The sequence below is a fragment of the Salvelinus alpinus genome, chromosome 33, assembly GCF_045679555.1.
Source record: "Salvelinus alpinus chromosome 33, SLU_Salpinus.1, whole genome shotgun sequence".
NCBI lineage: Eukaryota > Metazoa > Chordata > Actinopteri > Salmoniformes > Salmonidae > Salvelinus > Salvelinus alpinus.
The window spans coordinates 16,347,366-16,491,544 of record NC_092118.1 but is presented as its reverse complement, the minus strand read 5'-3'; the positions used below and the strand labels follow the sequence as shown (position 1 = coordinate 16,491,544).

Sequence of the window (144,179 nt, the reverse complement as noted above, 5' to 3'; positions counted from 1 at the left end):
TGAGCGACAGGGAGAAACAGGGAGCGACAGGGAGAAACAGGAAGCGACAGGGAGCGACAGGGAGCGACAGGGAGATACAGGGAGCGACAGGGAGAAACAGGGAGCGACAGGGAGAAACAGGGAGCGACAGTGAGAAACAGGGAGCGACAGGGAGAAACAAGGAGAAACAGGGAGCGACAGGGAGATACAGGGAGCGACAGGGAGAAACAGGGAGCGACAGGGAGAAACAGGGAGCGACAGGGAGAAACAGGGAGCGACAGGGAGAAACAGGGAGCAACAGGGAGCGACAGGGAGAAACAGGGAGCGACAGGGAGGCAGCATCCAGACAGGCTGTGCTTAATTACTGGAACACACAGAAAGATAAATGGGAAAACACACACTCTTAAAAATGTATTGCAATTTATAGTGCTAATGTTCCTCCAGGCAGACCGAGAGTGGGGAGAATGGGGAGAGGATTCAGAGAGACGTGGGATGGGGCAGGAGGCTGTGGCCCAATGGGAAGGTGGCAGCAGGGTGGCATGGTGGCTGAGAATGGTCCCTGCTCCACATGCTGATCTGTGGTGAGCAGTCCCAGGTGGGCCAGGCGGGACAGCTGTTAATAAGCCTAATGTTATTGGCAGCAAGCGGAGCACCTCTAAAGCAGGACTAGACTGAGCGCTGAGCTGGGATGGCTGTCTGCTCCCCTCTAGTTCAACAGGCATTCTGCATCAATAGCAATAGTCATGCAGCCAGCCAGTCCACATCCATAGCACACCCTCCTGATATGAAGGACAGCCTCTTGATTTTTCAAACACCCAAACAAATATACAATGTCTCAGTGCTCACATTACAGTAAGCAGACTCTCGCTCACACACACATACAGTGGGTATCCAGAGACACTGGTTGGCTCTGCTGATTCTGACCTGAACAACTCCCTCACCCATCTCTCTCAGTCTCTCTCTCTCTCTATTTCTCACCAGCACTCCCTCTCTCTCTGAGGGGAGATGTACAGTATGTGGGGGTCTCTACAGCCCCAGCCACTCTCTCCAGGGGGTCTCCTCCTCTGTCCCTCTCCACAGATGGTGGGCAATGTGTCCGCCTGGCAACAAGGTTAATTATCACCCACACTGGGCCCATAGAGAGGCTGGGGCACGCTGGAGGGGGGCAGCTACCAGGGCCTTCCCATCCCCACACAGGGGAGCCTGGGACTCTGGATCTCATGCAGCCCTGAGCACTGCAGCTCACAGGGGTTGAAGGGAGGCGGAAACCTGCATCAATCTGCCCTCATTTAGGTCTAAAACTGAGCTTAACTGTACTGTACTGACTGGCTAATACACATCTAAACAAGTCTAATATTTTCAATGCTTTGGGTGTCCAAATGAAGTCCGGTTGGTTTAATTTGCATTGTGAAGATTCCTAACTCTCCTCCGGGTACAGATATACTGTTCTCCTTACATGTTGATCTCCTGCTGCTTATCCAGTTACCCAGTTATATTCCCATCCATTCTGATCAACGTTACTTACCTTCTCCTGGTACTGCCGACGGGAGGAGTCCAGAGACTGGATGAGTGCAGTGGCGTGACCCACGAACATGGCATAGCAGGTGGCGCCCACGATCATGCTGAGGATGGTGAGCCACACGTCCGTCATGCCCACAGGTGGGTACATGCCGTACCCGATACACAGCATGTGGCTCATGGCTTTGAACAGGGCGTAGGAGTACTGCTGGCCCCATGTGTCGTTCTGGATGGGGGGAGAGAGGACGAGAAAAGGTGGCAGAGGGAAGAGAGGGATATGGTGATATGGGGGTACTGTTCTCACTCTGCCAGATGTCTGGAGGGAAAAGGTCAGAAAGCACTAAGACCACCAGAGTCCTTCTTATCATTATCATCATCATCGTCAATGTCATTTCATCATCATCATCATTATCATCATCATTATAATTATCAATGTTATTATCGCCATCATCCTCCTAGTTATCATCATCAATGTCATTATCACATCATTATCAATGTCATTATCGCCATCATCCTCCTAGTCATCATCATTATCAATGACATTATCGCCATCATCCTCCTAGTCATCATCATCATCAACTTCATTATCATCATCATCATCATCCTCATTCTCATCATCATCCTCACAGTGATCATCATCATCATCATCAACATCATTATCATCATCATCATCATCATCGTCCTCACCCTCATCATAATAATCATCCTCATCATCATGTAAGAGGATAGCCACAGATGTCCTCTTCATCATGCCTCAATAGGAACATCAACACTTGGCTACACCAACATACTGTAGTAATACACTCTTCTATATGTAAGTATTCAGGGGAGAACTGCCTTAGCTGGGCCTTTTCTGCTCAGAGCAGAAACTAAACACAACCATGAGGGTGACTGAATGGATGGAGCCCGAGACACAAGAGGCCTGCAAGGCAAAAAGTAGGTCAGCTATTTAGAAAAATGTGATTTTTCTTTTCTCGTTTCTCGTTTGTGGATAAATTGCCGTTTTTTTCTTTTAGATCCCGTGGTGGTCCAAGCAGAATCAATATCTGCTCTTTCCTGAGGTGACATGTCCAAATTGCTTTCAAATTTCCACAGGGGTAAAACCTGAGAGATAGGAAAGTTATTAGTGCCTCCTAAAAAGGTATAAAACGGATGACCCAATAAGATAATGGGCCAGCTACTGTAAGGAAAGACAAGAGCCACAGCACCACTACCCTCTAATTCTTATCAGGCCCAAACTTTTCTGCTCCGAGCAGAAAAGACCCAGCTAAGGCAGTACTTCAGTTTTTCATCGTGGTGTTGTGTAATGCAGAGCAGGGGTTTAAGTCAAAGCGATCCCTCCCTGACAGTAGACAGCTTGCCATGCCAAAGGTGTTCGCTAGGCTACTGTTTCCACTGACTGACTACTGGCCTGTCTGTCTTTAATTACCTAATTAGAATTTGATGTGATTGTTTTTTATTCACAGATCCCAGATTAATCCTCTTTGAGGGATGGGAGCTGTTTGCCTGTCTGCCGTGAGCTCTACAACAAATCCTCATCATAAATCATCTCTCTCTCTCTGTCAAAAGGCCCTGTTCGTTCGGAACATGGCAGGTTATACTGTGCGTCCGTGTGCCGCGGTTGATTCAGGGTCACACCTCAGGTGTCGCAGAGTCCGGTTATATAACCACAAAGAAAACCTAATTACAGAGGAGAGGGCGGTCATTACGAGACATAGGGCTTTCTTTCCAGCGTCTCTGTCTCTCTGTCTCTCTGTCTCTCTCTCCCTCTCCCCCTCTCCCCCCCTCTCTCTCCCTCTCCCCCTCTCTCTACCTCTCTCTCTCTCTCTCTCTCTCCCTCTCTCTCTCTCTCTCCCTCTCCCTCTCCCCCTCTCCCTCTCCCCCTCTCCCTCTCTCCCCCTCTCTCCCCGAGACGTGCAGCAGCAGCGCAGCTAACAATGTGATGAAATTAAAGAACAGCATGAGTGCTCGCTGGAAAATTGTCAATACTTGACCAATATTGGATAAGAGCTTTCTGTCCTCTGAAAGTCATTATTTCATACGAGGCCAAGCTCACCGCCTAGCTCTCACTTTCAGAATATAGAAAACCAAACCATACAGAGCTGGTGGAGAGAGCTCCAAATAACTGAAGAAAATGCAGCAAATTGAATAAATGTGGGCGAATAAAGGAGAAAGTTAAAAAAAACATTTGATTTAGGTGGGAAAACGGACAGATATGCAAGGCAGCCATTTCCCATGATGCTACAGGCTTAGCACAGTAATTACAGAGACAGAGAGATGAGATAACAGGGAGGGACTAATCTGATTTAGACAGACTTGGGCTCCGTCTGTAGTGGCACCCTTTTCCACACAGTGTACTTTCGACCAGAGCCCAGTAGTACACTTCCTAGATATTAGGGTGTCATTTTGGATGCTCACCTAGTATTGGAGCACAGCAAAGCACTACTTACCACCATTTTGTTTTTGGACACCCAGCAGTCCTGGGGGAAGTCCTGCAGCATGGGAACCAGGAACTGCAGACATCCGTCCCAGTGGCACAGCAGCAGCATCATACCAATCAGGTTGACGATACGCACCATGGCACTGGCCAGGTCATAGGTCATATGGAAGATCTAAAGAGCAGGACAGGAAGAGGAAAGGACTGTGTTAGGACATAGGTCATATGGAGGATCTAGAGAGCAGAATACAATACAATACATTATTGTCCATTTTGTGAGAAACAAAAATGTGTCTTCTGTTTAGCGCAACCCCTCACACATACACGCTGAGGGGCACATGGTCAGCCACAGAGCAGCGCCCCTGGATGGAGAGCAGAACAGGAGGAGGAGAGGAATTGTGTTAGAGCACAAAGACATGTGTAGGCTGGATGGCAGACAAAGCCCTGGATTACAAAGACCCTTTTCTCCAGGGGTGTTGCCTGTTTACTTTGTTCCCTAACCCTTTGGTCGATACTTTTTATAGTCAAGGTGAAGGCCAAGCAGTGGATTTCCTATATGCAACAGTGTTCTCCATCACACATGCAGGGCCCTTGCCTCAACGTACAGCAACATAACGAACATCATCGTTGATGTAACACTTGTGCTTTTTACAGACGTTGACATGGGTGGTCTGTAGAGAATGGTCAGGATGGTCATGTGAGCATGGCTTGGCCTATGAGGAGGCTTTATTGAATCCTTCTAATCAACTACTTAGGTAAGCACACTAACACAAAGTGGATGGAGGGATGGGCAGGTGTGTGTATGTGTCCCTGCGGACTGAGTGTGTGCAGCACGGGCGAGCTTTGTTAATCCTAATGATAAATAGACTCATAAGCAGCTACAGGACGCCTACTCTACGCTGGTGTGGATTTTAATGGCCTCAACAATTTAAAGCCACTTAATTCCATTGAGGGCCGCGGTGTGCACTGTTAACTGCTGTTCTCCTTATTACAAGCCACTCAGCGCCATTTAAAAGCTTAAGGCTGAGACAGAGATATTCCATCTCTCTCGTCTTTGCTGGCGAACGTTGGGAAGAGGGGAGAAGAGAAGCCAGCCACACACAGACAGTCGATCTCCACCATTCCTCCTGACCCAGGTTAGATGTCTCCGGTTGCCTCCTAAAGCCCAGTGCTTGTTGATCTGACGCTTTGTTGTTTCTATCGGAGTGGCTGTGTGGAAACAACAGACAGGGACCAGGGACTAGTACTGAGACAGGCTGTGTGACGGGCCTCTCTGGGACAGTGTGGACGCTGGGCCATCACATCAGATCACCTCCGTCAGAGGGGCCAGCCAGAAAGGGGAGAGACAAAAATGTCCCCAAGTAGTTCCTGCTGGGGTAAGAGGGAAGCGTCAGGCCGCCAGGCTCCAGAGTGAGTGTATGGCAGAGACATACAGCTAAAGCTCTGGGCTCTTGATCAAAGTGTTTAGTCCGGGGCGTATTAACAGTTGAAGTCTGAAGTTTACATACATCTTAGCCAAATATTTAAACTCAGTTTTTCAGAATTCCTGACATTTAATCAGAGTAAAAATTCCCTGTCTTAGGTCAGTTAGGATCAACACTTTATTTTAAGAATGTGAAATGTCAGAATAATAGTTGAGAGCATGATTTATTTCGGCTTTTATTTATTTCATCACATTCCCAGTGGGTCAGAAGTTTACATACACTCAATTAGTATCTGGTAGTACTGCCTTTAAATTGTTTGACTTGGGTCAAACGTTTCGGGTAGCTTTCCACAAGCTTCCCACAATAAGTTGGGTGAATTTTGGCCCATTCCTCCTGACAGAGCTGGTGTAACTGTAACACACGCTTTTTCAGTTCTGCCCACAAATGTTCTATAGGATTGAAGTCAGGGCTTTGTGATGGCCACTCCGATACCTTGACTTTGTTGTCCCATTTTGTCACAACTTTGGAAATGTGCTTGGGGTCATGCTCCATTTGGAAGACCCATTTGCACCCAAGCTTTAACTTCCTGACTGATGTCTTGAGATGTTGCTTCAATATATCCACACAATTTTCCCTCCTCATGATGCCATCTATTTTGTGAAGTGCACCAGTCCCTCCTGCAGCAAAGCACCCCCACAACATCATGCTGCCACCCCCGTGCTTCACGGTTGGGATGGTGTTCTTCGGCTTGCAAGCCTCCCCCTTTTTCCTTCAAACATAATGATGGTCATTATGGCCAAACAGTTCAATTTTTTTGTTTCATCAGACCAGAGGACATTTCTCCAAAAAGTACGATCTTTGTCCCCATGTGCAGTTGCAAACTGTAGTCTGGCTTTTTAATGGCGGTTTTGGAGCACTGGCTTCTTCCTTGCTGAGCGGCCTTTCAGGTTATGTTGATATAGGACTCGTTTTACTGTGGATATAGATACTTTTGTACCGGTTTCCTCCAGCATCTTCACAAGGTTCTTTGCTGTTGTTCTGGGATTGATTTGCACTTTTCCCACCAAAGTACGTTCATCTCTAGGAGACAGAACGCATCTCCTTCCTGAGCGGTATGACGGCTGCGTGGTCCCATGGTGTTTATACTTGCGTACTATTTTTTGTACAGATGAACGTGGTACCTTCAGGCATTTGGAAATTGCTCCAAAGGATGAACCAGACTTGTGGAGGTTTACAATTTTTTTTCTGAGGTTTTGGCTGATTTCTTTTGATTTTCCCATGATGTCAAGCAAAGAGGTACTGAGCTTGAAGGTAGGCCTTGAAATACATCCACAGGTACACTTCCAATTGACTCAAATGATGTCAATCAGCCTATCAGAAGCTTCTAAAGCCATGACATAATTTTCTGGAATTTTCCAAGCTTTTTAAAGGCACAGTCAACTTAGTGTATGTAAACTTCTGACCCACTGGAATTGTGATACAGTGAATTGTAAGTGAAATAATCTGTCTGTAAACAATTGTTGGAAAAATTACTTGTGTCATGCACAAAGTAGATGTCCTAACCGACTTGCCAAAACTATAGTTTGTTTTAACAAGAAATGTGTGGAGTGGTTGAAAAACGAGTTTTAATGACTCCAACCTAAGTGTATGTAAACTTCCGACATCAACTGTACATCATCTGAGCCGAGTCATTCCCCCGGCTGCGTCCTTCTCACTTAATCTACCAAACCACTCGCTTCTTCTTCACCTCCTCTCCCTCTCTCCTCTCCACAGCTGTGCTCCACTCCAAACACAAGGAGGAGATATTGGTTTTTAAAGAGCCCACTCTCTTTCCAAACACAATAATGGTTATGGTAGCTGATACGAGGCAATATATTGTGATGTTGATTCTCCAGCTGGAACTAAATGGCATTCCATAACATTAAAGAGTTGTCAAAATCCCCTTGTGTGTCAAATTAATAAATCATAAACTACCCAATCCAATCTCACACATGAGATTGAGATTTTTTTAATTTGTAAAATTGTTTTTCCAAGAGGGGAGTGTGAGCTCTCTGATACAGTGGATGCATTCGTAATGCATTTAAATGTAGACATTTCCTGCCCATTAAAAATGGATGATATAAAACATACATTGTTCAAGCCCACAGGATCACAGTCAAACAGCAAAACAATGAATTAATTATCCGTTCACACTTCCCATCTGAGCATCTTATGTCACTAACATTACAATAGTCATGGAGCTAGTCAACGTGAAGTGTCAAACTGATAGAGCTAAGAAGGTCGCTTATTCTATATATATTGCTCTATTTGAATAGGGAAGCTACATAGGTGAGATGCTAATACCTGTCCATGACTACTAGTGCTGTACAAAGAAAACTCTACTGTCAAATCCCTGTAACTGTTGAAGTTCCATCCCGCTGGGCACACACTGGTTGAATCAACGTTGTTTTCACGTCATTTCAACGAAATGACGTTGAACCAACGTGGAATAGACGTTGAATTGACGTCTGTGCCGAGTGGGATGTGCCCTTAAAATACTTTTGAACTTCTGTACTGAATGGAGAATAAAGCTCTCCTGACTTGTTCAGAATAATGCAATGCAAATCTCCAGATAGTACTGGCAAATGAGACAGAGAAAGAGAGCAGTGGCTTTAAATAGTGCATTTCAGTTGGGGGGGTGGTGATTCCTAGCTATATATCTTCCTAGCCTATATCTTCTCTCAGCCTTAACTCAATTACCCCAAAAATATTCCCATTCCCACTAAATGGAAAAACAACCTGTTCGATATACTTTGGGGGACAAAAAAACAAATTGCTCTGTTGCTAACCCCTGTCCTTCACCAATCAGACCCTGCCTAATTGCCAAGTGTTCATTAGAGATGTACAGGGGAGGGGCTGGACACTGTGCACCATGCACTCACTGTCATTTGCTTCTAAAGTAATTTGGGGCTGCTGGCATGTCATAACATGCAGCTTAGCCACACACAGACGCACACACGCACACGCACACACACACACACACACACACACACACACACACACACACACACACACACACACACACACACACACACACACACACACACACACACACACACACACACACGCTGCATTGTAGAGTACAACACATTAAAGGGATGATGGATGGCTGGCCTCTTTGTTTTAATTGATAGGGACATACAATAAGCCTGGCTGCATGACTATCCGGCTAAACAACAGAGCCATGAATGACGAGGGCACCCAGACAATCCAGAAAGGCATCTTAAGGGCAGGGGTTCTGACATTGGCAGCCACGTTACTCTAACACCTAACCTCATCAGTGCACTCAATGGAGAGAGCTATGGACGAGCTCTACTCTGTTTGAAACCAAGGCTTTTATCACCTAGGTGACCTTCAGTGTCCCTTACATTACTACGGTTAATAGCTAGGGAATGTCTTCAACAGAACTAATGACATATCGAACTGTTATGTGTCTGTGTTGTGGTCAAGATGAATAAGAAAAACATTCCATCTAATGCACACTGCATATTCACATGTGCATCATCGTTGTCTTCTCAACAAATCGTAAATGTGGAAGGATCATTGGTGCTTTGTTTCTTTTAGATTTAAAGAAAGCTAAATTGTCTGAGACGTTACAGTGGAAAAAAACAGAACCCAGTCCAGAAACACAGACATGCCCAGACAAGACATCCATTTGATCAATAGGGAGAGACCTGATCGTGTCAGGAAGCTATCTGGGACACACAGGAAGTCACAGTCACAGCTGCATAGTCATCTCAGACAGATGGAGGGAGAGAAGAGTGTGGTCCAGGTGAGAGAGAGAGAGAGAGAGAGAGCGAGAGAGAAAGAGAATAGATGCATATGTCTGTGAGTGAGACACAGTCAATGTAATGCTATGCTGTGGCATCTGGTGTTTGCCGTCCAGGCTGCTAATGATGATGAATGTCTGGCATCATGTGTCGACCACCAAATCTAAGAAAAATCCTATTGTTTCACTGATGCCACTTTCACATTGCCACCCACCCCCCTTTTCTGATTTTAGTTCAACATTGGGCTGGATTTCAGTATAAAAGGACAACATGGGCTACACAGTAAAATGCCCTGACAAAATGCCAGACCCTCATCCACACTGTAATGGTAGACAAGGGAGTTGTGTAGATAAAGAAATGGGGGCGACAGAGAGAGAGAGAGAGAGAGAGAGACGACATGGGGCACTCTTTCATCAGCTGTCTATACAAGCCTTGGCCTGGAGGGCTTTTGAGGAAGCCAGAGAATGCTTTCATACAGCTTCCTACCGAGAAGCATCGATGGGTGTGTGCCGGATTACACATTTTAATGTAGAAGTCTTCTAAGGGGCCCTGCTGCGGGTATTAATATCACACAAGGCACATTCACAGACAGTCTTGAGGACCTGTCACTCTTGCTGGCAAGCCTCATTGTGCACTCAATAATACCCCATTAAACCTTTTCTTCTTTCTTATCTGTGAAAGAGCAGTCCTTGGCCAAGGTACGGGTCACCAAGTGGAGGACTGATTGGCTGATTTGCATTATTTACATATTTTGTGTGTGCTGATTTATTGGGTGGAATCTCTCTCTCTCTTTCTCTCTCTCTCTCTCCCTCTCTCTCCCTCCCTCCCTCTCTCTCCCTCCCTCTCTCTCTCTCCCTCCCTCCCTCCCTCCCTCGCGGCGTGCCTGCCTGGCGACCACGTGGCTCACTCTTATCAAAGCACCTTGGGATTTCTTTCTGTGGCATATCGGATCATTCCCCCCCTCCATCCTGCACACAGCCAGTTGGGCAGAAAAGCCATCCATCTTAACAATCCCAGATGCCAATATTAATAGGAAGATGGACTCCCTGCCTCCATGCACTAAACAGACACAGATGGTAGTGCTCCAAAGCTCCTGACACCAAGTTCAAAGCACTGTGGAATTGTTTGCCATGTTGAAAATGATCCACCGCCGCCCACTAATGTTATTCTTGTTAACTCTAAGTCGGAAAAGTATTTAAGGATGTTCTTTCTCTCTTTCTGCGAAATTAAGTGCAGCTAAGTGCTGACTGAGATAAAAAATCCAAATCTGGGGCTTGATGCTTTGGCTTTTATACTATTTCCACATAAGGCCGTTGACAATTCTGGCTTTTAAACTATTGCCCCATCAATGCCCCAAATACCTCTGCATCCCTGCTAAAAGCAGCAAGCGGGGGGATGGTGATGTTGAAGACATCTGGCATGGGAGCCACTCTCGCAAATTAGTCATTAGTGCATTCGTTTGAGTTTGATTCAATAACATGTTGACTAATTTAATTCAAGTCACTGGGTTTGTCTATAGGAGACAACTCCGATGAGGAGGATATTCGGCCAGCGTCTTATTTTTATCCCAATGAAATATGACAATGAGTACAGCCCAGCTGTCTAGACAGGGAGAGTTGGGGATAGGAGGACAGACAGGAGAGATGCCTGGGCACTGATTGCAGCCTCCTCCCATTGATATGATGGATATCTGCACACCACTTAGAATATCATTATCTATGACAATGTTATCGCCCCCCCCCCACACACACACACACACACAACCACCACAACCATCAACCACCGCCTGTCTGTAAGCTGTAAAACGCTGTAGTTCACTGAGCCCTCTCGGCGATTACGTCTTGGAATGCAATCTTTGATCAATGTTTTTATTCTGTAAACGTCTATTATTGGTTAGTTAATGTTGTGTGGTTTAACAGATAGCTGTTTCAAATTTGAGATGCTGATTTGATAGGATGGGAAGTCCTTTGTGCCATGCAACAAAGTGTCATAGTTGACTACGGGGCACCAATCAAGACTTGAGATACTACCCCTAAACACATGTTACAGTAGCAAGTCATGTAAGCACACAGGCACACGCACACACAGAAAATAAAGCACCTGACATCTCCACAGCCAGGGGGTTCATTTAACCCTTAATGTCAGGGTGTGTGTGGGCCTGGATGTTAGAATATCAGCTGTGATTAGAGGAGACTAGGGGCTGAGCTGTTCTGTTGACTGTGACAGTGCTACAGGGAGCTGCCTTGCGGAGGCATTTGTCTTCTGTTCACTATGACAGGTGAGAACATGAAGCCTTCCTTCACTCAGCAGGTCAGAGGGCATCAGACGTCTCCAGGACCAACTATGACAGAGCAACGAGCAATGTCGCTGTGCTGAGGGAAGCAACGGAGTCAACAACATCAAAGACCTTGCAAGTTAAACAGGAAGTACTGTATTTCCTATGGCGCTGTGGATTGCTCTTCAGCTACCAGCAATTTAAGAAGACATATTATTCGAAAAGCTCAAATGGTGATGTAGTTTTAAAAATATGACGTAAATTGAAATGTAGTCGCCATTACGAAAAAGTCAAAAAGTCAGTCAGGTGGTGAGATGTGGTCGACAGGTTATTCGGGGGTGCCAGATGACATTTCTGTGGGGTTACCACTGTAGTGTTCCAGCACCGAGGCAGAGCTGGCCTTTGGCAGAGCCTGCCTACCCAGCGCCGATCAGCACGCCTCGCGCACACACACACATATACACACACACAAACAAATAGAATCTGCCTCTGTGTTGGCTAGCCCCTCATATCAGCCCCAGTTCCCAGTTCACATGAAGACATAAAGACAAATGGGTTTGATGGTGATGAGATTCATTTACTAGCAATGCTGCCTCTTTGATGTGTACTTGACAACCTGAGTGGTGCCTCAAACTGTCTGTGGATGTGGTTGAAAGGCCCCTTTTAAAACCCCCTGGGTATGGTGTGGTTTAGTGTTGTGGTCTGTTTGGCAATCAGCCAGCTATTCAAACTCCCCCCATTGTTCATGCAGAGTAAAACTCTCAGGTGAACACACCCAGCAGGGATTTGAAGGCATTTTACAACAACTGTGAAAGAGAGCGCCTCAGTTGGTTTTGAGAGCTGAATAGAGCCGTGATCAAAAAACATTATAGGGGTGGACACAATCATTCTCTCTAAGTGGTACTGTAGAAGAGAGAAGGAGAGGGAACCTGTCCTGACAAACATTTCAATGGTACAAACAATACTCCACACTGAAGGATGAGACTAAAAACAAACAAAATATAACTATTGTAAAATATACTGTGTCAGTAAAATGTATATAGTATGTATAAGCTGGAAGTAGAAGCCTAAGTGTTATTGTCCATTAGTTTACTCTAATTAGGGGAGGGGTGGAGGGTTAGGGGTAAATAATAAAGGAAAATATATTTGAAAAAATATATATGGGCGATTGGAAATGATGCAGACAATTACATTGTTAGATTGTGGCTTCTATCTGCAATATTAAAATAAAAAATAAACAATGCTCCACAATCTTTGAAAAAATTGTGCTATCTAGTCCCTAAAAGGATTCTTCGCCTGTCCCCATAGGATAAACCTTTGAAGAACCCTTTTGGGTTTCAGGCAGAACCCTATTAGGTTCATTGTAGCCTAGAGGGTTCTAAATGGAACCCAAAAGAGTTCTACTTGGAACCAAAAAGGGTTCTCCTATGGGGACAGCCGAATAACCCTTTTTCTAAGAGTGCATGACAAGGCTTCAAATAGAGTAATAATGTGCAGTTTAGACAAATACAATGTTTGTAAATGCTAGAGCATGAATGGCAGTGGTTGGGCAGGGAGCCCCATCTGTTGGCTGCTATGTAAATTCACTGTGGCGGTGCCTGGGTCTGTGTGCGCCCTGCTTTCCTGGTGGTGAAGGAGTGTCTCTGTCTCCTGACTGACTGACTGAGTGAATGCATCTCCTACTGGGCTCTGCTGCTTCACTTTGCACCTCTTACTTCTGGGACAGTGCTCAAGGATACACCCAGGGAGGGACGGGAACATTTCTAATTATTACGGCAATTATAATCATCCCTGTATTTTCAGCAGCAGCAGAGGCTCTCTCTCTCTCTCTCTCTCTCTCTCTCTCTAGACTCCCTTCGTCAGCCGGGTAGATAGACTGCTGCTGCACAGAACAGTAATCAACGTTTCTCTCTTCATCATCTCACTGGTGGATGAGGTAAAGCAAAAAGCATCTTCACCTTGCCTCACTAGTGGATCTAATCAGACACAGCTAGCTAGAGTAGCTTCCTCTAGCCCAACCCCAGGGGAAAGGTAACACATTATGGATCTCAGTAAACAATGTTATCTCTATAGAGGACAGTCGACTGTGGTAAAGACGGTCCGTGTTCATGTGTAGGTATTCTGTGTTTGGTAGATATACTATGGATTATAATAATCTCCCCTCTCTCACGCGCACATATTGTACGTACGAACACAACACACAAACACACACCCTCCTACAGTACCCTACCTCCTCCCACTGGTGGATGTATCTGATGAGCCTGGACAGCCTGAGCAGTCTGAGCAGGCTGAGGATCTTGGTGAAGCGGACGATCCTCAGCGCCCGGGCCGTCTTGTAGAAGTCTGAGTCGATGCGCGTCTCCACGATGAGGAAGATGTAGTCCACAGGTATGGAGGAGATGAAGTCCACCACGAACCAGCTCCTCAGGTACTTGATCTTGATCTCTTGTGGGTCCAGGATGATCTCGGTGTTGTCCTCCTTGACGATGCCCGTGCGGAAGTTGAGCACCAGGTCCATGAGGAAGAAGGTGTCTGAGATCACGTTGAAGATGATCCAGGGGGGCGTGTGTTCGTCTTTGAAGAAGGTGATGCCCACCGGGATGACGATCAGGTTCCCCACCATCAGCAGCAGCATGGTCAGGTCCCAGTAGAACCTAGAACAGGAGGAACCACAGAGAGCTTAGAGCCTGGGAGAGAACATGAGGAACCACAGATGGCTTAGAACCTGGGGGAGAACAGGAAGAACCACATAGGGATGTTGATCAGGTTCCCCACAATCAGTAGCAGTATAGTCAACTCCAGCAGCACCTGGGAGAGACAGGAATTGGGGCGAGAGGATTTAGGAGAAAAGAAGATCAACAGCTACCTCTCCCTGAGAAGAACCGCTACCACTGATCACAATAAATGTGCATAAGCTACAGCAGCTAACTTGGATGAGCGGTTCGTTTTAAACGATCACATAGACTGTACTGTACTGAACTGCTTTATACCGCCACTGACATTCAACATTTTCAATAATGAATGTGGTTTAGGATTGTGTACACTATGGCCATGTGTCTTTACCCACCACTAAATCCTGTCTTTGAAGGCCTCTAAAAAAAAAAATTATATGAAATATTGAATTAAACTAACTGTTAAATCCCCGATACGGCCAGTTTGAACCTGTGTGACTCATGGCTGTCACAACATGTGCTCACATGTTATCCGACTGTGGCTCTCGTGAAGGAGTAATGGCCCACACACGCAGCCTAGCCCACATCTCCCAGTCTGTCTTGATGCGTAACCTATTTGTCTCCTGCTTGTGGTTGCTGGGCGCACATTTAAAAAGGTCAACGAGGGTTAAATGTTGATTACAAAGTGTTGGGTGACATTGTCCATCTTCCCAGTCGCAGTTTGGTTATAAATTAGACTCTCCGCCCGCTTTGTAATTGAATCGAGATTGGTTGTGTTGTATAAATGTTGATATACAGTATCCTTGGTGCTCTATAGATGGTACAGAGGGAGCGCGTCACGCATTGTGAACTGGTTCTTGCGGGTAGGGCAGGATGATTTAACCACTCAAGTTTAACTGGACCCATAAAAATCCATCTCAGAGCAAAACCAATTTAAAGCAGAGACCCAGAAGAATGAAAAATATACTATTCACAATGTTGATAGTTGCTTTGCTGTGATGCCTCTCAGTGGAGATGAACATTCCAATTGCCTCTGAGATCACTGTGCTGCCTGTCTGTGGACACGTTACATTACTTTGAAATAAACATTCATTACAGAGATATTACACACACAGCTGTCTAAGACAGTTGAGCCATGGATTACGGTTTACAAAAATACACACACACACACCTGCGTGTGCACACATGCACACACACACACACACACTCACTCACACACACATGCACGCACACACTGACACACACTAAACGCCCTCTCGCTTACACACTGACACACGAAACAGTGGCAGTAATAGTATTTCTTCAAAGTAAAAGCGTATCCACGGTTTCAGTTTCTAGTCAAGCGGAGTTATATTTAGAAGGACGTTTCTGCCACTGTGTTTGCTCATGTTAAGATTTAAAGCCCAAGAGGACAAGACAAAACTTCAAAGGAAATAACATGTACACGGGTAATGACATTTACTCTTCGTATTCCCCATGTCAGGAAGAAGTATGTGAGTTGACATCATGAACACAAAACAGCTTGCTAACGGGCTGGAGGTGCACCAACGGCCCTTAATGTCGCTGCAATCACTATGTGCTAATATATCCATTTATTTTCGTGCCAACACCTGCTCATTGTCCTCGCCACTTTTCTGCCAGTTTCATGGTGACCTCAGAGGACTTGACTGTTAGTTTAAACTGGGTCGTGAAGAAACGAACACGAACAACAGGAAGTAGAAAAAGCCCAGCTGGCAGACTGTCTTGACTGTCTTGTCTGTTTGGACAGAGACAGAGAGACAGAGAGACAGAGAGACAGAGAGAGAGAGAGAGAGAGAGAGAGAGAGAGATGGGAGGCTGAGAAGAGACAGGGGAAGGCTGTGGAGAGGCAGGGGAGGAGGGCTCCTCCACATGCTTACTGGGCTTCAGAGAGAGGGATGGAGGGGTATGTAAGCTACTGTCAGGATCCCCTGAGAGGGCCTGGGGCCAAGAGAGGAGACACACACCTGTGTGAACTCCACCTGTTCCCTTGGATAAAGTAATGGGGTATTTGTGGTCAACAGCCTTCCCAAGCCACTGGTCATGTACTGTACATACTATACATACTACAGACATCAACCGTGTGTCTGTTCTCCGATACGTCATGTCTCTAAGTCTCCTCAATGTCAGAGATTCACAACCGTGGTCATGAAGGTTGTGACCCACGATGAAAATATTGTGGAACAAACAACCAGCTTTCCATCCAACCTTTTAATGCGAGGGTCGGATAAAACATTTCACGAGAGGATTGATGAAAACAGCAAATTTGTCGTTAAACGTTCCAAAACAAAACACATTAGACAAGATGGGATCTTTTTGTGTCTGTAAAATTAATTATGCAAGAAATGGCGGTGGAAACGCCTTTATGCGCAAATATTGATTTAATTAATCAACTGGTGAGGATGATATGTTGTGTGGTCCTCCCACTACGACTCTGGAAAGCATGCAGTTTATTAAACTACAGATTAAATAAGTTATGAGGAACTTCACAGGGTGATTAATGTGCAAGGCGATGAGTTTGATGCTCCTTTCCAATAAATATTGAGGGTCTTATTCTGGTGTCATGATGATCGATGCTTGGCTGCCATTTGACAAATAAAAATAATCTGTCTCTTTGTCCATAATAATCGCATCATGAAGTAGGCTATACCCGCACTGTAGCTGTGACCTGTTGGCTAAAGCGTGCGAGCCAAGACCAGAGTGGGCACATTCGCTATATAACGCAATAGTTTTTTCTGGCAAAATCATCAGTAGAGTTGAAAATGCAATGAAAACACATTTCAATCAAGTTTTTGAAGCAGTACATGGGAATTTCACCGCAAAAGATATGTTTTATGTGCACTACGCCATCACGCACAGCGATTTATCCGCAACAAGTGAATTTGATGGAAACATCTCTGGTGGAAAAATGTGCATATTGTTTTATACAGACTTTAGAGTATTCACACTACCATCTGTCACCAATTGGATGGAAATCTAGCTACTAACCAGGTTTCCATCCAACCTTTTTATGCGAGTAAGGTACATGTTGGATAAAAAAATGAAAGACAGGCTCGATGGAAACAGCTAATTTGTCAGTAAACTTTCAAATGATGAAAAAACTAAAGACAAGGTGAGCTATTTTTGTGTTTGTAAAATTTATTATGTGAGAAATGCCTGTAAAAACGCCTTTATGCACAAATATTGATATAATAACCATCATATCGAAGTAAACTTGGAGTCAAGTGATGATATGTTGTGTGTTCCTCCCACTACGACTCAGGAAAGCATACAGTTTATTAAGCTACAGATTAAATAAGTTATGAGGAACTTCACAGGGTGGTGGAAGTGCGCAATGATCTTGATGCTCCTTTCCAATAAATATTGATGGTCTGATTCTGGTGACATGATGATTGATGCTTGTTTGCCGGTTTGACAAATAAAAATGATCTGGCTCTTGTCCATAATAATCTCATCATGTAGGCTAGGAACTGTTGACTAGAGTACATGTGGCAAGACCAGAGCGGGTACATTTGCTTTATAACAGACATTGTTTTTGTGACAAAACCATCAGGTAGAGTTGAAAATGCTACGTGAATATAACTGCTAAAGTAATTTTTTGTGCACTACATCATTATGCACAACATTTTATCCGCAACAAGTCCATTTCGACGGAAAGACATCTCTGGTGGGAAAATGCGCATATTGTTTTTATGCAGATTTATGAAAATTCGCATGAAAATCTGTCGTCAATTGGATGGAAACCTACGCTATATATACAAAAGTATGTGAACACCCCTTGAAATTATTTCAGCCACACCCGTTGCTGACAGGTGTTTAAAATCGTGCACACAGCCATGCAATCTCCATAGACAAACATTGGCAGTAGAATGGCATTACTGAAGAGCTCAGTGACTTTCAACATGGCACCGTCATAGGATGCCACCTTTCCAACAAGTCAGTTCATCAAATGTCTGCCCTGCTAGAGATGGACTCTGGATTCCACCATTGGACTCTGGAGCAGCGGAAACGTGTCCTCTGGAGTGATGAATCACGCTTCACCATCTGGCATTCAAACGGACAAATCTGGGTTTGGCGGATGCCAGAAGAACACTACCTGCCCAAATGCATAGGGCCAACTGTAAAGTTTGGTGGAGGAGGAATAATGGTCTGGGACTGTTTTTCATGGTTCGGCTAGGCCCCTTAGTTCCAGTGAAGGGAAATCTTAACCCTACAGCATACAATGACATTCTAGATGATTCTGTGCTTCCAACTTTGTGGCAACAGTTTGGGGAAGGCCTTTCCTGTTTCAGCATGACAATGCCCCCGTGCACAAAGCGAGGTCCATACAGATTTTTTGGGGAGATCAGTGTGGAAGTACTTTACTGGCATGCACAGAGCCCTGACCTCAACCCCATTGAACACCTTTGGGATGAATTGGAACACCGACTGTGAGCCAGGCCTAATCGCCAACATCAGTGCCCGACCTCAACAATGCTCTTGTGGGTGAATGGAAGCAAGTCCCCGCAGTAATGTTCCAACATCTAGTGGAAATCTGTTATAGCAGCAAAGGGGGGCAACTCCATATTAATGCTCATGATTTTGGAATGAGATATTTGACGCGCAGGTGTCCATATACTTTTGGTCATGTAGTGTTTGTATTAGTATTTCTATTCGAGAATCAAGGACACACATCTGGTTCTGTGTAAATGTGCGTGAGTTGTGTCTCTGTGTGTGTGTGTGTGTGTGTGCTCTTTTTCCTTTTCACTCTTGCTATTGCCTTCTGATGGGGGTCAGCCCACCTAAACATAGCAGGGATCCATTTACTGTGTTTTCTATCCTGACATAAAGGAACATTGTTCTATAAATATAGATAGACTGAGCAGTGAGCGCAGCGCAGGGCAGGGTGGTGGACGAACATCGCAAAGGCACAAAAGCCCTATCTCTATGTCTGTCTGAAAGCACTGACTTGTGGATTGATAGCTTTTCCCTTTATAAAACAAAAGGCAGCGTCCTTCATGGTGATATCAGTGCAGGCAGGGGTACGCTGCTGCGGTGTAGGGAGAGAGAGGGGGAGGAGAAGGATGATAGGGAGAGCGCCATAGAGAGGGAGGGAGCGATAGAGAGAGGGAGTTTGAGGGAGGAGAGAGATCCAGAGAGGGAGGGAGCGATAGAGAGAGGGAGAGTTTGAGGGAGGAGAGAGATCCAGAGAGGGAGGGAGCGATAGAGAGAGGGAGAGTTTGAGGGAGGAGAGAGATCCAGAGAGGGAGGGAGCGATAGAGAGAGGGAGAGTTTGAGGGAGGAGAGAGATCCAGAGAGGGAGGGAGCGATAGAGAGGGAGCGAGAGGGGAAATGACCCCGGTTGCATAGCTTACACCTGAGTTGTTATAGTGCTGGGGAGGGACTGCTCACTGTCATGACGACAGACCGTGACATTTCCATGCCTGCTCGTCTACAGAGACAGAGGTACGGTACACACCACACCGTCTGCTCTCCTGGGAAGAGACCAAGGACTGCAGACCCATGTTTTTACCCTCAGAGTGCCTCCTGCTACAAGATAAACCTCTCTCCCACTCGCCACCCTGTCCTGGAGCTACCTGGGGCCACACTAGCCCAGCCTGGTGTCACCGTCACACTGGGGCTCTGACATCACCCACAGTGAGCTACTCACACACACTACTCTCACCCAACATGAACATGTTGAAAAGGCATAAAGGATCTACAGACGGTTTGTGTGTGTGTGTGTGTGCGTGCGTTGCCCGCGGGGTGCTGTCTCTACCTGTTGGCAGACACACTGGGAGAGCGATGGCATGGCATCCAGGTAGGTTGTCTGTCATGTCGGGTACACTAGTCTTGCAGACAGAGACAGCAATGAGGAGCAGTGTGTGTGTGTGTGTGTGTGTGTGTGTGTGTGTGTGTGTGTGTGTGTGTGTGTGTGTGTGTGTGTGTGTGTGTGTGTGTGTGTGTGTGTGTGTGTGTGTGTGTGTGTGTGTTCCTCTTCATTCGGCATGGCGTCAGACTGAATGAGGAGCAGTGTGTGTGTGTGTGTTCGTTCGGCATGGCGTCAGACTGAATGAGGAGCAGTGTGTGTGTGTGTGTTCGTTCGGCATGGCGTCAGACTGAATGAGGAGCAGTGTGTGTGTGTGTGTTCGTTCGGCATGGCGTCAGATTGAATGAGGAGCAGTGTGTGTGTGTGTGTTCGTTCGGCATGGCGTCAGACTGAATGAGGAGCAGTGTGTGTGTGTGTGTTCGTTCGGCATGGCGTCAGACTGAATGAGGAGCAGTGTGTGTGTGTGTGTTCGTTCGGCATGGCGTCAGACTGAATGAGGAGCAGTGTGTGTGTGTGTGTTCCTCTTCATTCGGCATGGCGTCAGACTGAATGAGGACAGTAGAACAACAGTGTGTGTGTGTGTGTTCGTTCGGCATGGCGTCAGATTGAATGAGGAGCAGTGTGTGTGTGTGTGTTCGTTCGGCATGGCGTCAGACTGAATGAGGAGCAGTGTGTGTGCGTGTGTTCGTTCGGCATGGCGTCAGACTGAATGAGGAGCAGTGTGTGTGTGTGTGTTCGTTCGGCATGGCGTCAGATTGAATGAGGAGCAGTGTGTGTGTGTGTGTTCGTTCGGCATGGCGTCAGACTGAATGAGGAGCAGTGTGTGTGTGTGTGTTCGTTCGGCATGGCGTCAGACTGAATGAGGAGCAGTGTGTGTGTGTGTGTTCGTTCGGCATGGCGTCAGACTGAATGAGGAGCAGTGTGTGTGTGTGTGTTCGTTCGGCATGGCGTCAGACTGAATGAGGAGCAGTGTGTGTGTGTGTGTTCGTTCGGCATGGCGTCAGACTGAATGAGGAGCAGTGTGTGTGTGTGTGTTCGTTCGGCATGGCGTCAGACTGAATGAGGAGCAGTGTGTGTGTGTGTGTTCGTTCGGCATGGCGTCAGACTGAATGAGGAGCAGTGTGTGTGTGTGTGTTCGTTCGGCATGGCGTCAGACTGAATGAGGAGCAGTGTGTGTGTGTGTGTTCGTTCGGCATGGCGTCAGACTGAATGAGGAGCAGTGTGTGTGTGTGTGTTCGTTCGGCATGGCGTCATACTGAATGAGGACAGTAGAACAACAGTGTGTGGTGTTCCTGTTCCTCCCTGCTCTTCCCAGAGAGCAGCAGCACAGTCATTCCCACTGTAAATGTGACTCTGGCTGATTGAATGACTGATGTTGATCTATTTATGAATATGAAAAGCAGTTCCCCTCTTGAATAATTAATGCCCTTGTTTTGTGTGTTTTTTTCTCTCCCTTACCTAGTTCTTGTGAGAGGCTGTTTTGTGTGAGGATGAGGAATCCTCGTCAAACGTGCTGATTCGCCATTTGCCTGAGGATGCGGCCCCATGTCACATTAGACACAAGCAGCACACACTGCTTGCATCAATTTGACTACTGGCCACTGGCTACTCTAACCCGTCTTAGGGGTGTCACTACTGTACTACGGGCACAGTGAACAGTTGGCTTGACTGTGTGTGTGTGTGTGTGTGTGTGTGTGTGTGTGTGTGTGTGTGTGTGTGTGTGTGTGTGTGTGTGTGTGTGTGTGTGTGTGTGTGTGTGTGTGTGTGTGTGTGTGTGTGTGTGTAACTGTAAGTGTGTGTAAGTGTGTGTGTGTATTTGTATGTTTGTGTCTGTTGGTGTGTGCAGTGGCCGGAATCCATTAACCCTTAGGCCTGTTCTGATAGGCGAGTGATGAGTGAAAATGAAGCATGTTAGTCTATTACAAGGACAACACAGCCATACATTTTCCAGACAGCAAATTTTGCCAAAAGGACAAGACAACACACACACACACATACACACAGAAGGCTACAAAACACATTGCATAGCAATTGTGCAAGACAGGTCTCCATTGGGCCAGATGGCACACTATGAGACAATAACAGGGGGAAATTGAAGTGTCCAGGAGAGAATCGGGTTAAAAGGGTTGTTTGTTGACACCCCGCTCCGATGAACTGCAATGACGGCACTGACTTTGCTAAGCACAGCCGGCGGGCTCACTGCGAGCAGGGAGCACATCACTGACACTGGGCTACACAGTCGAAAGTGACTATTTTTAGGTGAGACTGACCGTTTTATCAGTCCTGAGCACTGCCGTTGTCGTAAGAAGAATTCACCGGAGAGAAAGCACCAAATTGATTTACTAAACACCAACATGAGAAAGGGGAATCTAATGTAAGGAACAGCCCTTTCCTAATAGTGCAAAACATATGAATAATACCATTAATAAGACTACAATAGCCAGGTGATGCTGGACCACTGCAGGAATTTCATCCAGCTGAAAAACCCTGTTTTGTAAGAGTCTCCCAGCTGCACCTAAACTCCAGAGCAGAGACAGGTTTGACCTCTGATGCTGAAGCTGGTAGAGATCTATACTGTCTAAGGCCTTGTCTATATTCAAGTCAGAGTTAATAGATCGTATATTCTGGGATTCGACAACTAAGAAGAGTCCAATCCTTTTGCATATAGACTGAGAATGCATACTGGTAACTGTCAAGCGTATAATGACCTCCACTGTGACCAGTGACTGGAAAACACATGCAATGTACCGCTTATTCATGAAAAATGAACCACTTCCAAAGACAAATACTAAGACCCCATAATAAAACAAAGCCACACAGCAAAGCTAGAGATCAAGCAATAAGCCCATCTAAAATATGTATCAGTTTTGGATACTCAATCGTTCTCTTATGAATATCAACAATCTAATCAACGTAGCCACTGCAGAATAAACAGCAGTACAAGGGAGACCGAACGTTTGAAGGAGTCGGAGAAGACTCTCCCCACCGCCCAGCACCCCTGTAGCATATTACCATTTTTTCTATTTAAGGTGCTGCTGGCTGCCACCACCAGTAGAGAGGCACAGTGTCCCTGTCCCTGTCCTTGTCCCTGGTCGCAGCGCACAGAGTTCTTCACACACAGCAGAGTCCCTCCCCAGAGCAGAGTAGAAGCAGAACAGAGCACGGCCCGTTAGTTACCTGCTCGGGGGAATAAAAGACTCCACAAGGATACTCCGCAAGCAGCGCAGTCAGCAACTCACTGTGCTCTCCACAAAAACAAAAGGACCACTGTGCACAGTCCATAGGCCTATCAGAGGAGAACACAGGGCATAGACACAGGCTGTGTCTGAAATGGCATCCGATTCTATATAAATAGTGCACTACTTTTGACCAGGGCCCATAGAATAATGTGCCATTTGGGATGCACCCACAGACTGCTCTCCAGCCTGCTCTCATCCCCCAGGCTACATGCAGCTGGATCACCATTCTCTACTTCCTGCCTGCCTGCCATTTCGCACCCGAATTGCAGCCATCTTTATTATCATGATTCATTGTTATCTATGTACTGTATCTCCCATGTCATGTCTAGGGTTCTTCTATCAGTCAACCACTGAGTGATGATGTGGGAGCGTGAACAGCGCAGTGCTGGGTGCCTCCTATACACACATCACCAGTGAACAGCTGGGTCTCCTAAACCAGATGAAGAGCTAACCTAATGTACTACCGTAGCTGCCATTATATTAGCAGTCAGTCACATTGCAGGCTACACTGTCACCTTGCCGCTCCCTTCCCCAGACCCCAATCTCAACCCCCAGCCCCATGTAGCCCCAGCCTCACACCCCAACCTCGGCCCCAGAGCCCCCCTCATCACTCAGCCCTAGCCTAGCTCGAGCCCCAGCCCTCCCTCCTACCCCGAGCCCCCTCACTCCCTTACCCCCGACCTGTCAATTATCTTCCCCAACCTGGTGTCGTAATCAGCAAATGGAGCCGCAGGAATGAGAGCCTTTCTATCCATCTCAGAGATGTTGATCCACGGTCAGAGTGAGAGCGAGAGACAAAGGGCGAGAGAAAGGTTGAGGAGAGAATGAGGGAGGAAGAATTCATCTCCTTATATTCTGCTCAGTGGATAAAGGAGCACATAATCTCTCCTCTTTTCATATACTGAGCCCTGTTGCTCGAAACTCCACAGAAATTGTAAGCACATTTTAGAACATTTTATCCCACCCTCCCCTCCAAAAAGATATGGGTAAGAGGGAAAAATATAGCCAAAATTAATGCAGCTTAAAACCCAGCAGTTTATGGAAAACCCTTACTAAGAAGTCCTTTTAAGCATAAAATGAAATACAAATGTGGGACGCAATGCAGAGTTGATCTGGTCTGCGTGAGAAGGCAAAAGCAGAGGCTTATCTGACTGTTAAACCAAATAGGAGCGGATTTATCTTGTTTATTTGTTATTTATGTCATTTCTTGAGTGTATGTGCTTAATAGTGCAAATGCATTTGATTTAAACATATTTCCCTGCCACCATCTTCCCTATTCAGGTGCTAACAACAGCCCGGGAAAATAAGCTGATTTACAAATAACAGGGGGAAGAAGATGTCTTTGGAGACGGGGAAGAGAAATGGGAGAGTCACACCAACACTGCATGTCTCTTAATCCAGCCATTTTTCCGAGTCTTCTAGTCAGACGGCCAGCGTAGCGTGAGGGTGGGAGGAGGCTAAACACATTGCGGCTGGGGAACGGGGAAGTACTTCCTGTGAATCATGGCAACCACACAGACAGGGTTCTTTATTCTGCTAGACTCCACTCAGGCCCTCCATAAGTGGAGAGGTTGTTGCACTGAGTAGGAGCCCCACTGGTTCCCTATGGTTTAGTAGTGCTCTAGCAGGCAGCACTGCTACTGCTGCCAACGGCCTGGTGAATAGAGGCCACGTCTGTTTCTCAAACATGACTGGTCTGAGAAAAGGCAAGATAACAAACATTTTGCAAGAGGGTTCTTCTAATAGTCAACAACTGATAGCGGACACTATCTACAGACACTCACTCTCTATAGTCACTCACTATCTACAGACACTCACTCTCTATAGTCACTCACTATCTACAGACACTCACTCTCCATAGTCACTCACTATCTACAGACACTCACTCTCTATAGTCACTCACTATCTACAGACACTCACTCTCCATAGTCACTCACTATCTACAGACACTCACTCTCCATAGTCACTCACTATCTACAGACACTCACTCTCCATAGTCACTCACTATCTACAGACACTCACTCTCTATAGTCACTCACTATCTACAGACACTCACTCTCCATAGTCACTCACTATCTACAGACACGCACTCTCTATAGTCACTCACCATCTACAGACACTCACTCTCCATAGTCACTCACTATCTACAGACACTCACTCTCTATAGTCACTCAATATCTACAGACACTCACTCTCCATAGTCACTCACTATCTACAGACACTCACTCTCTATAGTCACTCACTATCTACAGACACTCACTCTCCATAGTCACTCACTATCTACAGACACGCACTCTCTATAGTCACTCACCATCTACAGACACTCACTCTCCATAGTCACTCACTATCTACAGACACTCACTCTCCATAGTCACTCACTATCTACAGACACTCACTCTCCATAGTCACTCACTATCTATAGACATTGTCCATAGACACTCATTCTCTATAGACACTCACTATCTACAGACACTCACTCTCCATAGTCACTCACTATCTACAGACACGCACTCTCTATAGTCACTCACCATCTACAGACACTCACTCTCTATAGTCACTCACTATCTACAGACACTCACTCTCCATAGTCACTCACTATCTACAGACACTCACTCTCCATAGTCACTCACTATCTATAGACATTGTCCATAGACACTCATTCTCTATAGACACTCACTATCTACAGACACTCACTCTCTATAGTCACTCACTATCTATATACATTGTCCATAGTCACTCACTATCTATAGACATTGTCCATAGACACTCATTCTCTATAGACACTCACTATCTACAGACACTCACTCTCTATAGTCACTCACTATCTATATACATTGTCCATAGTCACTCACTATCTATATACATTGTCCATAGTCACTCACTATCTATATACATTGTCCATAGTCACTCACTATCTATATACATTGTCCATAGTCACTCACTATCTACAGACACTCACTCTCTATAGTCACTCACTATCTATAGACATTGCCCATAGACACTCATTCTCTATAGACACTCACTATCTACAGACACTCACTCTCTATAGTCACTCACTATCTATAGACACTCACTATATACAGAAACTCACTATCTATATAAACTATCTACAGACCCTCACTATCTACAGACAATATCTACAGACACTATCTATAGACACTCTCTATAGTCACTCACTATCTACAGACACTCACTCTCTATAGACACTCACTATCTACAGAAACTATCTATAGACAATATTTATAGACACTATCTACACACACTATCTATAGACACTCAATATCTACAGACACTATCTATAGACACTCACTATAGACACTCACTCTCTATAGACACTCACTATCTACATACACTATCTATAGACACTATATATAGACACTCAATATCTACAGACACTATCTATAGACACTCACTCTCTATAAACACTCACTATCTACAGACACTACCTACAGACACTATATATAGACACTCAATATCTACAGACACTATCTACAGACACTCACTCTCTATAGACACTCACTATCTACATACACTATCTATAGACACTATATATAGACACTCAATATCTACAGACACTATCTATAGACACTCACTCTCTATAAACACTCACTATCTACAGACACTACCTACAGACACTATATATAGACACTCAATATCTACAGACACTATCTATAGACACTCACTATCTACAGCCACTCACTATCTACAGACACTATCTACAGACACTATCTATAGACACTATATATAGACACTCAATATCTACAGCCACTCACTATCTACAGACACTATATATAGACACTCACTATCTACAGACACTATCTACAGACACTATATATAGACACGCAATATCTACAGACACTATTTATAGACGCTCACTATAGACACTCAATATCTACAGCCACTATCTATAGACACTCAATATCTACAGACACTATCTATAGACACTCACTATAGACACTCAATATCTACAGCCACTATCTACAGACACTATCTATAGACACGCACTATAGACACTCACTATCTACAGCCACTATCTACAGACACTATCTATAGACACTATCTATAGACACTCAATATCTACAGACACTATCTATAGACACGCACTATAGACACTCACTATCTACAGCCACTCACTATCTACAGACACTATCTATAGACACTATCTATAGACACTCAATATCTACAGACGCTATCTATAGACACTCACTATCTACAGCCACTCACTATCTACAGCCACTCACTATCTACAGACACTATCTATAGACACTATCTATAGACACTCAATATCTACAGACACTATCTATAGACACGCACTATAGACACTCACTATCTACAGCCACTCACTATCTACAGACACTATCTATAGACACTATATATAGACACTCAATATCTACAGACGCTATCTATAGACACTCACTATCTACAGCCACTCACTATCTACAGCCACTCACTATCTACAGACACTATCTATAGACACTATCTATAAACACTCAATATCTACAGACGCTATCTATAGACACTCACTATCTACAGCCACTCAATATCTACAGACACTCACTATCTATAGACACTATCTATAGACACTATCTATAGACACTATCTATAGACACTAGCTATAAACAATATCTATAGAGAGTCACTATATACTGACACTATATCTATAGACACTATCTATAGACACTACAGTGCCTTGCAAAAGTATTCATCCCCCTTCCTATTTTGTTGCATTACAACCTGTAATTTAAAATTATTTTTATTTGGATTACATGTAATGGACATACACAAAATAGTCCATATTGGTGAAGTGAAATTAAAAAGTTACAGGTTTCAAAAAACTATAAAAAATAAAAACCTGAAAAGTGGTGCGTGCATATGTATTCACCCCTTTTGCTATGAAGCCCCTAAATAAGATCTGGTGCAACAAATTACCTTCAGAAGTCACATAATTAGTTAAATAAAATCCACCTGTGTGCAATCTAAGTGTCACATGATCTGTCACATGATCTCAGTATATATACATCTGTTCTGAAAGGCCCCAGAGTCTGCAACACCACTAAGCAAGGGGCACCACCAAGCAAGCGACACCATGAAGACCAAGGAGCTCTCCAAACAGGTCAGGGACAAAGTTGTAGAGAAGTACAGATTAGGGTTGGGTTATAAAAAAATATCAGAAACTTTGAACATCCCACAGAGCACCATTAAATACATTATTTAAAAAATGGAATGAATATGGCACCACAACAAACCTGCCAAGAGAGGGCTGCCCACTAAAACTCACGGACCAGGCAAGGAGGGCATCAATCAGAGAGGCAACAAAGAGACCAAAGATAATCCCGAAGGAGCTGCAAAGATCCACAGCGGAGATTGGAGTATCTGTCCATAGGACCACTTTAAGCCGTACACTCCACAGAGCTTTATTTATTTCACCTTTATTTAACCAGGTAGGCTAGTTGAAAACAAGTTCTCATTTACAACTGCGACCTGGCCTACGGAAGAGTGGCCAGTAAAAAGCCATTGCTTAAAGAAAAAATAAGCAAACGCGTTTGGTGTTCGCCAAAAGGCATGTGGGAGACTCCCCAAACATATGGAAGAAGGTACTCTGGTCAGTAGAGACTAAAATTGAGCTTTCTGGCCATCAAGGAAAACGATATGTCTGGCGCAAACCCAACACCTCTCATCACCCCGAGTACAGCATCCCCACATGAAGCATGGTGGTGACAGCATCATGCTGTGGGGATGTTTTCATCGGCAGGGACTGGGAAACTGGTCAGAATTGAAGGAATGATGGATGGCGCTAAATACAGGGAAATTCTTGAGGGAAACCTGTTTCAGTCTTCCAGAGATTTGAGACTGGGACAGAGGCCCAGACACTCACTATCTACAGACACTATCAACAGACACTATCGACAGACACTATCTATAGACACTCACTATCTACAGACACTCACTCTCCACAGACACTCACTCTCCACAGACACTCACTCTCCACAGACACTCACTCTGTATAGACACTATCTACAGACACTCACTCTCTACAGACACCCACTCTGTATAGACACTCTCTACAGACACTCACTCTGTATAGACACTGTCTACAGACACTCACTCTGTATAGACACTATCTACAGACACTCACTCTGTATAGCCACTCTCTACAGACACTCACTCTGTATAGACACTATCTACAGACACTCACTCTGTATAGCCACTCTCTACAGACAGTCACTCTGTATAGACACTATCTACAGACACTCACTCTCTACAGACACTCACTCTGTATAGACACTGTCTACAGACACTCACTCTCTACAGACACTCACTCTGTATAGACACTGTCTACAGACACTCACTATCTACAGACACTCACTCTGTATAGCCACTGTCTACAGACACTCACTCTGTATAGACACTGTCTACAGACACTCACTATCTACAGACAGTCACTCTGTATAGACACTGTCTACAGACACTCACTCTGTATAGACACTGTCTACAGACACTCACTATCTACAGACACTCACTCTGTATAGACACTATCTACAGACACTCACTCTGTATAGCCACTCTCTACAGACAGTCACTCTGTATAGACACTATCTACAGACACTCACTCTGTATAGACACGATCTACAGACACTCACTCTGTATAGACACTATCTACAGACACTCACTCTCTACACACTCACTCTGTATAGACACTCTCTACAGACACTCACTCTGTATAGACACTGTCTACAGACACTCACTCTGTATAGACACTATCTACAGACACTCACTCTGTATAGACACTATCTACAGACACTCACTCTGTATAGACACTCTCTACAGACACTCACTCTGTATAGCCACTCTCTACAGACACTCACTATCTACAGACACTCACTCTGTATAGCCACTCTCTACAGACAGTCACTCTGTATAGACACTGTCTACAGACACTCACTCTGTATAGACACTGTCTACAGACACTCACTATCTACAGACACTCACTCTGTATAGCCACTCTCTACAGACACTCACTCTCTACAGACACTCACTATCTACAGACACTCACTCTGTATAGACACTCTCTACAGACACTCACTCTGTATAGACACTGTCTACAGACACTCACTCTCTACAGACACTCACTCTGTATAGACACGATCTACAGACACTCACTCTCTACACACTCACTCTGTACAGACACTCACTCTCTACAGACACTCACTCTGTATAGACACTGTCTACAGACACTCACTATCTACAGACACTCACTCTGTATAGACACTCTCTACAGACACTCACTCTGTATAGACACTGTCTACAGACACTCACTCTCTACAGACACTCACTCTGTATAGACACTGTCTACAGACACTCACTCTCTACAGACACTCACTCTCTATAGACACGATCTACAGACACTCACTCTCTACACACTCACTCTGTGCAACCCGGGGCATGGACTCTACAATGTGTCGAAAGATTTCCACAGGGATGCTGGGATGCTTAACTCCAATGCTTCCCACATTTGTGTTAATTTGGCTGGATGTCCTTTGGGTGGTGGACCATTCTTGATTCACACAGGAAACTGTTGAGTGTGAAAATCCCCGCAGCGTTGCAGTTCTTGACACACTCAAACCGGTGCGCCTGGCACCTACTACCATACCCCGTTCAAAGGCACTTAAATCTTTTGTCTTGCCCATTCACCCTCTGAATGGCACACATACACAATCTCTCAATTGTCTCAAGCCTTAAAAATCATTCTTTAAACCGGTCTCCTCCCCTTCATCTACACTGATTTAAGTGGGTTTAGCAAGTGACATCAATAAGGGATCATAGCTTTCATCTGGTCAGTCTATGTCATGGAAAGAGGTGTTCCTAATGTTTTGTTCTCTCAGTGTATAGACAATCACTCTCTACAGACACTCACTATTAATAGCTCGCTTATGGTAGATGATTAAAAAATAGGACTCAAAATATTGTCTCTCTTTTTTCCATGCTCCTCTTCAGCAGGAGAGAGAGAGAGAAAGTGTGTGTGTGTGTGTGTGTGTGGGTGCGTGTAGAATGGGGCGCTGCCGGAGAGAGACCAGTGACGTGCAGTCAGGGTAGGCCCTATACTGTTCTAATCTAATAAAAAAGCTGTATCAAAAGAAAAAGAAATTCAATTATATACAAAAGAAAAAATCTATTATATACAAAATTGCCATTCTTTTATGCAATGTAATGTTTTTTCACAATGAGTTTGGTGTTTTTCATGCCCAAAATCCACAAATGTGCTAAAACTGCATCAAATGCTCTTGTCGACCTGCCTACCTTCCCATCCATTCAAATCGTTGACACACCGCCGTTCCTGACTGCCGTCACTGTTGATGGACAGGGTAGGTATAGGCCTGGCTGCTTACACTAGCTCCATTCGATGCATTGAGCAGATTTCTTATTTTGCGCTGGCATATTGCCTTTAAGGCTTAAACAAGCTGTGTGGGAAAAGCACTGCTTATTTGGGCGTGTCTACATAATGTGTTGCTCATCTCGTAAACTGCGTAAGGAAGCTAGAGAGCGAGTAAAAACAACCTGACAAAATGGACACTATACATCTTCTTTTGAGTGATGCAGCGTTTGAATGCACTGCATCACAGTGCTAGAGGCGTCACTACAGACCAGAGTTCGATCCCGGGCTCTATCACAACCGGCCGTGATCCGGAGTCCCATAGCGTAGCGCACAATTGGCCCAGCATTGTCTGGGTTAGGGGAGGGTTTGGCCGGGGTAGGCCGTCATTGTAAATAAGAATTTGTTCTTAACTGACATGCCTTGTTAAATAAATAAAAAAACAGCTGGCTTCCTGACCTTCCTCAGAAGAAGGAACAGAAAATCATCAGATCGTACCACAGGAGTGGTATGAACAAAAAGACTGGCTGTGCTACCAGTAGCCACCTGTACTGTTTCCCCTGCCTGCTCTTCTCATAATTTCATTTTATGACTATCTCTGAAACTCACTTAGATAATAATACCTTTGATGATACAGTGGTGGTAGCAATACATGGTTATAACATCTACAGAAAAGACAGAAATGCCAATGGTGGAAGTGTTGCTGTATATATTCAGAGCCACATTCCTGTAAAGCTTAGAGAGGACCTCATGTTAAATACTGTTGAAGTAATATGGCTACAGGTTCATCTGCCTCACCTAACGCCCATTCTGGTGGGAAGCTGCTATAGACCACCAAGTGCTAACAGTCAGTATCTGGATAACATGTGTGAAATGCTTGATAATGTATGTGATATCAACAGAGAGGTATATTTTCTGGGTGATTTAAATAATGACTGGCTTTCATCAAGCTGCCCACTCAAGAAAAAGCTTCAAACTGTAACCAGTGCCTGCAACCTGGTTCAGGTTATAAGTCAACCTACCAGGGTAGTTAGAAACAGCACAGGAATGAAATCATTAACATACTGTATATTGAACACATCTTCACTAATGCTGCAGAAATTAGCTTGAAAGCAGTATCTAGATCCATCGGATGTAGTGATCACAATATAGTAGCCATATCTAGGAAAACCAAAGTTCCAAAGGCTGGGCATAATATAGTGTATAAGAGGTCATACAATAAGTTTTGTAGTGATTCCTATGTTGTTGATCTGTGGTGTGTAATGAGGAGCAACCAGACACTTGACACATTTATGAAATTGCTTATTCCAGTTACTAATGAGCTTGCACCCATTAAGAAAATGACTGTAAAAACTGTTAAATCCCCGTGGATTGATGAAGAATTTAAAAATGGTATGGTTGAGAGGGATGAGGCATAAGGAATGGCAAATAAGTCTGGCTGCACAACCGATTGGCGAACGTACTGCAAATTGAGAAATTATGTGCCTAAAATAGACTATGAAACAAAGATAAATTATATAAAGAATGACAGTAAAAAGCTATGGAGCACCTTAAATGACCATTTTGGGCAAAAAGACAAACTCAGCTCCATCATTCATTTAATCAGATGGCTCATGCATCACAAAACCCACTGATATTGTCAATTACTTTAATGATTTTTTCATTGGCAAGATTAGCAAACTTAGGGATGACATGCCAGCAACAGATGCTGACACTACACATCCAAGTATAACTGATCAAATGTTGAAAGACAAGCATCATTTTGAATTCCGTAAAGTGAGTGTGGAAGAGGTGAACAAATGATTGTTGTCTATCAACAATGACAAGACACTGTGATCTGACAACTTGGATGGAAACGTATTGCCACTCCTATTTGCAAAAGTCATTCCGCTACCTAAGAATGCTGGCTCAAATGGCCAACCAATCAGCATGTTTGTCACACCTGGACTACTGTTCAGTCATGTGGTCACAAAGAGGGACTTTACAAATGGCTCAGAATAGGGCAGCAAGGCTGGCCCTTAAATGTACACGGAGAGCTAACATTAATGATATGCATGTCAATCACTCATGGCTCAAAGTGGAGGAGAGATTGACTTCATCACTACTTGTTTTTGTAAGAAGTGTTGACAAGCTGAATGCACCGAGCTGTCTGTTTAAACTATTAACACACAGCTCGGAGACCCATGCATACCCCACAAGACAAATGAGCAGCAAAAACAACATGTGACCATGCACAATGCTAACCCACTGGGCACACATTGGTTGAATCAGCGTTGTTTCCACGTCATTACAATGAAGTTACGTTGAATCAATGTGAATAGACGTTGAATTGACGTCTGTGCCCAGTGGGAAGGTAGCCTAACAGAAAAGAAGGACCTTATTAAAGCAACATGCTTAGGGGAGCATTTCGTGGTAATGATGAACCCAGACACTTGAAGACTTCGTGTTTTTGGGTAGGCCTACATCAAGCAGAATACAGAATGATTTGATTTAAGCAGTCAGTGATGTTAGGACAGATGAATAGACTTCATTTACAAGTAAAGGTAGACCTAAATGCATTTTCATTTGCAATTTGCGGGTTAGGGTACTGTTGAATGAATATGAGAATAATTGTTTTTTAGCCTTTTCAAACTTGTAAAACGTAACCAGTGCGTGTGAAACTAACTGTGCCCACAAACCGTCTACTTGCCTGTCCACAAATGGTAAGAATTATAGATGGCTAGACTGTCCATTGAGCACCACAGTTAACCTGCTGAATCCTGGCCACGGCCTCAGCTACCTTATAAAATACTTTCTTCTGAAGCTCATTTTCATCATTGTTCCAGCTCATTCTGTTACGGGATACTCCAGGACGTGCCGATTCCGCCGGTACCAGATTACGTTTGAACCTGTCGAAATGTGGAAGCTATACTGTCCACTAGGGGCAATGTGAGCACCTATTACCTTCTAATAGGCTTGCAACCTGGTAGGGTGTTTTGGATGGGGATGGTGGATGGGCGTTTTAGCCGCAGACTCCGGCTCTGAGGGTCATGTGTTCAATCGCAGTGCTAGACACTCGTTTTTAGTTTTTTAGTTTTAAGCCTTTCCCAAACCTTAACCACTCAGAATTAATGCCTAAACTTAAAGGGATACTTTGGGATTTTGGCATGCTTGCAGATACCAATAAACTTCCAGTCATTGCACTTAGGCTACTTAGCTTTGGCTCGCAAAACTACCTCTAACTTCCTTCATACTGGACACAGAGACATAACATTTTAAACCTATCCCTAACCTTAACCATAACCATTCTGAGTTAATGCCTAACCTTAAGTTTTAGTTTCACTTTTGCAGAGTTTGACTGACAGCTAAAATATGGCACCACATGGCATAATTAAAACTTAAAGCCAAGGCTTAATTCTGTAACTGCAGTTACGCCACAGCTTGCTGTTTTATTTGGAGATTGGGTTGCATTGTTCGGTCAAGTTTGCTTTGTTCACCTTGATAATGTAAGTAATACCTTTGATTTATGCCCTTTATTCCAATGCATTATGTTGATTTATCTATTGCTTCATATCTGTCATTGTTTGCATTTGCTGGTCAGCCTGTTTAGAGTGCTCCCATTGCTTTGCTTTTCATGTCGACAATTGATTTATCTAGCTATAATTTCGTTTTGACATTCTTCAGTAATTTCGATTGTTGATATGGACATTTCGTTAGTACCTTTAAAGTGGCAGTGCAGTCAAAAAAGTGATTTCCCTGTGTTTTATAAACAGTATATTTACACATTATGAGGTTGGAATAATACTGTGAAATTGTGAAAATGATGATAATTCCCTTTTAGTGTAAGAGCTGTTTGAAAAGACTGCCTGAAATATCAGCTTGTTTGTCTGGTTGGGGTTTTTGGACTGCCTGGTGACATCAAAGTATACTTTTTTGGGGGCAATTTTTCATGATATCCAATTAGTAGTTACAGTCTTGTCCAATTGATGCAACTCCCGTATGGAGAGAGCCATGTGTCCTCCAAAACACGACCCCGCACAGCAACACTGCTTCTTGACACATTGCTCACTTAACCCGGAAGCCAGCCACACCAATGTGTCGCTAGAGCACAATGGGACAAGGACATCCCAGCCGGCCAAACCCCCCCTAACCCAGAAGACACTGGGCCAATTGTGCGCCATCTCATTGGTCTCCCGGTCGCGGACGGCTGCGACACAGCCCGGGATCAAACCCGGATCTGTAGTGACGCCTCGATCACTGTGATTCAGTGCCTTAGACCACTGCATCACTCAGGAGGTCCAGGCGATATACATTAATAGACCAATAACAAAGAGAGTTTGCCCTTCTCTCTGCCAATAACAATTAGTTATCAGGTTATATATCCCTCCTATTAGGCTCATGCAATGAGGCCCCTCTCTCAGACCACTCCCAGGCAGTCCTATCAAAATTCTTGCTTGCTTTTTGCTGAGAAGCTATTATTCTTTTTGTATTTTTGTTTTATTTCTGACCATTTCAATTGAAAAACAATTACAGTAAGGTACTTAATTGTTACCCAGATATGATTTGATATTGAGATAAAAGCGGCTGCATTGGTGTTATGCCCTGATCTGTTTCACCTGTCTTTGTGCTTATCTCCACCCCCCTCCAGGTGTCGCCCATCTTCCTCATTATCCCCTGTGTATTTATACCTGTGTTCTCTGTTTGTCTGGTGCCAGTTAGTTTTGTTTCGTCAAGCCTACCAGCGTTTTTCCCTCTGTTCCTGTCTCTTGATTGTTCCTGGTTTTCCCAGTTTTGACCTTTTCTGCCCGCCTTAACCCTGCCGTCCTGTACCTTTGCCCCACTACTCAGGATTACCGACTTCTGCCTGACCTGACCCTGAGCCTGCCTGCCTGCCGTCCTGTACCTTTGCCCCACTTCTCTGGATTATCAACCCCTGCCTGCCTTGACCTGTCGTTTACCTGCCCCTGTTGCTGTAATAAACATTGTAAATTCAACACAGTCAGTCTGCATTTGGGTCTTACCTGAAACGTGATAGTACGAACTGGCCATGACTGACCCAGCAGACTTGGACCAGCTCCGCAATGCCATCTCCTCCCAAGGAGCCACCATTGATAGGCACAAGGAGTTGCTTCGCGGTCTGATGGAAGGGTTCCAGACCGTGGCTGAACGGCATGACCAAGCATTGGACACATTGCGGGAGCAATTCCGTGGGTTGTCTACTAGGCACCCTACCACGAAAATAACCTCCCAGCCCCTCAGTAACCCGGCTGGTAGCAGCACCGTAACCCCGGTTTCCCGGGAACCCCGCTTCGATGGAGACTCGGGCACCTGTCGGGCGTTTCTCGCTCAGTGTTCCCTCATCATGGAGCTGCAGCCTTCCTCCTTCCCCTCGGACCGCTCGAAGATAGTGTACCTCATCACGCTTATGTCCGGGAGGGCCCTTGCCTGGGCTACGGCCATTTGGGAACAACAGTCGGCCGTATGCTTCAGTCTGGAGGGATTCGTGGCAGAGGAGAAAAAAGTTTAAGGCTCCGGTGTCCGGGAGAGAGGCTGCCCGGAAGCTACTCCAGTTTCGGCAGGACTCCCTCAGTGTGGCAGACTATGCGGACTATGGATTTCCGCACGCTAGCAGCGGAGGGTGCCTGGAACCCGGAAGCGATGTTCGACCCGTTCCTGCACGGATTATCGTAGGAATTAAAGGACGAGCTTGCAGCCCGGGAACTACCGATGAATCTCAGCTCACTCATCGCCTTAACCATCCGGATCGATGAACGGCTACGGGAATGTAGGAGGGGGAAGAGGTCTGATTGTGGTCCCAATCACTCACTCAAGGATCCCATCCTGCATCTGACGAACTCCGGAAGTCCCCGGCGTCTACGTCCCCGAGAGGATCCGAGCTTACCTGAGTTCCTCCAAGAGCCTCCGAAGACCGCTGATTTGCCTCTTCCCGAGCCAATGCAGCTTGGCAGGATTAGGCTGTCTCCAGCCGAACGCGTACGCAGACTTAACACCCAGAGTTGTCTGTATCGCGGTACTGCCGGTCATTATGTGTCTACCTGTCCCTTCAAGAGACTTAGCTCATTTGTAGGAATGAGTACTCTGGTGGGTCTTAAAGATAATTTTGCTTCTCCCTTTACTCGCCCCCCCTCTCTATGTCACCCTGCTGTGGGGCGATCAGTTCCAAGTCTCTCCAGATACTCATCGACTCGGGGGCCGATATGAGCCTTATGGACGTTAAACTGGCGTCCGAGCTGGGCATCCCCACTCAACCCCTCTCCATTCCCATGGGTGTTAGAGCGCTGGACGGGCGCTCTATAGGCCGGGTCACCCACCATGCCACCCCCATCAACCTACGAGTGTCGGGGAACCACAGCGAGAAGATCCAATTCCTGCTAATTGAGTCTCCGCAGGTTCCCGTGGTATTGGGATTCTCTTAGCTCCAGCGATACAATCCCTCTATTGACTGGTCTACTGGTGTCATTGTGGGCTTGAGCCCATTCTGCCACACTCATTGCTTGAAGTCAGCTCTGCCTGCCCCGGGACGTCTTCTTGAGGGCTTGGAAATTGCCCCGGACCTCTCTGCCATTCCTGCGGAGTACCAGGACCTCCGGGAGGGGTTCAGTAAGGCCCGGGCCACTTCGCTTCCGCAACACCGACCGGTACCCAAGAATGTCAAGCCTGATGTGCTGGCACGCCGCTATAGCCCTGCGGCTACACCTCCGGAAGCCGACACCATTCTACCCTGCTCCAAGATCATTACCCCCTCTGCTGTTCGTCCTCTGTTGCCCCATACCCTCTGTATACTTCCTACTTTTCATGTGTCTAGATGTAAACCCATGTCTCACAGCCCTTTGTCTCCTGTTTCCAGGCCCACCCCTCTCCCCGTCTCATCGACGGCCAACCGGCGTACATGGTGAGGCGTCTCCTGAAGGTTCGACCTCGGGGCAGGGGATTCCAGTACCTAGTTGACTGGGAGGGTTATGGCCTGGAGGAGAGGTGTTGGTTCTCTGCAAGGGACATCCTGGACCCAGGCCTCATCTCTGAGTTCCAACGCCAGCACCCCGCTCAACCATTTATGCGCCCAGGTAGGACGCCATGCGGCGTTGCCCTCTGTTCCTGTCTCTTGATTATTTTTACATTTTCTGCCCACCCTGAGCCAGCCTGCCATCCTGTACCTTTGCCCCACTTCTCTGGATTATCGACACCTGCTTGCCTTGACCTGTCATTTGCCTGCCCCGTTGCTGTAATAAACATTGTTACTTCGACACAGTCTGCATTTGGGTCTTACCTGAAACGTGATAATTGGACCGTTAGAAATTATCATGACACAAGGCGAGACCCAGATGCAGACACAGGAGGCAGATGGTTGGAGTCTTACAATATTTATTAATCCAATAGGGGAAGGCAAGAGAATGGTCGTGGACAGGCAAAAGGGTCAAAACCAGTCCAAAAGGTACCGAAGGGCAGGCAGGATCAAGGTCAGGCCAGGCAGGATGATCAGGCAGGCGGGAAAGAAGTCCAGAGTCAGGCAGGAGTCAAAACCGGGAGGACTAACAAAAAGAGAAAGGAGTACGGGAAAAACACACTGGTTGACTTGACTAACATACAAGACGAACTGGAACAGAGAGACAGGAAACACAGGGATAAATACACTGCCCCAGAGAGACAGGAAACACAGGGATAAATACACTGCCCCAGAGAGACAGGAAACACAGGGATAAATACACTGCCCCAGAGAGACAGGAAACACAGGGATAAATACACTGCCCCAGAGAGACAGGAAACACAGGGATAAATACACTGGGGAAAACAAGCGACACCTGGAGGGGGTGGAGACAATAACGAGGACAGGGAAACAGATCAGGATGTGACAGAAATATTATTAATTATATGTGTGTGTAATAATATTTCTCATAATATGTGTGTGTGCCTGCTTGCACGTGCGGTGCATTAGTGGAATTGTGTCCATATACTGGTATTTTAATGCCACCGATTGTTTGTAATTGTGATTGGGTACATCGGTCTATGATATGGTGGGGCTGAGTTGAGCAGCGTCGGATGATATGAAATATTCGGCCATCGGAGGCTATCGCTTGTGTATCTTGGCTACATTTGTATTTAGGCCTACATTTGGTGAATATTTTTGTCAATTTCGGTTAATAGCCTATGTCACTCTGGTTGTTGGAGCTATCTGTTGTATGGTGAACTTGGGCTTCAGCAAGGTTTATTTGTGAGTAAATCTGGCTTTGATAATAGCTAGTGCCTCACCAGCCACCGACCTCCCCGCACGTCACTGATACACACAGTAATGTGTTCAGTAATGTGTCACTGGAACCTGCAGCAATGGTAATTACTGCTTCAGCTGGCTTTGATGATTACAAATCAAACTTTTATTTCTTCAAGAAAGTTTGCTGTTAATTTCACAAGGCTGCCATCATGTCCCCAGATTAAGAAACATCACCACAATGATATCTGACTGTAATCCACATAGATTTTAGTCAGAAAATCTAGACTCCCTCTCCCTTTTCCTCCACCTATCTCATGTGGGAATGCTAGTTCATTCTATATTCTCCTATCACAGGTCTTTTATCCAAATGGCCTGGGGATAGTTATGTCTAGCAGGCTGTAGAGCTCTAGGTCACCTAGATGTCACACACACACACACACACACACACACACACACACACACACACACACACACACACACACACACACACACACACACACACACACACACACACACACACACACACACACACACACACACACACACACACACACACACACACACACACACACACACAGGGCTTGAGACTTTCTCCTTCACTGTAGGGTGATGAATAGAGAGAAAAATAACTTTTTCACATCACACAACACTGCCCCTGAAACGTTGAGATAACTGAAACTGACATATTTACCACTGGTCCGCGGAACAATAATCACAGACGTCTAGCGGCAGGAAAAACACATTTGATAGTGAAAAGTGTTAAAAGAAGAAAAAGTTGTGAATGGATCTGGGCTGTCTGGGGTTGTGAATCCACCTGGTGAGATTATAAATTGATGTTGCAGAGGACAGTGCAATGGGATGGACACACAACGAACCAACACAGTATTTGCCAGGTGACAAAAATACATTAAAAAAATGTATATCAATCAATAGAATCTCACCCCCGCAGATTACCAACGCTATTGTTAATTTCTAATTAAATGACATAATAGGAAAAAAATACATTGACATACATACATTGACATACATACATACATATATTCTCAAATGAGGCGTGTTTGCTTTGCGTGTCACGCTCCCACAAGTGTACTGAGGTAACACGGTACATTTCAATCACTCTGCCGCCGTGCCACGTTGACTGGCAGCCCGCCCCCACGGCACGGCCCACCCTCAGCCTCTCCATCCCATCCTCCCTCCATTAAATAAATTGTGTTGTAATAATCTCTTGTGATGTGATGTGTGCTTCTAATATTGGTGGATGGACACGGCAGCAGCCTCTTTTGATTACCCCACTCTCAGGCTCGGCCAGACCCAGAGCTCTCGCTAATCCTGTGCTTTACCTTCACTAAATTAAAAAAAGGGTGCAATGACTCCTCCCGCCGCACCCATTTCCCCACTATGGCATCCCCTACTCCATAGGCTATTAGCACTGTACTGTGGTGTGCCGTGCAGAGGAGAGGGGAGACATGCTCCATGGGGGCTGGCTGGGGGCCGGAGCCGGGGGCGACTCTCACTCTCAACACCCACCAATAGGGTTTGAGCAGTCAGTCCGAGCCTACGGCTGCATGTGGCCACCAAGCAGGGTGGAGAGCCTGCATTATTTCCTCCCAGCTCATTTTCTATAAATCACCCAATGACAAGCTAGAGGTCCCGCAAGACCCAAACAAATCAATATGAAAACGCACCCTCAAATCAACTGTAATCAACCTGGCTGAACGTAGACAACACTGTCATCTGATCCCACCCCTTCCCTTTCTACCTGAGCTACGAGCAAGTCGAGAGAGAGCGATAAAGTGTGTGTGTGTGCGAGCGTGTGTCAGCAAGCAGAGGAACAGTACTAGAGCATTGCAGCCATGTATTACACCTGTGTCATTTGTCATTCAAATGGCAATTTTCCGAGAGGTTTTATTACCCAGTCACTATAGTGTATTAGAAACAGTCTACTTTACATTGATTTAGCCTAAAGTTTTCTCAACCTATGAAACAATCAATGACTGAACAGGCAAAGCTGAATTTCTGTATGACAAGCTATTTGTTGTGCTTCCAACAGACACATTTATAAAGCACTGTCACAAGATCAATATGACGAGCCACCATACAAATACAGTTCTGCTTTCATTCAATGTGCAATCTTCATTTATGTACACAAAATAGAAAAGGTGGAGTCAGTTATACGACCTCATTCTGAATTGGGATACCATTATTGTTTGGATGAACCAAAAAGGGGATACAAACTGAAGCCTTTATACACACAGAAGACTTGTCCAGGCTGGAATACAAGAGACATTTCATATATTTACTTTTGAGCTGCTAAAACATTTGCATTTCCAGAGCAACAGTTTTGATTCAGCAGCAAGCATTCCCCTTTAGCTTCATAATGACAAGCACAACTCTTATCCCAGTTTTACAGGCTGATCGCTACACTACATTTCCAAACAGAGATGTATTTTAGAAACAGGATAATAACCCTGTCATGGGGAGTTAAAGCAAGCTGAACTAATGGGTGTTACAATATGCATTCAGAAGGAAGTATTTCTGCTAATGCACATTTGGACATAAAGGTGTTTCTTGGCCCTTGAAATGTATTCAACCTACAGTAATGTGCATTCTGTCTTCTAAATCTGCTCTACTTCTCTTTAATGTATTCCTCTGGAAAGGTAACAGGAGAAGGAACTAGAAGATGTCTTTTTAGAGGCCTTTTTTACTGCCGAGTGAAATCTCTTTGGGGAGATGGTGATGGTTATGCAGGATGAATAAAACGCCAGGTGAGATGTGGGATTTGAAGGTTTGAACAGGGAATCTCCTGGCAGAGGGTGAGACGGAGGGAGGAAGTTGACTGATTGACAGACACAGCAGGCCAGGTTAACCCCCTCTTCTGATTGGGTTGGCAGCACTGTTTTATACTTAATAGAGTCTTTAAAACCAAAATAAGCTTTCATGTTAAAAATCTTGTATTTTTCCAACTCCGTGGGGATACGGCAGTATTAAACAGTATACTTCTACTGATGACGCATCGTTAAGGGTGCTGCTGAATTACAAGGTTATTAAAAGGTACTTAAAGATTGGAGAATAACGTTTTGCTGCCACATCATCCGTCATTAACCTTGCCAAATCTCTCACTGATTCACCCCATACAAAACACCAATCAATCACATCTGCTGCAGGCTGGTTGGCTGGCTGGCTGACTACATCACTTCCCCACAGGAAGGAAGAAGACTCATGTTCAGCAATGAGCAGAAATGAGGCTGTACAGCTTTGGCTCTGGAAATGAGCCTTTAGATTGGATTACGATGCCATTTTTAAGCCGTCTTTTCCCATCAGAAGATGTGCTGTGCTCCTCCTCTCCCTCTCAAAGTTATACAATAGTTGAGAAGAGAAAATATTGCTGAATTTCTGTAGTCATGACTGTGTGTGACTCCCAGTGACACTTTAATTTGTGCTTATAATGACAATATTAAATAGCAAAGGCTTTGGTGCAGCCAGGGAAATTGAAACTCAATCACAGAGTTCTGACTTCTCCAACCATGCCCATTACAAGATAATCCTTCATCTCCTTCTATACTTTAATTTCAGCCATGTGTTATTTCTGTCTCTGATTGTAGTCAATATGCCTGCCAGGGGCACTATTTTGTGTTTATTCTATGGCAACAACACAGAAACAAACACTTCCTCATTATCATAATCCTCCTCTTTTAAAGCTGCAATATGTAACTTTTTGGGTGACCTGACCAAATTCACATAGAAATGTGAGTTATAGATATGTCATTCTCATTGAAAGCAAGTCTAAGAAGCAGTAGATCTGTTCTATGTTCGCTATTGCTATGCTTCCAGTTCTTAAGTTTTGTTTTTACATATTTTACTTTCGGTTTTGTACAGCAGCTTCAAACAGATGAAAATACAATGTTTTTGGTTATGGTAAATATATTTCACAGCGATTTAGATGGTACAATGATTCTCCACGCAAACAAGAATTAATCCAATCTCTCACACAAGTCTGTAACTATACAACCTGTTAGTGGAGGGTGCTTAGTGGGATGACACTGCAAAAAAGTAGTTTGTTTGCTCAACTCATATACATTTAGACAGTTGCACTCATTAGCTAGTATCAAAAACCCGACCATAGGCAACACAGTGACTAGGGTCTGGTTTCAATGATGGACTCTTGGCATAGAGGAACTACGTCACTGCCTACATCGATAAGGGAAGACAAAAAATCTGCGGACACTCCCAATAAATCACGAGGCAGACATGCCAGAACGTCGCGATTCAGAACCAAAGTTTGCAGTCAATACCTTTGCATCAACTACCTTAACTAAAACCAGTGCAAACCAGCCACTTGAGAAACGCACTCATTAAAAATAGCCTCTGTGATCTCCATCTTGCTAGCAACTATTTTGTATAGTTTATTTAAGGTGATAAAGTAGTAACGTAGGCAGTGACAGTTCCTCTATGGCAAAAGATTCCATCATTGAAACCAGACCCTAGTCACTGTGTTGCTTAGGGTCGGGTTTTCAAGACTACTCATTAGCAGAGTATTGTACTTCAATGGGGACACTTAAGCTTGCTGAAGCACAGAATGTTCATCGTGACCTATGTTAAGGGTAAAGGCATCAACTGGATGACTAAATTATAACGATAGCAGACCATTTAACAATGAGTCAGGACTGAAAGAGATTTTTAATTGCACAAGTGAGAGGAACGTCCCATATAATCACAGTCAACTGATTTTATAGCGTGTAAACTGCTGTCAGCTAGCCAAAATGTTTCAAATATAATTACGCCGATATACAGTAATACCCTCCCACACACACTGAGCAGGGCAAGTGATTGACCTGATTCTCATGCCACTTGGCAGGCATGGCCACTGGACATTAGGATGTGTTGGATGCCAGGGGGAGTCAGAGACTAGATACCGAGGGAGTGGGTATAATAGAAATGGCAGACTCCTGTCTATAGAGTAACTCTCGTCTCACTTCTTTATAAGGGGAAAGAGTGGAGTTGGGAGTGTAGGTAATTATAGCAAGAGTGGGAGGCAATTGCAGGTGTGGGAGACAGAGGAGTGACTTTGGTGTAGGAGGTGCTAACTGTAGTGGTACAGGTGGGAGGGGTCACATTGGGAAAGGAGACGATGGCACTTGTGGTGGGAGAGAGGGGTAACAGTCAGGTAATTGATTGCAGCATCTGTGATCTAGCCCTCGCTGAATATCAATACTCCCCACTGAGAAAGAAATCATCCTATAACCTTGGTATGAAATGCGTAAACATAATCAGAATACTGACAATAAGACAAAAGGAATCCAGTGTTCCAATTGCTGAATACTGTGTACTATGAAGGTTACTCAACACTGTTGGAATATAACCCTGGATGAAACAAATCAAAAATGATGGTACAATAAATCGTATGACTCAACTCCCAACTTACACTGATATGCATTTCTACTACTATACACTGTCACTTGCACAGTGCACACACATACCCACACACAGACACATACACTTCTTGCAAAGGCAAAGCAAATTACATCCCATTTCTTTTCTTGGCAGCCTGAGCTAAGTAATCCAGGCATCTGAGAAATGTGCACCATCCTGTGATGTGAAGGCAGCAGAATGTCTGTGTAGATTCACAAGACCAATGGGGAAACAAGCAGATAAATCAGTCTTTTTTCCATGGAGAGCCTTCCTTTCCCTGAGCCCTTCTCTCTCTATCCACAGCCTCTCTATCTGCCTGCCTGACACTGCTGCCTGCCTGCTCCCTCTCTCCCTCTCTGGCCGCCAGCCTAGCCTGCCTGTAAACACTCGTCACGCAGACTTGTCTCTCACAAGCGAGACAAACCTGGTCTTGTTCTTGAAGCACTACTGTTATGACACACCTTCTGCTTGTGTGACAGGTGATGGGGTTGGATGAGGCATTACTGTATATCATTATATCAGTGTACAGTAGATGAACCAAAGACAAACTAGCTAGATCAAATCCAATGTCAAGGACAGGGAAAGATCTGTCGGGCAATTAGGCTTCTGCTATTGTCTTTCACAACACTATGATACATGTTTGCACTTAGCGTTTCGTCTGGTAACAATAAAGGCATTAGCCAACATGTAATGTCAATAGCTGGAGGCTTTTATTTTAACTATATGATTAGAGATGGTCTATGTCAAGTTGACAATTCAGTGTCACCTCAAAAAAATAAGGTAAGCATGAGGTCAGAGGTCAACTTTTGAAAAGGTTTTCATGTGCCATTTCACTGTCCTTGAAACGCTGATACAGATCCCCAATATGGCAGCCAGAGACTAAATGTATAAATTACCTAAATGTTTTTGAACGTATCAGAATACTGGAAAGTATGATGACTAGGTAAGTTAAGATCACCTCTCAAATGTTTAATAAATTTGAGATAATTTGATTGAACTCATACATGAAAGAACAATAAGCATTCATGTATATTACTATCATTTGTTTCAAATTGTGTTCAACTGTAATATAGTTTAATATAATATAGTATGATATTGTACAATATATATTTACTATTTAAATTATGCATAACAAATATTACAATTGCAATATCAAACTTTGTAGCTGGTTGCTGTAATCCACTTTTGGAGTAAAAACATTATTCCTTAATAAAATATTCCCTCCTAATCTATCCTATATTACATGCATGAGCTGAATGATTACAATCCACTAAATAAATTAAACCTGTGTAAGAGGTTGTTATTAACTTAATTACATTATTGGGATTATAAAGATCACTGCATATTTTGAAAATGTGTGAAAATGCTTTATAAATGCAGGCTACATTCATATTGGTTTGTGCTGTATATCATACTCTCTGTAGCTATGTTTCACCATAATGTTTCACCATAATGTTTCACCATAATGTTTCACCATAATGTTTCACCATAATGTTTCACCATGATGTTTCACCATGATGTTTCACCATAATGTTTCACCATAATGTTTCACCATAATGTTTCACCATAATGTTTCACCACTTGTTTTTCAAGCAGAAATTTGCTTCCTGCAACACAAATTCAAAAAAGTTCTGGGACACCGTAAAGTCCATGGAGAATAAGAACACCTCCTCCCAGCTTCCAACCGCTCTGAAGATAGGAAACACTGTCACCACCGACAAATCCACTATAATTGAGAATTTCAATAAGCATTTTTCCACGGCTGGCCATGCTTTCCATCTGGCTGCCCCTACCCCGGACAACAGCACTGCCCTCCCCTCTGCTACTCGCCCAAGCTTCCCCCATTTCTCTTTCTCCCAAATACAGTCAGCTGATGTCCTAAATGAGCTGCAAAATCTGGACCCTTACAAATCAGCCGGGCTAGATAATCTGGACCCTTTCTTTCTAAAACTATCTGCTGAAATTGTTGCCACCCCTATTACTAGCCTCTTCAACCTCTCTTTCGTGTCGTCCGAGATCCCCAAAGATTGGAAAGCAGCTGCGGTTATCCCCCTCTTCAAAGGGGGGGACACCCTTGACCCTAACTGCTACAGACCTATATCTATCCTACCCTGCCTTTCTAAGGTCTTCGAAAGCCAAGTCAACAAACAGATTACCGACCATTTCGAATCCCACCACACCTTCTCCGCTATGCAATCTGGTTTCAGAGCTGGTCATGGGTGCACCTCAGCCACGCTCAAGGTCATAAACGACATCGTAACCGCCATCGATAGGAAACAATACTGTGCAGCCGTATTCATTGACCTGGCCAAGGCTTTTGACTCTGTCAATCACCACATCCTCATTGGCAGACTCGACAGCCTTGGTTTCTCTAATGATTGCCTCGCCTGGTTCACCAACTACTTCTCTGATCGAGTTCAGTGTGTCAAATCGGAGGGTCTGTTGTCCGGGCCTCTGGCAGTCTCTATGGGGGTGCCACAGGGTTCAATTCTTGGACCGACTCTCTTCTCTGTATACATCAATGATGTCGCTCTTGCTGCTGGTGATTCTCTGATCCACCTCTACGCAGACGACACTATTCTGTATACTTCTGGCCCTTCTTTTGACACTGTGTTAACAACTCTCCAGGCGAGCTTCAATGCCATACAACTCTCCTTCCGTGGCCTCCAACTGCTCTTAAATACAAGTAAAACCAAATGCATGCTCTTCAACCGATCGCTGCCTGCCCCTGCCCGCCTGTCCAACATCACTACTTTGGACGGTTCTGACTTAGAATATGTGGACAACTACAAATACCTAGGTGTCTGGTTAGACTGTAAACTCTCCTTCCAGACTCACATCAAACATCTCCAATCCAAAGTCAAATCTAGAATTGGCTTCCTATTCCGCAACAAAGCATCCTTTACTCATGCTGCCAAACATACCCTTGTAAAACTGACCATCCTACCAATCCTCGACTTCGGTGATGTCATTTACAAAATAGCCTCCAAAACCCTACTCAATAAATTGGATGCAGTCTATCACAGTGCCATCCGTTTTGTCACCAAAGCCCCATATACTACCCACCACTGCGACCTGTACACTCTCGTTGGCTGGCCCTCGCTTCATACTCGTCGCCAAACCCACTGGTTCCAGGTCATCTACAAGACCCTGCTAGGTAAAGTCCCCCCTTATCTCTGCTCGCTGGTCACCATAGCAGCACCTATCTGTAGCACGCGCTCCAGCAGGTATATCTCTCTAGTCACCCCCAAAACCAATTCTTCCTTTGGACGCCTCTCCTTCCAGTTCTCTGCTGCCAATGACTGGAACGAACTACAAAAATCTCTGAAATTGGAAACACCTATCTCCCTCACTAGCTTTAAGCACCAGCTGTCAGAGCAGCTCATAGATTACTGCACCTGTACATAACCCATCTACAATTTAGCCCAAACAACTACCTCTTTACCTACTGTATTTATTTTATTAATTTATTTTGCTCCTTTGCACCCCATTATTTTCTGTCTCTACTTTGCACTTTCTTCCGCTGCAAACCAACCATTCCAGGGTTTTTTTTTTAGTTTTATTTTACTTGCTGTGTTGTATTCACTTCACCTCCATGGCCTTTTATATTTTTATTTATTTATTTTATTTATTTATACATATATTTGTTTGCCTTCACCTCCCTTATCTCACCTCACTTGCTCACATTGTATATAGACTTATTTTTTTTTTTCACTGTATTATTGACTATATGTTTGTTTTACTCCATGTGTAACTATGTGTTGTTGTATGTGTCGAACTGCTTTGCTTTATCTTGGCCAGGTCGCAATTGTAAATGAGAACGTGTTCTCAATTTGCCTACCTGGTTAAATAAAGGTTAAATAAAAAATAAATAAATAAAAAAAATGTTTCACCATGATGTTTCACCATAATGTTTCACCATGATGTTTCACCATGATGTTTCACCATGATGTTTCACCATGATGTTTCACCATAATGTTTCACCATAATGTTTCACCATGTTTCACCCGTTCTCTGGATATACTTCAGAATTCACTGTATGGTTTTGGACATATGGCCAGTAGGCCCTTGACGTATAGCATCAATAATGGACTATGTCCATAATGCTAAGCAATCCTGTGCTTTACATTTGAAGCCATGCATCACATGCATGCATGCACTGTACTGTATAGCCAATGTCACAGTCAAGGGCAATACTTAATGAATAACAAGAGAATGTGGCTGCACTTCCATTTATACCTCATATGAAAACTTGAGGAATGATACTGGTAATTTATAGGTGGAACTGGTTCTGATAATTTTGAACACATGAAACCTGAAACCTTAAATACTAGTGTGTGGGGGGGGGGGATTATTCAGTCATTAGCACATCACCTCACATAAAGCCAATAGAGTTGCTGTACATGGATTAGTGTTAAATCATTTCCCTGAATATAACTTGGATTTAATGAAAAAGAGAGAACATTACATTGGTGCACTTCTATTGATTCTGTTTTTAAACTGAACAGACACCTTTGAGAACCATCTATGTGTGTGATGTTTGGCATGTTCCTGCCACACATTATTCTGATGCCACCTATATATTGGCCTACATTACATTTATTTGACTTTTTTGACTTTATCGTTCTATTTCCAATGTTGAATAAGTTATAGCTATATTATAGCTGATGTCTAATAAATACATTTAAAATGAAAAGTAAGTATCATGGGATTATGTAATCTTCCGACGTGTAAATTATTTTTTATTTGTTTTCAATTCATTAAACAAATTGTTCCACACACATTTATGCACAGAATTAGGGCTAAACCAAATGTATCATTTTATATCCGAGATGACTGCATTTTCTTATGCCATCATTAAATACCCTATCACTAATGCATTTGCCATTGTGCCTGATAGTGAGATAGTGAAATTATCAGTTGAAAATAAACTACCCATTTCATTTGCCTTGTAGGCTACGTGAGTGTGTATGAACGCATCCTGCCTACACTTCATCCGCGCATGACGCTCTGACGTCTGACCAGAGCGCAATGGAGTTAGTTACCTGAAATCACTGTAAGGGTGAATTATCCAAAATCCGGCGGATTTAACCCGCTCTTGTTCCCGTTCCACCGCCTTTTCGCTCCCAAACATCCTTAGGGAGAACTTGTTGACCCCCGGTTGCAGCATTGCCCCAAACTGCCTGTGTATGAATCCTGCCTGGTACAATCTCTCGTCGTCCGGCAAAATTTGATCAATGCCATCCAACTTTATGAACCCTGATTCCTGGTCAAGAGAAGCATGTTGGGCACCACCAGCACCACCCCCGCTGGCGCCTTGCGCACCCTGGTCCACCCCGCCGCCAATAGCTCCGGGGGGGCTCTCCTCGCTCGGGGTGACGTCCCCTTCCGTGATGAGGCGCCTCTGCTCCGCGGAGTCTGAGTCGTGCACATGCCGACTGGTGATGGAGGAGAGACTGCCACGAAATCTCCGACAATCTCCGTTTAAACTGGTCTTCGTTGGTCTTCCAATGTCCGTCTCCATGATCACCGTGTCTCCACTTCTGGTCTCCCCAATGCCTTTGAAGCTTCCTCTGGAGGTTGGTGACGGCAAGGGTTTCATCCTAATACTCTTCCTCCGGGTGTCCTTGTCGCCGTCTTCTCCTTCGCCCATAATAGAAGCTTTCTGTCCAATATGCTGTGGCAAACTGTAGAGCCTTTTACGCATGGAGGAGTGCAACCTGTCCATTATGACATTGAGACGGAACGAACAATTTCAAATGCAATAGATGTCCAGAATACGATGGTTATTGTTGAGAAGTATTGCCACGAACCTCACAGCTCCCTATCTGTGAGTGAGAGCGACCAGTCTGGAGCTAATCTCAAACCCTGAAAGCATTACACTGATACACATGACACGGGCGGCTGTGGCTCTTCTGGTGCAAATACAGGAAGAGGCTCCTCTCTCGATCATTACCTTACAGTTTAGATATGCCTTCTCTCGCTGCATTGACAGTCCGATTCACCATAACACTCATGGAAGGCACGTACGCTCAAACCGTGTGCGCACCAAGTGAGGGGAAAAAGCTGGTAGAAGCCACCTTAGCATGATATGTGAGGAACGTGCCGACTGACAGAGAGGAGACGAGGAGGTCATGAACAGCGTAAGGAGGGATGCTCTTTTCCTCCAGATTCGTGTCAGCTGCCTCTCAATAATAAACAATGCAATGCAATCACGCACCATAGGCTGCATCAGCAGCAGCATCCAAGGACCCGCTGACATCTATTGTCCCAAACATTCTGGTAGGATGAATATTCATGAAGCTGATGGGTTGCCATAGGAGCCAACGTGGTTTTAGAGCATTTCGTATTACTCTGTAGTCTACATAAATCTGAGACACTCCATTTAGTATGATATGTTACCTTTCGTATGGTATGTATTAATTTGTGGATGTCCATCATCCATTTTGTATGATATGTTACAAATTACTATGATATGTTACGACTTGCAATTCATATAATATTTTACGAATTTGCAAAAGGGATATGTTACGAATTCCAATTTGTGGTGGCTAATGCTAGCTAGGTGGCTAACACTAGCTAGCATGAGGGGTTAGGGGTTAAGGTTAGGAGTTAGGTTAAAGTTAGGGTTCGGGGAAGGGTTAGCTAAAAGGGTTAAGGTTAGGGTTAGGTTAAGGGTTAGCTAAAAGCGTTAAGGTTAGGGTTAAGTGAAGGGGTGGCTCCAAGTGGCGCAGCAGTCTAAGGCATCTCAATGCAAGAGGCGTCACTGCAGTCCCTGGTTTGAATCCAGGCTGCATCACATCTGACTGTGATTGGGAGGCCCATAGGGAGGTTGGGGGTAGGCCGTCATTGTAAAATAAGAATTTGTTCTTAACTGACTTGGCTAGTTAAATAAAGGTTAAAAAAAAGTGGATCAGGTTAGCTTGACTTGGGCAAGAGCTCACTGAGTACCGGCACCTTAACTGTTCTACTGCTTGAGCTCCTGTTCCTCTTATAGAATATTAGCTGAAAAGTATTATGGAGCTCCTGCACCTAAATATAAACAGTATCGGTACCTATTTCAGTCCAAGTCAAGCACTGGTTAGCTAACATGCTAAGCAGTTAAAAAGTAGCGAAAAGTTGCTAAAATGCTGAAGTTTCCGTAATTAGACTTGAACACGCCGTTCGCATTATACATCCACCTCGACCAACCCCACTCCTTTAATTTTTTGCCATAAGTAACCTTCTATCTTATGTAACCATGTAGCATATCATAGTAATATGTCTAGTCTATGAGAGCAGTCTGTAGGAGCGTGAACTGCAAATAAGCAAAGCTCTCCCCAATTCTTGAATAGCTATCGTGTCCTTTTAAAGTTACAGTTGAAGTCAGAAGTTTACACACACCTTAGCCAAATACATTTAAACTCAGTTTTTCACAATTCCTTACATTTCATTATAGTAAAAATTCCCTGTCTTAGGTCAGTTAGGATCACCACTTTATTTTAAGAATGTGAAATGTCAGAATAATAGTAGTGAGAATGATTTATTTCAGCTTTTATTTCTTTCACCACATTCCCAATTGGTCAGAAGTTTAAAAACACTCAATTAGTATTTGATAGCATTGCCTTTAAATTGTTTAACTTGGGTCAAACGTTTTGGGTAGCCTTCCACAAGCTTCCCACAATACGTTGGGTGAATTTTGGCTCATTCCTCCAGACAGAGCTGGTGTAACAGAGTCAGGTTTGTAGGCCTCCTTGCTCGCACATGCTTTTTACGTTCTGCCCACAAATTTTCGATAAGGTTGAGGTCAGGGCTTTGTGATGGCCACTCCAATACCTTGACTTTGTTGTCCTTAAGCCATTTTGCCACAACTTTAGAAGTATGCTTGGGGTCATTGTCCATTTGGAAGACTCATTTGCGACCAAGCTTTAACTTCTTGACTGATGTCTTGAGGTGTTGCTTTAATATATCCACATAATTTTCCTGCCTCATGAGGCCATCTATTTTGTGAAGTGCACCAGTCCCTCCTGCAGCAAAGCACCCCCATAACATGATGCTGCCACCTACATGCTTCACAGTTGGGATGGTGTTCTTCGGCTTGCAAGAGTCCCCCTTTTTCCTCCAAACATAACAATGGTCATTATGGCCAAACAGTTCTATTTTTGTTTCATCAGACCAGAGGACATTTCTCCAAAAACTACGATCTTTGTCCCCATGTGCAGTTGCAAACAGGTCTGGCTTTTTTATGGTGGTTTTGGAGCACTGGCTTCTTCCTTGCTGAGCGGCCTTTCAGGTTATGTCGATATAGTACTCGTTTTACTGTGGATATAGATACTTTTGTACCTGTTTCCTCCAGCATCTTCACATGGTCCTTTGCTGTTGCTCTGGGATTGATTTGCACTTTTCACACCAAAGTACGTTCATCTCTAGGAGACAGAACGCGTCTCCTTCCTGAGCGGTATGACGGCAACATGGTCCCATGGTGTTTATACTTGCGTACTATTGTTTGTACAGATGAACGTGAGACCTTCAGGCATTTGGAAATTGCTCCAAAGGATGAACCAGACTTGTGGAGATCTACCATTTTTTTCTGAGGTCTTGGCTGATTTCTTTAGATTTTCCCATGATGTCAAGCAAAGAGGCACTGAGTTTGAAGGTAGGTATTGAAATACATCCACAGGTACACCTCCAATTGACTCAAATGATGCCAATTAGCCTATCTAAAGCCATGACATAATTCTCTGGAATTTTCCAAGCTGTTTAAAGGCACAGTCAACTTAGTGTATGTAAACTTCTGACCCACTGGAATTGTGATAGTGTGAATTATAAGTGAAATAATCTGTCTGTAAACAATTTTTGGAAAATGTACTTGTGTCATGCACAAAGTAGATGTCCTAACCAACTTGCCAAAACTATAGTTTGTTTTAACAAGAAATTTGTGGAGTGGTTGAAAAATGAGTTTTAATGACTCCAACCTAAGTGTATGTAAACTTCCGACTTCAACTGTATATCCCCTCGGGATTGTTTTATGCCAGCCCAGGCTATGCATGTCCAAAGGTGATACTTACGCTACTATGCCATTCTTCATGCTTTTGTTCATCAGGTTGTAGGATATACAGACAGCCGCTGTGGTAGAATGATCAGCTGGTAAGGGAAACTGCTGCACTAATTTAATGCCATACAGGTGATTTATCAAGATAACTTTCACAAACCAAACATGTCCACGTTTTTTCAAAATGTATATGAAATATACATGGTTAAAGGGTTATAGAAATGTATTTTTTGTCTATTTTGCTCAACTTTAACAATGCCTACATGATGCAAATGAAATCAACAAAATTAATGTTCAAAAAGGATATAGGCTGTGGTAAGCTATCTCATGAATTGATATAATGTATCCAAGTGAGCAGACACCTAAGGCAATTGATTCATGAATGGTTCACGCCTGATGCCCTCAATTGCCCTTCGTGGCCGCTCCCATACCCAATAATTCTGAATTTCTTTGTGGTATACAGGTAGATCAGAAAAGCCACATCCCTGATTGGCAGATGAGTGGCAACCCTGATTAGAAGCACCTGCTGCTCACCGGTTTTTCCCTACCAATACTGTTTTGAATTTTAAAAATGTACCTACACACTGAAGAAGACTGCAAGCCGAAACGTCTGTGTACGCTATCCCTGATACAGTAAAAATAATAAATAAACCTAAAAATGAAGTAAGCGTTATGTGACATCTTTTTCAGTGCGGACCCATTATACCGTCTGTTAGCCTGTAGCCTAATGATGTAATGCAGGAAATGTAAAACTTGTATTTGAGGTTTAAAAAGGCTTATGAAGTTTGTAATTTCCACCTTGAAATTTCAGACTTGATTTTCCCTTATGAAAAATGTATTAACCCCTACAAAAAATGTAATTTCATTGTAATCCACATATAATTCACATTTCCTGTTGCTGCAGGATTATTTTCCTGATGTAGCAAACATGGCTCAAATTAAGATCCTACATCTGTACACTACACTGACCACGTTCACATGCACACCAATATCCCGTTATTATTCGGGATACTCAAGTATTCATTTTTTTAGTTGACACATAAACATCATATTCCGTTTACAATAACCCGAAAAATCTTGTATCCCGGGTATGAGAAACTCGGATAAGATGCCTGGGATATGCAGATCTTAGACGGGATACTGAGGCATGTAAACATCTTATCCCCTTTACTGATGTTTTTCGCAGTCTGTGCAGGCTCAGTTTCACATATCATGGTGTAGTGTGATGATGTTTACATCTGATTGTCAAACAAATCACTTCAAATAATAATTATTTATTTTGCTGATACTCTGTACTGGACCTTATAGCCTACTGGCTACTTTCACCCCTAATTTAGACATGTTTCTGCTTATAATTTCCAACATTTGGTAGGCCATATTATAATTTCAGACATTTTGTTCGACATTTGGTGTGTCAACTATAGTTAAGATACATGCAGCTTCTCTTCTGTCATAACTTGTTGCCCCAGAAGACTAAATAAAGTAGTTCTCAGCAAAATAATGTCTTACATCGATAGAATGAATGCATTAGTAATCTAGGTAACAATGGTAAAGTTGTCTGTTTTGTTTAGGGACCAGGAAGAAAACGCAATAACTCCAAAACAGTGGAAAGATTGGTCCTGTGGAAAATATCCAAATGTCATCAGTTTGACCGGTTTTAAGGAAATGAAAAGCTAAGAAAATGATGAAACAAGTTTCTGATAAGACTTCAGTTCGTCTTGGGTGCATATTTTATGTGGTTGAAAATCAGTGAAGGCTCCTCAGAGGAGGAAGGGGAGGACCATCCTCCTTAGTGAATTTCATAAAAATAAATATAGTGCCTCCTGAGTGGTCTAAGGTCTATGCCACTAGAGATCCTGGTTTGAGTCCAGGCTCTGTCGCAGCGGGCTGCGACCGGGAGACCCATGGGGCAGTGCACAATTGGCCCAGCGTTGTCTATGTTAGGGGAGGGTTTGGCCAACAGGGATGTTCTTGTCCCATCGCGCACTAGCGCCTCCTGTGGCGGGCCAGGCGCAATGCACGCTGACACGATCGACCAGGTGTACGGTGTTTCCTCCGACACATTGGTGCGACTGGCTTCCGGGTTAAGCAAGCAGTGTGTCAAGAAGCAGTGCGGCTTGGCTGGGTTGTGTTTCAGAGAACGCACGGCTCTCGACCTTCGCCTCTCCTGAGTCCATACGGGAGTTGCAGTGATGGGACAAGACTGTAACTACCAATTGGATACCACAAAATTGGGGAGAAAAAGGGGTAAAAAAATATATATATAAAAAGTGAAACATTTAAAAACTTAATTGTTTTTTATAAAACTAGGCCTATACTAAATATATTCACGTCACCAAATAAATAATTAAAACAAACCGTTTTGCAATGAAGGTCTACAGTAGGCTCTCTGTAGAGTAGCACCACCATTTTCCGTCCTCCTCTGGGTACATTGACTTAAATACAAAACCAAGGAGGCTCATGGTTCTCCCCCCCTTCCATAGACTTACACAGCAATTATGACAACTTCTGGAGGACAACCTATCAGAGTTCTTGCAGCATGAACTGCAATGTTGTCCACCGAATCAAAGCATCAGAGAATAAATCTGGTACTAAAAGCATAAGCTACAGCTAGCTAGGACTGCAGTGTATAAAATGTGGTGAGTAGTTGACTCAGAGAGAGAAAGTCAATAGTTGAACAGTTTTGAACAAATTAGTTTATTTAAAAATGAAGGAAAAGCAAGAGAGAGAGAGAGAGAGAGAGAGAAAGAACTATAAATAGTTATATCATTTTTTTAAACTTTCACTTTCATTTAGCTAGCTAGTTTAGCCTACTAAAACACCCGGCACCAAACAGAGGGATACTATGTTAGCTATCTGGCTATGGCTATCCAACACTTGAACTCTTCCAAGTCAAGGTAAGCTTTTGGTTTTATTAAATGATTGCTACTGCGTGTAACTTATTGCTGACTGTACACTGTACTGCATGATTGTAGCGGGTTTACTAACACGTTAGTTCTAGTAGCTATATTGACTATGACATTTCTAATGTTGTTAGCTAATATGGTGACAACGATGTAGGCTGTGTGTAGCGGTTAGCAGTTATGATAGGAAGGTTTGGCTTGGAAAGTTTTTTTTGCCTGGTCACAGACAGCTGATGTGTTGTGCACTGAAATCCAGAAGCGAACGGAAAAGGTGGGAGGAGGAAAGCGTGTAGATGCGAGAAGGAATTATACAACGATCAAAATGTTCATGCTGTTTGTATGTGGCTGCTATGAAAGTGAACTGTGTTTGCGTGTGATCAAGGGTGTATTCATTCCCCCGATTCTGTTGATAAACGTTTCTTCAACAGAAGCAAACAGAACAAAACAGGGATAAACATACCTGAATTTGTCCAATAGAAACTCTTGTTTTCAACTAGTGGACTAATGATTACACCCTATATCAGCTAGATGCAGGCAAGAGTGTGCAAGGCGGTACTGAATGTGTCACTGTCACCTCTATTACTCACATTTTTCTCTCGACCTGTGCACCTACGTTGTAAACTTTCATTCGTAGGCTAGGTTTTAGCAACCTCATGATTGGTATTGGGAAAATTTGAGGATCATGTAGTAGCCTAAAACTATCAATGTTACATTGAGCTGGGTGAATGGAATATGAATTACAGTCATCCAATATGCTGTAATAGAAATAAGGCCATGCTCATAAAAACAGAATTGGCCTCCCTCATCTTAAACATCAGCAACCACCGCTGGTGAAATACTGCTTGTATAACACATAACACATTACATGATATGCTCATTCACATTTTCTCAAGAGAGGCTGACAGAAATAAATAATATTTCTCCACTCCTGTTCCTGAGACAAAATTAACATTTGTTGTATAATTTTACTGCAAGAAATGCATAATTCTGCATGAGTTAATATTATATTTGTGAGAGGTTATTGGCCTACAGTCAGTGTCCATATTTCAGTTACGATTCTATATAAATTTAAATGAGGAATATTCTGTTTATTCATGGGTACAGGGATACTCGTGAGCGGGATATCAAAGGTGCATGTAAACACTTTATCCAAGACTTTAAGCGGTGTATGCGCTATGAATACTGTGCGCATGTAAACGTGGTCACTATTCTAATCCAGCACCACTAACACATCACTAAACGAATCAAAGGTTGAGCAATTGAGCCTGGGAATTAGGTTAGAGTTGAGTAGGTGCAACTAGTGTGCTAGGCTAGCACAAAAAGGCGCACTTCTAGCATCTCCAGCCAGAACCCAGCGCATGCGCGCGCACAAAACCCCAATCAACAAGCGTGACTCATGAATTTCTGATATTCCCGCGCTCATCACGGCAAACAAACGTGGCTAGCTAGCTAGCTTTAGCTCTTCTGAGATATATATATTATTATTATTATTAGAATTGTTTTTACAAATGGCAACTGTACATAAATCTATATGGACGTTGAAACGCTTTGGACGTTTTTTGCCTGGGACCAAAGAAGACGGCGGTAATCCATGGAAGGTGACATGAAGTTGTCTAGTCGTGAATTTTGTCCAACGTCTGTGTTGTAGGAGATGACGCTAGCTAAAGTTAGCTACCTAATGCCACTCGCTAGCTAGGCTAACCAAACGTTGTTTACAAATGTAGGCTAGTTTACTACATTAGTAAATAAAAGAGTTATAGGCCTACACTTTACATTATGGTTATTGAATGAACTTGCCTCAGATGTGATGTGAATCATCCAGCTGTAGATGTTGAAAATGTGTCTTGAAACTTCTCTAGATGTTTGAGCCCAGTGAAAGCGCGGGTGAATTGGTACTCACCATTGTGGAATCTGGTCATATGTTGGTGTCCCAAGGCCACGATCTTCTGGTAAGTGAGTTGAGGTCTAACAACATTATATGTCCTTTGATGTTAAAAAGTAAAGTCATTCCTGGATGGATCTGGATCTAGTTTTTACAGTCTTTGAGCAGGACTCGCACATTTCATGCATGCACATCTCTAGGCCAAATAACAATGTATCCAAATAAGATAAAATACAAATAGAATTTCCCCCAATATATTCAATAACTCTCATTATTATATACCAAATTATTGCCAAATGTACATTCCATAGATATAATAACTGTTATTGTCCAACCTGTTGGCCTAATTACACTGACTGTACAAAACATTAGGAACACCTGCTCTTTCCATGACATACTTACCAAGTGAATCCAGTTGAAAGCTATGAACACTTATTGATGTCACATGTTATATTCACTTCAATCAGTGTAGATAAAGGGAAAGAGACAGGTTAAAGAAGGATTTTTAAGCCTTGAGACAATTGAGACATTGATTGTGTGTGTGTGCCATTCAGAGGGTGAATGGGCACAACAAAAGATTGCAGTGTCTTTGAATGGGTAATGGTAGTAGGTGCCAGGTGCACCAGTTTGAATGTGTCAAGAACTGCAACTTTGCTGGGTTCTTCACGCTCAACAGTTTCCCTTGTGTATCAAGAATGGTCCACCACCAAAAGGACAGCCAGCCAATTTGACACAACTGTGGGAAGCATTGGAGTCAACATGGGCCAGCATCCCTGTGGAATGCTTTCAATACCTTGCAGAGTCCATGCCCCAAATAATTGAGGTTGTTCTGAGGGTAAAAAGGGGTGCAACTCAATTTTAGGTAGGTGTTAAAAATGTTTTGTAGACTTATTTTTATTATCAAAGTCTAAGCTTAGATCTCCACTATTTGGCTTATAGGCAGATAGCCTAGCTATGGATACAATTGTATGTTCTTGCAACAATGTTGAGAAATTACTTGATTCCAAGTCCTTTGAAATACAGGGAATGAGAACAAGTACTGAACACCAGCTATGTTGCTGCTGTACTTTTTATTTTATAGGCAAGTCAGCTAAGAACAAATTCTTATTTTCAATGACGGCCTAGGAACAGTGGGTTAACTGCCTTGTTCAGGGGCAGAACGACACATTTTTACCTTGTTAGCTTGGGGATTCGATCTTGCAAACTTTCGGTTACAAGTCCAACGCTCTAACCACTAGGCTGCCTGCCGCCACTATTCTGCCTGCCGCCACTATTCTGTGCACAGAATAGTGCCTGTGTTAGTGTGCAGTTTATCCTGTGTCTTCTCAAGGTTCCCTGCCAGACTCTGTGTGCAGCTGAGAGACTCAGCAGAAATTGCTGTAGAAACACAATGGCCATTGCTGCGCTATGCCACATCGAGTGCTGGATGGAAAGTGACTACAGCCATCTTGCTGAGCCAGGGTGCCAGGCAAGGCTACATGCTTATTCAGGTCAGGACACAAAGTGCTCTCTGACAAAAGGGGATAGCGGTCATTGATAGATAGGCGCCCTTAATCGTAACGCTCTTGAGTATCTTTCAGTAAAGGGAGTTTACAGTAGTACACAGTGGCTGATGCCAGGGGAGTCCCAACTGAATGATGATGCCATATTAGGATGCACCGTGCTGGAGGAGAGAGAGGGTTATTGAGTGTAATCATCATCCAGATTACTCCTGATTCTAAGATATGGTTTAATAGGGTCTTTCTCTCAGTATTTGGAGGAAGGAGGGGATTGGGATTATAGAAAATGGAACGTCTCAACCTGACTCAAAAAATGATTGGCTATGCCTCAGAATGACTTGAAGACAAGTCTTGTTGAAATTATGTAATGTGATGCCTTCCTGATATAATTTTCAACAAAAAATAAAAATTTGATGTAATCCCTTCAGAACATCTCAGCGGAGTAGAAACATTGAAATCTGTTTTGAATCTGGAAGTACGGAGCTGAAGTGTAATGTTTTATGTAACAGAGCTGAGCTGAGTAGAGTATCCATCCCTCCATTGTGCTGAAGTCCATTTGAAGTGGAGAAACATAACTTGCAGTATCTATATCACTAAGAAGGATATGTTGCTATGGTAAAATGTTATTCCAAATATCATGTCATAAAGCTAGCATTTCCCAGTGCTCAGGCCAAGGTCCAACACATTTTCTATCATTAATAATGTGCAAAACGCAACTACTGTCTCCTGTCAACACGGCAGGTATTATTGACCTATATTTCGCTGGTACATTTCAACGCAAATTCCAATGCTGAAGAAAGTACTAAACAGAATAGTGTTTAAATAGATTTGTACTTTAGTTGATGTTAAATAGTTATAAATTGTAAGGTGTCAGATGACATCTGAAAGTATTCAGGAAAGTGTAATTTTTCACTTGGTTAGAAAAGTGCTGATTCATACTTGGAACTAAACTAACACCTGTTTTTATTAATTGTAGCCTAATCATGGAGAGATTTCTACTCAACAGACTTTAGCTGTGTTCGAATACCCATACTAACATACTGTATACTACATACTTAATGAGTATATACTACATACTATTAGTTCATTTTAGTATACTGTAAACAAACCGTATCGTTTCAGTTGAGCGTACTAGAGCTTCGCCTGTCTACCTGAAGTTGATGCTGTTGCTATGCAACCTCTTGCTAGCTTGTTAGCATAAGAAAGGACTAGCTAAACATTTTACGATTTCGGTTGTGTTCGTAAATTCTATCTGGAGTGCCAGAATGTGCTCTGGGCGTTTGTAAATCCAAATTGTCAGATTGTCCGTTCATAAGTTCGGAGCGTTGAGAGCGCACACTGGACGCTCTGGCCGAGGAGTAGGGTTGATCCGAGCGTTCAACGGCAGTCAAGCACCCAAGCTAACGTTGGCTAGCTACTTCCAGACACAAATGAGACTGAGAGAAAACCTCACTCTGACCATTTTACTTGCCCTAGCAGAGCTGGTTGTGCTGTTTTCATGTTATCCAGAGTGTTGGTGACTGTAACTGCTACTGGCAACAATATATTTATGCTTTTTTTGCCGACGTTTACTGACACCGGCCATATTCAATGGGTGTTGAACATTCGTGAATTCATCAGTTATTCTGCGCGAGAGTGCTCTGAAATCGGAGTAGATAGCCAGAATGAACAATGTCCATACCACTTAGCTAAGAATTATATAAATTATCAAGTCAATAAACGTTGGGTAGTTAGTTAGATAGCAGATAGTTAATATACTGCCTGGCAAGTTTGATGTATTAGTAGCCAACTAACGTTAGGTACAGTTGAAGTCAGAAGTTTACATACACTTAGGTTGGAGTCATTAAAACTAGTTTTTCAACCACTCCACAAGTTTCTTGTTAACAAACTATAGTTTTGGCAAGTCGGTTAGGACATCTACTTTGTGCATGACACAAGTAATTTTCCCAACAATTATTTACAGACAGATTATTTCACTTACAATTCACTGCATCACAATTCCAGTGGGTCAGAAGTTTACATACACTCAATTGACCGTGCCTTTAAACACCTTAGAAAACTACAGAAAATGATTTCATGGCTTTAGAAGCTTCTGATAGGCTAATTGACATCATTTGAGTCAATTGGAGGTGTACCTGTGGATGTATTTCAAGGCCTACCTACAAACTCAGTGCCTCTTTGCTTGACATCATTGGAAAATCAAAATAAATCAGTCAAGACCTCAGAAAACAAATTGTAGACCTCCACAAGTCTGGTTCATCCTTGGGAGCAATTTCCAAACGCCTGAAGGTACCACGTTCATCTGTACAAACAATAGTATGCAAGTATAAACACCATGGGACCACGCAGCCGTCATACGCTCAGGAAGGAGATGTGTTCTGTCTCCTAAAGGTGAACGTACTATGGTGTGAAAAGTGCAAATCAATCCCAGAGCAACAGCAAAGGACCTTGTGAAGATGCTGGAGGAAACAGGTACAAAAGTATCTATATCCACAGTAAAACGAGTCCTATATCGACATAACCTGAAAGGCCGTTCAGCAAGGAAGAAGCCACTGCTCCAAAACCGCCATAAAAAAGCCAGACTACGGTTTGCAACTGCACAAGGGGACAAAGATCGTAGTTTTTGAAGAAATGTCCTCTGGTCTGATGAAACAAAAATAGAACTGTTTGGCCATAATGACCATCATTATGTTTGGAGGAAAAAGGGGGAGGTTTGCAAGCCGAAGAACACCATCCCAACCGTGAAGCACGGGGGCGGCAGTATCATGTTGTGGGGGTGTTTTGTTGCAGGAGGGACTGGTGCACTTCACAAAATGGATGGCAATTATGTGGATATATTGAAGCAACATCTCAAGACATCAGTCAGGAAGTTAAAGCTTGGTCATAAATGGGTCTTCCAAATGGAGCATGACCCCAAGCACATTTCCAAAGTTGTGACAAAATGGGACAACAAAGTCAAGGTATCGGAGTGGCCATCACAAAGCCCTGACTTCAATCCTATAGAAAATTTGTGGGCAGAACTGAAAAAGTGTGTGCGTGCAAGGAGGCCTACAAACCTGACTCAGTTACACCAGCTCTGTCAGGAGGAATGGGCCAAAATTCACCCAACTTATTGTGGGAAGCTTGTGGAAGGCTACCCAAAACGTTTGACCCAAGTTAAACAATTTAAAGGCAATGCAACCAAATACTAATTGAGTGTATGTAAGCTTCTGACCCACTGGAATGGCTCTAGCCCTCACCCTCTGATCCAACAGGTCCCAGACGTGCTCAATGGGATTGAGATCTGGGCTTTTCGCAGGCCATGGCAGAACACTGACATTCCTGTCTTGCAGGAAATCACGCACAGAACAAGCAGTATGGCTGGTGGCATTGTAATTCTGGAGGGTCATGTCAGGATGAGCCTGCAGGAAGGGTACCAAATGAGGGAGAAGGATGTCTTCCCTGTAACGCACAGCGTTGAGATTGCCTGCAATGACAATAAGCTCAGTCCGATGATGCTATGACACACTGTCCCAGACCATGATGAACCCTCCACTTCCAAATCAATCCGCGAATCCGACCATCACCCCTGGTGAGACAAAACCGCGACTTGTCAGTGAAGAACACTTTTTGCCAGTCCTGTCTGGTCCAGCGATGGTGGGTTTGTGCCCGTAGGCGACGTTGTTGCCGGTGATGTCTTGTGATGACCTGCCTTACAACAGGCCTACAAGCCTTCAGTCCAGCCTCTGTCAGCCTATTGCGGACAGTCTGAGCACCGATGGAGGGTTTGTGTGTTCCTGGTGTAACTTGGGCAGTTGTTGTTGCCATCCTGTACCTGTCCCGCAGGTGTGATGTTCGGATGTACCGATCCTGTGCAAGTGTTGTTACACGTGGTCTGCCACTGCGAGGACGATCAGCTGTCTGTCCTGTCTCCCTGTAGCACTTAGGCGTCTCACAGTACGGACATTGCAATTTATTGCCCTGGCCACATCTGCAGTCCTCATGCCTCCTTGCAGCATGCCTAAGGCACATTCACGCAGTTGAGTAGGGACCCTGGGCATCTTTCTTTTGGTGTTTTTCAGAGTCAGTAGAAAGGCCTCTTTAGTGTACTAAGTTTTCATAACTGTGACCTTAATTGCCTACCGTCTATAAGCTGTTAGTGTCTTAATGACCGTTCCACAGGTGCATGTTCATTAATTGTTTATGGTTCATTGAACAAGACCTGGAAACAGTGTTTAAACCCTTTACAATGAAGATCTGTGAAGTTATTTGTATTTTTACAAATTATTGTTGAAAGACAGTCCTGAAAAAGGGACGTTTCTTTTTTTACTAAGTTTATATACTCAATTCACGTCACAAATAGTACGGTTAGTATGAGTATTCGAACACACCATATGACTATATCAAAACTAATATTTAGTACAACAACATTCAGCCTCCAACAGCTGGTTGTTTGAGATGGAAGTTATCTTTCCAAAGACATACTGATGGCATGATGTTGGTCACAGGGTCTGGATGGGTTTCTGAGTCAATAGAGCCCCCTGCAGACATGCTTATGTCATTTCAGATAATTTGAGATTGCTCCTGCTCCTGCTAACCAAAAGTAGACCTGTGATTGCTGTATGCTCTGTCTGATACTATTAAATTTACTTTTATGTCTCATGGAAGACATGAGGATTAGCTATGTGCCCTATCCAATATGACTTTGCTTTTACTACTATGACTTTTGACTGTTGTTTGTTTACAATTGTTAGTTTGTCTGATTGTTGTGATTCCGCATTTTTCAGGATGGGTTTTCCTTACTTGATGCTCCAAGCTACCTCAAAGTTCAGCAGAAATCAGATACCCTGCTGTTCCGTCTGACTGTTAAGGTGGGTTGCGAAAGTTATATTTTTGGAGATATGTCATATATGGATTGTAAAGCCTTTATTTGCTTTAAGAAACAACACCAATTTTTAAATAGTAGCTAGCTAGAGTATACAAGAGTCTACATACCAAATTGTATTATTATTCTAGCACCTAGTTTTATATGAAACTTAGGCTAATGTTGACTACAAGGCAGCACCGGAATTTTAGTCGGTCATTTCCTCAGCAATTTGTATAGTGGCAGCTTTATTTACAATAGCCAGATTTCACACTGACATGAGTGTGGCAGACCTGATGTTTGGCAGGGGTGGCTGTGCTGAGACAACAGTGTAATTGGTCATTAAATGGCCTGATTTAAGGGGATCTGAGGCCTGACATGATGCATTTTAACAGTCTTGGAACAACTAGCTGGCTGTGAGCGGTGCTTTGGTTGCCCATGTTCTGCCAAGGGCCTGGCTTGTGAGTGATATGTAGGCTAAATAAGTGTTCTAGATAAGTGCCACTGATGAATTGTAAGTGGCGTGTCAAGCTTGTAGTCTGCTGGTCAAGATTGTCTCAGTAGCGTCGAAGAGGAGATATAGGCTAGCTCTCAAACGAAACAATGCTGTGTATGTGCAGGGGGAGAGCCGTCTGATCAGGATGCAGTTCAGCGGCAGCAGGGCTGAGGCCCTGGAGGAGTGTAGCAGTGCAGTACTCAGACTGAAGGAGTACCTTCCTGTCACCACACAGGGGGGGCCACCACCACCACTCAGCTGCCCCCCAACACCCAATCAGCCCCCTACCAAGACCACTGCACAGAATCAACAGGTACTCAACAACACATTCAAACTGAAAACATGTAGCTACGTATTGGATCATGAAAGTGTATTTTGGAATCTGAATTGGAACAGCTCCTGCAATACATTAACTAATTGAAATGAGTGCATTGCATGTTTGGTTTTTTTCACCTTTGCTGCTGTTCTTATTTTAAGAATGTTATTCTTCATAATGTATGAGGCAAACTATAGTTGAGGCACCAAAGTTGCTGTTGTTACAGTAAGAATCACCCACTAGATGGTGCTATTTACAGGCATGAAAACAATATAGCTTGTTTAATACTGAACGGCCCTGGAACCAACTAGGTTAATATGGATTTTATGTATGAATCAATGACAATGTGCAATATGTTAATCCTTAACCTCCCCACACAGAAGGGGGAGAAATTAAACCAGTAATAAACACCATCACACACATTTGAAAAGCTCTCAGTGAGGATGAATGAGCCATGATGACTGAGGGAAATCATTCAATAAAGGATGCAGCTATGATGCAGCTTAACCTCCCTTGGTGTGTTGGCCTGTAAAGTCCTGTGGCATTAGTATCATCTCTTCTAACCTTGTCATCAGGCGGGTGCTGGGGAGGCTATGGCTACTGAACCTGAGGTCGTCCAGGGCTCTTTATCCATCAAACGTCTTACCCAGGTAGGTTGGTACTGACGCAACACAGTGATTAGATAGATGACTGATGAATGCTGAGGGTGATGATTCATATAATGATCACTTGATGGAGTTTGACAATCGCGCAAGGTGAATAAATAGTAGCTATTTAACATTACTACTCTCACCCACTGAGCTTGAATGTAACTTACACTTCATGGGGTTGTAGTTATTCCCCGCAACTACTGAAGTGTAGAGTAGGCCAATGAAATAATGAACACCTAACTGACTTGGGAGGTTATAGTTAGCCAATATCATGGCTTTAATTGTATATAAACAAATTAACAGGTCCCTGGTCTTTTTATTTTTTCCCCAGCACTTCCTGGGCGAGCATGGTCTGTCCTTGCCCCTGGTGTACCGCCACAGTGCTCTGTCCCGTGGGGAGCTGGAGCCCTTTGTCCGCCTGTGTCTCTTGGACCCCAGCTTCCCTGCCTTTGTGGAGGAGGCGGAGGGGGAGCTGAGGAGAGTGCTCCAGGACTGAGGAGCTGAAGCTCATCAACACAAACAGCCAGAGAGAGACAGGTCAACTCACTACACACGGTACACATGTGGGAGGTGGGTTGTGGAAGAGTCGGGGGATGTGTTGTTCTTCATGCTGCTGATTGTGTAAATGTGTGCTGGAACATAGTGACCATTGTGTTGTAGGAGAATATTTAAACTGGCACAAACGTTGAGGTTTCTAGAAAGGATTTTCGAGGCAAAGAAACAAAATGTATTTTGGAGCCTTTTATTTTCAAAAATGTATTGGTCTCGTATGTTATTGATCTGATGTTTTATTGTGGCTAGAGATACCGTAGCTCCTTCCATTCCCACCCTAATGTCGGTCCATTTGCACTGCAATACACATGGATACACTGTATTTATAGGACAGGAGTCATGCAGCTACAGCAGTGCAGTTTGCTATACCAGCTTCCATGTGATCCCACAATATTAAAGCTTCACTGAGAAAAACAAACTACCCCCAATATATCTATATATGAATACATATTGCATAGGATAATAGCCATGCTGTACAATTTCAGAAAAATAAAAATGAATGAATTAAGTTGGGAAATATAAAATGTATTTTTTTCTTTACATACAGTATTTGCTATTGTTTGAACACTCGTACCTCAACATATACAAGACATCCTAAGTTACTCTGAAAAATAAACACTTAATTGTCATTTTATTTATAACTAGATAGATATATAGTAGTCATTTTCTATAATCATTTTCAAGTAAATACGGCCAGACATTGAATCCCTTGCATCACATTTTCACTATAATGGCTGTTAAGAGTGGACTTTCCTTTCACTAAATCAAACATAGTTTAACGACAATGAATTAGCTGTACAAAGTTATTTAAGAATATAACAGTATTTTTCAGTTCAGGACAATTTCATAAAAAAACATAATTCCTTTGGATGCAAAATAGCTACACAGACATGAGGGAAAACAACAAAGTCTATTCTGGGCATCCTATTGCGTAATAATTTGCATGCGTTTTACATGATATGTTATACAAAAAGGATCACCTCTGGTTGGAGGACATGATACAATTAATAAAAGAGACATCAAACGGCACAAAAAAAGATGTGCACACCTTTCGTGATGGAATTAGTCATCTCTCCATCCAGGACTGTTCATGTAAGACTGAATAAGGCATGCTTAAGACAGCCATCTTGTTCTTTTCTGCCAGTGTTACGCTGTTATTGTTTTTTCTCATAAGAGAGAGACGAGATATGCTTCATTAAAAATTGCCTGGAGCTCCCTCGGATACCTTCATGTGGTCAAGATATGCAGTTAGTCATCTGTTAATGAAAATCAGGGGGGAGGAAGGAATTAGTATACTCTGTGCACATTATCACATTCCTACAGTATATCACTTAGTTCCCTGTTGACTTCCATATGCCTCAGATTCCTTTTTCTAAAGGCCAGAATACTCACTACAACGAGTAGCTTCTCGTTTTATAAAGGTCGGAATAATCACTGCAACGAGTAGCTTCTCATTTTATAAAGGCCGGAATACTCACTGCAACGAGTAGCTTCTCATTTCGTATTCCTCTGGCGCACGTTTTTGTCTTTGTGGTTGTTTGTCGAATTTGTTTTCCTAGTGAAGAAATAGCAAGAGTTTAGTCAGTTCCAGGGGGAAATTATGATATGTACACTACCGTTCAAAAGTTTGGGGTCACTTAGAAATGTCCTTGTTTTTGAAAGAAAAGCACACAAAAAAGTCCATTAAAATAACATCAAATTGATCAGAAATACAGTGTTAATGTTGTAAATGATTATTGTAGCTGGAAACGGCAGATTTTTTTAATGGAATATCTACATAGGCGTACAGAGGCCCATTATCAGCAACCATCACTCCATCACTCAATGGCATGTTGTGTTAGCTAATCCAAGTTTATTATTTTAAAAGGCTATTTAATCATTAGAAAACCCTTTTGCAATTATATTAGCACAGCTGAAAACGTTTGTGCTGATTTAAACAAGCAATAAAACTGTCCTTCTTTAGACTTGTTGAATATCTGGAGCATCAGCATTTGTGGGTTTGATTAGAGGCTCAAAATGGCCAGAAACAAATAACTTTCTGAAACTCATCAGTCTATTCTTGTTCTGAGAAATGAAGGCTATTCCATTGGAGAAATTGCCAAGAAACTGAAGATCTCGTGCAACGCTATGTACTACTCCCTCCACAGAACAGTGCAAACTGGCTCTAACCAGAATAGAAAGAGGAATGGGAGGCCCCGGTGCACAACTGAGCAGATAACAAGTACATTAGTGTCTAGTTTGAGAAACAGATGCCTCATAAGTCCTCAAGTGGTAGCTTCATGAAATAGTACCCGCAAAACACCAGTCTCAACGTCAACAGTGAAGAGGCGACTCCGGGATGCTGGCCTTCTAGGCAGAGTTCCTCTGTCCAGTGTCTGTGTTCTTTTGCCCATCTTAATATTTTCTTTTTATTGGCCAGTCTGAGATATGGCTTTTCTTTGCAACTCTGCCTAGAAGGCCAGCATCCCGGAGTCACCTCTTCACTGATGTTGAGAGTGGTGTTTTGCAGCCTCCCACTCCTCTTTCTATTCTGGTTAGAGACAGTTTGCGCTGTTCTATGAAGGGAATAGTACATAGCATTGCACGAGATCTTCAGTTTCTTGGCAATTTCTCCCATGGAATAGCTATCATTCCTCAGAACAAGAATAGACTGCCGAGTTTCAGAAGAAAGTTCTTTGTTTCTGGCCATTTTGAGGCTGTAATCGAACCCACAAATGCTGATCCTCCAGATACTCAACAACAAGGCTAAAGAAGGCCAGTTTTATTGCTTCATTAATCAGAACAACAGTTTTGAGCTGTGCTAACATAATTGCAAAAGGGTTTTCTAATGATCAATTAGCCTTTTAAAACGATAAACTTGGATTAGCTAACACAACGTGCCATTGGAACACAGGAGTGATGGTTGCTGATAATGGGCCTCTGTACACCTAGGTAGATATTCCATAAAAAAATGGTCAGTTTCCAGCTACAATAGTCATTTACAACATTAACAATGTCTACACTGTATTTCTGATCAATTTGATGTTATTTTAATGGACAGAAAATTAGCTTTTCTTTCAACAAGGACATTTCTAAGTGACCTCAAACTTTTGAATGGTAGTCTATATACAGTTGACGTCGGAAGTTTACATACACCTTAGGCAAATACATTTAAACTCAGTTTTTCACAATTCCTGACATTTTAATGAGCCCTAGGACAATGCCTCGGGACTACCTGGCATGATGACTCCTTGCTGTCCCCAGTCCACCTGGCCGTGCTGCTGCTCCAGTTTCAACTGTTCTGCCTGCGGCTATGGAACCCTGACCTGTTCACCGGACGTGCTACCTGTCCCAGACCTGCTGTTTTCAACTCTCTAGAGACAGCAGGAGCGGTAGAGATACTCTCAATGATCGGCTATGAAAAGCCAACTGACATTTACTCCTGAGGTGCTGACTTGTTGCACCCTCGACAACTACTGTGATTATTATTATTTGACCATGCTGGTCATTTATGAACATTTGAACATCTTGGCCATGTTCTGTTATAATCTCCACCCGGCACAGGCAGAAGAGGACTGGCCACCCCTCATAGCCACCCCTCATTTCCTAGCCACCATGCTTCTACACCTGCATTGCTTGCTGTTCAGGGTTTTAGGCTGGGTTTCTGTACAGCACTTTGATATATCATCTGATGTAAGACGGGCTATATACATAAATTTTATTTGATTCATCCTAGTAAAAATTCCCTGTCTTAGGTCAGTTAGGATCACCACTTTATTTTAAGAATGTGAAATGTCAGAATAATAGTAGAGAGAATGATTTATTTCAGCTTTTATTTCTTTCATCACATTCCCAGTGGGTCAGAAGTTTACATACACTCAATTAGTATCTGGTAGTACTGCCTTTAAGTTGTTTGACTTGGGTCAAACGTTTCGGGTAGCCATCCACAAGCTTTCCACAATAAGTTGGCTGAATTTTGGCCCATTCCTCCTGAGAGGGCTAGTGTAACTGAGTCAGGTTTGTAGACCTCCTTGCTCGCACACGTTTTTTCAGTTCTGCCCAAACATTTTCTATGGGATTGAGATCAGGGCTTTCTGATGGCCACTCCAATACCTTGACTTTGTTGTCCTTAAGCCATTTTGCCACATCTTTGGAAGTATGCTTGGGGTCATTGTCCATTTGGAAGACCCATTTGCGACCAAGCTTTAACTTCCTGACTGATGTCTTGATGTTGCTTCAATATATCCACATAATTGTCCTGCCTCATGATGCCATCTATTTTGTGAAGTGCACCAGTCCCTCCTGCAGCAAAGCACCCCCACAACATGATGCTGCCACCCCCGTGCTTCACGGTTGGGATGGTGTTCTTCGGCTTGCAAACCTCCCCCTTTTTCCTCCAAACATAATGATGGTCATTATGGCCAAACAGTTCTATTTTTGCTTCATCTGACCAGAGGACATTTCTCCAAAAACTACGATCTTTGTCCCCATGTGCAGTTGCAAACCGTAGTCTGGCTTTTTTTATGGTGGTTTTGGAGCAGTGGCTTCTTCCTTGCTGAGCGGCCTTTCAAGTTATGTCGATATAGGACTTGTTTTACTGTGGATATAGATACTTTTGTACCTGTTTCCTCCAGCATCTTCACAAGGTCCTTTGCTGTTGTTCTGGGATTGATTTGTACTTTTCACACCAAAGTACGTTCATCTCTAGAAGACAGAACTCGTCTCCTTCCTGAGCGGTATGACGGCTGCGTGGTCCCATGGTGTTTATACTTGCATACTATTGTTTGTACAGATGAACGTGGTACCTTCAGGCGTTTGGAAATTGATCCCAAGGATGAACCAGACTTGTGGAGGTCTACAATTTTTTTCTGAGGTCTTGGCTGATTTCATTTGATTTTCCCATGATGTCAAGCAAAGAGGCACTGAGTTTGAAGGTAGGCCTTGAAATACATCCACAGGTACACCTCCACTTGACTCAAATGATGTCAATTAGTCTACCAGAAGCTTCTAAAGCCATGACATCATTTTCTGCAATTTTCCAAGCTGTTTAAAGGCACAGTCAACTTAGTGTATGTAAACTTCTGACCCACTGGAATTGTGATGCAGTGAATTGTAAGTGAAATAATCTGTCTGTAAACAATTGTTGGAAAAATTACTTGTCATGCTGTCACGCCCTGACCTTAGAGATCCTTCTTATGTCTCTATTTGGTTTGGTCAGGGTGTGATTTGGGGTGGGCATTCTATGTTCTGTTTTCTAGGTTTGTGTATTTCTATATTTTGGCCGGGTATGGTTCTCAATCAGGGACAGCTGTCCATCGTTGTCTCTGATTGGGTATCATACTTAGGCAGCCTTTTTCCCTTGTCATTGTGGGAAGTTAACTTTGTTTGTGGCACATAGCGCTTAAGCTTCCCGGTTGTTTTGTATTGTTTTTGTCGGCATCATTTCTAATAAAAAGGAATATGTACGCTCACCTGCGCTTTGGTCTTCCTTCAACGACGGCCGTGACACATGCACAAAGTAGATGTCCTAACCAACTTGCCAAAACTATAGTTTGTTAACAAGAAATTTGTGGAGTGGTTGAAAAACGAGTTGTAATGACTCCAACCTAAGTGTATATGTAAACTTCTGGCTTCACCTGTATATACGGTGCATTCGGAAAGTATTCAGTATTCAATCATTTTTTCCCTCATCAATCTACACACAGTACCCCATAATGACAAAGCAAAAACAGGTTTTTAGAAATTGTTGTAAAACAGAAATACCTTATTTACATACGTTTTTCAAACCCTTTGCTATGAGTCTCGAAATTGAGCTCAGGTGCATCCTGTTTCCATTGATTATCCTTGAGATGTTTCTACAACTTGATTGGAGTCCACCTGTGGTAAATTAAATTAATTGGACATGATTTGGAAAGGCACAAACCTGTCTATATAAGATCCCACAGTGCATGTCAGAGCAAAAACCAAGCCATGAGGTCGAAGGAATTGTCCTTAGAGCTCAGAGACAGGATTGTGTTGGCACAGATTTGGGAAGGATAAAACGTTTTTTTTAAGCATTGAAGGTCCCCAACAACAGCAGTAGCCTCCATCATTTTTAAATGGAAGAAGTTTGGGATCACCAAGACTCTTCCTAGAGCTGGCCGCCAGGCCAAACTGGGCAATCGGGGGAGAAGGGCCTTGGTCAGGGAGGTGACCAAGAACCCGATGTTCCTCCGGAGATGGGAGAACCTTCCAGAAGGACAGCCATCTCTGCAGCACTCCACCAATCAGGCTTTTATTGTAGAGTGGCCAGATGGAAGCCACTCCTCAGTAAAATGCACGACAGCTCGCTTGGCGTTTGCCAAGAGGCACCTAAAGGACTCTGACCCTGACCATGAGAAACAAAATTCTCTGGTCTGATGTTAGATTGAACTCTTTGGCCTGAATGCCAAGTGTCACGTCTGGAGGAAACCTGGCACCATCCCTACGGTGAAGCATTGTGGTGGCAGCATCATGCTGTGGGTATGTTTTGTCAGCGGCAGGGACTGGGAGACTAGTCAGGATCGAGGGAAAGATGAACGGAGCAAAGTAGAGATCCTTGATGAAAACCTGCTCAGGATCTCAGACTGGGGGCAAAGGTTCACCTTCCAACAGGACAACGACCCTAAGCACACAGCCAAGACAACACAGGAGTGGCTTCAGGACAAGTCTCTGAATATCCTTGAGTGGCCCAGCCAGAGCCCAGACTTGAACCCGATAGAACATCTTTGTAGAGACCTAAAAATAGCTGTGCAGCAAAGCTCCCCATCCAACCTGACAGAGCTTGAGAGGATCTGCAGAGAAGAATGGGAGAAACTCCCCAAATACAGGTGTGCCAAGCTTGTAGCGTCATACCCAAGAAGACTCAAGGCTGTAATCCCTGCCAAAGGTGCTTCTACATTGTACTGAGTAAAGGGTCTGAATACCTATGTGATATTTCCGTTTTCTTTTTATACATTTGCAAAAATGTATAAAAAGCTGTTTTTGCTTTGTCATTATGGGGTATTGTATGTAGATCAATTTTAGAATAAGGCTGTAATGTGGAAAAAGTCAAGGGGTCTGAATACTTTCCGAATGTACTGTATGTATATATTTTTTATTGTAGTCTCGAGAGTACAGAATATTTATCATACTTACGTTGGTGCGGCTGGCTCATCATCTTCGTCACAAGGGGAGAGAAGAGGGGAAAGAGCACAAAAACAATGGAATATTAGACAACATGGTCGTTCCTCAGAAGTGTCCAACACACTGCTCCCATATTTTCTTTCAAATGTTGATGTTGTCATCTTAACTGTAATTAAATATCAAATTGATTCAATTAAATGATTGTTACATGACTGTAGCAGTTTAAAAGTTAGTCACATCACGTCAGTGTGAAGTATTCCAAATTTGCAACTGATGTTAACATTTTCAATGTTACGGTTTTCTTCAAGTTCCCTTGTGGATCCCGCGGTGTGGGTCTTTTGCATGGGTTGTTCCCAAGTTCCAGTTGTCATTAAAGAATACCGAAGTTCTAGGAATAAAGTGAACTTTTTGAAGTCTCCAGGTCTGCATTTTTAATTTGACTGAGTCTGACAATAAAAGCTCTGAGTTGTGAAATCAGGCTTTATGTGTACATGAATGAGCAAAAAAATATGTTTTAGTATAATAACGTTTTTAGTGTAGAGTTGAATTACACAGCAGCATGCAGTAGCAGTGGACATCATCGCACATTAGTGATTAGCTAGTTAGTTCAGATAACCACTCTTTCAAGGTGCCACAGTGGCATGTTTTTGACCACACACGAGAAAGAATGGGTCAGTAGGTCAGTATAGTATGCATGGAGAGTGAAAGTGTGTTCAGTAGCATGCAACCAGAGATCTGGGGCACGTAACCATTTCAGAGTAGAAGAGCTGATGTAGGATCAGTTGAGCCTTTTAGATCATAATCCGTAAGATTATATAGAGAGGGGGGACCTGATCCTAGATCAGCACTAAACTATGAGACGCTTTATGAATACGGGCCCAGAAAGCAGCAGCATGCCATTGGCAGTTAAATGGGGGTATGGTGGTCACAATGTGAGACGGGACAGCATGGCTGCCTGTGAGACAGTCTTGGGGACAGAGGGGGCACATCTGTTTGTGCATCTGAGTTCACTTACAACTAGCCCCTGGGTGCAGAGTTATCCAGTCGGGCAAAGATAATGTTTAGAATATGTGATTCAAGTCATGAAATTGCAAACAAACAAAAACCCTGACTTTTACAGTGTGGAGAATATTAAGAGTATAGCCAAGGTAAGATCAATGTATTCAGCAAGTTTTTCTTGTATGCCAATAGTTTGATATGCTCTCCATTACATTTTTACAGTTTAGTCATTTAGCAGACGCGCTTATCCAGAGTGACTTTTCACCTAGTCTACTCAGGGATTCGAACCAGCGACCTTTTGGTTAACGGCTCCACGCTCTTAAACGCTAGGCTACCTGCCGTCCTACATTTTGCATAATGTAATTTTTCCTGGTTGTTCCATAATGATCCCACACAGTAAAAGAAAGTGGAACCCTCACAACAGGTTCTTTAAAAATGTATTGGCTCTCCAAAAAACATCAACCTTTGCTTTGGATCACTTGGCAGTGCATTATCAGTGTTGATACACAATTTAGCCATCATGAAGACAGAATTCATAATGTACACCTACATATAACAAAGCTCTTGGGGATAGAGGATACTAAAAGGAGATTTCAGAGCTGGCTATTTGCACAAGTGATGCAGTGTTCTGCATCTCTGATTCGCTTGATATGACCATGGCAGATAATCTACCTTCATCTACTCGTTGGGGGGCAAACAAAATATCACGCTGTTGCCAACCTCTGTTCTACACCAAAGCAAGTTTTTTTCTCTCTCCCCCTCCTCCAGTACATAAACCCTTGCCAAACTAGAGGCCTTGCCTACGGGTGCAGGAGATTGGTTGGTGTTTGTCAAAGCACTACACTGTCTTCACACTGTACACAAAGCCAATGCTTACTTTATTGATGAATTTACATACTTTCTGTTTAATAGTGTACAGCAGTGTAACAATATTTAACGCTGAAACCATCATGGGAAGGATTATACAGTGCATACACAATTCAGACTTCAGAAATAGGAGTATGCATAATTTATCTTTTTAATCTACCCAGTCTTTATTTCATTTTATTTTTTATAATAGCATCTACAGTATATCAGTGCTTTGGGGAACCTAGAGTGCATACTATCTCTCCTCGTGTGTGGGGCGGTTTGAGTGATTTAACACTCCTATATAAGACAAGTGAAGAAGACTGGTATAAAATGTATACAGCTATAAACATAGCAGGTCATTTCAGTAGGCTGATAGCAATATATGTTTTAAACATCAGAGACCACCACCTATACAGGAGAAAATATGTCAAACTGCGTTGGCCCCGCTTAATGGAAATGAATACGAAATGGAATAAATACATATTTTCAACATATATATTGTCTATACAAAGACGCCAAACAACTTGTAGTCAAATAATCTGATAAACGGGTGTTGACATGGTGGTCTGGATGGACTGTAGTAGAAACGGATCAAATTTTAAAAATCATTCTCTGAAAACATGCAAGATCTCTCACTTACCAACCGTTTAGATAATGATGCCATTTGGAGAGAGGGGGAAAGAAGTCAGTAACCAATTAATTCATATCTTGCTGATATCCTGAATAAAGTTGATCGAACCATAGGCGGGTGAAGCATCAACGGCCTTTTTGGCTTTGACTACACTCAAATGCTTAAGCCTTTGTTTGACTTTGACACTTTTAAATCGAGCTTTAACAGTTTATATTATTGTATGTTATCAAGTGGTTTTGTTATTAGAACAGATATTACTTTTCAAAAGTAGTAAATAGTTACTAGTTACCAACGTAGGCAACTTTGAGAATAACTTACCTGTGGATGTGACGGGCTTTGATTGGAGCAGGGTAACAGGGATTTTCGATTCTCTACTTTAAGCCCTCAGCCATAGGTAGAACTTGTAGGACAAAGCCAAAATAACACATCAAACTTCCCCTGATTCCCTGTCTCAAATTATTGTCAATGAAATGAATTGATCAGTTCTCCAGATGGGTGATAAAATGGTCCCTGGTTATCATCATTAGCGAGACCGCAACGGCATTTCAACTCTTTCATTTAAAAGGTTAGCTGTGGAAGGGATCACGTGACCCCTGAACGAGATGGCCGCATGAACTAGGAGCTCCGCACAAGTAGTTTCCAATTCCTAATCTTACCTCCACTTCAAGTTTAAACTCATTTAGCTTTAGTCAAAAAGTCATGGCGGCTACAAAAGGCGACACTACAGGTGACATTTTTACCCGGACTCGAGCACTAGCGACGGAAAAATCCTCCAAGAAGCAGCTAGCTTCAGAAAAAGCTAGCGCCATTAGCCAGGAGCAAGAGGACCCGTTCCCCCCCCGAGGCCCAACGAAGGCCAACCACGCACTCTGTCGAAGACATCTTTTCTGAGCTGAGATCCCAACGTACAGAACTCAACACTAAACTAGATGCCATTAACGCTCAGCTCAGTGCGATAGGGGGCAAGGTGACAATCCTGGAAAATGCTTTGCCTGACATAAACAACAAGATAACCATAAACGCGGGGCGCCTGGACGAGGCAGAGAGGCGAATCCTATCCACGGAAAACTTATTGACAGACGCCATGGAAACAATAGCATATGCTAAAAAAAAATAGAGCAGCTGGAAGAGAAAACAGAGGACCTGGAAAACAGGGGGCGAAGGAATAATTGTGTTCTATTAAATCTGGGCGAAAAAGAAGAGGGAAACATGCCACTGATCCGCTACCTGCAAGACAAACTTCCCGAGTGGCTCCACCTGTCCACCGACAGACCCATAGAACTCGAGAGAGCTCACCGAGCACTGAGGCCCCCACCAGCAGCCAGACAAGCACCGCGCCCAATCACCATACGTTTCTTGAGATTCACCGACAAGGAACGAGTCCTACAGGCGGCGAAAACCAACACCATTACAGTGGGAAACGCCAAACTCATCTTGCTCCAGGACCTGTCAGCTGGAATACGCCGAAAGCGCCGAGAGTTTGACGAGGTGAAGAAATGCTCCATTGACCGAGGCATCTTTAGGGGATTCAAATACCCAAACGAGCTCAGGATTCTTTACCAAGGAGCCCTGCGACACTTCAAAACTCCCGAAGAGGCAAAACGTTTTTTGAAAGACAACCCCGGTCAATGAGAAATGGACCAATGACTAAATGCGATTACTATTATTACTAAAGGAGGTAAGACAACATATAGCCGATATCCAAAGACCCACCCGCCCTGCTAAATGTCATTATAGCCGTCTAATCTATATTTATGTTCCTTTAGCTGAGAGGGATAGGCTCCATATTATAACCTAGGCCTACTATATGTAGGCTGGGCTATTGATTTTATTTTCTCCCATTTTTAATGTGGCCTGGACGGGGGCTACGTTGTCATTTACCCAATGCGGGGCGGAGAGGATGAGGCATTTCTTTGGTGGGGAGGGGGAGACGTTGTGCGTTGCTAACTGTTCCCGTTTTTTTTGTTGTTGTTGTGGGAACACAGAATTGTGACTGAGCGGGGAGGTAATAGATCCAACGGGATATGTCGAGTTGTTTGGGAACTCGGCTGGGGTGTTCAGAGACTGTTATTTTATGTAAACCATTTATTTTCCTTTTATGTGAACGCAGCTGTAACTACTATCCACCTTTACCCAGAGATGACTTGCACTAAAGTTCGATTACTGTTCGATGACGATGACTAGTACCTTAAATCTATTGACATGGAACTGCCATGGTCTAGGTCATGCAATAAAACGGAAAAAGATACTATGTGCTCTAAAAAAGGAAAAAGCAGACATCGCGCTATTGCAAGAGACACACCTCTGTGATGCTGAACATGCCAAACTCCGCAGAGCTTGGGTGGGACAGGTGTATTTCTCATCTTTCAAATCCAACAGTAGAGGCACAGCCATACTTATCCATAAGAATGTTCCATTCATAATTGACAAAAACATATCTGATCCGGAGGGGAGATTTATTTTGATAACTGGGTCACTGTATGGGCAACCAATTACTCTCTTAAACATATACGCCCCTAACACAGATACTCCTGCTTTTATGTCGAAAATGATAACCCTGTTCAATGAGCATTGTGTTTCCTTTGGAGTGTTGGCCGGAGATTTTAATTGTACCCTGAACCCAACCCTAGACAAATCATCTCAAGTCCCCACCACAAATCCTAGATCTGCAAAGATGTTGAACTCTCTTACTAAAGAGATGGGACTGATAGATATCTGGAGAGAGACTAATAGCTCATCTATGGACTATACATACTACTCTAATGTCCATAACACCTACTCCCGTATAGATTACATTTTTATCCCAAAGAGTTTCATAAATTCAGCCACGTGTAGAATCGGACCCATAGCGCTTTCGGATCACGCCTTTGTCCACCTCCGCTTTGACCTCTGCAAAAACATCCCGAGGTCAAAGAGCTGGAAATTCAACACCTCCATGCTATCAAACGAAGCATTCCATACATTGGTAACTACATGGATAGACAACTACACACAAGACAACAAAGATTCTCCTGTTTCTCCGGCCACAATGTGGGACGCTGCTAAAGCCACACTAAGAGGTCATCTAATTGCATATGCTTCCTCTAAGAAAAAAGCAATGGAAGCACACAGGCTAGATCTGGAGAGGGAGCTGGAACGCTGTGAAAAAGTACATAAACAATCCACAGACAGCACCTCCTGGAGTCAACTTAAAGCAGCCAAAGCCAAACTGAATTTGGACTATACTCGGGAGATTAAAAAAAAAGTTTTCTTTACTAAACAGAAATACCATGAGTATAGCAATAGGCCTAGTAGATTGCTTGCTTATCAATTTAAAAAAGAGCAGTCAGAGCGTACAATTATGGCTATCCGAACAGCAGAGGACGAGGTCACATATGACCCAAAAAATATCAATTTAACTTTTCATGATTTTTACTGCAAACTATATACCTCTGAGAGAAAACACACGGAAGCAGAACTCCACTCCTTCCTAGAGGGAATCTCGCTACCTAAACTATCAGAGACTGACCAAGAAGATCTCAACTCCCCCTTCACTCCTGAGGAGATCCTGGAGGCAATTACCTCCATGCCACCTAACAAGTCCCCAGGCCCAGATGGATTCCCCAGAGAGTTCTACAAAGCTTTTTGGCCCCAGCTTAGCCCTATTTTCATGCCAATGCTGGAGGATTTTTGCAAAAACGGAGTTCTCCCAGACTCAATGCGCACAGCTCGCATTACAGTGTTGCTCAAAAAAGACAAGGACCCCCTATCCTGCTCCTCCTTCCGGCCCATAAGCTTGTTGGATTTCGACTACAAAATAATTACCAAATTGCTGGCCAAAAGACTAAACACTCTTCTTCCCAAAATAATAAAAGCGGACCAAACTGGATTTATTAGAGACAGATACTCTTCTGATAACATTCGCCGTCTTTTTGATATTATTGATCAAGTAAACGCACAGAAGACCCCTGTCCTGCTGGCTTCACTGGATGCTGAGAAGGCGTTCGACAGGATGGAGTGGAGCTTTTTGTTCTCAGTCTTAGAAAAGTTCAATATGGGCCCAAACTTTATTAAATGGATCAAATCACTATACTCTCATCCAAATGCCATGGTGACTACTAACGGACTGAACTCTGACAGATTCCCTTTGGGACGGGGCACAAGACAAGGGTGCTCGCTATCCCCCCTGCTCTACTTGTTGGGGGCGGAGCCTCTGGCAGAGTTGATAAGGAGCAATTCAAGTATTACAGGTGTTCCTGCAGGCGGCCTGCAGCACAAGATTTCGCTTTACGCGGATGATGTCTTGCTCTACATATCCAACCCTGAGAAATCCCTTCCTCCCATTTTAGACACAATTGCTCAGTATGGCACGTTTTCAGGTTATAAGATAAATTTTAACAAATCCACTGTCTGCCCTCTCAATATTACACTCACCAGTTCTATGAAGACACTATGCCCATTCCAATGGAAGACACAGGGGTTTCAATACCTTGGGATATTCATAACACCAGATCTGAATAGGCTTTTCAAGGAGAATTATCTTCCACTCCTGGATCGAATCAAAAACAACCTCCAAACCTGGATCTCCCTCCCAATTAGCTTAGTAGGAAGAATTAATGTAATCCGTATGAACATCCTCCCTAGACTGAACTATTTATTTCAGATGCTCCCATGCTATCTCCCAGCTTCCTTTTTCAAAACAATTAACCAAAGCATCACCAAATTTATATGGGGCAATAAAAAACCTAGGATCAAGCTCTCCACTCTATCGAAACCTGAATCTAAGGGCGGTCTTGCCCTTCCCTCCCTTCAATTGTACTACTGGTCTGCCCAAATCCGCAACATGCTAACATGGATCACAAACAGACAAGAGTCAACGTGGATCCAGATAGAAGCCCAATCCTGTGGTTCATTGCCACTAAGCTCAACTATATTCATTAATAACTTTAGTGAAGTGGGCAACATAGCCAAAACATTTGTGATTTACAGCACCCTACTAGCGTGGAGGGACTGTAAGAAATACCTGGGCATCTCCTCCCAAATATGCTCTCACTCGCCTATAGTAGGCAACCCAGACTTGCCAAAAGCCCTGAGGGATGCCAACTTTAATCTTTGGCATACTCTAGGAATCAGGACCTTTTCAGACCTATTTCATCAGAAGACCACTACACTGAAATCCTTTCAAGAGCTCTGCAGTGAATTCAATGTGCCAAGATCCCATTTTTTAAAATATCTTCAAATTAGACATGTCATCTCCTCATTTACTTCCAAGAGGAGGTTTAGAACTCAGTTGAACGAAGTTGAAACCCTTCTTGTCACAGCACAATCCATTAAAGGCAAAATATCCTATATCTATAGACTCCTTTCTGAGAAAGGAGGCTCCTCCTTTACTCCTTTGAAAATAATCTGGGAAAAGGACCTTGGTCTGACTATCAGTGATGAGTTATGGGCGGAGGTTTGCGACAGGGTATACTGCTCCTCTACTAATGTAAAAATGAAAGAATCGAATTACAAATTTTTGTACAAATTTTATTACACTCCCTTGAGACTCCATAAAATGAAAACAGACATTTCTCCTAACTGTAAAAGATGTACCTCTGAAAGTGGAACCTATATGCATGTATTTTGGAGCTGTAGAGAGATTGCCAGATTTTGGCAATCTATACATACTGCTGCACAGAAAATACTAGATGTACAGTTTGATATGACCCCGTGTCTCTATCTTCTTAATGCCCAGCAGGACTTTGTTCTTGATCCTGACAGAGAAAATTTGCTCATGACCATTACATACTTTGCTAAGAAATGTATCCTTCTATTGTGGGCCTCTAGTACCTCTCCTACATTTAAAATGTGGATTGACCAGATTGTTGACTTTCTCCCTCTTGAAAAGCTCACTTATGACCTCCACAAGAGACAGCCCAAGTTTGATAGACTCTGGTCTCCACTACTCCACTATATCTCAAATTGGACAGAGTGAATGGGGGGATCGGGGAGGTGAGCAGATGCGTGTTGTGTAAGGTGCTGTAAAATCTAAAAACTAATCATTGGCTCGTCATCTCAGCTAAGGCTGGAAATAGCAAATAAGAACCTTGATAGTGCTGCTGCAAGTTCTACATTTTAAATTTTGTTATAATTATTATTTGTGTGTATGTGTGTATGTATGTATATGTAGGTATGTATATATGTATATATATATATATAACATTTATTTTTATTATTATTATTATTTTTATTTTTTTTAAGTCTGTCACATCTGTGAATGTGGAATGTGTTTGGTTGGTTGTTTGAAAACTTAATAAAACTTTAAATTGAAAAAAAAAAAGAAGAAGAAAAAAAATACAGAAAAAAAATACAGAAAAAATAAAAAACAATAAAATTAAAAAATTATAAAAAATAATATAAAAAATAAAGACGAAAAAGAAAAAAAAATGATAAAAATTACATGAAAAAAAACAAAAAAAAAAGGGTTAGCAGTGGACCCCCTCCTGGTTTACTAATGTGGAGGATCTCTAAAGGTCATATTATTATGCAGCTAATGTGTGGCGCTGCGCTGTGTGACAGCCAGCGGTGTCTCTGTCTCCCTTCTCAGTACTGACGGAGCATCCAGGGAGCGTGTCCCCCGACAGAGGTCAATTATTCACAGTGGGTATACGCTGCTACTGCTAACACAGCAGAGTCAGCGTCATGAATATTCAGCATCGTGTTTATTGCCTCCGCAACATGTTCACTTGGTAACAGTGTAATACATGTGTGTGGTGATGGTAGAGGAACCCTGTTTGAATTGGTTCTTGATGGCTGTTGAACTTCTAGCCGAGTGCAGCCCCATAATCAGATATTTGAATCATTGTTTAACTGGAGTGAGAATGTCTTTGTATTGTTCTAGGAGCAGCAGCCTATTTACTGGTTCATAATTCCCTCTTCCTCCCTGATTTTACCCCATGGCCACAAGCACTGCTTGAATCAGTACATACTCCCCTGCCGCTGTTAGCATGTTGGTCTCTTTCAGGTGAGATCGAGAACCCTTTTACATACTGTACAGTCATTTCAATGACAGCATCCAGTAACGCTGACCAGTATAATCATCAAACAGGCCTGACGATGACAACATGGCGAGAGGTTGTCTGTCTCCCCAAAGAGATGCAATATAATACTATATTTAATGTTGTCTTACCGTCCAACACATCGTCTGGCCTCTTGCGTTTTTCATACACTACGATGATGACCACCAGGATGATGATCTCCGCTAGCACCCCCAGGAAGGGCCAGAGGGGTGCCAGGTGGCTGCGCACCCGTAGGATGGACGACATGGACTTGGTGCCGATGTGGTTGGTAGCGTTGCACTGGTATTCACCAGGGTCCGAGGTGCGGTTCAGGTTGACGATGTTCAGCTCTGTGTAGTTGTCTTTGTTGGTGATGAAGAAGCGGCCAGAGGAGTTATCGATTTCCTAGAGGAGGGTAAATTAGCATATCAGTGATTTATATGTTACAGACAATTTTACGATCACATTCCAGACAGTGATCACAGTAGTTTAGCACAGCGGTTCCCAAACTAGGGTCCATGCGGGGTCACCTGATATGAAAATGGGGTTGAGGGAGAATAAAAAAATACTGAAAAAAATGTACCAAAAAATATATGTATATTATAATATCATCTTTGTATCTCAAAATCATTGTAATGTGGTTAACCTTAATCTAAATGAAAAAGATTAAAATCTAGAATTCAACCAGAGAGCCCCTTAGATCATGGGAAAAGGCTGCACTTGACCGTTGCACTTGAATCATTCCCACGGTGAATGACTAGGCCCGCTATGCTATGAAACCACACACTATTGCAGAGACTTTGATATTACCGGCCGCAATTGATATGGTGAAAACAATGTGTGGGGAGGCAGAGGCACAGAAACTCACATCAATACCTTTGTCAGATAACACTGCTAAAGAATTTATGCTTTTGCTAGCCATTAAGAGAATACTGACTATACAACTCAAACTCCCCAGCTAATGCTCTCTAAATGGACGCTAGCTGTGAGGGCCGAGATGGCCATGCATGAGTTTTGTTCGCTATACACGTCAGGGGATGCTATTCACAAGGACATATTGTTCTGTCTCATGATTTCCGAGCATGAAACAGCACAGCTGCTTGGCTATATTGACGAAAAACAGATTCCATGGGATCGAATGGTGGGCTTTTGCACAGATGGGGCTCCATCTATGGCGGGACGGAGGGCAGACCAATGCACTCTAGTTATGAATGTGTCTCCCTCTGCCATATGGACTCATTGTATGATTCACCGAGAGCAACCGGCGGCAAAAGAGCTGAGCACAGAACTCTGAGATATAATGCAGCAGGTAACTTTGATTGTAAACCATACTGAACAAACATATAAACACAACATGCAACAATTTCAACAATTTGACTGAGTAATAGTTCATATAAGGAAATCAGTCAATTGAATCTATGGATTTCACATGACTAGGCAGGGGTGCAGCCATGGGTGGGCATAGGCTTTGCAAGGGCCGTGGCTTTTGTGGAGCGATAGGTAACGATGCTACGTGGGAGGCAGTTGTTGATGTGTGCAAAGGGTCCCTGGTTCAAGCCCAGGTAGGGGCGAGGAGAGGGACGGAAGCAACACTGTTACTGTACATCAGCATGTCAATTGTACGTTCCCTCAAAACATGAGACATCTGTGGCATGTTGTGTGACAAAACTGCACATTTGAGTGGCCTTTTATTGTCCCCAGCATAAGGTGCACCTGTGTAATGATCATGTAGTTTAATCAACTTATTGATATGCCACACCTGTCAGGTGGATGGATTATGTATTTGAGAGAAATACACGTTTGGGGGTATGGACATTTTCTGGGGTCTTTTATTTCAGCTCATGAAACATGGGACCAACACTTTACATGTTGCATTTATATTTTTGTTCAGTATACATCAAACCACATCCACTGCGCGCACATCTGTTCGCTAAACTATGTGGAGATATGGGATCAGAGCATGACAGGGTTCTATTTCACACGAGGCTTGGTGGTTGAACTTTTTTTTTTGCATTGAGAGAGGAACAGTTGTCATTCACAACAAAAAAACAGACTTGGTTGACTTTATGTGTAATGAAAAGAAAATGTGTCTCCTTGCCTATGTAACAGACATATTTGGGAAACTGACCAAACTGAATGCAGGGGAAATACAAAATCCTTCTACAGATGAGTGACCGAATCAGTGGATTCAGAGGAAAGAATTCTTATTGGAGAGAGAGTCTTTCAAACACAAACTATGCCCCCTTCCCTTCGCTGTGCATGTGTCTAACAGACAACAGCATTAGTAAGTGTCCCACATGAGTGATGACTACTCACCTCCAACGCTTGGAAGAGCACTTTCGGACCTACTTCCTAATCCGTTTGACTGTGATTCTGGCTCAGTTGACATGCCGGTGTGAAATCGAACAGCTGATCGAGCTGTCATGTGACCGAATGCATTCACGGTCACTAAGGAGGAGTTTTGGTTCCTTACTCAAAGGGAATAATACTTCCGACTTCAGTGAGTTCAAGACAACTGGGAATTCGGGGGAAAAAACGAGCGCCGACTGGGAAAAATTATTTTGAACGGTCATCCAACTCAGAATTCCAACTCGGGAACTCGGGCCTCTTTCTTGAGCTCCGACTTTCCGACCTGAAGATCACTGACGTCATGATTTGACCTCGTATTTTTCAGAGTTCCCAGTTGTTTTGAAAGCACCATCAGTGCTCTCGTCTGCATTAAAACCAAATATCGATCCAGTTTGGATGTGACAGCAGAGATGAGGTGCGCACTGTCGACCACGCCCCTGACTTTGAGAAGCTCCGACACAACATTCATCAAGCACACCCATCTCATTAGTGGTGTTGAGATAAGATACATTATGTTTAGACTCATTTGCAATTGATTGTCATAGCCCCACATTAAAAGTATGTGTCTTCTCAACTCACCATCAATCAGAACTACTGTTGAAAGTTTTTCAATTGACTGCCAAAGCCCCAAATAAAAAAGTCAACATTGGCTGTTAATAACATAATTATTTTCACATGGTTGGGATCGCGAACATTTTCAGATATCAAAATGGGGTCGTGGGCTAAGAAAGTTTGGGAACCCCTGATCTAGCATGAGTTATATAGAGCCAAGGAAGAGGACACGTACCATGTAGTTTGAGCCATCCAGTTTACGCCATGTCCAGATGGGAAAGGGATAGCCCACAGACTTACAGTACAACAGAGCACTCTGCCCCTCGTTCTTATTGTCACTGCGCTTGTGGCCCGTGATCTCAGGTGCCGCTAAAACAAGGGGAAAAGGGAGTGAAATGCATTTGAATAAAAATTCTAACATTTTATGCAAGACGTTCTATGTTTGTGTCAAAGGTATTCCTCATCGGCTTCTCTAAATAACAAGACGTCAGAATATAGTTAAGTCTGTTGGGACCGATTTTGATTATGGTAACTAACATTAAGATGTACATGAAAGTGATGGTAAATTAAGAAAGGATTTGGGGAATTGTTCCATGATTTAGCTGTGAGGCACTGACTTCCCTGGAGATGGACGAACACTGGAATCAATGCTTTATCACTACAGTGATCGAGGCAGGGACACATTTAGCTGCTTTAGTCAATTTCCAAGTTTCTTTAAAAGGTAGATCTCATGGTTTGCTGTGGCTTACTTCCAAGTCTGCCCTTTGAAGGAGTAGGCTTACATATCTTGCAGAGTTTCAGTTCATAGTCAACGAATGACTGAGACTTTCTCAAAGGTGAGATTCTCCAACCCAGCGACACCCTGGGTTTTCAGACAGAATCCTCTGTTTAACTCGGGCTCTGGAGCCGGGTGACAACTGCCACAGTCTTTTGCTAATCCTTGAAATTACGGTAATTCCTTCCATGCAATTAAGCAGGATCAGGGGAGAGGCTGGCCTGGTGCTGCAGCTTTTTCTGCAGCGCAGCGGAAGCCGTTGTCGTGGAGGATGATTGAGCAGCAGTGGCTTGAGCTCAAAGTGACATCATCCTCCCTACTGTAACTATGGTGCACACGTGCTCGCTGGCTAGTGGGGGAGGGGCCGCGTTTATCTCTGTCTTCGTTATCCCCAGCTCACTTCCACTGTGACTGACTGACAGCATGGAGACTGGCTGCCCTCTGAGGGGTGCCAAAACAGGCAGAAATCTTCCATTTCACACCCCCAGCAGCTTGTGTGATTACTGATCTACAGTGCTGCTGTGTGGATGTGTCTGTCTGCCTGTGTGTCAGAAATATATAGAGAAAGAGACAACTTCTGGTGGTCTATCTGGAAGAGGCGATTAGGCAGTCCGATTTCTATTTACTGTTTTTGATACCTCCCATCTCTCCACTGAATTTAAAGAGCATTTGAGCTCAAATGTGATGATCGTGTGGAGTGGAACTAACAAAGTTGCATTATTTTACAGAGAACGCATAGAGCCCCGAGTTGATTATCCCTTGCATACCATGGCTATAATTTAACACATTTACCGCTAGAAATGTGTTTAATTTGCAGGTAGAAATGTGTTCAACATCCACTGAAGCAGCTAGCAAGTTTACTAACCAAACCATCAGTCCTAGCTAACTATTATGAAAATCGAATTAAACGATGCCAATAATGTTTTAAATTCGACTTTTGCTTTCAAAAGCAGCTCAAACATAGAACATGGAAGAACTATAGCCATTGAATTCTACCGTGCAAATATACTGTACTTTATAGAGAAATAATGCATGCTCTAGAATGCCCTTCAAGCCAATCAGAAACAAGTATTCAACAATGTCATGGTATAAAGAATTATATGACACATTATCCTGTGGGCCTGTACTGTGCGTTTGACAAAAAATAGGAATTTGAAAGAAATCTAGATCTGCAAAATTCATCATTGATTTGATTCAATCAACAGGGCGTGTGGAATTATCTCTTTAAAAAATGTGTAGATAGCACACAACAAAATCGGATATATAAAAATACGAAGGATAATTGGGATGCGCAAAATATGCATGCTCAGGACAGCAGCTTACTGTATCATCGTGGACAACAAAGTCCTGCCATTACAAATGGCTGGGAGCGGATTCTGAACCTTAATCCCACACCACCATCACACAAGCCTCCATCTGTTGCCTTGCTCTGAGCTGAGAGCTGGAGAGATGGGAGCGCCAAGGACACTGCAGCCGGAGAGAGCTGGGGGGGAGCTCAGAGCTCAGCTGCCAGGAGCATAGAGCACACAGGCTCGGCCCCTCTACCATGCTTAATGTATGGGACCTGGTGGTACGACTGAGTATGGGTTTAATGGTATGGGACTCAGTGCCCTTGTATAAGGCAGGGCAAGACTAATTGGATGCAGTTGGTCACAACTATCATGTATTTCTGCTTAGAATGATCATTCTCTGTAGCTTTTATTGAGTCTATTCCTCAATCGGTCCTTAACTGTAACAATTAACAGGAAAGCCTGCAAATGTATCTAAATCTATCTCAAAAACTATTGTCGTGTCCATGCTTCCTCCAAACCAAGACATTAGCATCCCAAATACGACTAACAGCGTCTGTCAACAATTCAGTTAATACTCCCAGACAGTAAACAATAATGTTGAGAGGCAGTGCTGCCATGGTGTTTGTATGTCCAGGAAACGGTGTGTTGTACAGGCTCTAACAGCCAGGGGTAGCAAGCCTCCCTGCCTGCCTGCCTCCCTTCACACGGCCTTAGGGTCAGGACGCTGAGGTTTGATTGGAGATGAGGTCTGTCATCTCTCAGGCTGGAGGAAGCAGCAGAGCTGCAGAGCATACACGGTCATCACACGCGTTACGCAACCAACCACGCAGGCAGCTAGCGCTTAATACAGCCACGGCAGGCATAACAGTCAATGGCAAGCTCACTATGCACAACCATAGCAATGTCACAGCAAATTGGCTTAACACTGTACGTGTAGGCAAGCTTCTCTAGAACAGGGTTTTGCAAGTCCTTTCTCACCCAGAGGAAAATCCCTTATTCCACTTCAAGGGTGAGCTGTCAACTTCTATCTCGCTATGGTTTTAGTTTTTCTATAAGCGTCTTTCACGTCAATGAATGATCCTAACAATTATGAATATGTGCTTTCAAATGTGAACGATGTTATCCAACATATACGGTACAGAATAAGCCACATTATTTGACACATTACCACTAATTATCGTCATGGTTACCCTTAAAAATATAACAAATACAACACAAATACGATACCCTTGGTCCTGCGCCAATTATATGTGGTAACTGGTGCAAAATGACTGACAATCTTAATAATAATCTGGCTAATAAAAATAAATCAAGTAAATCACTGTTGACCAGTGTCTACAGAGGAGACAGTAGCCTGAAGGAAGGCGTGTCTGTGTGAATCGAGTGTACAGAGAGAGCCTAGAAGACAGGACTCTGTCCCTCCCTTCAGCTGGCCTGTCCTGCCCTGTCCTCTCAATGAGTGACAGCAGCCTCCAGAGGCCAGCCTGTCAACACCAAAACACATCACCGGACCATCATCTCAACGTCTGTCACTGGAAGGGGATCTGTTCACAGGAAGTAGCTCTAGATTGTGTTATCCATCAGATCCCTCATAGGAGAACTGTATCTCTCTCTTAGGTATGGCAGAGGGTCAAATGAAAGTGACAGTATTGATTAATTATAAAAATCAACAGAGTATCTGTCATTTGTTTATACCGTGAGTGAGATCAGGTGGTCGGAGAGTCTTACCTTTTACCTCAATAGTGGCGTTGGCGTTGGGAGCCATTTCAAACGTGTAAACACACATGTACTCCCCTGCGTCGTCTGACCTTGGTTTTTTGATTCTGCAACAAACCACAAAATATCAGTTACTCCGTAACTTGAGCTCAGTCAAAAATAACATTTTCTCTAATTCTGTTGTCTATCACTGTACATCACCCAATGATGCATCACCCAATGATGCATGTTGTGTGGAAGTCCTTAGCGTACATTGTTAGCACTGTGCTGTGTTTTAGGCAGCCAGGAGAGAGGAGAGGTTAGGTCGGGCTGTCTGTTCTGGGGTCAGCCATTAGTAGAGTACTGAGATGTAATGTGACAGGAAAGGAGCTGCCCAGTGGTCTCCTCATGTAGCCGTCCGCGGCTGGCTGGGGAGAATCTGGGAGATGTCTATGGGGGTGTTGTGCAGTACAGGGGCTGGTTGCTCTGCTCTAAGCTCAGAGGCTGCTCTGATGGCTATGCCCTGCGAGGGATGGAGCTGCCCAACAACTGTTTTCACTAAAGGACTTGGCAACATGGCTCTTATTTCCATCTCAGGGTGATTGGTCTTAGTGTTGATAGTCGGTGTGACAATTAGAAAGGCTTTTTGAATGCTCTAGTAAGAGAACTACAGAATAAGTAAGGACTTACATGTACTCTGTGTTCTTCTGCTCGTTCCGTGTGTCTGCGATCTCCACTCCGTTCTTCATCCAGAAGCTCTCTTGTTGGCCTTCGTGGGCGTTGGTCAGGTTACACCGCAGGGTGACAGGGGGCCCTTTGGTTTCCGAGGGCAGGATGATCTGATCTGACGCATTGATCTTGGGCTCTGAAACACACAGAGAGACAGCAACCCCTTATCATTGAACTGGGGTTCAACACTATAGCAGAACTGTAACTGTACTGACTATCCCCACACACAGACTGAGTGGGGGACATGCGTGGGAGTTGGGGCTGGAACAGAAGACAACACACATAGATAAAGATAAACACAACATGGAGCTGCAGCAAAATAATTGCAACACTAAACCCTGTATCTGTCTTTGGTTCTGTTGTTACCGTACAATAGAGGGACTTAAAAAAACTAACTTTAAAATATTCTCACAAAATGAAGTCTGTAAATTATAATGATGATTCGTCTCAGACCTAGTACCTCTTGTTCCTGCTCCCATTTTGAGATGATAGATACTCATAATGACACTACATTTACATTTTAGCAGCCGCTCTTATCCAGAGCAACTCACAGGTGCAAATAAGGCACATTGACAGATTTTTCAACTAGTCGTTTTAGGGATTTGGGTTACTGGCCCAACACGCTTACCCGCTAGACTACCTGGAGTTGTGGAAGTAATGATCTTTAAGGTGATGACCAGCACCAAAGCATGTTTGGTTTGGAACCACTGGCTCTTGATAACTTCCTGAACCTTGTCGTGGCAGAATCAGATTTAGCTAAGTAACATAGATAGATAAGATGTTATTTTCATCATATGCTTGTGAGATACTTGTCATTAGAATCTTCTGAGCTAGGGATTGGTAACTTGGGGCCAGAGAGGGGAGAGGTCAGGCTTGTCTTCATATGTCAATGTATCTGTTAAACCATGTGGTGCTAAGTAGAATATTAGAAGGGGAGGAGGACAGAGTGGAATGTTGGTTTCTTATGGGAACGTTGTTTGTAACTATTCCTAAACCATGGGATGGAGTTATTAATTGGGAAACCAGTTAGTTATCTCATACAATGTCTGTACGCTAGTCACTCCCTACTTTTCTCATAGGGGGAAGGAGTTTGGCCGTGTTTGGAACCATTGTATGTCCCCTCTGAGGTTGCCCTTATCTTGACCTAGTATTTGACCTAAGGGGCTCACTGTCTGATTTTGAGTTTGTCCAGGTTTGGGAGTATCTAGAAATGACAATTGATATATGCCATTGGATGAGGTAATGTTTTGGTAGACAGTGAAGTATAAAGCATGAGATTGAAACCTTGTCTTGGGAGATCAAACTGAACGATGATTTATAGCTGATGCTGTCTAGCGATAGGATACTCCTCTTTCGGGTAAAGGATTCTTTGTAAGTTGAGAGGGGTGTATCTTGGCTATAAATTAAACTAAGAATTGTTTTGTAAGCACTCTCAGAGAATTCATTTATAGACACTGAATTGATCTGAGAGTCATTAAAGGGCTTTGGTGAAGCTTGTATATATATATTAAAGATGGAATATATAATTTAACTCTGACTTGTGTGTGGTTGGCTCTCTCTCTTTATTGAGTAATACAGGAAATTTCCACGACAACCTAACTGTATTATCATTATGCCTAATTCATACAGTAGCACTCAATTTGATATTGACAACAACAAGGTTCTTTAAACAGTACAAATTGATTGAGGAAGGCACTTGGATACGAAAAGAGTAATGTAACCTTGAAATTATCATGAGATTATACAAATATGAGGTTGAATGTATTAAGGAAATTTGAACAACATACATGTTTTCAGTCCAATGACTGACTTCCAAATAACTGCTGTCCTGTCATTCAAACCAAAACAAGGAAGTGAATAAGGTATACTCTTCAGCAAACCTATCGTGTGGAAGAAAAAATCAATAGCTAAACAGAAGAGGACAAAGTATATAATCGTGGCAAACAAAAATGAGCTGAACAACAGCTTGACTACTGCTGCACTACACTATAACAACCACTAGCTCTTTACTAGTATAATCATTTAGTGTATTTGTTAACAGAGCAACCAACCCAAGGGTCCATTTCTCAAGGACATAGAGGGAGGCTCAAGCAGGATGTGTCATCAGAGCGCGCAGGCAGGCAGCCTTGGGTAGTGAGGAAGCTCCCCTCACTCCCTCCCTCTCCCACGGCGGGCCAGCCTTGGGTAGTGAGGAAGCTCCCCTCACTCCCTCCCTCTCCCACGGCGGGCCAGCCTTGGGTAGTGAGGAAGCTCCCCTCACTCCCTCCCTCTCCCACGGCGGGCCAGCCTTGGGTAGTGAGGAAGCTCCCCTCACTCCCTCCCTCTCCCACGGCGGGCCAGCCTTGGCAACCACGCAACCCCGGTCTAGAGGGGGGAGGAGCATAATAATCTTACTATTGGCTGCTACTACAAACCTCCTAGTAGAGGAGAGGAGGGGAGGGGAAGTCTCTGGGCCCTGGCTAGTGACTTATATTAGCATTCATGGCAGCACCTACTCCTGCAGTTCTGTATACCCAATAGCTAGAGGGAAATATCTCCCTATTGCTCTCCTTCTCTTTCTTTTCCCCTCTATCTCTCACTCTATTGCTCTCTCACTCTATTGCTCTCTCTCTCTCACTCTATTGCTCTCTCTCTCTCACTCTATTGCTCTCTCACTCTATTGCTCTCTCTCTCTCACTATTGCTCTCTCTCTCACTATATTGCTCTCTCTCTCACTCTATTGCTCTCTCTCACTCTATTGCTCTCTCTCTCTCACTCTATTGCTCTCTCTCTCACTCTATTGCTCTCTCTCTCTCTATTGCTCTCTCTCTCACTCTATTGCTCTCTCTCACTCTATTGCTCTCTCTCTCTCTCACTCTATTGCTCTCTCTCTATTGCTCTCTCTCTCTATTGCTCTCTCTCTCTCTATTGCTCTCTCTCTCTCTATTGCTCTCTCTCTCTCTCTCTCTCTCTCTCTCTCTCTCTCTATACAGGCCTCTCAGCCCACATAGTGTGGCATCCTGGGAATGGCTAGTGACTTATATTAGCATTCATGGCAGCACCTACTCCTGCAGTTCTGTATACCCAATAGCTCGAGGGAAATATCTCCCTATTGCTCTCCTTCTCTTTCTTTTCCCCTCTATCTCTCACTCTATTGCTCTCACTCTATTGCTCTCTCTCTCTCTCTCTCTCTCTCTCTCTCTCTCTCTCTCTCTCTCTCTCTCTCTCTCTCTCTCTCTCTCTCTCTCTCTCTCTCTCTCTCTCTCTCTCTCTCTCTCTCTCTCTCTCTCTCTCTCTCTCTCTCTCTCTCTCTCTCTCTCTCTCTCTCTCTCTCTCTCTCTCTCTCTCTCTCTCTCTCTCTCTCTCTCTCTCTCTCTCTCTACAGGCCTCTCAGCCCACATAGTGTGGCATCCTGGGAATATACACAGACTATACAGAAATAGTTATTTCAAGAAGTTTGCATTAGGCATTAAAAGCACATTGTTTCCATGGGAGGTTTCCTCAGCTCAGAAGAATGTCATTTGTAGGACACCTGCTCAAAAAGAGAATGAATCAGTGATGTCATGCACAACACACAGGCACTGACCACGTGGCCACCTCTGTCTAGGATTGTAAAAGCATCATTACATTGACACTGTTACTCACTCATAACAGTGTAGTACATTTTATTCCATTATGACCTGCATACAGTCCTAGAGGATGGTCCCAGTAATGTCTATTTCTTGCTGACAGAAGGAGGATGTTTGCCCACTTGATTGGTATGTTGAGCCAAACCCCCCTCCCCCCGCATTAAACAGAGCAGCTATCAGCTAAAACACAACACAGGTTGGGAGGGGATCTACACCAAATCACACTGAGGCCTGTATAGATGAGTTCATTTAGTGCAATTAAATACACTGTTGATTAAACTGTAACCTAAGCTAAGAGTTTATTACAAATGTAGTAACAATATTATGTGAATTTAAAAAATGTCCTTCATTCCAATCACAAATTAAACGGTTAAAACAAGACAAGCCCATATTTGAAAACATTCCCGAAGAACTATACATTATCGTCTCTTTTGGTTCAGTGTGTATAGCCTGTTGTATACATGTTATATACACATATTGTTACATGTCTATAACAAGAACGTTGACACTCAGTAATGACAGAATATATTGGATGACAAAAGGTCTGATTCAATTATTAGAACACGTACAGATTCTTTTGGAATGAATGTGTCTTTTTAAATAAGAAAACATTGGATTGACCAATTTCATGTTAGCCTAATGACGGACACATTCCTACCACCAGTCAACTCAGATATCTACTGTAGGCCGACTGTACACGTCTCAAGCCAGCGGGTGGAGTGAAGTGTAATGGGTGTGAGATTAGGAGAGTGTGCACATGCAGTCAGACAGTAGTCCAACAGCACGGTAAACGCTGTACGACAGACAGTCCAGTAGCTAATGCTCAGGAGATGAAGGAGCTGACTCCTGTAGTAAACCTCTAAGAGTTTCTGGCTGCATGGCTGTGACTAACAACATTCCACATCTCTCTGTGCTCCAATGGGCTGGGCACTCACTGCATCATGTGCTCATTTAAAGGGTTCAGTTGACATTCAGTGTGTTTGAATGTTTGTATGCAATACAGCAGAGAGGGGAGAGGATATAATGTCATTACTGATTCATGCTCAAACACTTAATAATGGCTAAGTAGGTACAAGGTCATACAGTACACAGGCGAGTCCAGAGAGAGACTGTCTGCTGCAGCAATGAAACCAGCTGTCTCAAATCTAGAAAGGAAAAAATACATTTTAAAAAATCACTGTGTTCTGTCCTTTATTGGATTAGGGTGAGTCATGAGTTTAAAACAAGGGCAAGCTTTACACCTGGACAGCTCCCTCGTCTTCTTACGTCCCGTTTACCCCTTCCCCACTAAAATAACCGGCACAACTTCAAAGCTTTGCGATGCCTAGACTACATGGTGCAAACAGGGCAGAATTACACCGGGCTTTGAAGTAAATAAAACAACCAACGCAACGCAACAGAAAAACACAAATCACAAAAGAAATACAGAAATAAATGGATGAAATTAGGATTTTTGTGAGAATAGGGAAAGAAATGGGACAACTGTCGAAGGACACATGAGACAGAGGAGAGGGCCAGGATGGGCTGTATGTGGAAAAGGAGAGGTTGGTGTGGGAGGGAAGCGGGAGTAGGTGGACAGAGACTGGGGAGGTTTCTGGGTTTGTGGTGATCTACAACAAAACGCTCAGGGCTTTGGGAGAGGCAGGAAATCTACAGAACTCTGAGAATTGTGTCAAGATAGAAGATGGCGCCAAAGAACATGGGTGACGTTTTACATTCTCCCAACCAATTGTGCTATTTTGTTAGGTTTTTTTGCGTTTTGTGTAACTTATTTTTGAACTTACTTGTACATAATGTTGCTGCTACCGTCTCTTATGACCGAAAGTAACTTCTGGACATCAGAACAGCGATTACTCACCGCGGACTGGAAGAAACTATTTCATTTAACGAGTTCGACAAGAAGGATATACTGTTTTCACTGGAACAGGCCCAGATCCCCGTAATTTGCTTGAAGAAAAGACTCAGGAAAAGGGGCCGCAGATCGGGCTGCCTTCTTTGAATCCGCGGGCAAGAGAGTAAACTCCCACTGCCATCCGTTCTTCTTGCTAAAGTGCAATCATTGGAAAATAAAATTGATGACCTACGATTAAGATTATCCTACCAACGGGACATTAAAAACTGTAATAGCTTATGTTTCACGAGACGTGGCTGAACGATGATACAGATTATATAGACCTGGCAGGGTTTTCCATGCACCGGCAGAACAGATCATCTACGTCTGGTAAGACGAGGGGTAATGGTGTGTGTCTATTTGTCAATAACAGCTGGTGCTCAATGTCTAATATAAAAAAACTCTTGAGGTATTGCTCGCCTGAGGTAGAGTACCTTATGATAATCTGTAGACCACACTATCTATCAAGAGAGTTCTCATCTATATTATTCGTAGCCGTCTATTTACCACCACAGAACGAAACTGGCACTAAGACCGCTCTCAACCAACTCTATAAGGCCATAAGCAAACAAGAAAATGCTCACCCAGAAGTGGCGCTCCTAGTGGCCAGGGACTTTAATGCAGGAAAACTTAAATCAATTTTACCAAATTTTTACCCGTATGTCACATGTACAACCAGAGGAAGAAAAATCCTAGACCACCTGTACTCCACACACAGAGATGCATACAAAGCTCTCCCCCGCCCTCCATTTGGCAAATCTGACCATATTTCTATCCTCCTGATTCCTGCTTACAAGCAAAAACTAAAGCAGGAAGTACCAGTGACTCGCTCTATACGGAAGTGGTCAGATGACGCGGATGCTACACTACAGGACTGTTTTGCTAGCACAGACTGGAATATGTTTTGGGATTCATCCAATGGCATTGAGGAATATATCACCTCAGTCATCGACTTCATCAATAAGTGCATCGACGACATCGTCCCCACAGTGACCGTACGTACATATCCCAACCAGAAGCCATGGATTACAGGCAACATCCGCATCGAGCTAAAGGCTAGAGCTGCCGCTTTCAAGGAGAGAAAGACTAATCCGGACACTTATAAGAAATCCCGCTATGCCCTCAGACGAACCATCAAACAGGTAAAGCGTCAATACAGGATTAAGATTGAATCCTACTACACCGGCTCTGACGCTCGTCAGATGTGGCAGGGCTTGGAACGTATTACGGACTACAAAGGAAAACCCAGACACGAGCTGCCCAGTGGCGCGAGCCTACCAGATGAGCTAAATGTCTTTTATGCTCGCTTCAAGGCAAGCAACACTGAAGCATGCACGAGAGCACCATCTGTTCTGAATGACTGTGTGATAACGCTCTCGGTAGCCGATGTGAACAAAACCTTTAAACAGGTCAACATTCACAAAGCCGATGGGCCAGACGGAATACCAGGACGTGTACTCAAAGCATGCGCGGACCAACTGTCAAGTGACTTCACTGAAATTTTCAACCTCTCCCTGACCGAGTCTGTAATACCTACATGTTTCAAGCAGACCACCATAGTCCCTGTGCCCAAGGAAGCGAAGGTAAACTGCCTAAATGATTACTGCCCCGTAGCACTCACATCGGTAGCCATGAAGTGCTTTGAAAGGCTGGTCATGGCTAACATCAACACCATTATCCCGGGAAACCCTAGACCCACTCCAATTTGCATACCACCCCAACAGATCCACAGATGACGCAATATCAATCGCACTCCACACTGCCCTTTGTCACCTGGACAAAAGGAACACCTATGTGAGAATGCTGTTCATTGACTATAGCTCAGCGTTCAACACCATAGTGCCCACAAAGCTCATCCCTAAGTTAAGGACTCTGGGACTAAACACCTTCCTCTGCAACTGGATCCTGGACTTCCTGACGGCCGCCCCCAGGTGGTAAGGGTAGGCAACAACACGTCTGCCACGCTGATCCTTAACACTAGGGCCCCTCAGGGGTGTGTACTTATTCCCCTCCGGTACTTCCTGTTCACCCACGACTGCGTGGCCAAATATGACTCCAACACCATCATTAAGTTTCCTGACGACACATCAGTGGTAGGCCTGATCACCGACAACTAATAAGACAGCCTATAGGAAGGAGGTCAGAGAACTGGCAGTGTGGTGCCAGGACAACAACCTCTCCCTCAATGTGAGCAAGACAAAGGAGCTGATCGTGGACTACAGGAAAAGGCGGGCCGAACAGGCCCCCATTTAACATCGACGGGGCTGTAGTGGAGCGGGTCGAGAGTTTCAAGTTCCTTGTTGTCTACATCACCAACGAACTATCATGGTCCTGACAGTCGTGAAGAGGGCACGGCAAAACCTTTTCCTCTTCAGGAGACTGAAAATATTTGGCATGGGTCCCCAGATCCTCAAAAGGTTCTACAGCTGCACCATGGAGAGCATCCTGACCAGTTGCATCGCCGCCTGGTATGACAACTGCTCTGCATCTGACCGTAAGGCGCTACAGCGGGTAGTGCGTACGGCCCAGTACATCACTGGAGCCAAACTTCCTGCCATCCAGGACCTATATAATAGGCGGTGTCAGAGGAAAGCCCATAAAATTGTCAGAGACTCCAGTCACCCAAGTTATAGACTATTTTCTCTGCTACCGCACGGCAAGCGGTACCGGAGTGCCAAGTCTAGGACCAAGAGGCTCCTCAACAGCTTCTACCCCCAAGCCATAAGACTGCTGAACAATTAATCAAATCGCCACCGGACTATTTACATTGATCCCCCTCCCTTTTGTACACTGCTGCTACTCGTTGTTTATTATCTATTCATAGTCACTTCACCCCTACCTACATGTACAAATTACCTCAACTAACCTGTACCCCCGCATACTGACTCGGTACCGGTATCCCCTGTATATAACCTCATTATTGTTATTATTGTGTTACCTTTTTATTATTACTTTTTATTTTATTTTATTTGGTAAATATTTTATTAACTCTTCTTGAACTGCACTGTTGGTTAAGGGCTTGTAAGTAAGCATTTCACGGTAAGGTCTACACTTGTTGTATTCGGCGCATGTGACAAATAAAGTTTGATTTGAATCCTCAAATTCTGCAGGGGGAGGAGGGAACACATAGGAGCTATCAACATAATAGAACAAAAACACAAAGGGCAGTACTTCTAGGAGAATATAAAATACAATGTCTTCTTGAAATGAACAAATAACAAGGTGGTGGTTGGTGTTTTGTTTTATTTCTGTCTTTGCCAGGGACAGCTTGTGGTGGAGGTGTGAACTCTTTTTTTAACGGAGTGGGGTGGTGGGACAGGCAGGGGATTGTTAGTTTGTTCACCAGCTAGGTACTACAGGACATAGACCACTCACTCTGCAGCACCGAAATGGTGGCCTGGGCTCGGATCCAGGTGATGGCGGGGTTTTGGCGCAGGTCGTTGCGCCGCGGGTCGTTGCTGGCCCGGCACTCGTAGGTCCCGGAGTCCTCCAGCGTGAGGCGCGTGATGCCCAGCACGCTCACCCCGTTGTTGCCGTAGGCCGTGTTGATGGACACGCGGCGCTTGCGTGCGCCGTCCCACAGCTGCTTGAAGGAGTCGACGCGGTTGATCTCTGCGTACCACCACTGGATCTCGGGGGTGGGGTTACCGACCACGTCGCAGTACAGCTCAAAGGTGTCCAGCGTGAGCTTAGTCTCAGACATTGGCGACTTCACAAACCCAGCTGGAGAGGAAAAGTGTATTGGGGAGGAGGGGAGGGGGGTGGAAGAGGGGTTAGAGTGGAAGTGGGAGGGGATGGAGAGACCAGGGGATGGAGGTAGGAGCAAATCAAACAGGGATCAGTTGGAAACAAAAGAAGAGGATGATTAAAAGGCAAATCAAGAAAAAAGCAAGCTACAAAGCTTAAAGTTGGAGGGAAAAAGTAGTTGAGTATAAGAAAGACAGTTTATAAAATAGTAAGAGATTCGTGTGAATGAAAAACAGGTTAATGGCCTCTGAAACCCAATGTATCACTATCCAATGTTACTCTATTATCCCTGAACCAATCATGGCCACACGGCCTTCAGCTGAGGTCACAGCCAACCAATCACAGTCTCTGTCATCAACCACCTGTGGGATCTCACCAGGGTTTAGGATGATTTTCACTTCCTACAGTACTCAAATGGCTGAAAATAAATAGCTGTGCTTTCCATTATGGTCAGAATAATCAAAATATTTAATTTTGCAGTGGAATTCAGCAGAGTTATATATTTTCTGTGTAAACAAACAAATAAAATGGATTTACAGTGCAAAATATGTTGACTATTCACACCATTAAGAAATGTATAAAGATGTGAAACTACTAAGGTAGAACATAGCAAACTGACATGCAGTAGAACTACGACTAAATCATTTTTCACATATTATGGACAACTTAGTCAAAACATGTTTCTTCATCTCATCAATAAGTTATGTTTTCTTCCTATCTGTCAACCTTTATATGGCATGCTGAGATTACAAACCACATAAATAGATCCAATATTATATCTGACAGTCACTGAAACACACAGAACTACACCCCTGTGAGTTTCTGAACAGATATTGCATAATAGGAAGCCTTTTCTTTCTTGTACCTCTTTGATGTTAGATTGAAATGGCAACTAATTACAAAGCTCTCTGTTTACTGAAGTGTTTAGTTGGTTTGCCACATTAAGGAAACTCATGTTGCGTGATGTGACAGTTATGTCAAAGGGCACTGCTTGAGCTGATGGAAAGTCATGTGACTACTTGTAACACTGGCTGAGTATAATTTCCGTCAAGCCCTATGAAGCCATGATGAGGACCTTATGTACAGGCCATTTTGAGTGCTTTATTTTGGTCAAATGAGAACTGAAATAGGAAACTACTCTAACAGCCAATCTGGTTCGGAACATAACTGACTCAGTCAGGAATCATAAAGGTGTTGAAATGCATTGAAGCTGAAACAGCAGACGTTGCATGTGCTTTGAACCCCATGCCTGATGGCTAGTACTGTAGTCATTTATTATTCTACAGCAAGACAAACATTCTGTCTGTTTTCAATCTGATTGTATATGTGTATATGCTGGAGTTAGTAACTTTTTTTTTTACACCTTTATTTAACATGGCTTAAGAACAAATTCTTATTTACAATGACAGCCTACTGGGGAACAGTGGGTTAACTGCCTTGTTCAGGGGCAGAATGACAGATTTTTATCTTGTCAGCTCAGTGATTCAATCCAGCAACCTTTCGCTTACTGGCCCAACACTCTAACCACTAGGCTACCTGCCGCCCATCTTCAGGTTAGGGACAGGAGAGAAGCCCTCTTCATATTCCTCATGCATAAAGAACGAGGCCCTTTAAAGCTTAAGAGGTCATCCATCCTGTGGTTCACTATCAGCTGGACTTAAAAGTCACAGAATCATCATCACTGTGCGTGTGTGTGTGTGCGCACGCCATTCTCATTACATGAATCATACTACCGCTACACAGCAGTGGTCAGCCCCTACAACCATATGCCAGCATTCTAGCACAGACCTAATGCACTCATCACCCGGGCTGTGCCTTAGGGTTCCTGTTGCAAGGCCATTCTAGCACAGACCTAATGCACTCATCACCCGGGCTGTGCCTTAGGGTTCCTGTTGCAAGGCCATTCTAGCACAGACCTAATGCACTCATCTATCTGAAGTCAAATCACCTGGGATGTGCCTTAGGCTTCCTGTTGCAAGGCCTCCGTTGACTGCCTGTTCTACGCCATGTGTCCTCCCCCTAACCCTAACTCTGACTATGCTGAAGACGAGAGAGACAGGAAGAGATAGCAGAGCAGGCGGTCTCTCTGTGGCGCTATAGTCGTGTGTCTTACTACAACAGATTACAGGCCCTCCCAGAACAGCCCAACCTACCTGCTCAACAGTAATGTACTGTATCATCAGCACATGAGCAGATAAACTGCCTAGTGGGAGGAGGTTACTAACTGCCTAGTGGGGGGAGGTTACTAGCTGCCTAGTGGGGGGAGGTTACTAGCTGCCTAGTGGGGGGAAGTTACTAGTGGGAGGAGGTTACTAACTGCCTAGTGGGGGGAGGTTACTAGTGGGAGGAGATAACTAACTGCCTAGTGGGGGGAGGTTACTAGCTGCCTAGTGGGGGGAGGTTACTAGCTGCCTAGTGGGGGGAGGTTACTAGTGGGGGGAGGTTACTAGCTGCCTAGTGGGGGGAGGTTACTAGCTGCCTAGTGGGGGGAGGTTACTAGTGGGGGGAGGTTACTAGCTGCCTAGTGGGGGGAGGTTACTAGTGGGGGGAGGTTACTAGCTGCCTAGTGGGGGGAGGTTACTAGCTGCCTAGTAGGGGGAGGTTACTAGCTGCCTAGTGGGGGGAGGTTACTAGTGGGGGGAGGTTACTAGCTGCCTAGTGGGGGGAGGTTACTAGTGGGGGGAGGTTACTAGCTGCCTAGTGGGGGGAGGTTACTAGCTGCCTAGTGGGGGGAGGTTACTAGCTGCCTAGTGGGGGGAGGTTACTAGCTGCCTAGTGGGGGGAGGTTACTAGTGGGGGGAGGTTACTAGTGGGGGGAGGTTACTATCTGCCTAGTGGGGGGAGGTTACTAGCTGCCTAGTGGGGGGAGATTACTAGCTGCCTAGTGGGGTGAGGTTACTAGCTGCCTAGTGGGGGGAGGTTACTAGCTGCCTAGTGGGGGGAGGTTACTAGCTGCCTAGTGGTGGGAGGTTACTAGCTGCCTAGTGGGGGGAGGTTACTAGTGGGGGGAAGTTACTATCTGCCTAGTGGGGGGAGGTTACTAGCTGCCTAGTGGGGGGAGGTTACTAGTGGGGGGAGGTTACTAGCTGCCTAGTGGGGGGAGATTACTCGTGGGGGGAGGTTACTAGCTGCCTAGTGGGGGGAGGTTACTAGCTGCCTAGTGGGGGGAGGTTACTAGTGGGGGGAGGTTACTAGTGGGGGGAGGTTACTATCTGCCTAGTGGGGGGAGGTTACTAGCTGCCTAGTGGGGGGAGATTACTCGTGGGGGGAGGTTACTATCTGCCTAGTGGGGGGAGGTTACTAGCTGCCTAGTGGGGGGAGGTTACTAGTGGGGGGAGGTTACTATCTGCCTAGTGGGGGGAGGTTACTAGCTGCCTAGTGGGGGGAGGTTACTAGTGGGGGGAGGTTACTAGGCACCTACGCATAGCTGTCAGTACTGGGTTCAAATGAGCTGTGCCTAACATTTCATTATTGCAATATAACCTAGATACTTAGCGTTTTGGTTGGGCAAATAATGTGCTGTATCAGTTTGTAACCAAGAGACTGAGTTTATACTGTAGGCTATCATTTTCCATTTTAGGTCAAACACCACTGTGTTTCCACAGCTAGAGACAGTATGTTCTGTACACAACTGAAGCCAAATACTCTTTGGTCTGGTCCACCCAGAGCAAGATATTCCAGAGACGGAACAGTACATGGGTGGGGATCATACCGTACCATACCCTGGCAGCAACAGTTAGAAGTGAGTCACAGGCAACTGTAAATAATAAGGCAATAGGAAAAGGGTAAATGATTTGGCCGTAGACATGATCCAGCCTGGCCTGATTTACACAGACCAGAGCCTAAACAGACCTTGTGCCATCTTGCCTGAAGCCCAGATACATGCAGAGTAAGTAGTGCTTGTGTCTTTCTCCTGAAACATCTGGGACCATCTAGCTTCAGCCTCCACCCCCCATCATCACAGAGGGTAAAGCCCAGCCTGGACGCCCACTGACTCTGCTCAGGTTGCCTCTGAACTAAAGCATCCGCTGAGATCAAAGAACTGGACCGGCCTCTCATCCTCAACTCTTTTGGAGGGCAACAGAAAGTGAAGAGGACAAGGAGATTTTCATAGAAGAGAGTAGCCTGTAATGTTGCTAAAGGGATACTACCACAATTACATAAGTGATGTGAATGAAATTATACCATATGAGGAGGGATTCATATACAGCACAGACTGAGTCACAAGCATCCATTAATCTCTGTTTATTCTGCGAGGCACTTCATTATAATGTCATATAGCATCATATATAGAGTATACAGTATACTCTATATAGATCTTGCTCTATATAGAGTATACTGTGGTGAATAGATCCCCTCTGAGTCTGTGTGGTGGCCCATTACACATGTGCTCGGCCTACTGAGTGAGTTGGGGAGCTCTCTCCCCTGAGGACTGCAGAGCACACATCACCAGGCAGGCAGGCAGTGGCTCTGTATATATAAATAAATATTTTTATTGTGAAACAAACAAGAAATAAGTCAAAAAAACTTGAGCGTCCATAAATATTCACCCCCCTAACTCAATACTTTTTAGAGACACCCTTTGCAGAAATTACAGCTGCAAGTCTCTTGGGGTATGTCTCTAAAGCTTGGCACATCTAACCACTGGGATGTTTGCCCATTCTTCAAGGCAACACTGCTCCAGCTCCTTCAAGTTGGATGTGTTCCGCTGGTGTACATCAATCTTTAAGTCATACCACAGATTCTAAGTTGGATTGAGGTCTGGGCTTTGAATAGGCCATTCCAAGACATTTAAATGTTTCCCCTTAAACCACTTGAGTGTTGCTTTAGCAGTATGCTTAGGGTCATTGTCCTGCTGGAAGGTGAACCTCTGTCCCAGTCTCAAATCTCTGGAAGACTGAAACAGGTTTCCCTCAAGAATTTCCCTGTATTTAGCGCCATCCATCATTCCTTCAATTCTGACCAGATTCCCAGTCCCTGCCGATGAAAACATCCCCACAGCATGATGCCGCCACCACCATGCTTCACTGTGAGGATGGTATTCTTGGGGTGATGAGAGGTGTTGGGTTTGCGCCAGACATAGCGTTTTCCTTGATGGCCAAAAAGCTCAATTTTAGTCTCATCTGACCAGAGAACCTTCTTCCATATGTTTGGGGAGTCTCCCACATGCCTTTTAGCGAACACCAAATGTGTTTGTTATTTTTTTCTTTAAGCAATGGCTTTTTTTCTGACCACTCTTCCGTAAAGCCTTGCTCTGTGGAGTGTACGGTTTAAAAAGTGGTCCTATGGACAGATACTCCAATCTCCGCTGTGGATCTTTGCAGCTCCTTCAGGGTTATATTTGGTCTCTTTGTTGCCGCTCTGACTAATGCTCTCCATGCCTGGTCCGTGAGTTTTGGTGGGCGGCCCTCTCTTGGCAGGTTTGTTGTGGTGTCATATTCTTTCCATTTTTTAATAATGGATTTAATGGTGCTCCGTGGGATGTTCAAAGTTTTGGATCTTTTTTTATAACCCAACCCTGATCTGTACTTCTCCACAACTTTATCCCTGACCTGTTTGGAGAGCTCCTTGGTCTTCATGGTGCTGCTTGCTTGGTGGTGTTGCAGTCTCTGGGGCCTTTCAGAACAGGTGTGTGTATATATTCTGAGATAATGTGACAGATCATGTGACACTTAGATTGCACACAGGTTGACTTTATTTAACTAATAATGTGACTTCTGAAGGTAATTGGTTGCACCAGATCTTATTTAGGGGCTTCATAGCAACGGGGGTGAATACATATGCACACACCACTTTTCCATTATTTTATTTTTTTAGAAACAAGTTATTTTTTTTCATATCACTTCACCAATTTCAAATCCACATGAAAACCAATTAAAGATCAATTTAAATTACAGGTTGTAATGCAACAAAATAGGACAAACGCAAAGGGGGATAAATACTTTTGCAAGGCACTGTAGCTGTAGTATCAGTGTACTGTGGTGTGATGCTCCATTGTCTTGGCCAGTATATCTGACTTTTGTAGGAGAGCCAACTTAGCTGGCTTCCAGCATCTGGTTAAGAGGTGTTACACTTGGCCGATTGCCCAAGGTTTCACAAATCCTCCTGCTCTGACAGTTGTAAATGAGTCACTGCTGTGGGTTGGAGGATGATGTATTTGTTTCTGAGCTGCTCTTAACACATCGATGGGTGGGCGGGTATAGATTTCCTCATTCGTTTGAACAAATCAACAATAAACCTTGATGCCTGCATGCATTAGAGTGGTGTTGTGGATAAATGGCAGTTAGCAACAGCAGCTGAGATGAGAGGGAGGAGGTGACTTCTGCCATCTTACTGTAACTACTCAGGGACAGCCATTCAGGTCATAGAGGGGAGCCACCGCTTTCATGAGAGTTAAATCCCCCCCATCCCCCTCAACCAGCAAACATTGCTCCCCGATTAACCCTTTCAGAGGTCAAGATGACAGACAACCCGGGCCCTCTGTCACTGTGCAAAGCTAGCATGGTTAAGATACCATATGCCACAGGACTAGCTGACACTCATCCATGTCACCATAACAGTTTGTGACAACAACTATCAAATTAGGTGTTTTCTTCACTGGACACACTGTGACAACACATATTGTAACCACAAACAAATCTCCCAGAACGAATATTCCACACAACCACATATCAACATTAAGTCTCCATTTTGTTTAAAATTCCGTCCAGCATCTTCCATTTGGGTATCATCATCAGTAGCTACAGTGTGTCTGGTGTGTACTGTGTGTACTGTGTTGGAGGCTGTGGGGTGCCTGATGCTGTTGCCATCGGTGCAGTATGTATCATGTTTCACAGTGGGCTAGTGTGACTCAGTGGAAGAACTGGCTTACGTCCCACAGCACATTTTCCGGTCTCACAGATGTGTCCTCTGCTACGCAGAACATGGGCAGTGATACAGCATGGACTTACAATTAATGACCTCACAATTACCAAGCTACTCTGTACCTTGCAGTTACGTTAATTGAATCCCTTATTAATTGTAAGAGAGATGCCATTTTAGATTTATTTTTATAATGTTGCCTGGCCCTGATTCAGGGGATTTGATCATGAAACGTGTTTCGTGATAGAAACTGGGACTGTGTCGATAAACTATCTGTCTGTGGCTTTGAGCCACACAAACCTACTAATACTGTACTACATGAAGAAATGATGAGAGGTCGTAGCTCTATCTTATAGAAAAATAACAGATGCATTTAGAGCAGCATTGAGTTGATGCTTGAGTTGGTTTATGTTTCTATTGGTAACTCACATCAAAGGAATTTACATTGTGGTCTGTAGTCTATGTCAACTCAAAAAATAAGATATTATACACACAAATGTCCTGAACATGATTACGGCTGTTGTGGCTGTTCAATTGTTCATAGGGGGAGATTATCCATGGTGCATTGCCATAAGCAGCATCTTCAGGTTAGAGACAGGAGAGAACCCCTCTTCATATTCCTCATGCATAAAAGAACGAGGCCCTTTAAGAGCTTAAATAGTTCACATGCATCTAGTGAGTCTTCACAGAGCCAAGCAGCTGTGCACAGGGATGCTGCTATCCATTAAGAGTTAATGGACTCACTTTCGCAAAAGGACGTTAAAGCCACAGTTCTCTGTGCTCAGGGTGCTGTGTCTCCGCTCTATAAATAGCGACTGGCAGCAGAATGGACCAATGCTATTTGCAGTCCTCCAGATATCTGTTGCTGAATCTCAGCCATCTATGGTTGCTCAGACTCCCCAAGCATATAGAGGTATAATGGCCTCAGCTCAGCTCCCTCCACTGCTTCACACATACTGTACTGTGATTAAATCCCCTGCCCTTATAATTACACTTCTTTACAAGCCATTGCCCCGAATCTGAAATATTGCTGAGGAAATCAAACGTGACATAGTGAAGCCTGCCACGTTACATCACTCACACTAAATCCAGACTGTGAAATATGAATTCATTTGTTTGGAGGGTATACCCATATTTGTGCGACCAAATAGCATCAGTATACCATCCATTAAAATATGATTACTGTATTTATATAACAGCCTCATTAATGTGTTACAGTATCTAGCTACAGAACTGTATCTCACTAGTGTCTAAAGCCCGACATCACTTTAATAAACTGTAATACATCAGTAGGCTAATAAAGAAAGGAGTTGTATCAGTCTTCACCAGTTACAGTGATGCTCGAGAAAACAACACAGAGTGACAAGGTAGCACCAGTCTGTCTCCCACAGCTCCCGGGAGTCTCAGCAGAGCCCATGGTGGAGGGAGCCCTGTGTGTCGCTATGGGACCCAGGGAGTGGGCACTAACACTGGGCAAATACTGGAATGCCTTCACTTGGGCTTTACCAAACAATAGAGGGTGTAGATCTGACTTTGTGGATGGGGACCATCAAAATGTGTCCTCATAGACACATAATTCATCCACCAGATCAATTAATGAATCTACACTGAGTGTACAAAACATTAGGAACACCTGCTCTTTCCATGACAGACTGACCAGGTGAATCCAGGTGAAAGCTATGATCCCTTATTGATGTCACTTGTTATATCCACTTCAATCAGTGTAGATGAAGGGGAGGAGACAGATTAAAGAAGGATTTTTAAGCTTTGAGACATTTGAGACATGGATTGTCTGTGTGCCATTCAGAGGATGAATGGGCAAGACAACATATTTAAGTGCCTTTGAACGGGGTATGGTATTAGGTTCCAGGTGCACCGGTTTGAGTGTCCAATAACTGCAATGCTACTGGGATTTTCACGCTCAATAATTTCCCGTGTGTATCAAGAATGGTCCACCACCCAAAGGACATCCAGCCAACTTGACACAACTGTGGGAAGCATTGGTGTCAACATGGGCCAGCATCCCTGTGGAAAAATGTAGAACCTTATAGAGTCCATACCCCAACGAATTGAGGCTGTTCTGAGGGCAAAAGGCGGTGCAACTCAATATTAGGAAGGTATTCCTAATGTTTGGTACACTCATTGTACACTAGTAGTAAGCAGGGTTGGTGTCAATTCCATTTCAACAAAGTCAATTCAAGATTCAAACTGAAATTCAAATGTTTTTCTCATAGAGAAGCATAAAATAGTATTGAAATAAGATTTGGAATTTCAGTTTACTTCCTAAATTTAAATGGAATTGACACCAACCCTGGTAGTGAGAATAGTAGAGCCAATGATGGATTTCTCTATTCTGCTTTGAGTAACTATTTTATTTATTTTACTAGGCAAGTCAGTTAAGAACAAATTCGTATTTTCAATGACGGCCTAGGAACAGTGGGTTAACTGCCTTGTTCAGGGGCAGAACGACAGATTTTTACCTTGTCAGCTTGGGGATTCGATCTTACAACCTTTGTGTTATAAGTCCAACGCTCTAACCACTAGGTTACCTGCCGCCTATTGCTGTACAACTTCATATTACAATCTTTCTGTGTTCTCAGTGCTAACAGTCCTTTAGCAGATGCTCTTATCCGGAGCGACTTACATTTGTGCATTCATCTTAAAATAGTTAGGTGAAACAACAACATATCACAATCGTAGCAAGTAGATTTTCCCTCAACAAAGTAGTTATCAGCAAAGTCAGTGCTAGCAGTAATAGACTAGTGCATTTTTATTAGCTTTCTATAGGCCTATAACACGATCCAAAATTGCAAGTTTCGTCATTGAAACAATTATTGTCATAAAATATACCTATAGCTAGTAGTAGCTCAGCTCTGAGAACATGCATTAGCCTGTGTTTTGTATAGAGGCTGCCTCTGATTGGTGTGCCCCCTCTGGGTGGCAGAAGTGGTTCACTGGGATTGGCCATCCATCAGGGGCATGTCAGGGAAGGCAACCCTTAGCACGCAATGATGAGGAGGCTCAGACATCCTTCATGTCAAGCAAATTATGCTTCCCTCAATCCTGCCCCTTGTGACTGTGTGTTCATCAAAGACTGAAAGAAATAAACTTGGATGGCCCATGGAGAGTTGAATTCAACAAAATGTGGAAACAAATTGGTGATAATCATTTGAAAGGTTATCCATCATATTGTGGAACAAGATATTATAACCTTCAAACATGTAGGCTACACACAGATACTCCAAATGTGTTTTGTTGGAAGTTGTGTATATGTTTTGAGGTTATCAACACTCTGCTTTGAGCCCACAGTGGGATTCAGAAGCCTCAATTATGTAATATAATCTCAACTCCACTGACACACAGAGAGAAACTAATGGGTCTAAATATTTCCAGGAAACCAAAGATGCTGTTTACAATAAGGCAGATTGTATTTTGAGGGCAGAAAACAAGTAATGCCCTTTCCAAATATCAACACTGTCACTAAAAATGATATCAATGACAATGGCTGCCTATTAATTCACATGAGATGTAGAAATGACACACACACACACACAGGCACACACACACACACACATCAAGTGCAACGTTGACCTCTTTAATATGAAAGCCCGATGATTTGTTTGTTGTGTTTTAGCCAGAGAGAGACTATGGGCTTAACAGTCCTGAATCGTGCAGACTGTTTGGCAGGTTCTTCAACAGTCCACTCCATTATGCTAGGAATGCATTTACGCTGCTCTTCTTCACAGCATAACAATACTTACATCCCAAACACTAAAATATGCTACAATCAAAGAGTGTCAACAATCTGTGCATTCAGTAATCTATTTATCAATGAAGACAAATCATTAAAACCCAGCTGACTTCGTGGAGACTAAGGATTTCCAATGTATCCATCAAATAATAATAATATAATACTAACTCCAAACAGAACGAAATATCTAATACAGCTGATATTAGGAAACACCAAGCAATCACAACGATGCTCTGGTTTACAGTAACATATTTATGCTCTGGTTTTCAATAGCATATTTATCTAGTTTCAATCCATTTCCTTACACTATAAAAATGAGAATAGTGTGCGTAGGGAAATGGTCGTAAAAAATATGAGCACCCTAAATACTGTGAACAGAGTTATGTAAACAAATGTGTTCTAAATAAACACTTTATTGCTATGCGTGAATGCGCCCATGGCCCTCATATTTGACATTATATCAAATGACAGACGCCCCTTCCTCAAATCGTAATAAAATACATGTTCTCGAGTCACAGTAGGCTCCTCATTGGAACAATTAGCAAGACACTGTGTCTGACTGCGATTGTGTACAATCCCGGGCATGGTCACATCTTCATTCTTACCGTTTTGAGCCGAGACGTAATGCAGCATCAAGTTTCCAAAAAGGACCACAGCCAACATTACTGCATTGGGCTGCATTCTTGGGTTTCGATGAGAGGACCAGGCAGGGACTAGATAAGGCGATTGTGGGAGATAAGATATTGATCGCGGGAATTATAGATCTGGTCTAAAGGTGCATAGCAGAGTGGATGCGGAGTTCTTTAGAATGATCTACGAAGGCTATAAAGATAAAGTCCTCCGGAAAAATAACGAAATGAAGGCAGCAAGGAATGGTCCGGGACAGGCCGATAGCTCCGTCAGGGATGCCGATGTAGTAGGGCCATAAACGGAGCCTCCTTCATCGGATTGCGGAGGAGGTCTTTCGATGTCAGTGCGAGCGTCCACGGTTGTAGTTCCGAAGGATCAGAGATGCGCAGACCGATGCGCATTGGCGATCATAGAAACGAGGCGCTTTAGAGCCCAAAATAAAAGTGTACATTTTACAAACAGTCATTCTGAACATGCGCCAATTATTGCCTATATCAATTTGATTTCCTTTGCACATTTATTGAGTCAATCGTTTTTATTGACAGACAGTCTATCGACATATGGAATCTTAGCATCGAAATGTTGCGCAGGAAAGCTTGATCGCAAGACGTACGTCCACAAACGCGAGCAACCACCAACGCGAGCGCGCAAACACACACACGCACACCGAGAGAAATAAAGGGGCCACTTTAGGTGGTTTATCTCTAAGTAGACCTCTTGACCAATGACAATTATAGAGACACGGATAATTGCAAGGAATTCAGGTAAATCATCAATGTGCCACCTGCCCGAGGGTAAGTAATTATAGGCTGTGGTTTAATCTTCCCAAATGCCATGCCCCATCATAATACTGAAACAGGTCACTGGGTGGTAACAATTCTGCCATGAACCAAACATAGCAGCTAATTTCACCAGAAGACATAACCCAGGATACAGTGAATCCAGGTTACTGTACTGGACTGGACTGTGTATCAATCAGACAGACCCTAACTAACATGGCCTCCCTGTAATCCCTGTATTCTAGAGCTGTGCAGTGGTGTTACATGGGTGACATCTGGTGGTTCATTATAGAAGCCAGAATTCAGCTGAATCATACTGGGTATATTGTGTTGTGTGAACATTAGCAGTGGGGAAATCAATATACTTAATGGGTATATATTAATGATTTTTTGTAAACAAGTGGAAAACGCACTATGATAAATGAAAGGCCAGACTATGGCAACCCATTCAGTCAGTGTGTATACAGTACACATGTAATATCTATTTGAGGGACACTTTTTAAGTAGTACTGTCCACAATCGGATTCTGTGGCCAAATGTATCTGAGAAATTGATTCCAAAGTTGCTGCCAACTGCTGCCGCACTACAGTATCCACTGGCCATTGCACTGTGAGTATTTGTGTGCTAGAGGAAGTATTGTAAATGGCTGGTCTTCTCACCCAATGGCAGAACAAACTGGACTTCCCTCCACTTTACTCTCCTCCCTCTAGTTTATCTGTGGAAGAGTACGTTTAAAATGTAACCCCATCTGAAACCCCCCACCAGCCAATCAGCTAGGGAAAGGTCAGAGCCGATGACACACCCTCCTTTGTTCAAAACCAATGAGAGAAGAAGTGTGGCATTTTGCCCGAGGGAAAAACTTACCCCTAGAACTGTTAATCACGCATCACTTAACTGTTGCCAATGTATTCACAACGGTACACCCTCTGTTGGGCTTTTTACCTCTACTACTCTCATTTCTTGGTCTATTTAGTATGGATAGTAGACAACAATGGCTTACCAGACTGAAAAATGAACTTAGCAACAGTCCTCTGGTCTCAAATGTGGCTTTTGGATTTATCCTCATGGGACTAGAGAAGCTGGTGGAGCTGGAGTTTGAGTGTCCTTGCAATCCTAAATGGAACGGAGTGTTTTCATCTGCCTTCTTCATCATTCCTGCTGTCATGTCCTTCACGTTGATGCTGATCATTCAAGGATGCAGGTGCGATACGTGGTGCCGGAAGACTTTGTCTTTTTCCAGTTTTGTTCCTGCAATCGTGTGGCTGATCTTGTTGTTCCTCGATGGCCAGTACTTTGCTTGTGCAATGACAGACTGGAAGGGCAGATTTGTCATAGTTGATAAAGCAGCACCGCAGAAATGGTGTGAGCCAACTAGTCAGGGAGATGTCACACCGCAAGAACTAATGCTCCGCTCACAGCAGCTATTTGTTGTGTCTCAGGTGAGTTTCATTTCATGCATATCACTACATTGTTACATGCATATGTTTCATTATATGAGGTGGAATGAGGAGCTAGGGGCCATATGTATCAAGCGATTCAGAGAGGGAGTGCTGATCTAGAATCAGGTCCCCCCCCGTCCATGTAATCTTATTCATTAAGATCTAAAAGGCTAAACTGATCCTAAGTCAGCACTCGTACTCGGAAACATTCCTCCTGTTACTACACAGCTCTTACCTGTTACAAAGCGCTCTACTTATGTGGGGTGATGGAGTTGTGTGTTATCAATGACATAGATGTCTAGTCTATGCATTGCAGTCTCATTTAGGATGTTTTTCACCTTATTCAATCTTTATTTCTGCCCCCTGGTATATCAGGTTCTAGGTATATTTCTTCTCATAATCATCTGTGTGGGACTCATAGTGTATGTGATCAGAGAGAGCTGCCAGCAGGAGTCTGAGGTGCAGGATGCAGACGTAGCGGAGCTCACCGTGCTCAGGATGAGCTCTATGAGATCCAGAACGACGTGAGAGGACAGGCTCTCCCCCCCCCCCCCCCCCACCTGGCTGGCCTGCCCGCTGATGGCTCTGAGGCCCTTGCCATAACCCATGCCTTGTGTAGAGACTTTGTAAATTACCTGAATTGAGAGCTTCGTTTGAAAGTACTCTTTCTATTTGTAAATAAGGATTTTGGAGGGGATTTCTTTTACCATTTTTGGGATTTACCTTTTGCATTTTCAATGACCCCATCATTCAGAGAGTTTCTGCATTTCATGAAACTAATGACAGAAAAGCCCACACATGGTTGCATGCTGCACCCATGGAATGTACATGAGAGCAACATACGTGTATACCATGTGCAGCCTTTTCTTTCATTATCATCAACCACATTTGGCCCAGCAACAGTGTGGATCCACTTACACACTCTCATGTCATGGACCTGCCTTCAATGAAATATACGTTTATACAGTCATGCAGACAATTTTATACTAACTGGTTGAGCCAGTTCTAATGTGTTGCCTCATGATGTCAGTACCTCATGTATATTTTCTACATAAGACATATTTTGACTAATTTCAAACTCAGTTCTAGGTCAAATAGAATGTACAGTACCAGTCAAAAGTTTGGACACACCTACTCATTCAAGGGTTTTTCTTAATTTTTACTATTTTCTACATTGTAAAATAATAGTGAAGATATCAAAATTATGAAATAACACATATGGAATCATGTAGTAACCAAAAAAGTGTTAAACAAATCAAAATATATTCAAAATATAAGTAGCCACCGTTTTCCTTGATGACAGCTTTGCACACGCTTGGCATTATTTCAACCAGTTTCATGAGGTAGTCACCTGGAATGCATTTCAATTAACAGGTGTGCCTTGTTTAAAGTTCATTTGTGGAATTTCTTTCCTTCTTAATGCATTTGAGCCAATCAGTTGTGTTTTGACAAGGTAAGGGTGGTATACAGAAGATAGCCCTATTATGGCAAGAACAGCTCAAAAGGCAAAGAGAAACGACAGTCCATCATTACTTTAAGAGATGAAGGTCAGTCAATCCGGAAAATTTCAAGAACTTTGAAAGTTTCTTCAAGTGCAGTCGCAAAAACCATCAAGTGCTATGATGAAACTGGCTCTCATGAGGACCGCCACATGAAAGGAAGACCCAGAGTTACCTCTGCTGCAGAGGATAAGTTCATTAGAGTTACCAGCCTCAGAAATTGCAGCCCAAATAAATGCTTCACAGAGTTCAAGTAACAGACACATCTCAACATCAACTGTTCAGAGGAGACTGACTGCTGGAAATCTGTCCTTTGGTCCTTTGTCCTTTGTCCTTTGGTCCAAATTTGAGATTTTTGGTTCCAACCGCCATTTCTTTGTGAGATGCAGAGTGAGTGAACGGATGATCTCCGCATGTGTGGTTCCCACCGTAAGGCATGGAGGAAGAGGTGTGATGGTGTGGGGGTGCTTTGCTTGTGACACTGTCTGTGATTTATTTAGAATTCAAGGCACAATTAACCAGCATGGCTATCACAGCATTCTGCAGCGATACACCATCCCATCTGGTTTGCGCTTAGTGGGACTATAATTTGTTTTTCAACAGGACAATGACCCAACACACCTCCAGGCTGTGTAAGGGCTATTTGACCAAGAAGGAGCGTGATGGAGTGCTGCATCAGATGACCTGGCCTCCACAATCACCCGACCTCAACCCAATTGAGATGGTTTGGGATGAGTTAGACTGCAGAGTGAAGGAAAAGCAGCCAACAAGTGCTTAGCATATGTGGGAACTCCTTATTAAAGACTGTTGGAAAAGCATTCCAGGTGAAGCTGGTTGAGAGAATGCCAAGAGTGTGCAAAGCTGTCATCAAGGCAAAGGGTGGCTACTTTGAAGAATCTAAAATATATTTGGATTTGTTTAACACTTTTTGGTTACTACATGATTCCATATGTGTTATTTCATAGTTTTGATGTCTTCGTTATTATTCTACAATGTAGAAAATAGTAAAAAATAAAATAAAGAAAAACCCTTGAATGAGTAGGTGTATCCAAAATGGTGTCTGGTACTGTATCTGACAGCCATATTGCAGCTGGCTGGGCTACGCTGCACTTCACTTCCTATGTTTTCCCATTCTGGCCATCTGCAGGTATATACTAAAGGACTGGTCTTTACCCTGGCTGGACTGGCCTTCTCATTCTGTTGTGAGGCGCATCCCATCACTCCCAGACCACTGACTTCCAGGCCTAAACCCAGGCCCAGCTAAACTACATACAGTAGTTGACATTGTTCAGAGAAAAGGGATATCTCTCATACTAAGCAGAATATGTACATGTAGCACTGTTGAAAAGGAGTCATGTTATGTGTCGTCTCATGTGTAATACTGGATATTAGGTTTAACCAGGGACAAATTAAAATGTAACAACTGGTCTGTTTGTACAATGCAGTTGTTATTAAATAAATTATTTATTTAATGAAAAAAGCTCAGGCTTTTGTACAGTACTGTAACACATGCAGAATACAATATTATGACTTTTGCTTGACTATCAAAACAGAAGTTATGCCATAATTTATATGATCAAATATAATAGATATGAAATGTTTTTGGCTGCAGATGTATTTAAACAACGCTATTATTCATCACTGTCAAGTAGGCAACGTTCCATTACGCTAATAAGTGGTATCAATCTCTCTTGCCAGTAAATAATGTATTTACATTTTTGCTTTCTCAATTAAATATTATTTTATTTCACCTTTATTTAACCAGGTAGGCTAGTTGAGAACAAGTTCTCATTTACAACTGCGACCTGGCCAAGATAAAGCAAAGCAATTCGACACATACAACAACACAGAGTTACACATGGAATAAACAAACATACAGTCAATAATACAGAAGAAAAAGTCTATATACAGTGTGTGCAAATGAGGTAGGATAAGGGAGGTAAGGCAATAAATAGGCCACGGTGGCGAAGTAATTACAATATAGCAATGAAACACTGGAATGGTAGATGTGCAGAAGATGAATGTGCAAGTAGAGATACTGGGGTGAAAAGGAGCAAGATAAAAAAATACAGTATGGGGATGAGGTAGTTGGATGGGCTATTTACAGATGGTCTATGTACAGGTGCAGTGATCTGTGAGCTGCTCTGACAGCTGGTGCTTAAAGCTAGTGAGGAAGATATGAATCTCCAGCTTCAGTGATTTTTGCAGTTCGTTCCAGTCATTGGCAGCAGAGAACTGGAAGGAAAGGCGGCCAAAGGAAGAATTGGCTTTGGGGGTGACCAGTGAGATATACCTGCTGGAGCGTGTGCTACGGGTGGGTGCTGCTATGGTGACCAGTGAGCTGAGATACGCCGGGGCTTTACCTAGCAGAGACTTGTAGATGACCTGGAGCCAGTGGATTTGGCGATGAGTATGAAGCGAGGGCCAGCCAACGAGAGTGTACAGGTCGCAGTATATGGGGCTTTGGTGACAAAACGGATGGCACTGTGATAGACTGCATCCAATTTGTTGAGTAGAGTGTTGGAGGCTATTTTGTAAATGACATCGCCGAAGTCGAGGATCGGTAGGATGGTCAGTTTTACGAGGGTATGTTTGGCAGCATGAGTGAAGGATGCTTTGTTTCGAAATAGGAAGCCGATTCTAGATTTAATTTTGGATTGGAGATGCTTAATGTGTGTCTGGAAGGAGAGTTTACAGTCTAACCAGACACCTAGGTATTTGTAGTTGTCCACATATTCTAAGTCAGAACCGTCCAGAGTAGTGATGCTGGACGGGCAGGCAGGTGCGGGCAGCGATCGGTTGAAGAGCTTGCATTTAAGAGCAGTTGGAGGCCACGGAAGGAGAGTTGTAATGGCATTGAAGCTCGTCTGGAGGTTAGTTAACACAGTGTACAAAGAAGGGCCAGAGGTATACAGAATGGTGTCGTCTGCGTAGAGGTGGATCAGAGAATCACCAGCAGCAAGAGTGACATCATTGATGTATACAGAGAAGAGAGTCGGCCCGAGAATTGAACCCTGTGGCACCCCCATAGAGACTGCCAGAGGTCCGGACAACAGGGCCTCCGATTTGACATACTGAACTATCAGAGAAGTAGTTGGTGACCCAGGCGAGGCAATCATTTGAGAAACGAAGGCTGTCGAGTCTGCCGATAAGAATGTGGTGATTGACAGAGTCGAAAGCCTTGGCCAGGTCGATGAATACGGCTGCACATTAATGTCTCTTATCGATGGCGATTATGATATCGTTTAGGACCTTGAGCGTGGCTGAGGTGCACCCATGACCTGAAACCAGATTGCATAGCGGAGAAGGTACAGTGGGATTCGAAATGGTCGGTAATCTGTTTGTTAACTTGGCTTTCGAAGACCTTAGAAAGGCAGGGTAGGATAGATATAGGTCTGTAGCAGTTTGGTTCTAGAGTGTCTGCCCCTTTGAAGAGGGGGATGAGCGTGACAGCTTTCCAATCTTTGGGAATCTCAGATGATACGAAAGAAAGAAAGAGAGGTTGAACAGGCTAGTAATAGGGGTTGCAACAATTTCGGCAGATAATTTTTATAAAGAGAGGGTCCAGATTGTCTAGCCCGGCTGATTTGTAGGGGTCCAGATTTTGCAGCTCTTTCAGAACATCAGCTATCTGAATTTGGGTGAAGGAGAAATGGGGGAGGCTTGGGCGAGTTGCTGTGGGGAGTGCAGGGCTGTTGACCGGGGTTGACCGGGGTAGGGATAGCCAGGTGGAAAGCATGGCCAGCCGTAGAAAAATGCATATTGAAATTCTCAATTATAGTGGATTTATCGGTGGTGACAGTGTTTCCTAGCCTCAGTGCAATGGGCAGCTGGGAAGAGGTGCTCTTATTCTCCATGGACTTTACAGTGTCCCAGAACTTTTTTGAGTTTGTGCTACAGGATGCAAATTTCTGCTTGAAAAAGCTAGCCTTAGCTTTCCTAACTGCCTGTGTATGTATATTGGTTCCTAACTTCCCTGGAAAGTTGCATATCACGGGGGCTATTCGATGCTAATGCAGAACGCCACAGGATGTTTTTGTGCTGGTCATGGGCAGTCAGGTCTGGAGAGAACTAAGGGCTATATCTGTTCCTGGTTCTACATTTTTTGAGTGGGGCATGCTTATTTAAGATGGTGAGTAAGGCACTTTTAAAGAATAACATCCTCTACTGACGGGATGAGGTCAATATCCTTCCAGGATACCCGGGCCAGGTCGATTAGAAAGGCCTGCTCGCTGAAGTGTTTTAGGGAGCGTTTGACAGTGATGAGGGGTGGTCGTTTTCTTGGTTGAAAACAGCAGAGATGTATTTGGAAGGCAAGTTGGTTTGGATGATATCTATGAGGGTGCCCGTGTTAACGAATTTGGGGTTGTACCTGGTGGGTTCATTGATAATTTGTGTGAGATTGAGGGCATCAAGCTTAGATTATAGGATGGCCGGGGTGTTAAGTATGTCCCAGTTTAGGTCACCTAGCAGCACAAACTCTGAAGATAGATGGGGGGCAATCAATTCACATATGGTGTCCAGGGCACAGCTGGGGACAGAGGGTGGTCTATAGCAAGCGGCAACGGTGAGAGACTTGTTTCTGGAAAGGTCGATTTTTAAAAATAGAAGCTCGAATTGTTTTGGTACAGACCTGGATAGTAAGACAGAACTCTGCAGGCTATCTCTGCAGTAGATTGCAACACCGCCCCCTTTGGCAGTTCTATCTTGTCGGAAAATGTTATAGTTAGGGATAGAAATTTCAGGGTTTTTGGTGGTCTTCCTAAGCCAGGATTCAGACACGGCTAGGACATCCGGGTTGGCAGAGTGTGTTAAAACAGTGAATAAAACAAACTTAAGGAGGAGGCTTCTAATGTTAACATGCATGAAACCAAGGCTTTTACGGTTACAGAAGTCAACAAATGAGAGCACCTGGGGAATAGGAGTGGAGCTAGGCACTGCAGGGCCTGGATTGACCTCTTCATCACCAGAGGAACAGAGGAGGAGTAGGATAAGCGTACAGCTAAAGGCTATAAGAACTGGTCGTCTAATACGTTCGGAACAGAGAGTAAAAGGAGCAGGTTTCTGGGTGCAATAGAATAGATTCAAGGCATAATGTACAGACAAAGGTATGGTAGGATGTGAGTACATTGGAGGTAAACCTAGGCATCGAGTAATGATGGGAGAGATATTGTCTCTAGAGACGTTTAACTTCTCTGCGCTACGGATCCCTTTTACGGGATCACTTTCCTAAACAACCGCTAAAATTGCAGGGCGCCAAATGCATAAATATTACTAAAAATATTTATAATCATGCAATCACAAGTGAAATATACCAAAACACAGTTTAGCTTGTTGTTAATCCACCTATCGTGTCAGATTTAGAAAATATGCTTTACAGCGAAAGAAATTTAAGCTTTTGTGAGTGTATCAATCAATGCTACAACAGCTAGCCCCAAATTAGCATGGTCACGAAAGTCAGAAAAGCAATAAAATTAATCGCTTACCTTTGATAATCTTTGGATGTTTGCACTCACAAGACTCCCAGTTACACAATAAATGTTATTTTTGTTCGATAAATATTACTTTTATAACAAAAAAAACGCCATTTGGGTTGCGCATTATGTTGAGAAAACTACAGCCTCGTTCCGGTCCTGAAAGGAAGATGAAAATTCCCAAACGTATCAGATTAAAAAATATTACAAAAAATATTTATAATCATGCAATCACAAGTGAAATATACCAAAACACAGCTTAGCTTGTTGTTAATCCATCTATCATGTCAGATTTTGAAAATATACTTTACAGCGAAAGAAATCCAAGCTTTTGTGAGTGTAGCAATCAATGCTAGAACAGTTAGCCTTATATTAGCTTGGTTAGCTTGGTCACGAAAGTCAGAAAAGCAATAAAATGAATCGCTTACCTTTGATAATCTTCGGATGTTTGCACTCACGAGACTCCCAGTTACACACCAAATTTATTTTTGTTCGATAAATATTACTTTTATCACAAAAAAAAAACATTTGGGTTGCACATTATGTTCAGAAAACCAAAGCGACAAATTCCAGAAAGTATCCGTAATGGTCGTAGAAACATGTCAAATGTTTTTTATAATCAATCCTCAGGTTGTTTTTAACAAACATAATCGATAATATTTCAACCGGACCATAACCTATTCATTAAGAGAGAAAAGGAAAATGGGGAGCTCCTCTCTGGCGCGCAGGAACTATTCAGAGGACACCTGACTACTTTTGAAAAATGTCGCTCATTTTTCAAAATAAAAGCCTGAAACTATGTCTAAAGCCTGGTCACAGCCTGAGGAAGCCATTGGAAAAGGAGTCTGGTTGATACCCCTTTAACTGGAAGATAGACGGTCCAGGAAACACAGATAAAAAAATAAAAATATCACATTGAGCAGGGCTAGAGGCTCTACAGTGAAATAAGACAGTAATCACTAACCAGGACAGTAATGGACAATGCATATTGATATTAGGGAGAGGCATGCATAGCCGAGTGATCATAGGGGTCCAGTGAGTGGTTGGGCTGGCTGGAGACACGGCGATTCAGACAGCTATCAGGCCGGGGCTAGCAAGCTAGCAGAAGGGCCTTAGAGGGACGTCGCGACGGAGGAAAGTATGTTTTAGCCTCCTCGTGCGGTGATGTTGATAGACCAGTTGTGATGGATTAGTAGGGTTCCGAGTCGCAGAGGGGTCCAAGTCCAATTGGCAAAATAGGTATAGTGGCCCAAGAAATGTGTCTATTCAAGCCAATACACAATGGCCTTCTCAAATAATTTCATTCATGTTGAATTTTTTGTCTACTACACATCCTGAAGTATAAACACCTGATCAAGGTAACAGTAATCAGCAGAATAAGAAGCACAACAGTCAGTAAAAACACCATTACATCTACAGACTGGGAGGAGTACCAGGGGATTCTGTAGGACTCTGTACGCAGGTGAGCTGCACCTTTGTGTCTCATGACAAACTCAATCCAGAAGAGGGCAGTGTCCAGGGGCTCTATTGGCACGTCCCTGTGTAGCCTGGAGAGTCTCTGCATGTTCGTCCTGTAGGTTGGCTCATTCAGAACTTCCTGTAAGGCCTGGGAGAATATGTTTCTATCTAGTGTTGCGAAATTCACAACCTTTGCTACACCCTTCACTTTCATTCTTGAAAGATTGTCAGGTTGGTCGAACAGCAGAGGAAGGCCTACTATTGGAACACCGTGGTAGATAGCCTCGAAAATCCCATTTGTTCCTCCGTGAGCTACAAACTGCCTTGTCTTAGGGTGTCCTAAAAGATCATTCTGAGGCATCCAGTCAACTAGTAAGGTGTTGTTTCCCAGAGTAGCTGGCCTTTCTCCTTTGTACCTCCAGATTACCTTCTGAGGCAGTTGGGCAAAAGCAGCAGCTATCTCATCAGCTATATCATGTGGAAGTTGTCCAATTAAAGTCCCCAAAGACATGATAATGACGCCCTGCACCCCAGAACTCTGAACAAACTCCTCCAAGTTTTGGGGAAGAGGCTTGGCAGGTTTACATTGGAACCCTCCCATATAGATAACATTAGGCATGGTGGGACGAGGGAACTCAAAAACAAAGTCAACTCTCATGAGCCATAAATCAGCAGCTTGAAACAATGAGAAGTAGTCGACCTCAGGACCAAAGTAACGACTAACCAAAGCGGAATAATGAGGTCTCGTTGTCTGTCTGTACAGATACTGCCTGATGACATAAACAAGGATGTTACGGACACGCTCAAAAAAAACTAATCTTGTCTGTTAACTCTGCAGCAGGAATTGGAACATAAGATAGCAGAGAGGGAGCAATAACAAAATGACCCTCACCGCCTATAGTCCATCTAACATTGAAAACAAGGGGCACATTTAAATAGTGCGCCAGCACAACGCCTCCCCCACTTAATGGGTCTGTCAGAACCAAGTCATACTTGGTTTCTCTAATAGACTGCATCAACTGTTTATTCTCTAACATTTTGATTATCATCTCACACACTTTGCGGTGGATTTCAAAAAACCCATTCTTCAACTCCATGTCCAAACTAAAACGAGTCCAAGCAGAGTTTCCCTCTCTCTTTATCTGTATTAGTCTTGACACAAATGAGCGAAATAATTCCTCATCAGCTCCACCTGGAATATCAATTGTGATTGAACTGTAGTGAGGGGAGGTCTCCTTGATGTACCAGCTGTCTGATGGCCGTACTACTGACACACTGTGACCTCTTGAATGCAGCGCTTCAATAATGACCTTCATGTTGACCCAGTGGCTGCCGTCTTGAGGAAACACCAGGACTTTCCCACCATGGACAGCAGGAATTGAGAGGGTCAACAGGGTAACAATGAAGATACCAGGGAGACACATCTTCACTAGCTGCTTCACATAAGCATGAATCAATTTTACCTGAAATATACAAAAATAAGGTCAAATAAATCTAATAAAATTATGTTTTGACATGAGAAAAATTAAAACAGGCCTACATTTTTTTTCTTTAGGCTACAAATAAGTCCCTACACTGTCCACAATATTGATTGGCCTACTTTAAAGTAATACAGTATAATCTTTCACTGTCAGAGAAATACTTTTTTTACATGAGAAAAAATAAAAACATTCTTGATTGTGATGCTTAATTATAATTTTTTTCGCTACAAATAAGTCCCTACACTATCCACAATATTGATACTTTAAAGTTTAAACAACTTTTCATGACAAAAGATTGATTACGTAATACAGTATAATCTTTCATTCTGAGAGATAAATTATTTTCTTCTCCGATATAAATGTCTCTTGAACGTTAGGAAATTATCAAATTCTGTATATTTCGCAGAAGTGAAACCTATTTCAAATCCTAATGTCAGGCTACACGTTAACATTGTATTATATTTGACAGTAGCTCCGAATCAACAATCTGTCGTGAGTGTGAACAAACAACGTCACAACAGAATCCATACATGCGGACCTAATATAATTGAAGGCTTACGTTCCGGTTTTCATCCAAAGAACAAAGAATTTGAAATTAAGCCTATTTCAGAGCCATTCTGGCTGTAAATCAGTTCGTAGGTATTTGTAATAATCTCGGAAATCAGAGAGGAAGAGGCGAAATCAGTATAGACTCTAGACATCCGCGTTGGCTCCCACAATTTTCAAATGCTCCTTCTATTTTTGTTTTTCAAAACCGTAGACTTCTCAGCACATTGAATGGGTGCGTTCGAGCCGATCGCTTTTATCAAGTTGCTCACCACCTTTCAAAGCTTAACTCGGTGATGCCTTAAACGGAACCCAAACCGGCTGCGCGCCTGGGGCCATGATGCGCCATCGTGCATGAATTTATTTTGTCCCCCCACACCAAACAAGATCACGATTATCGAGGAGATAAAATACATTTGACTTTGCTATTCTGTCTTTATTAATTGAGCTGTTCTCTTTCTGAAAAGAGAAGATGTTTGTTTAAACCCAGGCAGCTTTTAGGGAAGCACTGTTGTTTGGTTATACAGTGCCTTGCAAAAGTATTCATCCCTCTGGACGTTTGTCCTATTTTGTTGCATTACAACCTGTAATTTAAATGGATTTTTATTTGGATTTAATGTAATGGACATACACAAAATAGTTTAAATTGGTGAAGTGAAATGGAAAAAATAAATTGTTTCAAACAATTCAAAAAAATAAAAAACGGACAAGTGGTGCTTGCATATGTATTCACCCCCTTTGCTATGAAGCCCCTAAACAGGATCCGGTGCAACCAATTACCATCAGAGATCACATAATTAGTTAAATAAAGTCCACCTGTGTGCAATCTAAGTGTCACATGATCTGTCACATTATCTCAGTATATATACACCTGTTCTGAAAGGCCCCAGAGTCTGCAACACCACTAAGCAAGGGACACCACCAAGCAAGCGGCACCATGAAGACCAAGCAGGGGCGAAAATCTGATATCAACCTTGGAGGGGACAATTACATTACATTTTCTCAAGAGCAATTCCTGAGGGGGACACCAAAAGTAGTGCTGTAACACATAATATACATTTAACATATTACAACGTAGGCTGAGGAACCATAATTCCTACAACTGAATAATTGATAGGTACAGTAGTTAACTGAAGGGTTTAACCAACTTGTTCAAATGTTTAAATCATTATAATACTACTACTAATAATAGTTATAGCAGTGCTCCTTACCAGTCCAGTATGTATGCAGGTATTCGTACTTACAACCAGCAATATCAAGAAAGGCCAGTAGGTAGCAATGGTACTGTACACTGTATGGGTGCAGTTTTCATAAATACAATGAACATGGTGTGATCTCATCTAAAATAATCTCCATTGATAACCATCACAAAGTTAGTCTCCGTATTGAATTGACCTTTTAATTTGACTTTTTCTGATACATTTATATAGTCATTAAATGTGCCACTGGCCTGAGTCTACTACAATATCTTTACAAGAACAAAAAGCTTAAAATAAGTACAGTTCTAAAAGCAAAATAACTACTTCAATGAAAAACCCAAATAAATCAAACAAAATATCCTTCAGTCAGTGTCTCAACTCTTCAAACAGCAGCTATGGACAAGTATGTCGCACAAAGTATGCAATTTTAAATAAAATAACATGAAATAAATAATTTGTAAGTGTACTGTCGTGTACTGTCATGTACTAAAAACTACTCTCCTCTAGGCTGCTTAGTACCCGCTCATACTGCCCTAGCACAGCTCTAATAGCAGTATTCCGCACAGTCCACCTTGTTGGACATAGGGGTTTCCGGGTGGGCAGATGTGTTTCTTTGGACGTGGCAATTGATTCAAACATGCTCTTAAACTTTCCTGACTGGCCATAGAGGACACCTAACTGATGGACCCAAGAAAGGGAATCCCGGATCAGTGGGGAGGCTGAGCAGCCAGCCTGTGTAATCAGATTTACACAGTGTGCTCCACAATGGACATAGAGGGCTAATGGCTGCTGCCTTCTCACAATTGCCTGTGCACCTGTGTATTTTCCTGCCATGTTTGAGGCACCATCGTAACTCTGCCCACGTAAGCCAGACATGGGCAAATTGAGCCTCAACAACACTTCAGTTGCCACTTTCGCAATGCCCTCGCCTGTTGTCTCCGACACCCTGTATAGCCCAATAAACTCCTCGTGAGGGACAAGGTCATGGTCAACATAATGCAAAAAGACACTCTCCTGTTCAGCACCAGAGACATCTTGAGTACCATCAACAATTAATGAAAATTGTACAATCGGAAGAGATCTAATCTCAGCTGCAATGCCTCGAATGATTGTATTGGCCATGATGTTCAGAATTTCATTCTGTGCTTTGGGGCCTCTTGAAACATCAACACTCTGTTGGCAAGAGTTTGCGGTTCAAAAATTGTGGGTGTGGCTGATATGGTTTTGTGCCATCACTGAGGTAACTGGACAATGCTGTGCCACTGTCCCCTATACTGGTGCTGCTGGCAACAAGGGTGACACCTGGTCCTGCCGTGGCTGTGACATTGTTCTCTGAAGTCTCTCTCCCTGGCTCTTTCCCTTTCACCACCCTCACAGACTCAGTCTGTCTCCTAGAAAAGAAATAAGGTGTTTGCCGTACTCCTAACTACCGGTACCCAAAACTACACAATTAATCACAACAGCAATACCATTGCCATAAACAAATCTTAGTTTAGTCATCAGTTTAAGTTGAGAGCGGGGGTATCCATGGCATTTTCCAATTATGTCCCTATTTTACAAGTAAAAAAAATTGAGAACCTTTCATAATGTTGCCAAACAAAGACTCAACAAACTTACCTGAGACTCCCTGTCTCTGCCAGTCTGTCCCTGCCTATCTGTCCCCAGCTCTGCTGTCTGTGTGCCATCTGTTGCCTGCTCTGCCTAATGACATCATTGTGAAACATTCCATTAGCATTTCACTTCTTTCTTATGAACATTTTATCAACTCGTCTTTGAGATATTAGGCTACTAGAGTTCTTACTTTGCGTTTTGGTGTACTGAAAAATACTCTGATGTCCGTCTTTTTACTTTTTTCTGCCATTTTTCTACCTGGCTGGCTGGCCGGTCTAGCTGCACACACACACATTTACACAACATATGCTACAACCTTTTCTAATTTTAATATAGTTTGTTTCATATTGGCTGGCTTCCAACAATAGCTGAATTTGTAAAGCTAGCGAGCACCAACTCCGTTTCTGTGGTGTTTGCTATAATCTTTTTTTAAAAAAGGTGAAATAAAATAAATGTAAAAAAGTTCACTAGCGACAATTTAGCTTTTGCAACGAGACCATTAAATATATTTAAGACAATGGTATAAGAGAGTGTAGTTCTGTTCAGTTTGGACTTCAGTTTATCGCTAACCTTATCACAGGGACTTTGAAGCACTACAGCTGCATGCTGATCTTGGAATAAACTGACGATAGCAAAGATTCCATCTTTGACGACGCCACATTAATGGAATAGGTACTAGCTAGCTTGCTAGTTAATGTTTGCTTTAGTTTGCGCGCTAGCTCTGCAAATTCAGCTAGTGTGTGAACCCTGCCAACATAAAAATGTAAACATTGCTATGGCGCGATTGACTGGATTAACCTCACGTCAGTTACGTACATGTGCCTTTCAGACAGTAGATAAGAACCCTCTATTACCTTGCCAGCTAAAGAACTGGCAGTGGATCAAACCATTGTGAGGCAAAGGGCGGGGTGGTCGCAATCTTTTGAAACTTAAAAAGGCGCTATTAAGTGTCTATAATCAGCACAACTGCTTTCATTGCGTATTATTAATATTATTGAAATTACATAGTTATGTTTACAGTGATAGACTGGGGGGGACAAATCATATTTTCCCCAGGATGGGGGGGTCGTGTCCCCCCCGTCCCCCCTGGGATTTCCGCCTATGAGACCAAGGAGCTCTCCAAACAGGTCAGGGACAAAGTTCTGGAGAAGTACAGATCAGGGTTGGATTATAAAAAATATCTGAAACTTTGAACATCCCACGGAGCACCATTAAATCCATTATTAAAAAATGGAAAGAATATGGCACCACAACAAACCTGCCAAGAGAGGGCTGCCCACCAAAACTCCCGGACCAGGTAAGGAGGGCATTAATCAGAGAGGCAACAAAGAGACCAAAGATAACCCTGAAGGAGCTGCAAAGATCCACAGCGGAGATTGGAGTATCTGTCCATAGGACCACTTTAAGCCATACACTCCACAGAGCTGGGTTTTATGAAAGAGTGGCCAGAAAAAAAGCCGTAGCTTACAGAAACAAATAAGCAAACACGTTTGGTGTTCGCCAAAAAAGCATGTTGTAGACTCCCCAAACATATGGAAGAAGGAACTCTGGTCAGATGAGACTAAAATTGAGCTTTTTGACCATCAAGGACAACGCTATTTCTGGTGCAAACCAAACACCTCTCATCACCCCAAGAACCCCATTCCTAAAGTGAAACATGGTGGCGGAAGCGGTGGGGATGTTTTTCATCGGCAGGGACTGGGAATCTGGTCAGAATTGAAGGAATGATGGATGGCGCTAAATACAGGGAATTTCTTGAGGGAAACCTGTTTCAGTCTTCCAGAGATTTGAGACTGGGACGGAGGTTCACCTTCCAGCAGGACAATGCCCCTTAGCATACTGCTAAAGCAACACTCGAATGGTTTAAGGGGAAACATTTAAATGTCTTGGAATGCCCTAGTCAAAGCCCAGACCTCAATCCAATTGAGAATCTGTGGTATGACTTAAAGATTGTTGTACACCAGTGGAACCCATCCAACTTGAAGGAGCTGGAGCAGTTTTGCCATGAAGAATTGGCAAAAATCCCAGTGGCTAGATGTGCCAAGCTTACAGAGACAAACCCCAAGAGACTTACAGCTGTAATTGCTGCTAAAGGTGGCTCTACAAAGTATTGACTTTGGGGGGGGCGAATAGTTATGCATGCTCAAGTTTTCAGTTTTTTTGTCTTATTTCTTGTTTGCTTCACAATAAAAAATATTTTGCATCTACAAATGATACGAACCCCCCCAAAAATCTATTTTAATTCCAGGTTGTAAGGCAACAAAATAGGAAAAATTTCAAGGGGGGTGAATACTTTCGCAAGCCATTGTACAACGGACGAGTAGCCAGCAGTTGAAGCTTACAGTTTTCTGCATCAGTAGAGCAGCTGCCTGGGTAGGAAAAGTAACTTTTGAAAGTGCCATGCTTAGATTCATAAGGATGTCTAAGATGTAATTATTCTTGTCTCACCTAGGGTGGCAGAACATCCAGGGCATTGGTGATTTTATCAATGTAATCAGATAGCCTAATATTTTCAATGTTATCAACATTGAACTGATAATACAGCCTACTAACCAGATGTGTTAAAAATTGTGTTTAATTTGTAGCATAGGCCTATTATTTGGGCTGATATTATGTTCTGTTCCTCCAACTTTTATTTTATAATTTTTTTTTGTCTCGGCTAAGGCTGCATAACGTCTAAGACCGGCCCTGCCATTATGCAATAAGCATTGTTATAGAACGCTTGATATAATCTGGATACGTTTTATGTATTTACTTCAAAATATAAAGCGAACAATAGATGTCATTTTAATTAACAAAGGGTATGTTATACCCTCACTCAAATCGAGCCCTGGTCTTAGTCAAACACCCCAAGCCCTTCCCAGACATTTAATCAGTGCAAGCGATAGTACTTGAGTATTTGGCTATACCGTCATCAATGGATAGGATAAATGTGTCTGTCAAACAGGTAGGATTACCACTTATTTATTGGGGGATGAAGAAATAAGATCCAATTATATTTAACACCTGCATCGGAGAGTTACAATGTTGCTATCACTATGCATCCTACTACCTATAGTAGGAAAACGAGTTTCTTATTCATAATATCACACCTGTTATCACAAATGGCACGACCCCATAATTGTTACAATTACAACAATAAAAATAACATTTTATATAACGTATTTTACATATATTGTCATAGTTCTGTACAACTGTAAAACAGAGTAAGATCATTTGAGCTTTGGAAACAACTGCTTTCATAAATGCATTGCGGGCCTCGTTTCGCTGGAGCAGTGTAAAATAAGCGTCATGTCAATGACCCAGCCTTAACGAATTTCGTTTAGTTACATGTTGCATTTGATTGTCCAACATCAGTCTCAGACATTTATTCATTTCATCTCCACCTAGAGTGGCCTCTTTCCACTGCTGTGGTGCTGCATTGCAATCAGTGATGTTTTCTCTCCGAAGCTGTCCATGGTCCTGGAATCAAATCATCTGAGTTTGCTTGGACACCAGCCTGATCTCCAGCTCCTTCCACCTCTGGAAACTATTTAGGTGGTCATGCGACTTCTCATGCGAGCTGAGTAGGTGGCACAGATTGTTCCAGTCCCTGCTTCCATCCCTGGCCAGCGCAGATGTGCACTCGTGTGAGAAAAGTTTGCAGCAAGAACAGAAGGCTGCATCGTTTTTGGAATAGATACGCCTTGGTCTCTCCACTCTCTCCCCGTTCGCTATCCCCCTATTGTAGTGGGCCACCGAAAACTTTCGTTGCCCCTCATCTCTTGGGGAATTCCCCTCCTTATCCCGATGTGGCCCAGCCTGCACTAACATATCCCGTAAAGATCCCCGGAGGACCCGGAGGACCGCAGCCAATGGTCAAAATTCCGCCCCAATTTCAAGTGCTGCCACAGGCGGCGGGCTAATCTCTCCTAATGGGAGGGTCGGCCCTGTATAATGGGGATAGAAATTGTCTTACTTGAGCCTACATGTCAACTGCATGAACTTCACATAAATCATGTGATCAAAGGTCATGGATTTTTACTGCAAGTCTCTGCAGTGGCTCTTCACCAACTTCATCCTGCAGCCATCGCCTCCATTGTGGGAGGCTCTATTGTCAACCAATCATTAGGGTGTTTTTGTTTGATCCACGCAAAAGAAATAATGATATTTGAGGCTCTCTAAATTGATTGTATGCAAACAACGTACACATGTGATTTCAGTGTGTGAGTGCAGCCCAGCCTCACATTCAATTCGCGCATATATGTACAAAATGTATTTCAGCAGATTTCGTGCGTTTTTGTGCATTTTTGGGGTGGTTCAATTCGTTTGAAAATACACGAATTTCTGTGCTACTTAATTCGTGCGAAAATACACGAATTTCTGTGCTACTTAATTCGTGCGAAAAGACACGAATTTAACCAGTAGGCGACACACAAGCCGTTGCAACAACCATAGACGCGATCGCCTGTATTTATTTATTTTACGTTATGAATATATAGATATTTTGTCTTTTTTTAATCATTTAACCATAAGAGGTTATATATACAGTATATTGTCTTTATTTAATCCCTATTAAAACATTGTGGTTTTATGCCTATATGTACTGTTTTCGATTTTTCTGAACAGACTTTTCAGGATAGAATGAATGTAAGCATGCATGATGGTTAATGGTGTTTTATTCGGTTGTAGTTCCATGTATTTCTTAAAAAATAAACGTGTAAACCATTTTTATTGAACAGAATGTAACTGAAAATACAATGGCAGCCTTGCCATTGTCCATCAATAACAAAAAAAAAAAAATCGTATAACATTTGGGGAAACGTATGCAGTCATTGTAGTCTTACATTTTGTTGGCCAACCAAAATTACCAAAACGTTAACCCGTAATAAGGCTAGGGTGGCTGAGTGTAAATACATGGCTCTGAGTGTAAGCACCTTTTCACTAGAAACGTTCTTGTGTTCAAATTACCGTCAGTGCGAAATAGCTAGAAAGCTTTCGTATTTCCACTTGGCTGCACCTACGGTTACGATAACGATAAATCAAGTGCAATACCTGCGTCGACCTGTGTCGAGCAGCAAAACACCGGAAAGCTTCTAGCCTACCGGAAAGTTACAAGAAGAACAAGAATAGTTACCTCATCCGGTCATGTGACACTCTGGATGCCCCCTAAAAGCAATTTCAACCGTTTTGAAAAATGACGCCTGGTAACCCCAAAAAAATACCAGGTGCATGAAAAGTTTGGACTTAGAATATTTTTTGAAAACCTCCATAAATCACTCAGGCCATTGACTCGAGAAGAAAAAACATAAAATATTTTCCAGAAGAAAAAACAGAATATTTTTTGAAAACCTCCATAAATCACTCAGGCCAGCACCCATTGATTTGGGGCGGTAGTATAGCGCTCCCAGAGCAGGTATGGAAGTCTGGATCCCCCCTAAAAGCATTTAAGGCTCTGTGTGTCTTTAAGCACCATACTTTTTCACTCCATCCTTGCTGTGTGTGTGTGTGTGTGTGTGTGTGTATGTGTGTGTGTGTGTGTGTGTGTGTGTGTGTGTGTGTGTGTGTGTGTGTGTGTGTGTGTGTGTGTGTGTGTGTGTGTGTGTGTGTGTGTGTGTGTGTGTGTGTGTGTGAGAGAGAGAGCTTTTCTTTGACATCTGTTTAGCGAAATTACTGATTTACAGTTCATGAGGGTTGACCGATTCACACATTTAAAGTTTTGGAAAGATCTGACTTTTTTAAACCTTCGAAACAGCACCTATGACCCCATTTTAAGGCACTTCCGGTTGGCACAGGAAGCTATAAGTAAATACATATCCTGATCGGGGTATGCTTTTACAGAATCCTGAGTTTTAAGTCTATACGTTAAGAACTGACTGATTTACACAGGGTTGAATGCATTATATATCACAAACTGCTGGTTGGGTATGGCAAAACACTTTTAGGGTGATTTTATCACTTCCGGTTGCTCCAGGAAGCTTAGAATCAACACAGGTAGACCTCATAGTGGCTTGATGGATTGTCATTGAAGACAGGTTCATAAGACATTCATAACCCACATAGGCTTCAGGTTGAATTTAGGGGTGCAGGCAATGTGTTCCTATGGGGTGAGATGTCATTGTAAACTGGTTGATGTAAACACCTTCTTTTAACTGCTAAGGGTTAATGCCACACGGTCAATGTTAGGCTTGCACAGAGACCTTAGGAACGTTCCTGAGGTCAAATTGTGCTTCTAAACCTTAACAGTTCTCTCTCTGTCTCCCAAAAGCAAAAGACTTGAAATGTAGGTCAAGGGTCATCTTCTTGTCACTGTCGCTGCGCTCAGACCGAGCAAGCTACGGTCAAGCGGGGCATCTCGTTGAACTCGGCACGGCTATGGTGATGTCATTTTTAGTGGTGATTTCAGAATGCTATTTTGGTGGTTTTTCACTGTTGAAACATATTGCAAATGCACAAAAGTCAACTAGCAAGTCAGTGTCCATCAGCCAATTAGATATTTTCAGACACCAAACTGATACCATCTGACTCCAAACTCACTTTTTCCAACTCGTTTAGAAGCCAACTATCACATATTTCAGAGCAGGCCCAAAATTCACAGCGCCTTCCATTTAAACCATAATAAAACAAATAATACGTAGTTATGTTCTAGCTGCGGGTCCAGTTTTCACATTATGTTTAGCCCTATGTGAGGCGACCTCGAATCCCAAGTTTCGGCTCGATAGGTCATTCGGTGCCCGAGCAAAACCTTAATTGGTGCTGAAATTCCACTTTTTTCCATGCCTTGCTATGGGGTCCTTGAATGAGCTATCGGACAGAAATGTCGGGGTCCGTCTCTATGGGCCGAGCCGGTTTCAATGCACCTAGTCTTGCAACTCTGGGACTTTTCTAAATGTCACCATTTTGTAATGCTCAAAATGAATTGAAGTCAATGCAAATGCACCAAGGCTTTTTATCGGTCCGAGAACCTTCTAGAGCCACATATCTCACCGTGCTTAATCGACCTGAGCTCTAGGACAGGTTTGTAAAGTTTCAGAACTCTAGGTCTGACGGTTCTTTAAAAGTTCAAACAAAAGTAACTATTGCAGGCACTGTCTGCCTCTAAGCCCCTCAGTGTGTCACTCCATCCTTTCTGTGTGGGTGTGTAAATTTTTCCTTGAAATCTGATGGGATGAATGACTGATTTACAGTTCATGAGGGTTGCCTATTCACATATATTAAGTTTTGGAAAGATTTGACTTTTTTAACCCTTCGAAACAGCCCTTTTGACACCAATTATGGCACTTCTGGTTGGCACAGGAAGCTGAAAGTAAACACATATCCTCATTGGAGTGGGCTTTTACAGAATCCTGAGTTTTAAGTCTATACGTTAAGAACTGACTGATTTACATAGGGTTGAATGCACTATTTCTCTCAAACTGCAGGTTGGGTATGGCAAACACTTTTAGGGTGATTTAACCACTTCCGGTTGCTCCAGGAAGCTTAGAATCGACACAGGTAGACCTCATAGTGGCCTGATGGATTGTCATCGAAGACAGGTTCATAAGGCATTATTAACCCACATAGGCTTCAGGTTGAATTTAGGGGAGCAGGCAATGTATTCCTATGGGGAGACATGTCATTGTAAACTGTTTGATGTAAACACCTTCTTTTAATTATTAAGGGTTAATGCCACACGGTCAATGTTAGGCTTGCACAGATCGGGAGGACCTTAGGAACGTTCCTGAGGTCAAATTGTGCTTCTAACCTTAACGGTTCTCTCTCTGTCTCCCAAAAGCAAAAAAATATGAAATTGAGGTCAAAGGGTCATTTGGGTCCTTCTTCTTGTCCCTGTCGCTGCACTCAGACCGAGCTAGCTACGGTCAAGCGGGGCATCTCGTTGAACTCGGCACGGCCTGGAGATAATGGCAATGCCATTGCAGGCTTTGTGTGTCTTTAAGCACCGTACTTTTTCACTCCATCCTTTTATCCCCTTTTCTTCGTGGTATCCAATCGCTAGTAATTACTATCTTGTCTCATCGCTACAACTCCCGTATGGGCTCAGGAGAGACGAAGGTCGAAAGCCACGCGTCCTCCGAAGCACAACCCAACCAAGCCGCACTGCTTCTTAACACAGCGCGCCTCCAACCCGGAAGCCAGCCGCACCAATGTGTCGGAGGAAACACCGTGCACATGGCCCCCTTGGCTAGCGCGCACTGCCCCCGGCCCGCCACAGGAGTCGCTGGAGCGCGATGAGACAAGGATATCCCTACCGGCCAAACCCTCCCTAACCCGGACGACGCTAGGCCAACGGACCTCCCGGTCGCGGCCGGCTGCGGCAGAGCCTGGGCGCGAACCCAGAGACTCTGGTGGCGCAGCTAGCACTGCGATGCAGTGGCAGAGCTTCGAGACCCACTTAAAAAATGTTCGTCTGAACACACTGCAACTGGATCTGTAACTTTTTATTTTTTTTAACTCCTTTTTGTGAACATGACCAATTTGTCAATGTACGATTTCTCTTAAATTACGATAGATAAATGGCTGGTTCTTTTTTTCCTGACACTGTATGCTTATGTACTTTGACGTGAAGCGGTCAAATTAGCACCCTACTTTACGTTTTTTACCTTTAATCCCAGAAAAATGGCCATAACTCAAAAAGCGTTGAGGCCTCGACGCCATCTTGTTCGGGGCCAACTGTCCATTACGTCTTCGAAATATTTTCCGTTTAGGAGAAAAGGCCACATGCATTTGCAATGTGCTTGTGCATTTGCAATATTATTTATTTTCCCTCTGGTGGGAATTTCCTAGACTGCGGAAAAATGACCAAAATGTGTTATTTTTATAAAACGGAAACCGAACGTCCGAGAGATTTAGTTTGATGACTTCCTGAAAGATCTCTCCCCCGCGCACGGCCCGACTCCATCCGCGAATTTTAGAAACGTTGCAGGACGTCTAGTAAGGGACCTTACATTTGCAATGTGGCGTTTCTCACTAACCATATGGCGAGTGCTAAAATGTTCCCTTAAGGTATGGAAAGGCCTTGGAAAGGCCATAAGTGTAAGCCAACATAATTCATTATTTTACATTAACATGTAATACATGCATTATGAAGAAAATGGTGTAATTTAGGCTCCACGAAATATGAAATGGGTTATGAAGAAAATCGTGTATGGTTGCCTACATGACAAAAAGGCGTTCTGATTACAAGTGCACCAGTATCCAAAGTATTAAGCGAAATCAAGCACAGAAAACAGCATTGGCATTAATAAAACAATATTTCCCACGAATTAAGTCGCAGGTAAATGTGCGTCTTTTCTCAAAAATTCTGTTCAGCAAGTCTAAAACAGTACATATAGGCATACAACGACACATTTTAAAACATGGTTAAACAAAGACAACATTTCTGTATATTCATGACGTTGAATTAGCCATTAAGAAGAACAAAAATGAAATACAAATTATCGCGTCTACATGGTTGTTGCAACGGCTTGTGTGTCACCTACTGGTTAAATTTGTGTCTTTTCGCACGAATTAAGTAGCACAGAAATTCGTGTTTTTTCAAACGAATTGAACCACTCCAAAACACCCCAAAAATGCACAAAAACGCACGAAATCTGCTGAAATACATTTTGTACATATATGCGCGAATTGAATGTGAGACTGTGTTGGTGAGTGTGTGGTATGCGGGTTGGAGACATTTTATTTCGACATTATAAAGGAAAACGATTATAATGGCAACTCTGCCATGTTGATCTGAGCCTTCTACACTATGCCTTGATTACACCTTTAATGCGCCAAATGTTACGCAGCATCATCTGTATATGTGTGCAACAAAAGTTCAACATAATTAATGCACCACACAGAACACACTGAAACTGCTTCTCAAACGCAATGCTTCAAAGCAAACGTAGCGTTCCATTGGAAAGAATGTACTTTGCAAATACACTGTCGGTGTGATCGAGGAGTTACCACTAAAACATATTGCGTTGTGCGCGATACCAGTTATCATACATATGTGCATCTGTCATGTCTTTGCATTTTTATTTAACCTTTATTTAACTAGGCAAGTCAGTTAAGATCAAGTTCTTATTTACAATGACGGCCTACCAGACGGCAAAAGGCCTCCTGCGGGGGCTGGGATTAAAATAAAATAAAAAAGGAGGATAATACAGTAAGGCACTGAAGTAATACTGCAAAAAAAACAGAGCAAAGGACTTTTTGCCTAAATTTGCTACACTGGTGTTGCTTTCCAAGAAGACAGTGAATGTTCCTGAATGGCCAGTTTTGGCTTAAATCTGCTTGAAAATCTATGGCAAGTTTGAAAATGCCCAACATCTTGTAAGAGGTTGAAGAATTTTGAAAATAATAGTGGGCAAATATTGCACAATCCAGGTGTGCAAAGGTCTTAGAGACTTACTCAAGAAGACTCAGAGCTGTAATCGATGCCAAAGGTGAATCTAACATGTATAAACTCAGCTAGCTGAATACTTATGCAAAGAATATATTTTAGTTATTACATTTTTATTCATCTTGAAAATGTTTAAGAATTTTTCTTCCACTGACATTACAGAGTATTCTGTGTAGATTGTTGACAAAAAATAGCAATTAAATCCATTTCAATCCCACTATGTAACACAATAAAATGGGAAGAAATCCAAGGGGTAGGAATACTTTTGCAAAGTGCTTTATACAGTGACTTCGGAAAGTATTCACACCCCTTGACCTTTTCCAAATTGTGTTACTTTACAGCAGGGGTGGGCAATTCCAGTCCTCGAGGGCCTGATTAGTGTCACAGTTTTGCCCCAGCTCCAGCCAACACACCTGACTCCAATAATCACCTAATTTCAATGGTCAGTTTAGAATGCAATTTGATTAATCAGCTGTGTTTGCTAGGGATGGAGAAAAAGTGTGACACCAATCAGGCCCTCGAGGACTGGAGTTGCCCACCCCTAATTTACAGCCTTATTCTAAAATGGATTAAATTAAATAAATCCTCAGCAAGCTACACAAAATACCCCATAATGACAAAGTGAAAACAGGTTTTTAGAAATGTTTGCTAACTTATTAACAATAAAAAACAGAAATACCTTATTCACATAAGAATTCATACCCTTTGCTGTGAGACTCAAAATTGAGCTCAGGTGCATCTTATTTCCATTAATCATCCTTGAGATGTTTCTACAACTTTGAGTCCACCTGTGGTAAATTCAATTGATTGGACATGATTTGGAAGGCACACACCTGTCTACATAAGGTTCCACAGTTGACAGTGCATGTCAGAGCAAAAACCAAGTCATGAGGTCGAAGGAAATGTCTGTAAAGCTCAGAGACAAGATTGTGTCACGGTACAGATCTGGGGAAGGGTACCAAACATTTTTTTGCAGCATTGAAGGTCCCCAAGAACACAGTGGCCTCCATCATTCTTAAATGGAAGAAGTTTAGAACCACCAAGACACTTCCTAGAGCTGGCCGCCCGGCCAAACTGAGCAATCGGGTGAGAAGGGCCTTGGTCAGGGAGGTGACCAAGAACTCGATGGTCGCTCTGACAGAGCTCTAGAGTTCCTCTGTGGCGATGGGAGATACAACAAATTGGAATTCGTAACATATCATACACAAATTCGTAACATATCATCCGAATTGTCATTCGTAACATATCATACGAAATGGATGATGGTCATTCACAAATGAATGCATGCCATACAAAACGTAACATATCATACTAAATGGACTATCTTGGATTCATGTACGGAATAATACAAAATGCTCTGAGACCAGGTTGCAGCCTGGGAAATCCCAGAACTAGTGCAACATCACTGGAACATTGTTAATGTGGAAATCAACCCGTCTGCCTAGGATGACTAAAATGATCCTGAATGAATGGTAAATAATGATGAGTAAGAAAGTTACACAGGGTCAAAGATCATACCTCAAGACATGCTAACCTCTCACCATTGCCAATAACAGTGGAGGTCAGCATGTCTTAAGGGTATGATCTTGCATAAAGTACGTTACGTTGAACTGGGTGAATAGAATGTAAATAAGTCATCCAATGTGCTGTAATAGAAATAAAGCCATGCACGTCAACATAATAATTGAGCTCCCTAATCTTAAACTGCATCACTGATTGACAATATAGAAGTAACTCCTGTTTAATTCTACCCCACATGATAGGGAGAATTGGATACATTGGAACCTTGCAATATAGATAACATTATGCATGGTGGGAGGGAGCTTAAACACAAAGTCATCTCTCATGAGCCATAGATCAGCCCCCTGTAATAATGCATAGAAGTCCAAACCTGGTTGGAAAAACTCATCACCAACAGCCTGGTAATGTGGCTGGAGAGTCAACCTGTCGTAAACAGTACATAGCAAATAGAAAAGCATATTCTTTACTCTCTCTCTGTGAAAGTCATTTTGTCTGAGTGCCCTGATAAAGTTATTAAAATGTACAACATTGGTGATGGCGCAAAGTTAAATGTTCTCTCCACTGGTTATCCACCATACATTGTAGACTCAATTATTTGACAGACCTTGTAACCATGAACAGAAAATCTCTCAATGAGAGAGAGAGTTCAATAAACTCATCTGAGTGAATCAATGTTTCTGTGTTTGTGGACTTTCACCTACATGTTGTTTTTAATCTCTCATAAGAATGTTACATATGAACTACATGTTCACTCATTCTCCAATCGAATGTTTTCCCGGAAAGAAATACTTAGGCATTTGGATTTGTATGGATTTGACATAAAAAAACAAGTAGATGAGCTGGTTAAGAAGCTAAGATTTAAAGTTGGCTTTTTCTACAGAAACAGATGGTGTCTTTCTCTAAGCAGTAGGAAGCAGGTTATTCAGTCAACCTTTTTATCTGTTCTTGAATATGGTGATATTAATTATCAAAGTGCAGCTGCTACAACTCTTAAACCTTCAGATGTCATATACCATAGTGCACTTCGTTTTGTTACAGGTGACAGTTCTGATAGTCATCCCTGTATCCTGTATCACAAGGTTGGCTGAACGTCACTAAAGACCCGTAGATCTCTACATTACTCCCTTTATGTTTACGAGGCCCTACTTTATAAACTTCAGTCTTATCTAACTTTGCTGTTGAAGTATACACACCTGAGTTGCCTAACCTGTTCACAGGATTGGTTAACTGTTGAGGTTCCTAGGGTCTCCAAAGCTAGGTAAATCTGCTTTTAGTTTTAATGCACCATATTGAATGCACCATTTGCAAATGTATAACGTTTAATACAAAGATTGTTCCTCTCTCTATATCAATTACTTTCTTTATGATTGGCTTTACAAATTCCTCATCCATAGCATCAGTGACAGGTATTGTAATAGAACTGTAGTAGGACGACTCTTGTTTGATGTACCAACTTTTTGTCGTTCGTACCACTGTGATGGTGTGTCCCTGAGAGTGAAGAGCCTTGATCAGAATGTCCATGTTAACCCAGTGACTTCCCTCCCCGGGAAAGACCCGCAACTTCCCACCATGGCAAACTGAACCACACATAATCAACAGAAATAACAAAAGGCATGAAGTCATGTTTCCAATATATGTTATAATTTATCTGAAATATAAAACAAACAGAGAGAGGAAATCATATTCAGTTTGTATGACACATTGAACAGATTTTGACATATAGTCAGTTAGCTGACTATATACTCTCATTTATGTACAAGCATTTCGCTACACCCGCGATAATATCTGCTAAATATGCGTATGTGAACAATAAATACAATTTGATGTGATACAAATCATGAAAGAACATGAAAGCTGTTCTCAATAGTGCATAATTAATTCTCTATCGGGTTTTGAGAGTTTGAGACAATGAAGATTGCACTTTATTCTTCTCTAACCACTAGGCTGGTAACTTAATGGTTAGACCGTTGGACTAGTATCCGGAAGGTTGCAAGATCGAATCCCTGAGCTGACAACATTCTGCCCCTGAACAAGGCAGTTAATCCTAGCCTGTCATTGTTAAGACTTGCCTAATTAAATAAAGGTAAAAAGTTTAGATTCACATTTGATACAGTATGTAAACACAATACATTACATCCTTGCTTATTAACTTAATGTAATTATTATTACCTTATTCAGTCTGGAGGTAAGATGTAGTGAAATGTTACATGTAAAATGTGTAGGTTACTTTGGCTTTTGTGTGGCATGTTGGTTTATAAGGGTTAAGTAAAGGTCAAAGTACTGCTTTTAAGAGAACCTTTCCATTTGTTAAAGTCACAGTGATGGTTACTCAAAACTCATTGAGTGAACATGATTATAATATGGATGTATAATATTACTATGGATGTATAATATAATATGGATGTATGATATTAAAATATTGTTTAACATAGCAGAATTATCATGGCTGAATTAAAAATCTGCCCTGAGCTTCCCAAAGAAAATAGAAAAGCAAATTCTTTACTCTATCTGTGAAAGTAATTTTGTGTGAGAGCCATGATCCAGTCATTGGAATATAAGACATGGGAGATGGTGCAATGGTTAAATGTCCATCTCCACTGTTTACCCACCGTACATTGTAGACTAGAGGTAGCTGAAGATTGTGAGCCACCAAAATACCCGCTCCCCCATGCTGGGTCAGTAAGCACCAGGTCTAACTGGCTCTCCTCCAGGGATAGGATTTCATTAAAGAATATACACTTCTTATCTTTTTAAACTAGGCAAGTCAGTTAAGAACACATTCTCATTTACAATGACGGCCTACCCTGGCAATGCTGGGACAATTATGCACCGCCCTATGGGACTCCCAATCACAGCCGGATGTGATACAGCCTGGATTTGAATCAGGGACTGTAGAGACACCTCTTGCACTGAAATGCAGTGCCTTAGACTGCTGCGCCACTCAGGAGCCCACTCAGGAGCCACTCAGGACCCCACTAATCATGTAAATGTAATTAACTAGAAAGTCGGGGCACCACGAAAGAGTGTTTATAGAGCTGTTATCTTCCGAATAAACTCTTATAGACCTAGTAATATTTTACATCAATAGCAGTCAATATTAATCGTCACCTTATTTCAGTCTCATCTGAAAGTTGTAAATTCTTGGTTATCTTCACGAACCCTGGCTAACAACTTGAATCAGCAATACAAAATTGGGTTTAATTATTTATTTACTAAATACCTAACTAATCACACAGAATTACATATACACAGAATGAATCATACCTTGATTACAAATTATGTCATAAAGGAAAACGTCCCTAGCGGACGGAACAGATATGACAGCTGGTTACACAAAGAAAAGGGGGTTGGGTTTGAGTGAAAGAGCGGGAAGACTGAAGAACAAAGGGAGAAGCTATGTCTCTATCGGGCTGTAGGCAGCTACTCTATCGTAAATACAGAATCTTATGCATTCTAAATTACCGCCCATTTGGAAAAGGAAAATTCAATAAATGTTTACTCTGAGCTGCGCTTCAATAGGTTGGTGGTAGATGGATGGCCGTGTTGCCCAACAGAGTCCTTTGTCCTTTGAAGAGTGTCTCTGGTGGTGAACGGGAAATGTTGTAGTGTCGTCATTGTGTGGTAGATGGGATACTCTGTCCGTCCTTTCCTAGCCCACGTTTACAGCGGCCGCTGCTAATTCAACGGCTAGGAGGTATCACTTCTGTAGTGAATAAGAGTTCAAAGTTCATACCATTCGCAACCAAAGCTCACGCTGAGGTTGGCTTAGATCTGTAGTTGACATGTTAGTCCTTTTCAACGTATGGACCGTCGTCCTATCGTCCTCGGAACAGGAGGTTACATTTTCGTCAAGGGCTTATATAGTGGAGGGAGAGAAGGGTGTGTTTCATAGTTTATAACCCATGTCTCTTCACAGGGGCGGGCCACTGATTGAGCAGAGCTCTAATCTTATGAAAACCCAATTCTCTCATTTGGAAGCTAAAATTACATTTAATCTTTTCACAAACAGTTTCATTTAAATTGCATTTAAATTGCACAAAAATTCCATGTGAATCTGATAACTATTACATTTACATTTTACATTTAAGTCATTTAGCAGACGCTCTTATCCAGAGCGACTTACAAATTGGTGCATTCACCTTATGATATCCAGTGGAACAACCACTTTACAATAGTGCATCTAACTCTTTTAAGGGGGGGGGGGGGGGGGGGGGTTAGAAGGATTACTTTATCCTATCCTAGGTATTCCTTAAAGAGGTGGGGTTTCAGGTGTCTCCGGAAGGTGGTGATTGACTCCGCTGACCTGGCGTCGTGAGGGAGTTTGTTCCACCATTGGGGTGCCAGAGCAGCGAACAGTTTTGACTGGGCTGAGCGGGAACTGTACTTCCTCAGAGGTAGGGAGGCGAGCAGGCCAGAGGTGGATGAACGCAGTGCCCTTGTTTGGGTGTAGGGCCTGATCAGAGCCTGAAGGTACGGAGGTGCCGTTCCCCTCACAGCTCCGTAGGCAAGCACCATGGTCTTGTAACTAATGTGTAGACTTTCCCAGATACAGTTTATGTCGTCCTGTCATCAGTCATAATGTCTCAGATGACAACCGAACTGACATCATATTCAACTTCAACAGCCAACTTCTTATGGCTGCAGGGGCAGTACTGAGTAGCTTGGATAAAAAGGTGCCCAGAGGTGCCCAGAGTAAACTGCCTGCTCCTCAGTCCCAGTTGCTAATATATGCAAATTATCATTAGTATTGGATAGAACACACTCAGAAGTTTCTATAACTGTTTGAATGATGTCTATGCGTATAACAGAACTCATATGGCAGGCAAAAACCTGAGAAAAAGTTCCAACCAGGAAGTGGGAAATCTGAGGTTTGTATCAAATCAAATCAAATCAAATCAAATTTTATTAGTCACAGGTTTTCAACTCATCGCCTATCGAATACACAGTGGGATATGGGTCAGTTTGCACTTC

The 144,179-nt window shown here is 43.1% G+C and overlaps 3 protein-coding genes and 1 pseudogene across 3 annotated transcripts in view; 1 reads left to right on the top strand and 3 right to left on the bottom strand.

Annotated features, from left to right (window-relative positions):
- LOC139563006 (potassium/sodium hyperpolarization-activated cyclic nucleotide-gated channel 3-like) overlaps window positions 1-51,380 on the bottom strand; it is an 88,161-nt gene extending 36,781 nt beyond the window's left edge. Inside the window, exons 1-4 of the mRNA XM_071381236.1 lie at window positions 50,212-51,380; window positions 13,673-14,096; window positions 3,948-4,109; window positions 1,505-1,723 (exon numbers count right to left, since the gene is read on the bottom strand). Coding sequence (XP_071237337.1) covers window positions 1,505-1,723; window positions 3,948-4,109; window positions 13,673-14,096; window positions 50,212-50,894 — 1,488 coding nt within the window. The 5' untranslated portion in view covers window positions 50,895-51,380. The remainder of the gene's footprint in view (window positions 1-1,504; window positions 1,724-3,947; window positions 4,110-13,672; window positions 14,097-50,211) is intronic.
- A 7,065-nt stretch (window positions 51,381-58,445) lies between these two features.
- Window positions 58,446-67,846, top strand: LOC139563351 (meiotic recombination protein REC114-like). Its single transcript, XM_071382002.1, has 6 exons — window positions 58,446-58,698; window positions 58,960-59,049; window positions 65,248-65,331; window positions 65,945-66,133; window positions 66,712-66,786; window positions 67,118-67,846. The coding sequence occupies exons 1-6, from the start codon at window positions 58,609-58,611 to the stop codon at window positions 67,280-67,282; spliced, it is 693 nt and encodes a 230-aa protein (XP_071238103.1). The 5' UTR covers window positions 58,446-58,608; the 3' UTR covers window positions 67,283-67,846.
- Window positions 67,513-112,490, bottom strand: LOC139563350 (neuroplastin-like). Its single transcript, XM_071382001.1, has 9 exons — window positions 111,814-112,490; window positions 100,225-100,572; window positions 91,312-91,486; window positions 90,655-90,749; window positions 87,095-87,228; window positions 84,090-84,363; window positions 74,473-74,494; window positions 68,817-68,893; window positions 67,513-68,594 (listed from the first exon to the last, which is right to left on the bottom strand). The coding sequence occupies exons 1-8, from the start codon at window positions 111,887-111,889 to the stop codon at window positions 68,833-68,835; spliced, it is 1,185 nt and encodes a 394-aa protein (XP_071238102.1). The 5' UTR covers window positions 111,890-112,490; the 3' UTR covers window positions 67,513-68,594; window positions 68,817-68,832.
- A 9,521-nt stretch (window positions 112,491-122,011) lies between these two features.
- LOC139563068 (UDP-glucuronosyltransferase 2C1 pseudogene) lies at window positions 122,012-124,020 on the bottom strand (annotated as a pseudogene).
- Between the last annotated feature and the right edge of the window lie 20,159 nt (window positions 124,021-144,179).

Excerpts from the sequence above, each read along its gene's own strand:
- LOC139563350 (XM_071382001.1), bottom strand. The coding sequence starts at position 111,889 with ATGCAGCCCAATGCAGTAATGTTGGCTGTGGTCCTTTTTGGAAACTTG. Across the intron at positions 100,573-111,813 it reads TTACGTCTCGGCTCAAAACG|CTGGGTTTGTGAAGTCGCCA; the intron begins GTAAGAATGAAG and ends TTTCCTCTCCAG. Across the intron at positions 87,229-90,654 it reads CGCCACTATTGAGGTAAAAG|CGGCACCTGAGATCACGGGC; the intron begins GTAAGACTCTCC and ends CCCTTGTTTTAG.
- LOC139563351 (XM_071382002.1), top strand. The coding sequence starts at position 58,609 with ATGGCAACTGTACATAAATCTATATGGACGTTGAAACGCTTTGGACGT. Across the intron at positions 58,699-58,959 it reads ACGGCGGTAATCCATGGAAG|ATGTTTGAGCCCAGTGAAAG; the intron begins GTGACATGAAGT and ends AAACTTCTCTAG. Across the intron at positions 59,050-65,247 it reads CCCAAGGCCACGATCTTCTG|GATGGGTTTTCCTTACTTGA; the intron begins GTAAGTGAGTTG and ends CGCATTTTTCAG.